The following is a 144,179-nucleotide window of genomic DNA, read 5'->3' on the forward strand; positions in this document are numbered from 1 at the left end:
TGGTATTGAAATACTAAAGTTCTAGTAATATCTACATATGTCATCTCTTCATATTTTCAGTGTTTTGAGAAATAGTCTCTTTTATCAACTATTTGTGGATTAAAGATGGAGAATTAGGTAAATAAAATACTTTAATGGTAAACAGAGTAGAATATTTTGCTGTATTCTATTGATCATGTAGAATATTTCTACTGTCTCATTTTCTGTCATACTGTTTGATATACTTTAGATGATTTATACATCTTCTTTATGAATGATAAGATTATATATTTATGGATAAATTGATTAAAAGTAATTTTTTGTAATACTGGGGATTGAGCCCAGGGAGTTTTCACTGAGGTACATACACAGGCCTTTATTATTATCTTTTTTTAAAATTTTAAGACAGGGGCCAGGGATTTAGCTCAGTGGTTCCGCTGCCTGTCTCTCAAGTGCAAGGACATGAGTTCGATCCCTGGTACCAAAAAAAAAAAAAAAATTTAAGGCAGAATTTCTCACTAAATCACTAAGTTGCCTAAGCTGGCCTGTAACTTGTGGTCCTTCTGAGTGAGCCTCCCAGGAAGGAAACAAAAATTCATCCCGTTTCAAAAATTTTACATAACTGACAGCAGACACCACTGCTGACTGTGAGTAACTTTGGCAGTTTGGAAATTCATTAATTTAAATGATCATGGGATCATTTTATTAACTAGAGGTCATCAGTACATACGTGCAAAAAGGCATCCACAAAAATTTTCAGGCTTAAGCCTTATAGACACATTCATTTGAGTATAGGACTAGTTGGAAATTTTTCTTGCAGTCTCAGCACTTGCTAGCCACTTTTTCTCAATGATATGTATGTAGTAGTTCTGTTACTATAGATAATTATAATTAATTTCATTTTACAAATGAGAAAACCAAGGAGAAGAGAGATTAGAATATTTGCTTAAAGTCTTACTAGCAAAGTTAAATTCAAATGCATCATCTTGGTTTTAGGGTCTGTCCTCTCAAGCACTCTATAATACATACCTCTTGGATTCTTCTGCTCCATCAAGGTGAAAATGAGTTTCTGTTATCACAGAATTTATTGTTTCATCATAGTAACTGCAATATTTTGGCAATTTGTAATAGAAAATAAATGTATATGTTTAATTCTGACCGGAAGTTCCAAAAACATAAATGAGAACTCATCCTTTGACATATTAATTTTATTTGCATACTTCAGGAGATAATTGGGTTCATATTATTGCAAAGGGAAGGGCAAGCATGTGAGATACACAATATACAAGTAACATAGTATATACAAAATATACTATATTTTGAGACAGCATCTCACTATGTAGCCCAGGCTGGCCTTGAACTTGCAGTGATCCTCCTGCCTCAGCCTCTCACATGCTGAGATCACAGGTATGTGCCACCATGCCCTGCTGTAGCATATATTTTAAAAATAGCAACATAATATTTTTTCAGTTATTTGTGCTTTCACAGATATATTTGTAATTTGCATTGTTTTCCTCTTTCTGTGCCTTAGTTATGCTTCTCAATTTCTGAAGGATCTAATTCAATATTAATATACATAATGGTGAGTAAACATGTTCTCCTTGACATTTATCTTGTGTCATTTTTGTGGTCGCTGCTATTCAAAATAAGTACAGAAAATATGAAGAGCTTCTATTGTTTGACCTTAAGATTATATATCTCCTAGATTGCATTTTTGAGTATTCATTCTCATAGCTAAGTCAGTGTGTAATTTACTCCTTATCACAAAAATCATAAGTATTGAAATAAAAATGCGATGCAAAAATGTCAAAGATAGGAAAATAAATGACGTGTGATCTTCATAGTTGATGGCTGGATATTGCTGTATATATTTTGACCTACACCCAAAATAAGCTTAAATATCACAGGGCACCATTGCACAATACAATGATAACATGCTACACTTTAGGCAGATTAATGAAATTTGGAAAAAGAAAACTGAACTTTCTTTGAAAGTCAGTGTGGTCCATGTTGACCTTATTTTTCTTTGACATTTTTTGTATTTTAAATTCATATTTTAAGAATCACATATATTTAATATTTAGTTTTTAAAACTCAAAGTAATGCATAAATAACCTTATTACAAAAATAATAAATGGATTCTGGATATTAATAAAAATTTTTTGAAGCCTACACATGTGACAAGCACTATTTCAGGTTTTATCTCATTGAATTTTCACAATAAATCTAAATGTTACTGACATTTGCACGGGAGATTATTTGCCCCATGGGCAGAAAAATGAGACTGATCAAAGTGTCTATACTCTCTTTTAAATAATTATAAGCAGCCATTTCTAAATAGTACATTGATTTACTTTTTTCTATTTCCTTCCACTGATCCAATTTAATAATTACATCTAACAGTCACTGAGTGACAGTCATGTACCAACCATTGGATTATCACTTTCATTTCTCTCCACAAGCGAGAGGCACTGTTATGATTCCTAGTTTACAAAGGAAGAAACTGAGTTTTAAAGAATTGAGGACAGGGGCCAGGGATTTAGCTCAGTGGTTCCGCCGACTGCCTCGCAAGTGCAAGGACCCGAGTTCGATCGCCGGTACCAAAAAAAAAAAAAAAAAAAAAGAATTGAGGATAAGAATAACTTGAAAAAGTACAAGAAATGGCAGAGCTTTTTCCAGTACAGAAAATCTGATCGTTGAGTCTATATTTAAATATTCTTTTTTCATATTTCCTAATAGTTACTTATATGTTGACATTTTACACAGATGTAATCATATGACACGCAGTACTTTTTGTTCTAATTGAATATTTTGTTTGGTTTTATAAATATATTTGTGTCATATACATATGTAGTATGCAGTCATTTTTCTCTGTAAAAGATTTTATTCATCCTATTTAATTTTCTTCAAATATTTGATAGCACTGAGCCATGTATTTAGGTACATTTACGGCTCTCTTTCTCTCTTGCATTTGCTAGTGGATTTTTTCTGTTTTATTGACTCTTATTTCTAAATGTAATGTGATTATCAAAATTTTGTGATTATCAAAATTCTTTTTCCTCAACACTAGAAGCAGAGATTTCTAAATGCTACCTTGACATCCTCACTACATTGTTTTGCAGGCACCATAGGTCAAGGTTTTCAAATTCTTACCATCTACACTCAATATTTTCTCTGGAGAGCATTCCCTGAAATACAACATGTTTTCTTCTCTCACAAAGTTAACATAATACTTTAGTCATCTCTGAGCTCTTTATTATTTTATGTTTAATTACTTAAAATAAATGGTATTTCTTGTGGGATTTCTTTCCCTGGTATATATATCTCTGTACTCTAGTCTATGTGCTCCAACATAATTTGCTTTGCTTTCATTCTTATTCTCACTCACATTTATTTTAATAGTTCCCTAACAAGTTTCTCTGTTTCTTGTCTTTCTTAACTCTGGACACTACCAATTGTAAACACATTGTGTAATATTTCATATTGTATTGTAATTTTCTCATAAAATTATATTTTAAGATACAAATAAAGATAATCCCTTAAAAAATCCTAATTTTGTCATTGGTGCCTTTGGTCAAGAAAGGCAATCCAACATAGGAGAGGATTTGACAGAAAAAAATTCTTGTAATTTTATGGTATGAATTGTTATATCTTTATAAATGTTGGAGTAGCAAGGCTTGGAGACTTTTGGATCTCAGAAGAGAAAGGAATCAAGGGAGAATAGTTCTGAGTTGGTAAATATACAGGCATGAGTAGAATTTTGAGAAAAGAAGTAAAATTTTGAGAAAGAACAGGAAGAAATATCCAATTGGGGGGGTAGTTAATGCTACTTTATCTGTGATTCTTTTTATAATTTTTATTCTATATATTGTTAGTAGAGAGTTTTATAATATTTATTGATACCAAGCATATTTCTTGATACTTGTGTCAAGGTAAGCAAGAGACTATATGGAAGAATTAGTACCTATAGAGAGTTTACATTTGAATCCTAATTTCAGGCACAAACAAAGGAAATACAGTGCAAATTCTAAGCTGTTTCTTAAGACATTTCAGTTTTGTGCACAACTAATTAAAATAAATATTTGTGATAACAAAAATTAAAAAAATTATTGGCGGTAGAATAAAGTGCATCCATTTTCTTGTTTTTTCAGAACAAGATGCAGGTAAGACAGAGTTTACATTGCCAGTTGACACTGCCTTTGTCAGCACGTATGTATGACAGCTATGAGTTCCGTGTCACATGCAGACTGTGTATACATACAGAGCACACATACACAGACAACTGAAAAAAACCACTTTGTTGACTTCTTAATATGCAGCATCTCTTCTGTTTGATGGATATATGCACCCTAAATAAGCTTAGCGATTATAGAAATGTGAGAATAGCTTGATGACATAGGAAAAACATGTACATTGAATTAACAGACGAATATGTATGTTGAATAAATTCAGTTCCTATGTGTCATGAATAAATTATTTTAGCTGTTTTAATCCAACATTTCTGAAAAGTTTTGGTCTCATATCTCTTTTTTTACTATTAAAAATTACTTAGGATCCCAATAAACTTTTGGGTAATTGGGAAAATGTATTTTGGTAGTTATGTTAAAATTAAAACAAAAGAATATTTAAATTATTTATATATCGATTTATCTTAAAATGGTAACAATCTACTACCTTTTAGCATAAGCATTTCTTTACAAAATACAATTATCTTTTCAAAACCACAGTTATCTAATGAGAAGTGTGTCACTGTTTTACATTTTGCAAATCCTTTTAATGTGTGGTTTAATACATTGTTCTAACTATGTTAGTATTTATTGGAAAATGTTGTTTTCTTTGAAGTATATGAAATAAATCCAACTTCACAAAGATAATGATGGATATTCTTCTTTGATACTTGTCTTTATTTCTTTTTGCATTGCTCAAACAAAATACCAACACCCAAGGCTAAGGAAGGAAAGGTTTATTTAGCTCACAGTTTGTAGAGGTTTCAGTCGATAATCAGTGGTCTCAAAAGCAGAGTGGCATGAGGGGCAGAGGGAAATCACAGGGGAGAAGCAGTTCATGGTGTGGCAGAGCAGGAAGAAGGCCACGAGTAGCTAGCACTGGCAGCAACAGAGGCAACAGCTGCATCAAGCCTTCTTTCTATCCCTTATCTTCCACCCAGTATACCTGTCCTTTGGATACTCAGCTCTCACATCCAGAGTGGGGCACCCTTAATTCCAGCATTGCACGCTTAATCTCAGCATCACTTCCTTAATTTCAGCATCACAAACCCTAGATCTAGCCACCTCTGAATAGCTCCACCTGTGACTGCATGGGGCTTTGGGAGGCCATCTAGACACAAGCCATAACAATACTAAATCTTAACTTGTTACTGTGGTTTGTTAGTACTTAGTTGCAATGTAGAAACTGAAACCATGTCAAGGAATAATTTTTACTCTTACTTTAAAGTTCATTTTTCTGAATTGCACTTTGAATGTATATTATGCGTGTATTATTTTGGAAAATATTGAGCCATTGAATTGTAGATGTCTTCTACATATTGCCAGAATTCATTACACAGATTTTTAAAAATCATATTAATTTTACTACTGATATCAGAAAAATCTGACGCATTGAGATGTTGAGCTTGTGATAGTAAACTGTCTTTCAAATGTGTAATTTTCTTCATCATCCCCAGACAGTGTTCTCAGTTTGGGGACATATGCACAGAGCATTCCCTGTGCTGCCATTGGAACAAGATATCAACAAATAGGAGACAAAACCCGTGATCTGACTTGAAAAGCAGGCATTTATTCCTGCTGTTTTGAGGAATTGCTGTACCTAGAGACACACAGGCTGTGCAACTCAACTGTGTTTTGAAAAAGTGAGGTGGAAGACAGACATTAAAAGGCAAAAACTACACCTATGCAGGTTATTTTACACCAGGTATTTCTCTTTGTATGAATGGGCAGTTTTTGGGTCCAGATTCCATTGGTCATTGCTGCTCTGTGGTAGCAAATGCAACAGAAGCAAGTGAGGTTCCAGGATGTTTTGTCTCCTGCAGTTTGGCATCAGTAGTGGTAACCATGGCCCTAAAGCTCCATGTGGGGGCTCTGAACCAAAGTTAAGCCATTTTGTGATCTCCAAGCACAAAGCTCTATATTTAATTATTTTTTGGTATTTGATATAATTTATGGATAAATATTAATGTAGAAAATAAACATATTTCAATCAGTTTTCAGTCCTCACAAAAGAAAAAAAAAACTACTAAAATCTCACATGGGCTATAGTCTGTACCTTTCGTGGATTTGACTGTCATATTATTCCTTCAGCCATCATTTTATTTGGCTTTGAGAGGCTAAACATGAGAGACTATTCAATCATTTTTGTTTTAAAATTAGAGATCAATAACATTATAGTTTAAAAAAGGAGAATGGGGCCAGGGATGTAGCTCAGTAGTACAGTGCCTGCCTGGCAAATGTGAGGCCCTGAGTTCTATTCCTGATACCAAAACAAATACATAAATAAATATAAAAGGGGAGAATGACACCTCCTTCACATTCTTTGTATGTCACCTTTCACTTTTATTTCCTACAGGTAGAAATAATTAGAATCTTCAAGAAATATTAAGTCTTCTTTAAGTGAGGTGTACAATGAAATTTTAGGTCTGGAAGCACACAGGTAGAACATTAAAGTGCTGACATGTGTATGATGACACAACCAAGTGATATGTGTATTTTGAAATTTCTGAAACTGGATATACCTAATGAATTATCAGGCTCTTGTGTCACATTGTCTATGAAGCATTATTCTGGTTCATTCTCAGAAAGGTGTTTAGAATAACAACTAATTTATTAAAGTTACTTAAACAAACATTTTAAACTTTGTGTTTAAAATATGATTTTTATGAGGGCTGGGGATTTAGCTCAGTGGTTCCGGCGCTGGCCTTGCAAGCTCAAGGACGCAAGTTCGAGCCCTGGTACCAAAAAAAATTATTTAAGTGGAATCACACAAAATGTAGGTACAAAGGTAGATATATGTATAATAAAAAATAATCCTCATAATACTTAATTTATCTTACATTGATGAAGTTACATATGATCCTAATAACATGTGTTAAGAACATATATTCAATCACATTTTATATAATGTCATATTTACCCTCATTAACTTGTATAATTACTAGTGATAGTAAGGAAATGCTATACTTTTCATGTTGTTTTCTCTAGGATAATGTTGAATATATACAGAGCAATTTGTGATTTCTGAAATCAGAAGTTTAAAAAATTAAGACATAGAAAAGGCTAGCAAAATTCATGTTGGGTAAAATATAATAGATGATGATTTGTGGGATTTATATGTAGACAAACTTGTTCATTGGATTTCTGTGGTTGAGAAGACCTTTAGGAATAATGGCTAACCCTGAATGCATAGGGAGTCATCTACTCACCATTCCCTTTCCAACTACAAATAGAGACAAACATGGGAAAAGCTGGTTGTAGGTTGAGAATAATGACAGTGAGGAGATGTTTGAATCTTAAGAAAGTCGTTGCTTTCAACCTTCAGTTAATTATGAGCAGAAGTCTCAGGAATTGCCTATAGATTTCCCTGAGTGTACTAAAGAAAATTTTGAACACAGATGTTCATTTTGTGAATCACCATAATATAAAATTAAGTTTAAAAATGAAATATTCTCCATGTGATTTCCATGTTTACCAGTTTGTTGATAGCTCAGGGGGACGGTTTCATTCATTTGAAGGTAGCAAGAAGAAAATCTTGGAGATTTTAGGTTTAGTGGCATCCCCATCAATGAACCTGTTCAATTTAACTGAAGAACAGTGAAAAGGAAGACAATTGGTTTTTGTCTGCATTGACTCATGAGTTCCAATCTCTTCTGAGATATGGTCCTAATTAAGAAAGGTTTTAGGGGTGGGGATTTAGCTCAGTGGTTCTGCCGCCTACCTCACAAGCGCAAGGAACCGAGTTCGATCCCCGTTACCAAAAAGTAAGGAAGGAAGGAAGGAAGGAAGGAAGGAAGGAAAGAAAGAAAGAGAAAGAAAGAAAGGTTTTAATCCATTTGGAATGCATTACCAAGTGATGTTATGGAATAAGCTTTCTTAAAAGTTTAGGAACATGGCTGAAAACTGCAATGAGCAAAATCAAAGGTTCTAAACCCTTTGAAACTAAGGAAGTTTATGAGACAGGCTTTGTGCCTTATTCTGAGGAGAAGATACATAGCTTTCATCAGATTCTTGAAGGAGTTAGGAAAGCTCATAAAAAAACCTCAGACATTTGGGGAGTACAAAGTGTCTCCAATCCTGTGATTATACAAATATATTTCTATGTTCAAGTTAACAAAAATCGGTAAACTGGTAAATAGGAAGGAATAGTTTGTCTATGGGACATAAAGAAAAGTAAATATTTGTAAATAAAGATATGTTTGGTTAGAGGATTTGATGTTGTGTCAGATTTTTACAATTTAGAAAAGAGTGTTATTTACTTCATTTATTGCAAAAGAGATATATAGAAATACATACCTTTGTTAGAAGTTTCTTTTTTTACAGTTTTCAAAACTGTTATTTTTCATTAGTGACTGATGATAGACTAACATGTAAATATTTGACAGAGAAGAACCATCAGTGAAACTAAAGATGGTTTTGTTTTTCGTTTGAGAAACTATGTGTTATTGAGTAGAAATATTTTTTTTGGTTTTACACAACAAAGACAAGCATCACATAGTCTCCTTTTATTTTATTGAGGTGATTTATTTTGCATTATTCACATTGACTCAAAGAATAAAGTTTTATGAACCTTCAGGAAATAAAATACTGCGCAGTGAAGCCCAAGCAATTGAAACCCACACTCATCCTGAAAAGAAAACACCTTTACTCTCCTGTTAAATTGTTCCACATTTATTGATTGTATTTAACCTAATCTCTCTCATATATAACTCTATTAGCTTGACTTACCTTGTAGCATAACCTTTCAAATAATAATCTAGTGTTCTTTCAAAAGTATCGTCATATTCTTACATCATTCCACCCATGGGTCTGGGACAAGAAGGCTGAAGAGTAGAAGTATCAAGGGTTGTAAAGTTTCTTTCCCACATTATTGATTTACATCACCCCTGAAGTGCAAGCAAGCCCTTGGAATTCAATAAGCTAGACTGCTTGCATTTCCTCAGATCTGATAAATTGCATCTGTGGTATTGACTATACCTGGTTTCCTTTAATTAACTTGATAGAAGTTGCAACACGCAGAAGGTTTCCATTTGGATTTACTAACTTTATTAGAATTGCTTTAATGTCAAAACTTAGTATGTTAATGAATTTTGAAGAGATAATGTTCCCTACTTCATCAAATCTAGCATATCTTTATATATTATTTTATCAGTATCTTTTATACACATTTTAATGTCAAAAATACTTCATAAAGAAAATTATTCACTGAGTAATTGCTAAAAACAATAACAATTCCAGTTGACTCAATAGAAACTCACTTCAGACTAATTTCATTTATTATATTATAAATAGCTCTGTGATGTGTAACACAGTAAAAAGTAATTATTAGTACGTGACAAACATATCAAATTATTTCAAGAATATCAAAATGAGTGATGTTGCCTTCAGCCAAAAGGAAATTATTTCCTAAATAACTTAAAATCTGGAATACTGTGATACAGAGAGGAGTAGCTAAATTTGAATTGCAAAGTAATATTAAATTACAAAATGAAGTTAAGAGATATGAGAGTCCATCAACAAAAAATTGTAAAAATTATGTTCTGTTATTATAAAATAACTCATATAGCATCTACCTCTGTTTTTCAACATATTAATCACATTTTATATGATTCTTGTCTTTCTGAATTCAATTCCTGATAATTCCCCCCATATTGTGTTCCAGTAGTATATATCTTTGTTCTGAATCTCAAATATACAAATTTCATTCCCACGTTAGGAATTTTACAAATGCTGTAATTTCTGCCTAGAGTGTACTCCACCTCTTCCTCTATCATCAATTTCAATATAGTTGGCTTTTTATTTTTATTGGTTTATTTCAAATATTTTCTCTTTCCGATTGTTGAGCCGATCAAACATCTAAATTGCACTTGATGTGTCCTATGTATGATTTATTTCTTCATCACTTCACCTTCCTGTATTATTATCTTCTTTTATTTCTCCATATCACCTTTGCCAAAATAAAATTAGAGTGCATTTTATTAGATGTTTTCATTCATTCGTTGTCATATCATTTCCAGTTAGTGTACAAGTTTATAACAATACAATCATGCTTATTTTCTTCATTGCTCTAACTTCAGTGCTTAAAACATTGTGTTTCATGCAGTAAACATTCAACAATATTGGTAAATTGTTAAGATTATAGATGGGTTGTCATTGAAGAGAAAAAAGTTTTATTTGACTAATATTACATTTTAAAGTTAAATATAGATAGAATATCAATCTTAGCTAAGTATTTTCAATAAATTTTATTACTTTTTTCAATGCAGAGTCCCAATGCTATTTTCATAAATGCTTAAGGCCCCAGGCGGTTTTAACAAACAGGATTATCAGTACATATAGGTGTTGAAGACATTGACAGGACTTCAACATTAGAGAAGCAGGGAGAGGTAGTGGAAAAGAGTCAATGTAATGGGTTTGGAAAGGCCAAGAGAGAAAGTGATGATCTGGTGGTTAATAATGAAGTAAGAGTAAACTTCAGCAAAATATAAACTCTCAGGCCATTTGATAATGTTAAGGATTGAATTACATGACCACATTAAACATTTAAATTCTTATTCATTTCTTATGAAATAGTAACATATAGATTCACACATCACACAAATTACTACTATGCCACAAACATCTGTGATAAACTAGTCAATGACTGTTACCAATTTAAGACTTCTTTGGTTTATGATCTTGAAGTTCATGACTCTCTTACCTGTTGATAGAAGTTTCCCAAATTTGACATTAATCTTAAAAGTACACATTTTACTATTAACAATTTTTGAAGATGAAACACTTTTATAAACTACGGATAGCACACCAAACGTTTTTATGTAGTCCTAGAGAAATTCTCAATACTCTTGCTTTTCTCTACAGAAGATCGTATTGCAAAGTAGTTTCCATATGAGAATATGTGCATATCTTAGAAAATATATAGCCAAATATTGAAACAAAAATGTATTGTGTAGATATGGCAACATTAACTAAAATGCTTTTTTACTCTGAGTATGTATGTTGCTATTTCTCACCTATTAAAATTTTATAATTTGAAGTTTGTTTTCTAATTCTAATATGTTCATTAATATCTAAGTCAATATTCATAATTTTGTATTGAAGAATATTCCCTCAGTAATTTGTATAAGTTCACAACCTACAAAATGTTGATCTTCCCTTACCCTTAATAACACTCGTAAAATCTACGATATGTTTTGCCTGTTCCTTACCAGCATTAAATATAAATGTTATCAGTTTGCTGAGTCCTGCTTTCTGCTCATAGAGAAAGATCCTGCTAGTTGATACTTCTTTCTCCCTTCTTACCATGAGAGATTTTCTCTCTATTTTTGGTTCAAAACCCTTGGATTGACTGGGGCAGTTTGAGATAGTCCAACCATTTGCTTCTCTGCTTATGAACCCTGAGGAACAAAACCTTTGTACTTCTCTGTTGTGTGCAGGGTTTATCTTTCAAAGCCTAATTTCATTCAAGAGAAAAGGGAAATCAGCCTCTCCTTCCCCTGTCACTGGTGAAGAAAATTATATTAGAATCTTTACTGAGAAATGCTGTAGCCCAAGGACTGAATTAACCAAAATTTGTGTTGTCTATTTCTAAGCTTAGGGAATCACCTGTCACCACTTCCCCATCTCCGTATCCCCTTCCTTATCACCGAAGTAATCTTTTATTTTAGTCTTTGAGTGCAAGAAATATTAATTTTGGTAGTAATAATAATTTGAAATTAGTAAGATTTCAAATCCCAAATTTTTGTTTTTTGCTTCTGCAAAAACAAAAACAAAAATCTACGTTTTGCCTTGACAGCAATTAAAATGAACTACAGTTCTTGGAGTTCCTCTTCTTACATTTCCCTCTGGGCTTCCACCAGCTGTTACAAGTTCTGCCTTGTGGTTCATGCTTAATATTGTCACTAGAAAGTAGCTCTCCATTCACTGTTACACAGGATTTGCTTCTGTCACTGACAGTCTCTTCAACTTCATCCTCATGTCATTACTTTGTCTTCTCTCGTAGAGGTGACTGAAGGACCGTTCCGTATCAGAAGAGTCAAATGCTCTTCTACTGTACTACATCTTCCTGTCAAGCAACTGGTCTCATCCTGGTCAGGGGATATTAATCCATGAGTTGCACTATACAACAGGTACTAGAGGGCACTTTCCTCTATATTTGCTTAATTTTATAATTCTATCTTCATCTCAGGGCAACCCCCACCCTTCATCCCCAGGCACTTTCCAGGAAGATAGTAGTGGACTTTCTCCAGTCCTAATATTTTCTTGAGATATTTAGTTGCTTCAAATCCTAACCTGGGATTCTTCTATGTGTTTTTGTTTTTGCCTTATAAGAAGATCATTTGGTATTCATATACATAGAGATCATGACTGCTCCCCTATGTATACCATTGCAAATATAGAATATTTCTTTGATCAGAACAGAAAAATAAGTATATATTTTTTGCTTTTTCAATATTTTATAACTCCACAGAATGAATCATTTTGTCTCATATAATGAACACATGTATGTATGTACCAGACATATATACATAATAATAAACCAAGTACACACCCATACATACATACACACACAACTAAGTAGAATATTTTATAAGATTATTTATATAATTTTTCTCTTTGGTCCAGAAAGAGGATTTAATTTAATGACTGCCTTAATGATATTTCTTATCACATTTGAGACTCCAACTAGTCTACAATCAAATTTTATCACCCACATCCTACATAAGAAAATATTGCCATTCTGAGACATTCCATAACTGATTCCTCTAAGTTACTGTAAGATCAATTTCCTCTAAATTACCTGACATGGACTAAAAGAAAGAAATTATTTTTATAAAATAGAAGTTTATAAATTAGTGGAAATTTATAATAAGGTCTCTTTATATTTTATAGATTAAAGGCATATTAATAGAAGAAAATTAAAGCTGAGTGAAGTACAAACAATTCATAAAAAATTTCTATTATCCCACTTCATAGAGATAATCATGGTTAATTTCCTCTTCTGTATATATCTGTACTATGTACACAGATGTACACAAACAAGGTTGGAATAGCAGTAAACATACTTACACAGTATAGCCTTCTTTCCCATTTATACATTTTATACATTTTTTCATATATTTATTATATTACAAACTTTCCCTAACTTATAAATATATTTAAAATCCATAGCTTTTATTAAATAATGCTATGGGTTGTATTTGCTTATTTATTTATAATTAAAGCAAGAAATTATGATTTGGATATAATAATAAACAGGAAAAATCCAAAGCCAGAGCTAATTAAAATGCAACTTTGATGAGATATAGTTCTCATATTTATTTTTCATTAAATAAGAAATGTTTGATTAAGAACCCTAAAGCTAGGGATTCTAGTCTTGAATCTCAAACCATAGATTATCAAGAACAAAATTCTATAAAAGAAAATTGACTGCCTTTATATGCCAAATATTTTTAGTGATTTTTAAAGTTTAAAGAATGAAAAACCTCCTAATGACTCACTGTGCATGGGTAAAAATCATGATGTGAAAATCCATAGGTATTTATTTTGCACAATTTTTTGAAAAAAAAGAATGTTATTTTAAATGAGGCATTGATATACTTGACAATAATGTTAGATCTATAAAGGATTTCATAATGCACATTTAAAAACTAAAACCACCAGGAATATTCCTACTATTCATTTTAACAATAAATATTTCAGGAATTCCTCATATTAAAAAAGCAAATCCAGGGATTTAGCTCAGTGGTGCCACCTCCTGACTCGAAAGTGCAAGGTCCTAAATTCGATCCCTGGTACCCAAAAGAAAACAAACCAAATCCCACTTAAGGAGAGACTCATTAAAAAATAGAAGGTTACTAGAAGAGAAAGAAACTATTAATGTAAGAGAGAGAATGCTTAAGCTAGAAGAGCTCCAGGTATATCAAGAGCTAGAAAGAAGGGGATTTTCTGCCCATAGATCTGCTTGGTTAATACTAGAATGAACGAGATTTCTGGAAGAGAGATGAAAGCAAGGGTGGCATGATTGGACAGATCAGAGAATACTTTGTTGTTGTTCTTTCGAGACAGGATCTTGCTACGTGGTTCATCTAGACCGGCCTTGCACTCAAGGTGATCCTCCTGCTTCCATCTCCGAGTGCTGGGATCACAGTGTGCAGCACCACTCTCAGCTCTGGATCAGGAGAATATTTTATGCCAGCAAAAGTATATACTATCTCAGGCTAAAAGTAAAGAAATGTTCAGAGGTTAAAGGAGGGAGAGAATCTTAGTCAAAATTTGGTGTCAAGAACTTTGTTGCAGTTGATTAGTAAGGGAAGGACATTAGTAAATCATTTATGATGCAAAGAAAAGGAATTTTGAGAGTCTGCCTCTGGCCTTGAAATAGGTGTGATAGTTAATGATGTATGTCAACTGAGTGTCCAGATAACTGGTTGAATATTATTTCTGAGGGTTCATGTGAAGTTGGTTCTGGATGAAATTAGCATTTAAATCGGTGTTCTGAATAAAGCAGATTGGCTTTCTCAATGTGCTTGGGCACCAGGCCATCGCTGGACTATCAGCTAGAATAAAGGAAAACTCACCCTTGACTGTTTGAGAGAGGACCTTTGTTTTCTTCTGTCTTCGGACTGGCATCAGGGCTCCAACAATGCTCTTGGTTCTCATGCCTATGCACTCAGTCAGGATCTATCCCCTGATTTTCCTGGTAATTGTCTGCCTCCATAATCATGTGAAACAATTCCTTATAGTTTATTGGCTTTGTCTTGCTGGAAAACACTGGTAAACAAGGATGGTATCCATGACTCAGAAGTCCTTAGACCTTTAGAGAAGGGTGACTCTGTTATCTAGAACATTAATGGTGGGACAATTCTTTTAAATTTCTGCTTTCCAGGAGCACAGAGTTCAGATAAAATCCAACACTGTGCTTACTTTAAAAAATAATGATGTAAAACATACAATAATCACACACATAATAAATGATATGAATATTGCTTTTTATTTTACTATCAAAACCATGATAAGGTCGCCCTTTTCCTCAGTCATAATAATTGTTGTGGTAGTTGGGTTCCATCTGATCTGGTACCTCGGCATTTCAGCCACTACTTATGTTATCTAAGTTAATGCAGAATGTCCAGTCTGCATATATATATATTTAAAGGTATATTTAAAATTTACAGTACATTTCCACTTGTGTAGTTGAGTTCTTGTACTAATTTTACATCCACAAGCTTATAACTTTGATTAGAAATGGAGGTATGGATTTTAGATGTTTCATTGATGCATCTTTTCATGCATGTGTTTCTTTCCTTTCCAGTCCCCTTGGAGTGTCTTTGCATTAATTAATAGATTACTTCAGAAGACACATTTTATTTTTCATATGTGTTTTTGCTGAGTTTACATTTTTAAATTAGGATACAATCTAGTGATATTCATTAGATATACATTTTCAAAAGTTGAAGATATAATGTTTTTATTATTTTATCTGAGTAATCTGGGCCAAATGTTCCTTTCTCTTTCCTTTATCAAAATCATTGGTTGATTTCTCCATAATTATTTATGATAATCTCTATCTAGAATAACAGAAATAAATAAGAAAGATATTTCAACTCTATAGAGAAACCTATTCCCAAGTTATAAGTAAAGCTCTTGATAAATTCAGTCATCTTTCCTATTACTAAAATATGCTGGGTAGTTTACTGAAAGATATTCAAAACTCCATTAGAGTTTTAAAAACAAAGTAATTTGCCAAGGTTTGGGGCTTCAGACTTAGCTTGTCTGAAAAACAACATAATTGAAGCTGAACTAAAATGTCTTAAATCTCCCACCTAGCCTAATAGAAGATTAAGCTGAGTTCTTCAAGGAAGTTTATGTGACACCTACCTCTGTCTTTTCTCTTTATCTGGGAGACATTCTTTGTCTTGACTTTCTTGGTCAACTGCAATTTTCTAGGAGATTTGTTGGGTAAATTTAAAATATTCTGACCTTTATCAGTACTGTGGAAAACCATTACTATTAACAGTACTCCTTAGTCTAAAACTGGATTCTAATTTAAAGAACAACAACAACAACAACAATAACAACAACAACAACAAAGAACAATGAGGAACATGAACTGGCAGAAAGAAAAGAACAAATTATCAGTGATAATGTTTCTCATTGAAGCAAAAATGACTTAGAAAATAGGATAATACTTTGAAACTAATAAGTGAAAACAATATATTCAAGAATATTCAGCACTAGGGAAGAACAATAACATCTTTAAAATTGACCCAAAATTCTTAGACATTTAAAGAGAAATATTCATTTGCAAGGGTGTATTAATTTAGATTTGATGGAATGAATTATGAAGAGGCATTTGAAACAAAATGAGAAGTGTAAAGAGCTGGAAAGAGCCCACAGAAGTGCTAATTAAAAAATACTCCACACTTAAGGAAAGCATAAGTTGAGAATAAAAAACTTGTTGATTTATTTGAAGAGCCATAAAAGTACCCAGTTTGGTCCTGAGAGTAATATGGCCAGGTGAATTGAGAGAGAGTCATGTAAGAAGGTTTGGCTCATCTTTCAATAATAATGGTCTATCACCAAAATAAATTGAACAGAAATTTTGACTTTTTCTTTAAAATCATGTAATGTGTACTATGGAAAACAGGCATGGAAGGCAAATGTGGAATGGGGGGCATTACTCAGAAAGTTATTTTATTCAGTGTCAGAGAGGAGAGTCTGTCTTTGTATTACAGTAGAGGCAGTGATGACCATGATTAATTCCAACTTTGTTTTAGAAGAAAGCCAGGTAGGTGTTTTTAATGGCATGGTAATGGAGGAGATGAGTCAATAAACAACAGAAAGTTCAGAAAGTTAAAATATTACTTAGAGAAGTTTGGTACTTTAAAGATCACAAGTCAAGTCTTCGGGGAAATATAAATTAATCTTTTATTGGCATGAAAGAACTGACCCACCATGTGGAATAATAAATTCTTTACCTGACATCACTCATAACTCTTATGTAAATTAAATATTGAGAGTTTAAAATTTAAAACTACAGAAAAATATGGAATATTTTTATATATTGGATGAGAAAAGGCCATTCTGACACAAATCCAGAAGACATAGGAAAACTTGAGAAGAATTGAATACATACAAACTAAAACCATCTGAACAACCATAAAACCCCCAATAAAAATAATAAGAAAAACTATAAATTGAGAGACTACCTCAACATTAGTGGTACAGAAATGATTTCTTTTCATAAAAATACATGATGTGCATATAATCAATTATATAAAGATAAAATTATACAATAAATGACAATTAATTATATGTCCATTATTTTAGGTGTTGTGAAAACCAAGTCATATTATTCCATCCGTATACAATATAATATGTTTAGGAACTATTTTGAAGCCTCATTCTAGAGATGAGGAAATTGAGGCTAGGAATGGTTAAACAGTATGCCCAGGATTGCACAACTATTATGATCTGGATTTTGTAAAGCAAAAATACAGACATTCTGAGATAAAATGTAATGATATTTTTGATATACTATGTTCTACCTTGCTTTATTATATTGTATTGTACATTATGAGAATACACTGTAACAACTTTTCCTAGCCTTAGATTATGAAATTTTTTTTTTTCTTTTTTTGGTACTGGGGATCGAATTCGGGACCTTGCGCTTGCAAGGCAGGTGGCAGAACCACCGAGCTAAATCCCTGGCCCTTATTTTATAAAATTTAAAACTCTACTGTGCTGGAAGAATTATAGTAAAATGTACATTCCATAAAAAATACCAGTTTCAATATGGTTGAAAGTATAGATACTTTAATTTAGAACATCAATATTGTGCTACTCCCTCTTTCAGTTGGCAAAGTATTAATTTTATATTAAACCATACCCTTTGTAGGTGACCATGTACATATACAAACATAAACTGCCTAACATCTGTAACAGCAATACACAAATTAAGCAATGAATACATTTTCATGAAATTGTACTAGGCACTGTTTATTAAGATTGTATATTTCTAATATGAATTCATAGACAGACAGGAAGATAGATAGAGTATCAAGGTCCTCTGTGTAGAACGTGGATGCTAGGGCATTGCGCTCCCTCTGAATTATACTCCAAGGCCAAGTATTGTATTTTAGAGCAAAAAGTAACGTGTACAAAAGGGCTGAAGCCAATCAGTTCAAGGAAAAAATTATTAAAAAAAATTATTCTATGAAGAGGTTTGATTGACTTGATGCACTAAAATATTAGTATTCTCCTTAATAATAAAAAATTTGTATTTTTGTGTGGGACAGGATTACTCATATAAAATTATTAGTTTACTTTTTAACAATGATTTGGAAATTGTATTCATATTCCACAATGCTACACAATCATCTAAATATTAATAATTATTTAATAATCAGCCTAAAGAACATAGAGATTTTTGTTAGATGAGTGAGTGCATTCTAGTGTTTAACATGAACTACTGATATATTTAACCTACAAACATTATAGGAACATTTTCTTACAGATAAATATTACAGAGATAAAATAGATGTAAACTAAATTATGCTTACATTTCCACAAATAGACATAAATTAACTTATACTAAATTATTCTCAATAAAAACAGAAATTAGCACGGAAGGTAATAGCTTTATTCTTACATTTTTTTTTTTGTAAAGAGAAAATCTATCTGTGTCACTTGGTTGTCAAGTGTTATGAGACTGATCACCTCACTAGATAATTTATTAGCTTCCTATAAGCCTAATCTATTACTTTTCCACTCAAAATATTTGATTTTGGCAGAGGCAATGGATTAAGACTTGACACTTATAAGTTTAATAGAGCTCTACTTTTTTAATTTTGGAGAAATATGTATTGTTGGTAAATTTAGATTGGTCTGTGAAAAGAATTGGAGGATAACTGTCCATAGTCCCTTTCTAAGCTTATATATTTGGAGTTATATAAGCATTGCTAAAGACTTTTGTTTACAACTGCCACCAAATATTTAATATTTACACTAAAAACATTAGTATTCTTTTGAAGTAGAGTCCTTCCTGTTTTATGGCATCAAATTTTGGCATTACACAAACAAATTACAGTTTGAATATAAATAAACTTTTTCCAAAAGCTAAAACCAATAGTGAAATATGGTTTCTTTGGAGGTATTCTAGCAAATGCTCTAGCACAAACCTGATCCAATAAAATTTTGTAATATTTTTATAACCTATGTATGTAATTGGATACAAGTGAAATCAGATTTTACCAAATAATATTTTATGTTCTCCCGTGTCAGAATGGATTATAATAATACAAGGAATACGACTCTTTTGGAAGAGCATCCTATTTTGTTTCTGATAAACTTTTTAGAGCCTGATATAATTCTGATGCATAGAATTTAGAAAACGCTAAGTTCTTCACAATAGATAGCTGATTAGCAGCTTGAAGGTTTCAAACACTGTGAATGTGTAAGTCATATGGTGAGACATCGAGCTGAGTGTACAGCAAACACTATCAAAGACAATAAAGGATGTCCCCTTCTCACAAATGGAATTGATTCATGTAGGTGTATGGACGCCTAAAATATTGATGTTTTACTTCATTTGGGAAATCTGTTCTTAGAAAAGACGAGGGACAATATGATTTAACATGTGCTAATATAAGCCAAACTAAGGTTTCTGGACAGCTAGTATTATTTATTGTTTTCTTTTTTAATTTACATTTTATTATTAGCAAGGGTTCTCACATTTACCTTTCTCAAGTTATCCATTAAAAAAAGGATCAAAGCTATGTAAGCTATGTACTTGAATTGCCTCCTATAATTGGCTTGTCTAGCTTACCCTTTTCCTTGAATCAATTCTGTCCTCTCCAGGGGAGAAACAGAAGGTAGCAAATACAACTGTGAGTCTATCTTTGCTTAGCTTATTAGCAGGTATAATGTTGCTCACTGAATTTAAAGTAGGTTTTAATAGTTGTGAATACTTGTATTATATGATTAGATTGTACCATAAATTAGGAAAAATTCTTTTCAATTACTGAGACAGTCCTTTGTTTCTTTTATACAGAAGTACAGAATAATAAATCTAACAAAAAATGATAGTTAAATTTTAATTTTGGTTTATGGAAGAATATATATAAATACAATATGAAGACTATGATATCTGAGGAGTAAGGAAAAAGTGATGAAATAATTTGATAAAGTATTATTTTCAGGAGAGTGTTCTCATTATATAGTTCCTTAGAGCCTGAAAAATAAAGTTCAATTCTAGATAAAATTCAAAATTAATAGCTCCTTTACTCCTAACTTACAGTAAGCATATATTTTTAAAATGTTTCCTTTTGCTAAGAAAATAAAATTAATTTTTTAACAAATTATAAAGAAATACCTTACTTGTTAAGATGTTGAGTAAAGTTATTCCAGAATAAATTTGAATTATTTTGCATACTATTAAAATCTAAGTTTGAAATACATGTATTCTCTCTTGTCTCATTTATAGAATTTGTGTAAGGCAATAAGTAAACTAACAAGGGCAGTTTATTGTATGTTTATAAAACAAACACTTCATTTAGTAAAGAATACAAACCTAAAGATAAATCCCCAGGCAAAGAATAAGGACATAATGAAATAGCAAGAATTTCATTGACAGAAGCTTTTAGAAATATTAATTATCTTAACGCTTATACAAATGGGGTCATTACCATAAATGAATCTCTGATAATATGTAGAGACCCCAAAATATACTTCAGACAAACCATGCACTTAAAATTTAAGAATTGTGCATAGTTTTCTTGTGTAGACTTTATAAGTTGATTGCAGTCAAAATTAGATTCATTGCTCTAAGGACTGAATTTTAATTTAAAACCATGCAAATTTTATGGAAGAGAGGTTGAATGTCCAAATACTTCAGCCTACAGAAAGAACTAAAAATCTGTTATTCTTTTAATTAATGAAACTTATTCCAAAAACATTTCTCTTGTCCATCCAATTCCTATTTCTAGTGCTGATAAATACATTTTGTAATGTGCACTAACCAGGTAATTTTGGACCAACAAATAACATTTTTAAGTCCATTTTGTATTTGTTTAGCAATATAGGTTACTAGATTAGAAAATTACTGTGTTTGATCTCTTATTTCCTATAATACTAGTTTGATCAATTTGATGAATAATGTTAGTAAATTAATTTGAATGATAACAGCTTTGAAATATGAAATGTAACACATATCAACAAATTCATTTTGGAAGAAATGAATCAAGGAGACTCTACTAGTGGTGATGAAAATATTTACATGTATTACATCATAAAACAAGCAATTTATCACTACACTAACATAATTTAGTAATGAATATATTTTTACATATTTTAATAAAGTCATCAATTGGTTTCACATTCAGCTAGCTGATGAAAGTGCACTTATTTCTTAGTCTTATTGTTATGAGGTCTAAAATTCTCCAAAATAAGATTCCGTACTAGTTCATAGAACGTATTTAAGTAGTGCAAAATAATTGAAATTATTCCATGCATATTATCAGACCATAGTGCAATGAAATTGGAAATCAACGGCAAAAGAAACCACAAGAACTTCATAAACACATGGAAATTAAACAATACTCTCCTGAATAACCAATGGGTCATAGAAGAAATTAAAAAAGAAATTAGGGAGTTTCTACAAGTAAGTGACAATGCCTATAAAACATACTGGAATTTGTGGGTACAATGAAAGCAGTCTTACAAGGGAAATTTATAGCAATGAATACCCATATCAGGGAAGGATATGGGCTCAAAAACAACCTAATGTTGAACCTAAAGCTTCTAGAAATAGAAGAGAAAGTCAAGCCCAAAACTCGTATGAGGGAGAAAACTGTAAACATCAGAGCAGAAGTTAATGCAATGGCTACTAAGAAAAGAATAGAAAGAATCAATGAATTGAAGAGTTGGTTCTTTGAAAGATTAAATAAAATTGACACACTCCTAGCCAACTTTATCAAAATAAGGAAAGATAACACTTAAATTTTTGCAATTGGGACTGAAAAGTGTGAAATTATTACAGATCCTGCAGAAATCCAGAAGATCATCAATACTTACTTTGAGAACCTGTATTCTAATAAGATGGAAAACACAGAATGGACAGATTAGTAGATACAAATGAATTACCAAAACTGAATCAAGAAGATATAAAAATTCTAAATAAACCAATATCAGTCTATGAAATTGAAAATGTAATTAAGGATCTATCAACAACAAAAAGTTCTCTATATTCCTGATCAAACCGAAGAACAGAAAAGATGTCATTTGAAAATCCTGGGGAAAATCTTCTATGTAGACGTAAGCATACCATCCTTAAGTGATGATGTTCTCAAAATAAATAACTAAAACAACTGAATTTTAAAAAGATGAACAAAATGTTTGTAAAGTACTTAAAGCCTTATAGTTACTACAAATCAATCCAAATGGCATTTTCCAACTCATTTGATTTTGCATGATTCTTATTATTGAAGAGAATTGTAGGCAGGTTGCATTAAAAGTAGAATGCACACATTTAAAGGCAAATAATTGGAAAGGAAAATGTGAAGAGAAGTAAGCTATCCTAATTATCTCCATCCTGAGATGGAAGATGGTTGTAAACTCATCTTTTTGTGGTGTTAATTCTGAACTCACTGCCTCCCTGACTTCGCAGGCCTGTAGTCCCTCTACCCAGGAAAATCTGCTTTTACTTCTTCTAGTACATTAAATCTGCCCAATAAATAGGTTACTGACTATTTCCATCCTAGCAAATTCAAAGTTATTTTGAAGATTTAGTTACTTGATGTTCATTTAGTCTACTCTCTCCCCTAGAAGCACTTCTTTTTCCCAAAATGTATTATTGCCGGTTTTTTCTTTTTGTGGCTGAGCACTACACTGGTCAAGGGCAGCCTGCCTTTCTTTGCTCTAGAATCTAGAAACATAGCTTTCCAGAAATAAGACAGAGACATAATAATGTAGCTCTAAAAATATGCTGCCTAACTTGTGAGAGAATATATGAGCCATAAATAAATCAAATAAATGTTCGCACTCACTGTTCAGTTACATCAGGTAGCTGGTTTGCAATGGGACTGGCTGAATTAGATTCAGAACAGACATACTGAAAGAAGGAAATTGAAGTAACTACTTTAGGAGAGAACATTAAGCCATGCATAGCTTCGAGTGAGACAAACTGAATTTCAGGTGTCTGTTAACTAGCTTAAGAGACAAATAAGAAGCAGCTTATTGTGTAAGAGTAAGGTTGTGTCACTAAGGCTCATAAAGTCTCAGCAGTTTAACCATACATAATGCAGTGATTGTGGAAACTAAACTACTGGAGAGATCTTTTAAGATTCATTCTTATTGATTTATGTAAAAGCTTTAGAATGTTCCCTGCATAATTTCTAGAAGGGATATTCATGTTCCAGTTCTCTAACATCCCAGCAAAACCAGCTGCGGAGAGAAAGCAGCCTTTTTTCTTTTTCATGATAGAGATGAGTTTTATTCCCTGGATGATAAGAAAACTTTTCTTTTTTTTTTTTCTTTTGTTTCTGAAAGAAGAAAAAGATTTTTAACATATGACTCCATCTCTGGTTCTAAGAGGTTAAAAAGCAAAATGACAATACCATCAGACTAGAGAATGGCTTAGCAGATCCGTGAGTCTACTGCATTACAGCACTGCCAAGGTGCTGTGAAATTGAGAACACTTACAGGCCAAGAAGTGTGTGAGAAATATAAAGGCCTGGTTACAGAAGCTTCGGCATAGGGCCTAGTTGAGAAGCACATGAGAACAGAGTTACACAAGGAGTCAGAATCCGATGAAAGGTCAGCAGTTGAGAGTCTTGGCTCCTACTATCAAACACATGAAAACATTTTAACTTTCAGATGAGTATACAAATTTATGGACATCATATATATTTAAAGGATGAAATAAAATTATTTTCCCAAGGTGTCACTGATGCAAGTATATGACAGCACATTCAGATTTGCTAATCCATCTCATGGTGCTATAAGTGAGTACTTGGGACTGAGTTATTTATACAGAGATTTATACTCTCACTGTTCTGGAGGCATCAACTTTTTGGCATCTGCTGTGTGTCCTCTTACAGCATTTTCACATGGAAAAAAGTAGGAAGATAAGAGAATGACAAACTGCGTGTTCTCGTTTGCAAGAAGAGCGTTAAGAGTATGAACCCAATCCTATAAACCCTTTGTATAGTCATTAATCATCAACCAGCATGGCGTGCTCATTTTCTAAACACCTCCTCAATGACACCACTCTCAATATTCTTCCATTGGGGATTAAATTTCTGACACATAAAATTTGGAAGGAGATGTATTCAAGCCATAGAAGTGTGTGAGCATTTCATGAATGATTGTTAGCTTATGAGCCAGATATTTATGTCCACTTTATCCAATGAGATGAAGATGGCTTTATTTCTACTCTCTGTTTCTATGCTACATAAAGACTTGCCATTGGCTGTTAGACAAGTACTGTACTTTGAAAAGCATCAAATTCTTACATGTAACCAGTGGAAAAACACATGACGATTCTCCACAAACTCTTTGGTATTTCTAATAATTGTTTACTATCATTAGTAGGATTATTGAATCTTTAGAAAAAAATGAATTATGAAGCTTTATGCTGTTTTCAATAATGTAAGTTGTTTTGTTTCCTGATCTTATATAAAATAAAGAATTATTGTCATATAGAAATGACCAAACAGCCCTCATACCATTTCAGGGGAAAATACATTCTACTATTTATTACTACTTAAAAATACAAATTTTTATTATACAATAGGTGTCATTTTTTACTTCAGAAATACAAATAGAATAATATGTTTTGACAGATAGGAATAAAAGAAACCTGGATGTGTTGGCCCATGCTGGTATTCTCAAAATGGGAGAATTTGCAGGATGATGCAAATTAAGGCTGGTTTTAGATACATTACGAGCTAGCTTGAACTACATACATATGAAGATGCTGTCTTGAGAAGAGATATAATGAAAGAAAAGCAAAGAAAGAAAGAGAGAGGAAAGGAAGAAAGAAAGAGGGGAGAGAGAGACAGAAGAAGGAGGGAGGGAAAGAGGTGAGAAAGGAAAGAAAGAATGAAAGAAAGAAGGAAAAAGGCAGAAAGAAATTAAAGAAATCAACATCAAATGAGAGTCATTTTCAGAGAGTGGCTGGGCAACTCTCAAAAGCATTTCTAGTATGCAAGAAGTTGTGGTATAATTAAGAAATCTCATTATTTTTCTAAGAAGAGTAATTTCATACCAAAAATATGTTTTACATAGAATAAAATATTTTAGCTTCAAATGTAAAAGGCAAGAAAACATCAAGTGAAATATATTGTTTTTCTCGATGAGCTGAGTATAGAGAAATAACCTCCCTATATACAGTTAAAACATCAAAATAAATATACAGCAAAGAAAATGGTTAACTATCAAATTTTTATTTTTCCCTCTGGGACTAATAACCATGCTAACTATTGATGGAGAAAAGTAATTAAGTTATAAATGATTTCTAAAGGTGACTAGTTTGGCTTGACTAAAAGAAGAAATAAGAGGTTAAGGAACATTTGTAAAATTTTCACTCCAGAAACTCAGGCTGACTGAAGGCTGAGCTTCAATCCTAAGATCATACAGGGCTTCCTTTGCCCATGCCCATGGGCTTCAGTATAATAACATGAATCACAGCTGCAAGAACTGCAGGACTCAGGTCCCTTAAGTTCTTAAGGAAAATGGAGGACAACAGTGGAAGGGAAAACAAGTATAAATTAAGAAATGGAAGCCTCTGGCACTTATATCTACAACTCAGCTAAACAGGGCTCTGTTCCTACTCAGATTTAATTCTTATACTAAGGGCTTATTTATCTCAGTGTCTGTTACCCCATTTAAAGAAGAAAACATAAGACATTAGGAAGCAAAAGGGAACATGGTCTGGAAAGAAAAGAAATTATAAGAATCAGACACAGATATGACATTTTACAATCATCTGATAGAGAATTTAAATTACTATAATTACTATGTTAATAGTGCTAGAAGGAAGAAATAGATAACATGTAAGGATACATGTAGTATGTAAGAGAGAGGTAGAAACTCTAAGAAATGATCAAAATGATAGAAATTTTTTCAAAAACATTACAAGAGAATTCCTGACTGACTTCTTGGTTGAAATTCCTGGTTGAATCTCTGGTTGAATTCCTGTTGACTTCTCAGTAGACTGAACAAGACTGGGGAACAAATCAATAATCTTGAAGATATGTCAATAAACAAAAAGGTACAGGCAGATGTAAAAACTGCAAAGTAAAAAATAAATTGTAATGGTAGACCAAAGGTATAAAAATTGTGTAATGGTGACAGAAGTTGTGACAGATACATAGCTGGAATATCAGGAGAGAGCAAAGGAGAAATATTTGAAATAATAATAGCTAAGAATTTTCCAAAATTAACAACAGATTTAAAATCTATAAAACACAGAACACTAAGTAGACTAAATTCCAAAATCTAAATGTTGATATGTCTTATTCAGTCTGCAGAAAACCAAAGACAAAAACATCTTGAAAGAGATAAATGCAGAAAAATATCTTACCAGTAGATAGAAAAATTACACCAGAGTTCTCTTCTGAAACCATGTAAAAAGACAGTGCCATGAAATACTGAATGTACTGAAAGAAAAAACACACATGCTTAAAGTTGTATATCCAATAATATTTTTCAAAGTTGACAGATGTGTAAAGACTTTTCAAAGAAAGTCTAAAACTCTCCAACAGAAGGAAAATTATGTAGATCACAAACTGAGCTCCGCATACATGAAAAATATTGAACAACAGTGGATTCAAATTGCTTCACTTCTTTTAACCATACTGATGTGAGCACAAATAGTAAGAAAAACTGGCTATGGGGCCCATACGCGAATCTCCGTAGTATCACTTTTTTTCCTGTAAATCTAAACTGCTCCAAAAATGAAGACTGCACCCATGTTCACAGCAGCACAGTTTGTAATAGATAAAACTTGGAAACAACCCAGTTTCCCATCAACTGGAGATCAGATAAAGAAAATGTGAGGTTTTTTTCCTAAATGGAGCACTACTCAGCCATAAAGAATGATAAGTTAGAGACATTTATAGCTGAATGGATGCACATTGAGGTGATATTCTTAAGTGAAATAAATAGGACACATGCGTAAATACCAAATAGTTTCTCTGATGTGAGAAACTGAAAGTGTAAATAAGGACTAAAAGGTATAATAGATAATGTGAAATAGGAAGAAAAGGTGCAAAGGGGAAGGGGAAGTGGGAAGGGTAGGAGAAAGGAAAGAGGGAATGGAATTAACAAGAAAAAATGAAAAAATGGAAACAGTCTGTAAATAGGGAGGCATGGAGGGGTTGAAGGGGCAGGGGAGTGGGGAAAAATAAAAATCAAGATATAGTATGTAAAGGTACAAATCTTGAATGATGAATGTCATTATATTGTATACCTAAAATGTGCCAATATAATTAATGGGAAAAAAAGAAAATTAAAAGCAGTAAAGATATTGAAATGTACTCACTTGTTGCTAAATTAATCAAGGCTAATTTACAGGTGCTTCTCATGACCAGTTATTAATAATTTTGCTAGAAAACTCAAGATTCTTTCATGAAAACTTTTGTCTAGATCTTTCAAATTAAAAGAGAACAATATATCTTGCCCTTCTGAACAGGCAGCATTTGAAGACATTTTATAGCCAAGAAGAAAGTTTAAATATTTTAATTGATGTCAAGGGAAATCGTGGAATGTTCTCTTCTGCAGGTGTCTACAAATAGGATTATTCTAGATGTAATCAAATCAGGAGATGGAGTGATGGAAGATATGTCTTCTTAGATTTGTCTCTTGTGATAAATTTAATACTACAGTAGCGAGTTGCCATCCTGAATGAAGTAATTGAACATTGGAAAATAATGAATAGTAGGAAGGGATGACATAGATGAAATAGAGGTTTCTACTGTACTTGAAACTATTATCATGATGAAAAGCCTGCAATTTGGTATAGGACAGGTATTTATGTTCATTTCACAATGTCAAAATCCCATTTATTCAATGATACATTTGTTCAATGAATATTAAGTGGATATAATTAACACACTTTGCTAGTTGATAGGTCCTGTATATTTTTAAATAAAATTCTAGTATATGAGAGAGATGATTTGAAACTGAAAAAGTAATGAGTGCTTCAGATATTTTCTGTGAAACACAATATCTCTAAGGTCATAATTGTTTAAAAGAATTTTGTCTAAATAAGTTGTAAAAACAAAGAAAAGATAAATCTGTATTGTTGAATGGTTTCTTTACAAATTTATATGCTCAAAATTTTAGCAGGTTCCTTACATTATTCAGGTTTCCCATTGCTGGTGCACAATTTGAACCCCCACAATTTAATGGAGGACATGTTTAATTGATTTCATGATTTCAGGAGATTTAATACACAGTGGCAGTCTCCAAACCAGAGACTTCATGATGCAGGGGCATGGAGAGGAAAGCTGCTTAGCTCAGGGTTGTCAGAGCTGAGCAGGGGAGTGGGAACACAGAGGAAGAGGGGAGGGCCCAGATACAGTACCCAAGGTCATGCTCCAAGAGCTGCCCAGAAGTGGAAGTGTGCTCCACTAATCCCCTGGGCAGCTAAGGAGCCCATCAAATTAATACAATCCAACTTAATTATCACGACGTCTTAAGGGGGTAAACAGCACTGTCACTATTTTTTGGATCTTAATAATTTTCTCTGTTAATCTCTTTTTCATTTTTGTAAAATGTAATCTCTTTCATTAAACCTTCTATCCAAGACATAGCTTCTCATTTTTAACAGGTGACTAACATATCTATCATGCTGGGTGCAGTGGCTTACACTTGTGATCCTAGCATTTTGGAAGGCTGAAGCAGGATTGTAACTCTGAGATGAGTTAGGGGGATTTAATTATTTAGTAATACCTTGTCTCAGAATAAAAAATAAGAAAAGGTCTGGAGATGAAGGCCCTGGGTTCAGTCCCCAATATCATAAAAAAGAGGGACTACTAAACATGAACAATCTTAACTTCCTGGTCACATCTCTTATTCTTATGTACTCACTGGAAGCTTTAGTATTTATTTCTCCACTGTTTCACAGGATAAAATGTCTTTACATTCAGTTAATAATGGATAAAAAGGTTTTGTCTTTGCCAAGCAATGCAAAGAGAAACTTTCAAAGTCACATTGGCATTATGCACTTCTAACTGATTTTTTTCCCCATAGCTTTTTTCAAAATTAATCAATCCTGTCTTTTATATCTGCCTGGAAATTAGTTTATTTTTGTCTATGATTTAAAATAATGAAAACCTGAATTTTAATCATGTGATCTCTAAACTACAAAGATACTTTCCCCTTATCATCTAATTTTCATAAACTCAAAATTTACTGCTTACTTCATTTCTAGTACCTCTAAAACTAATAGTTTCTGTTCCCCCAGACACACCCCGAAAACTACGCATGTGAGACACAACAGTAACTACTTTTTGCAAAAAGGAGCAAGCATGTCTTTAAAGATTTCTAATGGAACTACTTTCATGATAAATGTCTTGTGGCATATGTCCATACCCACAAATAAAAAGCTGTTATTCCTTCATATTTCTCTGTTGTAGCTCATCCTTTCATTCTAAGATTCCTCCTTTTTTCCCTTTGAAATATATGTGTTACTTTAATTTGTTTTTAAAATTATTGAGTCCTTTAATACCTTGGTTTCTCTGATCTGCAGTTTGTGTTGTACTCTCCCATAACAATGGATTGAGAAGACAACTGTTCAAAAGATACTAGAGTGAACTCATTATCTTTCCTTGGTAGACAGTTTCCTCTTATATTCTCAATCTCAAATATGACATCAAGACCAATTCAAGCAAGAAATTCACTTTTAATTCTATCAGCGGAAAATATTATTAGTTTTACCTGTAGAATATATTTACTCCCCTATAACAATCAATCACTATTTCCATTTTCATATTGAAGACCATTACTTTTTATATATCAAGTTATTAATAGAGTTTCATATTTGGTCAACATGTCTCCAGTTTTGTCCTTATCAAATTATTCTTTACCTAAATTCTAGATATTTCTATCAGAAAAACAATTTGTTCTGTCCTAAATCTTATTAAAACATTTTAATGATTTAATTTTGGTTTAAGAAAATCATATACATGGTCTTTATGATAGTATTCAAGGAATTTAAAAATCCATTATATCTTATTTATTTATTTATCTTCATATCCTGGGTTATATTTTTAGGATAAATTATGCCAAATTATGTTTTTGCATTTAACATTTTCAATTTTTCACTATATTGATTTTTTCTAATGTATTAGTTTGGTAAATTTTGATTATGTCTTCACATTCAGTCCAAGCATCATCTGCTGTAGTAAATAATTCCTAAACTCCCAGGTTTAGCTGAGTCATCTTCCTTTGTTATCTGGACAAATATTTCTTCACATATGTCATTTGGAAATAAATGGTCATGATTTGATTCTTCTCTAGTAGAAAATAAGTTTCTTCAGCCAGAGGCCCAGCCCAATTACATTGGTAAGTGCATGCAGATACCAGCAAGCAGTGGTGTGTACCAGAGTGGCACGGCTGCAGGTAGATCCAACCAGGGGCCCACCTTGACCCCAGCAGCTTGGGCACACAGACCCAAGCCAAAGGGCCATCCAGAAAACAGCTGCAAAGGTGCACAAGCAACAGCCAGTGGCTGACCATGATACCATCTGTAAGTATGGAGAGACCCTAGCCAGAAGCCAGCTCAGACACAAGGGACTGGGGTGCACAGCCCCCAGCCAAGGCCCTCCCAGAGAAGAGCTACATAGGTGAGCAGGTCCTAGCCATATGCATGCCTAAATACCATCCAAAGTATACACAGGCCCCAGCTAGAATCCCGCTCAGACAATAGGTCAGCTCAGGGATCCATAAGGCAACCATTCTGAACACAGGAAGTGGCGCACTGGTGAGCAGCAGAGAAAATGTGGCTCGGTGGCTTGCTGAGAATTGAAGACCACTAGGTGAACAAAAAGCTGCCTCAACAAAGGCACACAGGCTTCATCTGTTGAAACACATAAACAAGTCTCAAAACCAGAATTCCAGATCACCCAAGACAACTCCAAGGGGCAACCAGATGGAACAATCTGATATTCAACCACCTGGACTCCCTGAACTGGCAACAAGAGAGGATCTGGAAAACATGAAATCAGAAGTAATTTCTCAGATAACAACAGAGAATGAGCCCATAGTGCAAGACATGATTAATAAATCTAGAGAAGACACAGATAAAAAGAGGAGCTGAGAAACATGATGGAATCCCAACATAGGAAACAAAGGGAATTCATAAAACACATGCAAACAGATTTACAGGAGATTAAAAACTCCATTAAAAGTTTACCCAGCAGAATGAGCCAATATGAGGACAGAATGTCAGATTTAGAAGACAGGATTGCAATTAGTGACCAGGAAAATAAAAATTTTTTCAAAATAGTAAGGACCATGAGAAATCAATCCAGCAGCTGCTAGATGATGCAAAGAAGAATAACAGAAGATTGATCAGAGCCAATGAAGAAATAGGAGAGAGTGCAGATGACATAAACTGTTCACAGATGTAATGGCAGAAAACTTCCCAAGCAGGGGAAAAGAATTTGACATACAGATAAGTGAGGCATATAGGACTCCAATGAGCCATGATAAAAAAAATCTACACATAGGCATAATATAGTTAAGTTTCCAGAAACCTAACAGTATGACAAAATTCTACAAGCAGAGAAAAGAACCAAATCACATACAAAGGAAAGCCCATCAGAAGCACAGTAGACTTCTCAACACAAACGCTCAAGGCAAGAAAAGCTTGGAGTGACATATTTCAAGCCCTAAAGGAAAACAAGCTCCAACCCAGATTGATGTATTATGAAAAACTGTCTTTCAAAATTGATGGAGTAATAAGATACTCTCATGACAAAGAAAACCTGAAGAACTTCATGAATACCAAAGCAGCACTAAAAAAATTTTTGAACAATATCTTAGGAAAAGACAGTGAGGATCACAAGCTCAGGAAGCCCAGAAGAATGAATCCATCAGGTATGACAAGAAATTAAACACAAAGGGGGAGAATCCTACAAAAAGAAAAATTCATGGCAAGGATAATTCAATAATATCAGTTATAAGCATCAATGTTAATGGTCTCAATTCACCAATCAAAAGAAATAGACTGGCAGAATGGGTAAAGAATCAAGATCCAACAATATGCTGCATACAAGAAACACACTGATTTCAGAAAGAAACGAATACACTGAAAGTTAAAAAACGGAAAAAAAAAATACTCCATGTGACAGGAACCTGAAAAAAACCAGGAAAAGCTATCTTATTTGCAGATCAAATGGATTTCAAATCAATACTGATTAAGAGGGACAAAAAAGGACATCAGATCCTTGCAAAGGAAACAATCCAGAGGAAGAGAAGACAATAATAAAATTATAAACATATATGCACCAAACACTAGTGCACCCAAATATATAAAAGAAATACCACTAATGGACATGAAAAATCAAATAAGCACTAAAACAGCAATAGTGTGGAACCTCAATACCCCACTGTCACCAATAGATAGATCAATTAGACAAAAAAAAAAAAGAAATAGTAGAACTCAATCAAAACTCTTGAACAAATGAGTTTAACAGATGTTTACAGAGTGTTCCACCACAAAAGATCAGAATACACATTATTTTCTGCACATGATCATTCTCAAAAATAGACCACACACTTGCTTATAGAACATGTTTAAGTAAGTGCAAATGAATTGAAGTTATCCCCTATATATTATCAGACCATAGTGCAATGAACTTGGAGATCAATAGCAAAAGAAACTGCAAGAATTTCATAAACATGGAAATTGAACAGCACACTTCTGAATAACCAATAGGTTACAGAGCAAATTAAAGAAGAAATCAGACAGTTCCTACAATTAAATGCCAATGCCAATACAACATATCAGAATCTATGGGACATAATGAAAGCAGTTTTACCAGGGAAATTCATAGCAGTGGATACTCATATTAGGAAAACAGAGCAAGTTCAAATAAAGAATCTGATGCTGAACCTCAAGCTTCTAGAAAAAGAAGAGCAAGACAAACCCAAAGCTCATACAAGGGAGGAAATTATAAAGATCAGAGCAGAAATCAATGCAATGGAGACTAAGAGAATAATACAAAAAAATCAATGAAGCAAAGAGTTGGTTCTTCAAAAGAATAAACAAAATTGACAAACACTTAGCCAACCTTATCAAAAAAGAAAGAAAAGGCCCAAATCCATGCAATTAGGAATGAAAAGGGTGAAATTACAATGGACCCAGAAAAAATCCAGAGGATCATTAATACCTACTTTGTGAACCTATACACCTATAAGATGGAAAACACAGAAAAACTAGACAGATTCCTAGGTATGTATGAATTGAAGAAGACCTAATGATGAAGACCTAAAAATTCTAAAAAAATCACAGTATCAATCAATAAAACTGAAAATTCAATTAAAAACTTACCAAGTAAGAAAAGCCCAGGCCCTGATGCCTTCACTGCTGAATTCTACAAGACTTTTAGAGAGGATCTATTGCCACTACTGTTTAAACTCTTCAATGAAATGAAAGGGAAGCAATGCTCCCAAATTCATTCCTGGAAACAAGCATCACTTTGATCCCCAAAGCAAAGAAAGACCCATCCAAAAAAGAGAACTATAGGCCAATGTCACTAATGAACACAGATGCAAAAATCCTTAAAAAGATACCTGCAAATAGAATGCAGAAGATCATCAAGAAGATCATACACCCTGACCAAGTGGGATTCATCCCAGGGATACAGGAATGGATCAACATATGCAAATCAATAAATGTAATACAGTATATTAATAGAGCCAAGAACAAAATCCATATGATCATCTCAATAGAAGCAGAAAAAGCATTCAATAAAATCCAATAAGCATAAATAATAAAAACCCTACCAAAAATTGGAATAGATAATCTCTACCTCAAATTGATAAAAACCATCTATGAAAAACCAACAGCCAATATCATACTAAATGGTCAAAACCTGAAATCCTTCACCCTAAAATCAGGAGCAAGACAAGGATGTCTACTATCACCACTCCTGTTTAATATAGTCTTGCAAACTTTAGCCACAGCAATTAGACAAGAGAAAGAAATAAAGGAATAAAGTTAGGTAATTTAGAAGTCAAATTGTCATTATTTGCAGATGACATGATACTCTATTTAAAAGACCCCAAGAACACTACCAAAAGTCTTCTACACATACTATCCAAATTCAGTAAAGTAGCTGGCTACAAGTTAAACACACAGAAATCAATAGCTTACCTGTACATGAACAACAGATTCACTGAGAGAGAAATGGGGCAATCAATTCCTTTCACAATAGTATCCAAATAACTGAAATACCTAGGACTCAACCTAACAAAAGAAATCAAACACCTGTATTGTGAGGTCTTTGAAAACCTTTGAAAGTTTTCAAAACCTTTGAAAAGGATAGCACTCTGAAAAAAGAGATTGAAGAGGATATCAGAAAATGAAAAGACATCCCTTGCTTTTGGGTAGGAAGAACCAACATAGTGAAAATGGTCATCCTTCCAAAAATGCTATATAGATTAAATGCAATTCCAATTGAAATTCCAGCACCATACTTCATGGACCTTGAGAAAACAATCCAACAATTCATTTAGAACAAGAAGAGATCTAGAACAGCAGAATGTTAGGCAATAAAGACAAGGTAGGAAGTGTCACAATCCCCTACTTGAAACTATACTATAAAGCTACTGTGATAAGAACAGCATGGTACAGGCAAAGAAACAGACACAAGGACCAGTGGAACTGATTAGAAGATGCAGAGACAACTCCAGACACACTTAGCCACCTCATTGTTGACAAAGGAGCAAAATACCCCCAAAGGAGGAAAGATAGCCTCTTTAATAAACGGTGATGGAAAAATTGGGTTTCAACTTGCCAAAGATTAAAACTAGACCTATATCTCTCACCATCCACTAAATTAATCAAAATGGATTTAAGATCTAAACTTTAAAACAGAAACATTAAACTTACTGGAAGAGAGGTTAGGTAGATCTCTTGAAGACATTGGTGCAGGAAAAGATTTTATGAACAAAACTTCAGTTGCATGTGAACTAGCACAAACAATCAACAAGTGGGTTCTCTTCTTATTAAAAGGCTTCTGCACAGCAAGAAAATACATCTGGAGTGTGAAGAGACAACCCACAATGTGGGAAAAAATTTTCACCCACTTTTCCTCAGACAATGATCTACTATCTAGAATATATATAAAGAACATAAAAAAATCAGACCTCCCAAATTTAAAGACCCAATCCAAACATGGGCATCTGAAATGAACAGACATTTCTCAGACAAAGAAGTAGAAATAGCAAATAAACATATGAAAAAACATTCAACATCACTGGTAATTTGAGAGATGCAAATGAAAATAACACTAAGATTCCACCTCACCCCAGAAAGAATGGCTGCCATTATGAAATCAACCAATAACAAATGCTGGCATGGCTGTGGGGAAAGAGGAACCCTACTCCACTGCTGGTGGGAGCGTAGACTGTTGCAACCACTGTGGAAATCAGTATGGCGATACCTCAAAGAACTAGGACTGGAAGTCCCATTTGACTCAGCTATTCCTCTGCTGGGGATCTTCCCAAAAGAATTAAAAGAATCATACCACAGTGATATATGTGTACCCATGTTCATAGCAGGACAGTTTGTAATAGCTAAAACTGAGAAACAGCCCAATTGCCCATCAAATAGAGACTTGATAAAGAAAATGTGTTTTTTCAATAAAATGGAGTACTACTCAGACATAAAAAATGAGAAATTAGAGACATTTATAGCTAAATGTGTGCCCATTGAGGAGATACTCTTAAGTGAAATACATAGGATACACATGTATAAATACCGAATAGTTTCTCTGGTGTGAGAAACTGAAAGTGTAAATAAAGACTAAAAGGCATAATAGATAATGTGAAATAGGAAGAAAAGGGGCAAACGGGAAGAGGAATTGAGAGGGGCAGGGAAAAGGAAAGAAAGGAATGGAATTATTATGAGAAAATGAAAACAGCAACAAAGTCTTTGTAAATAAGGAGAGGTGGAGGTGTTGAAGCTAGGACAGGGGAATGGGGAAAAAATAAGAACCAAGTTAGATTATGTAAATGTATAATTTTCCAATGATGAATATCATTGTATTGTATACCTTAAATGTACCAATAAAATTAATTAAAAAAAAGAAAATAAGTTTCTTGATATCCACTCTTTGAATTGCAGCAGACACATAAAAGACATTAAATTGTAAACTGTTGTATCAATTTCCAGAGAGATGGAATAGATACAATATTCTTTATTTGTTTCACTATGGAGAATTACAATTCTGAATATAAAAGACAAGAATTCTTGGATTAAGAGAAGAAACACTGACTAGTGGTTGGAAGAATGACACAGTGTTGAGGACTTCGTTTTCTTTTTGCCTCATGTATCTCAGACTTAGAGCCACATAAGCTGACAACCCAGAAACATCAGTGAGCACAGATCAAAAATTACAAACAAGCAAACAAACAAAAAATTCACCCACTTTCTACAACATGGGGTTCTAAATCATATATTTAAGTATATAATGTGAAACTTTTAATGTTTCAGAAGAAAACATAGGAGAAATTTTGTAGGACCAAAAGTTACACAAAGAACTCTTAGACTTGACAATGGAGGCACAATATATTATTTCATTTCCATAATATACTTGAAATTATAAAATTATGGAGATAGAAAAATCAGAGATTGCCATGGGTTGGAGACAATGGGAGGCAGTGGACTATCAAATAAAGAACATATTGATGGTGATGAGCCAGTTCTTCATATTGATCGGTGATTGCACAAAGTTACACATGCATTCAATGGAATAAAAATATACATATACTGTTATGTTTTGGATATGGTTTGAGAGCATTCTTCAAAGTTTAATATGCTAAATTTGCTCTCAATTTTTGGCAGCATTGAGAGGTGACGGGATCTTTAAGAGGTGGGGCTTAGTGGAATGTGGTTAGGTCATTAAGAGTGAAGCTCTGAGAGGCATAAGTGTTATTCTTAAAAACTTATTTAGAGCTCTTAACAGTGGGATGTTACAAAGCAAGATTACCCCACATGCTTGCCCTCTCCAGCACACAGCTCTTCCCCCTTCTATGTATCTGTCATGGTGTGATGCTACCAACCAAGGGCACTCTCATCAGAAGCCAGACAGATGGAACTTCCCAGCCTTGGTCTTGATACTATATTATGAAATTAAGCAAGTGAAACTTTTTAGGAGAGAGTAGATGAAGGGTAAAAGGTACATGAGTCAACTATAAATTAGTTTTGAATTTTTTTGAGAATCTGAGTATTTCAAAATAAAAAGTAAAAACATACACATACTTACAAACTAATTTAAAAATTTAGTGAACAAAGGATAAACTGCAGGCAAATGAAGCTGTCCCATGGATGGTGTGAAGATATATCAAGATACTTCACAGCAATCATCACATACATCTTCCTTATTTGAAAAGTATGCAATCCTTAATGCAAAGTTTGTTGGGAAATGGAAATTATTTTTGCCTTTGGGGCCAAATATTAAGCAGGAATCAAAGGTAAAGATGGATCCGATGATGCCCCCAAAGACATTGAACTGTAGAAAAGGCACTTCTTAGAGGGGGTTTGTGTATATTTTTGTGTGTACGTAACTCAGAACTGTCAACTCTTCACTAGCTGCCACTCCAAGCAGTCCTTTATAAGGAATGGGCCAGCTGCTCAGATGCCTGGCATGTCTACAAGCATGATCAGTCATCTCTGCAGCACATTTATAGTATGAAACCTGTTAATCCAGTTTCTCAGAGGCGTATATTAACGTAACCAGCAGAAAGAAATTTTATTTCCACTGCAATTAAAATAATAACTTAAAACTTGGTGAGGATTGATATACCCTTAAGTGTTTTGGGCATCAGCATCTTCATGTTGAATGCTATAAGCAAAGGCCACATCACTGAATCAGAAACAAGGCTGTGGTATGATCTTGGCAATGACAGCTGAAGTTGTGAAACTAAATTTGAAATGCATGGCATATTACTGCTTATGATGAATGGGTGATTTGTTTTATAAAGTCTAAATTTTACTCAAATTAATATTCCTCTAGAAATGTTGCCAAGCTCCAAAAGCTAAAATTAAAAAGTAGACTACCCAATAATAGAAAACATTTTATCAATTGCAAAATCTTCAATATCTAAAAGATATGACTTAAACATATTTTATTTCAATATATCCCAGACCCCAATAGATGTCTTTAAATTTTTTTCTACCATTTTTTAGAAGTAAAATAAAAATCCATCTAACATTAATCAAAATATTATATTTTTACTTCTTGAAAAGGATGTAAAAAGGAACAATACAATTAATATGTAATAACACTTTGAAAATTATAAGCAGTACTCTTGTCAGTAAATATTAGAAAAATTAATGTATATGGTTCCAAACTTTCCCAAATTCTCCATGCTTATACATGTAAATATATATTTACACATTAAATATTGTAGTTTCATTTTGATATAAATATAATTAGACTACATTCAATCACATCTACAACTTACTTCGCACTATATAATCAACCATTTAAAAACACAGTGGATATGCTCACAAGTTAATTAACATATATCCTGTTCTGTAATTTCTTCACACACATATTCATATATGCATTTAAACCACGCACAAACCAGCTCCTGAAAAGTTATTAAACAATGACTGCTTTTTCTCTTCTTTCTTTCTTTTTTCCCTATAGTTATCCAAACCAATCATTTTGATAAAATTTTCTGTTAAAGAATATCATATGGAACCTTTTTTCCATGCCTATAACAAGTAATAATGATGAAAAGCTTTCTACTTAAAAAGGTTTAATTTTCTTGTATATATCAATCTCAGGCTAGTATGTTATTTATTTGAGTTACAAAGCACCTTTTTATTTGGCTTTGCTATACAGTAAATTGTGTCTCCTCTGCCCAGCTTCCTATATTGTAGCTTATACCCACAATGTGACTGTATTTGCAAATAGGCCTAATGCTTATAATCCCAGAACTGGGGAGGCTGAGGCAGGAGAATTGCTGCAAGTTCCAGGCCAGCCTTTGCTTCATAATAAGTTTAAGGTCAGCCTAAACTACATTAATGAGACACTGTCTCAAAAAAGGGAAAAAAAGGGGAAAATTAAGGCTAAATAAAGCCTGAGGTGAGCCTTACTCCCTAAAAAATTATTGTTTTCATGCAAAGAGATACCAGGGAGCTCCCCAACGCTCCGTCTTATGCAGGCCAGCAAAAAGAGAGCTAGCTATTTATAAACCAGAGACTTTGCCACAAACCATGTCTTACCAGACCCTGATATTAGACATTCTAGTCTCCAGAATTGTGAGAAAAAAAAAATGTTCCTATTGTTTAAGCTACCCAGGATATGGAATTGAATTTTGTTATACAAAGCTGAGTAGATCAATACATCCTTGATGCCAAAATATAATTTTTCTGAGCTATAACTATATTTTTGGGGACAGTTAAAGTCCAGATAACAATAGCTCAAAAGTTTCCATATTGGGACAAAATTTTCTTCATATTAATGCTTGAAAAGTATTCTTGAGACTATATACACAAAGAAAATATAGTCATATGCCAAAACAAAAACTAAACAACACTTCTTAAAACCAACAAAGATCAGGTGTAGGATTAGATTTCAGGGGAGGCCCAATGTATTGCAAATACCTTATTGGTTGGTGGTGGAAAAGAAGAGATTTAGGAAATGAAAATTCTGTTTGTTTGAATTTTAAGAGTAAGGAGGATATAGCTCAACTTGTGGGGAATGTAATTTGTAGCTTGATCTTTTAAAAATTAGAAAAATGAGTATAAACAACAATAAGGGAATAGTACCATTAATGAAGTGGAATACTGAATTGAATGCTCTGGTACTAGAGGTGTAGAGTTGGAAACATATGACACTACACCACTGCTAACCACCTGGAGTCTTAGGTCCCACAGAGGCTTCTCAGGAGAAAAATCAGGAAACAAAATGAGACTTCCAGTGGCATTATAGGAAAAAACAATGTTCAACTAAAATGGACATAATAGGAAGGTAGAGAAGGCACTGTGTATTTGTGTGTGTGTGTGTGTGTGTGTGTGTGTATTCATAGATGTATCACACTGCTTATTACTTTATGTTGATATCTATAGTGGTACCCAAATATAATTTACCAAATAAAAATGCTTAAGTTTTTACTATCCTTATTTATTACCTTTTTGAGTTTTACTCTTGTTATTCTTTCTAAGCTGAGCCTCACTGAGCCTCAGTTGATATGGTATCATCTACTTTTTGATGCTGCTGTTTAAGTATATTAAGCACTTCTTTCAGAAGCTTTTGTTTTGTTTTGGAGTGTAAAGGATGCATTTCCGAGGGTATTTTATAACTGTAACTGACCATGTAATGAAACTTTCATAAATAAATTGTGAACAAAAATATAATAGGCTATAAAATCCTTTAGGGGTTGGGATTACTGGATGTATTAGCCAACTTTCTGGAAACAGGAAAACAACACTCCACACCACCTACCATCTCAGCATTTGGTTCACGGTTTCAGGGGATTCAGGCCAAGGTTGCAGAAATGCACTCAGAGCAAAGATGCTTAGTTCATGGTGGCCAGGAAATAGAGCAGGGGAGCGGCACCAAAAAGGAAGGGGGAGCAGATATAGCATACAAGGTCACACCTACATGACTGACTTGGGCACACTCAGGATAGTGCTCGCTCCAGCAATCTGCTTAGTCACTCTCAAGCCTACCAAGTTTACATAGTTAAGTTTAACAGTCACACTGGCTCCATACCAGTGCGTTTCAAATTTCATTTATATGAATGAAACTTTGTCTTATAAGACTTTTTAAAATTAATTTTTGAGACTCTCAGCTGAATGTACTGAATCTAATTCTAAGCAATACACTGCCCCTTTTCCAGATTCTTCATCTTTGTGTATATTGAAGTTACGCAGGTATGAGAAACAGATATAATAAAGTGGAAAGGTTATTCCAAAAAAAGGATCGTGTCGTATTCACTATTGTATTAGAGCATGTCTTTTATACTCCAATTATATTCGCCATTTTTTTTTATTAAAGATACATACTTTGTTCCCATTCCTACTCAAAGTGATCAAAAGTGAAACTGTTTGATGGGTTTGTCTCATTGCATGCTTATATGTTTATCCCTTACTGACATGAGCATTCTTATTCTGCTGAGAAGGTATGCAAGAATGAATTAACATCATACTATGATTGAGAAATTGCCCTGTTCCTAGGTGAGGAGGAATGTGAAGTATCCAGAATGTGTTAATTTTGCTCATATTTATATATGTGAATATATGTGTGTATATATATTTTGTTCATATAACATATTTACAAGAACACGAAAGGGATAAAGACCCAGGACTGACTCCAAAGGACCCAATCTTCCTCCCACCCACCTACACCAAGAGAACAGAGGTGAAATCTTCTATCTTGGGGGACAGCCAGCAGTCATTACAATGGCAAAGCTTATACCATATCAGATCTGGGATGTTCATGAAAACAGATGTTTGATGTAGCTCCAAGGTAAAGTCTGTTACTGGAGTTAATTTAAGGCCTCCTTTCACTTTCTTTGTTGGTCCCAAGATGTGTTTTATATTTGATACACTGAGAATTTCAATTACTAGAGACTGAGAATTAGGGACAAGAGAAAAGAGTTGTTCATTCTAAATTTTTGCCTTATATTTAAAAAGTCCAGTCACACAACTTCTGATTATAAGAAAATCTCATATTGATATGTGACCTGAAAACTCTCCCAGATTAAAGAGATCCGGAATTTCCTAAAACTATTTTACCAAGGGATTACTGCTTTTCTTTGTAAGATAATGCCTTTTAGTTTAGGGATTACCATGCAGACTGACAGTACCCCAAATGCCTACACTTGGGAATTTAACATAAGGAGAGATGTGTTGTCTAGTAATGTAGTTCATCTGATTTAGGTAGCCACAACTAGGTATCATACAATTGCTAATATATTTTTATGTGACAAATATGGCATTCTATATTGGTAAATGTGTTAGAATAATCAAAATATGTGCTAATTGGGAATGATTTAACAATACAGTATGTAGGTTGTAGTCTCATCTACCAAAAGATCCTTATCAGAACCAAGTCCATGAGAAAACCTTGCACTTCAACCTTCAGAACTGTGAGCTGAATAAACCTGTTTCCTTGTAAGATTAGCTTATCTCAAGTATTTCATTAAAGAACAAAAAACACATTAATATGATAGCTTAAATCAATTTATTCTGAATGAAATATCAAAACAAATCACATGGAAAAATAACATCTACATATGTCATCACCTATTTATAAAATACGTCACTTTATTATTGTCCAATTATTGAAGGGTAACAAAATAAATATGTTGACTAAATATGCTGTAACATTTTCAACAGATTCTTTGCTGAGTTAGGGATGGCCATATTAGAAGTAGCTCAAGGTTCTTAAATAAAGATTAATATTGCAGTAACAAGCCAATGTTACTCTTTGTTATAGTGAAAAAATTTCCTACTTCTTTAGAGATTCTGAAAAGACTAGTTTCAGTAATATTTTCTACTGTCTCAGTTTTTAGAGTTTACGATTATATCAATTTTTATTGTCTTACTATTAGTTAATAAGCTTGGATGAAATTTCTGAAAAACAATTTGGTTCATATACATACTAGAGCCTAATTAAATATACAGGCAGTTTGGTATATATATATATATATATATATATATATATATATATATATGATATATTTTTCCCAATATGGAACCTTTTGAGAGTCCATCATCTTGACTTTAACTGTCCTAAGAAATACGGTTGTAGCTCAGATATATTATCTCTCTCTCTCTCTCTCTCTCTCTCTCTCTCTATATATATATATATATATATTCCTTATGCTCTATGCTGTTTGTGTATGTTTGTGTGTCTGTGTGCATTGTACAATGCCTGTATTTTTTTTTATAGCTCTCAATGTTCTACAACATCTAACTGATTTTAAAAATATGTGCTCTTTGGTCATCTGAGTACTTCAGAGGGAGAATAGAGTGATGAGTGTAAATATTCTGGCTACAGGAGAAACATAAAGTTGTACATTCTACTTTAGTTTTGTTTAGACCACTTTAAATCATTATTTACTTTGTAAAATTATACATTAAATGGAGAAATGGAAATTTAAAAATATGAACATACTTTTAATGTGAGATATTTAAATCTTACAAAGTACAATATACATGGTTTTCCATTTTTTATTTAAATTAGAAACTGGTACGTATCATTGGCCATGCTATGATACAATCTTTCTGGATGTGCACATCTAGCAAAACTCGCATCTTATTCTAAGCTTCCCACATTGCAATCAAAAATAAAATTCTATATGTTCTGTGGGAAGTATGAAAATTAGAGTAGTGTATGCAGTCTCCAAAAAAATGCCAAAAATTGCTTATAGGTTGAACTTTCTTGACTTGGAACACATAAATAATGCTATTCATGGTGATTTGGTTTCAAGCCAATCTTCAAATCCACTTAACCCAAAATGTAATTTAAAAATTGATTCTAATCTCCATATGTAACTACTTTTTATGGGAAAATAAATCAATATGTCTTTTTTATTGAAGCACTATGTAAAACTAGTTACTGTTTAACTTTAGACTTTTAGCTTTTTTTCATTACTATGATTATTAATACTTTAACTTTTGAGAAGAGTTACAAACATTCTACTTTCTATGGTAGATTAGATTCTTTTTCAGCAAATACCCATTACTTAAACTACCTACCCTCATCTATGAGAAGAGTATTTCTATCCCTCCCTCTGATGCCTGTATTTGGTCTCTTGTGGGGAGGAGAGTATTTCCTCTCACTTGACTTTGGGCTTGGTCACTTGACTTACTTTGTCCACTACATGCCTCCATGTTGTTGCCTTTTGGATCATTGGCATTGTAATGGGAGACCACACTTTGAGCAGTTTTTGTCTCTCTATCTGTGGCTCCAGAATGAATTACATGGAGCAATCTTCACAGGAAATCTTTAGAAGTTGTAGGAAAAACATATTATTACTATTATTTGTCAGTATTTTACGATGCTATATTATGAAGATTCATTGAAATACAACCACTCATGTGTCTCAAGGAAACTTAAAAGTTGAAAAAACACTACAATATCTGTGTGAAAGTAAAGATAAAGATATAAAATTCAGGGCTAGTGAGCATAGCTCTGTGGTAAAGCACTTTTGTAGCATGCATGAGGGCTTGAGTTCATTTTCCAGTACTGGAGGAAAGAAAGATATGTTGCTTAAATTGGCCTCAAGTTCTTTTTTTTTTTTTTTAAAGTAGCAGGTTAAAAATTGAGGCAACAATGCAATTTTGAAAAATACCTCTTTCATACCTATTCCCTTGCTATAATTCATTCTACTACAAATGACGGAGAGAAAAATGAGTACTGTTACAAAATGAATGATGCTCTTTTAAAATGTTAAATAATGATAATAAAATCTGTGAGGAAAACAAAAACACTGGAAATATAATATTGGAAAAATAAAATAACAAGATGTCTGAAAATAAAATCATAATATTGGGAAACTGAATGGTAGGCTGGGAGCAGCAAAGAGTATTCCCTACTCTTCACTCTTTTATTCTTTAAATTAAAAAATTTTAATTAAAAAAAAAATGAAAGAGAATTTCCAAAACTGTCTATTTGGAAGTCAAGGAATAAAAGAGAAGCATGATGATGCAATGTTAGAAATCAGGGTTAACAACAATACACTATGAATTATGGGGGCCAAAAAACCCCCACAAAAATCAACCAGCCAACCAATAAACAAACAAACCAGAGTGCTGGAAAGACGAGAAAGACATTACAATTGAGTGTTTTTCTAAATAACCCTGAGCAAACTACAGACACTAATGAATAAGTTTATGAATGGTTCACCATTGTGAGGGGTGAAAATCATTAATTGCCAATGAAAGTTTTGTGTTCTGAAGGTACTATTAGACAGAAAATAGATTGGAGAGTTTATGATACCATCTAAGAAATGTCAAGAAAAACAAAGGTGTTTAGCTCCTGACCTGTCTATTTCTGTCAGATTAGTTCTCTTGGAATGGTTTTACTCTAAACCATTACTCCAACTACTAAAATAGAATTAGCACTTGCTTTCATGAGCAAGTCATCCATTTCCTTGGTTGCTAGGGAGGTAGAGGCCATAAATAATAACCAACAAAACTTAGTACATTTAGTGACTTTCTCATGGACTAAACGTATTCCTTTTTAAAGCTTTATGTGGATGCTTATTTAGATGTTATACAACTGAAAGCTAAAGAAGCATAAAATACACTATCCCAAAGAGATTGGTGTGAAGAGCTGATTTTCTATAGTTTTATTAATTTTGACATGATGCATCATAAATATCCACCAGAAATTTATCTAAATCTTTGCTTTTTTCCAGAAAATCATGTGTGGATTTTTATTTATCTTACAATATTTTTGCAAGAGGAAACATACTAAGAACCAAATTTCTTTCCAGTGTTATTCTTTGGCTACAAAGATTCTTTGGCTTTAAGATTTACGGATATTTTCAAATAAAAATCAAACCTCAGTCCTATCCTAGATCACTCCAAAATTTATATTTCTAGACCAGCATTGACAAAATGAGAAAAAAACCCTCAATTTCCATAGATGAATCCACAGATGTTTCAGGATATTATAATTTGTCTTCATGAAATAAAAACTGAATGTAAATTATCATAAACTGATACTGTTATAATTTTATAAAAGTTGTTTAAGTAGTAGAAAAAATTATATTTTTTAACAAGCTAAACAGAGAACATTATTTCATTAATTATGACATAAATGATAGAAAAAATGATGAAAATTTCTGATTATGGTATTTCTTTTTTCTATATCACTCTACTTCCCCAAATAATTTTTCTATATGTCAAAAGGCCAATATCTTAGCATTTATAATTCATTGATTGAGGATTTCCTCAAAATTTAATGTTGTTCAATTTTGTCTTTTAAATGTATGACTTTGAAAAGCTTCACTCTTAGAGATATAATTAATATTATTAAGTAAGCAATATATTTAAAAATTAAAGGTTGATAAATTTTAACATATCCAACAGTGAATATCTGTGAACCCATAACTACAGTTTAGATAACAACCTATGCAAAACCTGCAATATCTATTCTTATTATTTTTTAATTCAAGTTTTCTCATATTTATCTCCTTTTTAGGGAAATATAACCTTAGCATTTGTTATTGTGCATTTAGTGTATATTTTCTAGTATTTTATAAAAATTAAATAATGAAATCTGAATTTTTTTGTCTGGCTTTCTCCTTCACCATAACAATTTTGAGAATCATTTCTTGCATGTATTGAAAAATTATTCTTTGTATTACTGAGTACTGTGCCTATCAAATCACATTTGATAATTAGACAAGTTGTTTGTAGTTTGAGGTTACTACCAATGATGTTACTATGAATGTTCAAGGAAAAACTTTGAATAAATCTATGCTTTTTTAAAACTTAAAAGTATCCAGGAGTTAAATGGGTAAATCCTATGACTGGTGCATTTAAAGTTCTAAGAAATTGTTGACCTGGCTTCCCTGGTTGTTCTATTTAACATTCTCAAAAAATGCATTTAGTAAATAATCTATGACCTTGAATTAGGTAAATATTTCTTAGATACAACATCAAAACCATGATTCATTTAAAAATTATAAATTGGATGTAATTAACATTTTAAAATTACAATGAATTACAATGTTAACAGTATAAAGATCATAGGCTGACAGAAAGCATTTGAAAATCATAGATAAAGAACTTGTATCTAGAATATATAATGAATTCTCCAAACTGAATAATTAGGAAACAAAGACAAGGCAAATTAAAATAAAATGGATAAAAGTATTAAGCAGATACTTCTTTGAAAATATATATGGGTGACAATTTGATACATAAAAAGTATTCAATGTTAATAGTTATCAGAGAATGGCAAGCCTAAGCACAATAGGATATCATTAAAACCTATTCAAATGACCATTATTAAAAGCCAACCTGAGAATATCAAGTGGTTAGCATGGCTATAGAACAATTGAAACTCTCTTACTTACGTTAATTATTTCTAGAAGTACACAGTTGTATAGTTACTGGAAACATACTTGCAGTTCCTTAATAACTATTTAGTGTATGAACTAATTGCCCATTCCTAGATACTTATACCACAGAAATGAAAGTGCATGTTTACATGAAAACCTGTATGTGAATATTTAAAGCAGTTTTATTTGTAATTGTAAAACAATTCAAATGTTCTTCCAATGGTATTCGGCTAAGGAAACTGTGCTATATTTGTTAAGCTACTGTTAAGCAACAAGAAGAAACTAATTTGATCCATTATACATCTCTGAATTTGAAATGAGTTAATCTAAGGGAAAGGGCCAGATTCAAAAGGCTACATGTTGGATGATTTGATTTATATGACCTTCTGGAGAAGACAAAATATAGAATAAAGAGATAACTGGTTGCCAAGGTTCAAAGGAGGCAGAAGGTCTAATAAGAAGGTAGCATAAGTAATTGGAGGCTGACATTGATATTCTTTCTGTATTTCAGTTATGGTGGTCTTACATGACTCTACACTTTTCCAAACTCAGAACTGCACATCAAATAGAGTGGATTTCATCAGTTAAATATAAAAATACATTAAAGTTACTTGTTTTTGATTTACAAGCTCTTAAAAACTATAATGTAGTAAAATATTTCTTTTTATGGTTTGCATTTAGTCTCTTTTTAAAAATTCATTTCTCAAGAACATATGCACATTTACATTTGTATTTTTCAAGTTTAGCTGTTTAATATTTTTAAATATAAAAACTATGATCAATTTGAAGATATGAATCATACATATATGCATCATATGTAATATGTAGTGAAGTTTTGCTTTCAGATTTTAATTACTTCATAGTTTATTTTAGTAGATTTGTTAAGTGATGTATTTTCTGTTTTATGGTTTGTATCTTTTCCCATGTTATTTTTGTTTGGCTATTGCCCTTGCACAGGAAATCAAAGCTACAAATCCACAATTAATCACATAAATGTACAGTTGTTACCCTTCATCAAGGGTCTTAATAATTATCTGGGGAGTATTGCTCTTTATTAAACCCTTGATTTGTATCATTCTTGTAACTTTCAGTGCAAACCTGCAAGATATATATTCTTTTTCTTGTCCTACAGGTTAGGAGACTGACATTTATTAAAATTGAATAAATTTCAAAAAATGTGATTTTCTAAATAATGTTTTTCTCACAAACCCAGGCATATCAACTTTCATGCCACCCCCATTAATATTAGTATTTAATTACTTTTTACCCATTCTGGGTGCTTTTTGAGCTTTTAAAACATTGCTATTATAAGCATATAAAATTAAATTTATATCTTGCATTTTAGAAAGCAAAGATCTTTTATCTTTATTTCTTATTTTACATTATAAAAATTTTTCATGCTATATCAGTCAATAATACAAGAACATTTTTACATTTAATAGACAATCATGGATTGGGATGCATCAGTGTTGCTCTCTAAAGATTTTTCCTTTTGTTGCAGTGAAATATACATGCTTTACTTTGGACTCTCAGTCTCTACACAAAGAAACTGACCTATATCAATATCATGGGGTATTACTAAGCAATAGAAAGGAAAAACTATTGATTGCTGTAATATGTCTGCCTTTCATGTGTATTGGTGTAAGTGAAATAGGACAGGTTCGGCTCCTGCATACCTTGTTTTTTCTCATTTTCTCATCCTTCCCCTTTCTCCACTACACTGAATATACACTGGCCACTTTATGGTCCTTATAGAGAGCACATTGTTTTATGCACCTGGTGTTTGCCTAGATACAGACAAAGTGATATTCACTTATTTTGCATACAGCCTGATTCTTCTCCCTTTTCCAATCTTATTTTAAATGTCTTAGAGTGGCCTTCCCTGACCAAATTAACCCAATCTATTTCACCATATTACCCTCGTTCTAATTTATGTACATCCTGCTATTTTCCTTCTATTATATTTTAGCAACGAAGATTAAAAATAAACCCATAAAGAAACTATATTGGTACCACATTTAAAATTAATGTTTTATATTAAGATAATTTTCTCTAAGATGAGTGAGAGTTTAACTTCTCTTTTTTTAAAAAAAATATAGCTTTCTATGTCAGGCTGTACAGTTAATGCAAAATGTTACCATAGGCAGTTAAGCAACACATAGATGAATTTCAGAAATAAAGAACAGTAGCTGCATTACACATTGTAACAGAATACCTTACACACACTCCTTATGTTGAAAAATATGTGTCTAAACTGCTAGCCCATGAATTAAATGGGTGTGGTAAAGAAAAATATATGAAGCAGGAATCCTAAGATTTTAGCATTTATCAGAAGCACAAACCTTGATTATTGGGCATAGCTTTTGAGAGTTTCTGATTTATAGGTCTGATGTGAAGCCTGAAGTTCATCTTTTGTCAGAGTGTCCAAGAAACACTGGTGGTATTGGTGGGTTTGTAGACCACTCACGAGAAACACTATAACGGAAAAATATGGGAGTGGGGTGTGCTGAATTCTGACTTCAGAGTAAAGAAAAGGAAGCCAGCAATTGGCAACTAAGAAGGAAGCCAGGGGAGAGAAATCCAATTTCTAATATTTATTTTTATGACTCATTGAGTTTATTTATGAATCCTTTTCTAGTCAATGAATGAATGATCTAATACTACTGCCATTCATGAAAATGAGATATAGTTGAAGAATTAGAGTATACTTGACTTAAAATATGTGGCCAAAAAATTTCTGGCCAATATTTAATTGAATCAATTTACAACACATTTTGAAATTGCAACAATCATTAATATCTGTCTTCATGTGTGAAATGCTAGAAACAACCCTCTCAAAATTTAATTTGAATCCAATATTTGTGTGATTCTGAATGAGAATTTTCTGTGGATAAAAACAACTTTCTTTCTTGTACATGTCATTTTTAAAAAATCTTGACCTCTTTCCCCAGAAAGGTAGATTGGAATGTGCATGAAATTGGAGTAGAAATACATGACCTCTACTTTTCTCAAATGGATACTTTGAAGGTTAATGAGATTTTCACTTGCTACATGTTTGATGTCTTCTTATGAGAGGAACTGCATAAATATCAAATATTATTCCAAGCAAAAGGTTCATTAATGCTTTCTTTTCCATTAATATGGGCCAAAACCAAACTGGCATGAATGCATTTCTACAGAATGTTTGGAAACCACTTGTTTTCTGTCAAAGGCATGTCAATGTACAGATGGAGTCTATTTTCACAGGAACTCAATTAAAGTGATATTCAAGATTAAAACTGGGGGTGAAATAACTATTAATGTGTGAAATAGTCTAAGGAATTTACACAGTAATGCAAAACTGGTGAAATATAATAACATCTTACTAGATTATAAAATTACTCTAAAAACAGAGTTGGATTGAATATTATGATGTTTATTGGCAATTGAATGCAATCACATCATACCAAGAGAAAAAGGAAGTAGTTCTGAATCTCAAACTGTAATTTTTAGAATTAAAGAATCTGGCCAGAAACAGCTCCTAATATTTATAAAGAAACTATATTTCTCTCAGCAAAGCAGTGTTTGTTATTTCTAAAGCATAGAGTAAAACTGTAATGATAGATTGGAAACACTGTAGTGTTTGTGTGTATGTAAAAGCATGAGTGTAGACAAGGGAGAATTAATGAGGTCAGGTAAGAGATGCTGTGAAGGTGACTGAGCTAGCAACCTGAGGCTGGGACACTTAACCTTTTACAGAAATGTGTTTGAGTTAAGCTTCTGTGCTTTAACACTGATACAAAATTAGTAGTTTTAATAGCATCTAAAAATAGAAACTTAATTGTGGACTCTATGAGTGATATCATCATCCATGCCCTCTTTCCATGACTACCCATTGAGGATGAACATTGTGAGTGATTCAGTTTGAGGCCTGGATACTATAGCAACAAGCAAAACAATATATGTGCTCCTTTAGAGCTCAACTAATAGTTTATTCAGCTAGACAGATATTTTTAAAACAAATATATTGCCTTCAAAGTACTACAGTTTTCATTATAAAAGTATTTTTCTTTCTCGGTTGGGTTGATTCCTAATTGTTCTGAAGCTAACAGGAATGGGATTTTTTTTTCTCTGATTTCTTTTTTTGGTGGGATTATTGATATATGGAAACACTACTGTTTTTGTGCATTCATGCTATATTCTGCCACTTTTGTGAATTTTTTTTATCAGTTCTGAGTCTTTTGGTGGAAATTTTTATGTCTTCTATGTAAAGTATCATATCATCTGAAAATAAAGAAGAAGCTATTAGAAAATGGAAGTGTATCTTGTTTGTATAGGTGCAGAATCATTATCATTCAAATATATTACCAAAAGTGACATATAAATTTAATGTAATTCTACCAAAATGTCAACAATATTCTTCACAAAAATAGACAAAACAATCCTAAAATTTATACATAAGCAGAAGAGATGCAGATTAGCCAAAAAAAATCCTGAGGGAAAAGGGCAAAGCTGGAGACATCACAATCCCAGATGTCAAGTTATACCGTGAAGTCCTAATAAAAAAATTTAAGCAAACAAACAAAAATCCAGCATGATAGTGGTATAAAAGTAGATATGTACACCAATGAAATAGAAGACTTGGAAAAAACTCAATGCACCTTCAGTTCTTTCGCAAAGGTGCCGAAGATATTCATTGGTGCTGGGAGGACTGGTTATCCATGTGGACAACAAACTAGAACTGTATCTCTCACCTTGTACTAAAATCAAATCAAAATGAATCAAAGACCTAGATATAGTAACAGAAATACAGAATGCTGTAAGATAACATTAGGACAACATTTGAATCCATAGGATGAGGCATGCGTTTCCTAACTAGAAATTTAATAGCACAAGAAATAATATCAATTATCAATAAATAGCATTATATTAAATTAAAAAGCTTCTGCACAATAAATGAAACAATCAGCAGCAGAGATACAACCTAGATAATGGGAAAAAATGTTACCATCTACTCTTCTGATAGAGTACTAATATCTAGAATAAAGAACACAAAAAATTAGCATCCTCAAAACAAAAGGTTCAATTAAAAAAATAGGCAAATGAAATGACTAGACACTTCTCAAAAAAAGAAGTTACAAATGGTTACTGAGTACATGAAAGAAATAATGTTCATTGTATTTAGCCATTAAAGACTTGCAAAGGGAAACAACAATGAGATTGTACCTTACTCCAATAATAATGGCTATCAAAAGAACATAAAAGACAACAAATTCTGGTGAGGAAATGAAGGACAAAATCTTATAGCATTGGTGGGAATTAAAATAGTGCATACATTATGAAAAAAAAGTACAAAATACCTTAAAAAAAGTAAAAATAGAAATTCCATTTTACCCAGCTGTACTACTCCTGGGAATATTTTGGGAAAAGCTAGAGTCATTATACTGTAGTAATACCTTTATACCCATGTTTACAGTAGCACAATTTGCAATAGTTACCCTGTGGCAAGAGACTAAATGCCCTTCAAAAATGAGTGGGTCAAGTAAATGTGGTACATATACATAATGGAATTTTAATTAATCATTAAGAAAATGAATTCAGTTCATTTGTAGGAAAATGGATGGTTCTTGAGACAATAATGTTAAGTAAAATAAGTCAAATATAAAGGTTAAATATTACATGCTATGTGGCATCTGAGAAACACAACAATCTAAAGAATAAAATAAAGAGAACATGGTAGGGAAGAGGGAGGCAGGTTTTTTTTTCTTTTAGTTCTTTTATTGGTACATTTTAGGTGTAAAATTCGTTTACATTTATCATTGGGTGTTTGTACCTGTAGATGACACATCTTGGTTCTTATTTTTTATTCCCCATTACCTGTGATCCCTTCACCCCCTCTGCCCTTCCCTATTTACATAAATTTCATTTCCATTTTTTTTCTTTTCTCATAGTTTTTCCTTTCCCTCTTTTCCTTTCCCCTTCCCCTCCCTTCACTCCTTCATCTTTGGACCTTTTTTCCTATTTCAAATTATCGATTATTCATTTTAATCATTTTAACCCTTGTTTACACTATCAGTTTCTCACACTAGAAAAGCTATTCGGTATTTACACGTGTGTCCTATTTATTTCACTTAAGAGTATGGCCTCAATATGCATCCATTTAGCTATAAATGACCAGTTTTTTGTTCTTGAAGGCTGAATAGTACTCCATTTTATAAAAAAAAACAACACATTTTCTTTATCCAATTTCCAGTTTATGGGCACTTGGGCTGCTTCCAAGCTTTACTGTTACTAACTATGCCTCTATGGACATGAGTGCACATATATCGCTGTGGTATGATTCTTTTACTTCTTTTGGGAAGATACCCAGCAGGGGAATACATGGGTCAAATGGGACCTCTAATCCTAGTTCTTTGAGGTATCTCCATACTGACTTCCACAGTGGTTGCACCAGTCTGCACTCCCACCAACAATGGAGAAGGGTTCCTTTCTCCCCACACCCCACCAGCATTTGTTATTTGTTGATTTCTTGATAGCAGCCATTCTTTCTGGGGTGAGGTGGAATCTCAGTGTTGTTTTCATTTGCATCTCTCGAATGACGAGTGATGTTGAACATTTTTTCATATATTTGTTTGCTGCTTTTACTTCCTTGTCTGAGAAATGTCTGTTCATTTCAGATGCCCATTTTTGAATTGGGTCTTTGAATTTGGGAGGTCTGATTTTTTTCAGTTCTTTATATATTCTAGCTAGTAGTCCTTTGTCTGAGGTACAGCTGCTAAAATTTTTTTCCCATATTGTAGGTTGTCTGTTAGGTCTGTTGGTGGTTTCTTTTGCAGTGCAGAAGCTTTTTAATAAGATGATATCCCAGTTGTTGATTCTTTCTTCTAGTTCCCATGCTGCTGAGGTTTTGTTCATAAGGTCTTTTCCTATGCCAGTGTCTTCAAGAGTTCTAACTAACTTATCTTCCAGCAAGTTTAGTGTTTCTGTCTTAATATTTAGATCTTTAATCCACTTTGATCTTAGTTTAGTGCATGGTGATAGGTATGGGTCTAGTTTCAATCTCTGGCGGGTTGAAATACAGTTTTTCCAACACCATTTATTAAATAGGCTATCTTGCCTCCAATGATGGTGCTTGGCTCCTTTGTCAAAGATGAGGTGGCTGAGCATGTCTGGAGTTGTTTCTGCATCTTCTAATCTGTTCCACTGATCCTCAGATCTGTTCCTTTGCCAGTACCATGCTGATTTTATCACAGTAGCTTTGTAGTATAGTTTCAAGTTGGGTATTGTGATACCCCCAGCCATGTCTCTGTTGCTCAGAATTGCTTTTGTTATTCTAGGTCTCTCCTGGTTCCAAATGAATTTTTGGATTATTTTCTCTATTTCTGTGAAGTATATTGTTGGAATTTCAATTGGCATTGCATTGAATCTATATAGTAATTTTGGAAGTATGGCCATTTTCACTATATTGGTTCTTCCTACCCAGGAGCAAGGGATGTCTTTCCATTTTCTTGTATCCTCTTTGATCTCTTTTTTCAGAGTGCTGTAGTTTTCAGTGTAGAGGTCTTTTACTTCCTTTGTTAGATTGATTCCTAGGTATTTCATTTTTTTGGATGCTATTGTAAAAGGAATTGTTCCGCTAATTTCTCTCTCAGTGAGTCTGTTATTTGTGTACAAGAAGGCTATTGTTTTTTGAGTGTTGACCTTGTATCCAGCTACTCTACTGAATCTGTCAACTAAATCTAAAAGTCTTCTGGCAGGGTTTTTTGGGTCTTCTGTGTAAAGTATCATATCGTCAGCAAATAATGACAGTTTAACTTCTTCTTTTCCTATCTTTATTCCTTTTGTTTCTTTCTCTTTTCTAATTGCTGTGGCTAATGTTTCCAGAACTATATTGAACAGGAGTGGTAATATTGGGCATCCTTGTCTTGTTCCTGATTCTAGTGTGAAAGTTTTCAGTTTTTGACCATTCAGTATGATGTTGGCTGTTGGTTTTTCACAGACAGCCTTAATCAGGTTAAGATAAAGACTTTCTATTCCAATTTTCTGTAGCATTTTTATCATGAATGGGTGCTGGATTTTGTCGAATGCTTTTTCTGCATCTATTGAGATGATCATGCAGTTTTTGTCTTTCACTCTGTTAATATGGTGTATTACACTTATTGATTTACGAATGTTGAACCATCCTTGCATCCCTGGGATAAATCCGACTTGTTCAGGGTGTATGATCTTCTTGATGACCCTCTTTATTCTGTTTGCCAGTATCTTGTTGAGGATTTTTGCATCTATGTTCATTAGGGAGATTGGCCTCTAGTTCTCTTTTTGGATTGGGTCTTTCCCTGGTTTTGGAATCAAAGTAACACTTGCTTCCAGGAATGAATTTGGAAGTATTGCTTCCCTTTCAATTTCCTTGATGAGTTTAAAGTGTAATGGCGTTAGTTCTTCTTTAAATGTCTTGTAAAATTCAACAGTGAAGCCATCTGGACTTGGGCTTTTCTTTGTTGGTAAATATTTTATTACATTTTCCATTTCACTCATTGTAATTGGGGTGTTTAGAATTTCTATGTCTTCTTCATTTAACTTTGGCAATTCATATGTATCTAGGAATCTGCCCATTTCTTCTGTGTTTTCCATTTTATTGGAGTAGAGGTTCTCGAAGTAGGTATTGATGATCCTCTGGATTTCTGTTGGATCTGTTGTGGCTTCTCCTTTTTCATTCTTAATTGCATGTATTTGTGCCTTTTCTTTCCTTTTTTTGATAAGGTTGGCTAAAAGTTTATTGATTTTATTTATTCTTTCAAAAAACCAACTCTTTGATTCATTGATTTTTTTTGTATTGTTCTCTTAGTCTCCATTGCATTGATTTCTGCTCTAATCTTTATAATTTTTTCTCTTGTACGAGCTTTGGATCCATTATGCTTTTCTTTTTCTAGGAGCTTGAGGTTCTGCATTAGGTTATTTATCTGAGTTTTCTCTGTTTTCCTAATATGGGCATTCACCGCTATGAATTTCCTGCATAGAATTGCTTTCATTGTGTCCCATAGATTCCTGTATGTTGTACTGGCATTTTCATTTACTTGTAGAAACTGTTTAATTTCTTCTTTAATTACTTCTGTGACCCATTGGTTGTTCAAGAGGGTGTTATTCAGTTTCCATGTGTTTGTTAGAGTTTTGCTGTTTCTTATGTTATTGATCTCCAATTTTATTGCACTATGGTCTGATAATATACAGGAGGTAACTTCTATTCTTTTACATTTACTTAGATATGTTCTATGAGCTAGCATGTTTTCTATTCTGGAGAATGACCCGTGTGCAGCCGAAAAGAATGTGTATTCCGATTTTGTGGGGTGGAACACTCTGTAAACATCTATTAAGTCCATTTGTTCAATAGCTTGGTTCAGTTCTAGAATTTCCTTGTTAACTTTTTGTCTAGATGATCTGTCTATTTGTGATAGTGGGGTATTGAGGTCCCCCACTACAACTGTGTTAGTCTTTATTTGGTTTTTCATGTCTACTAATATTTGTTTTTTATAGTTGGGGGCATTTGTATTTGGTGCATATATTTTTAGGATTGTCATCTCTTCCTCTTGGATTGTTCCCTTCACAAGGATGTAGTGACCATCTTTGTCTCGCTTAATTAGTTTTGGTTTGAAATCTACTTTGTCTGCAAATAAGATTGCTACCCCTGCTTTCTTCTGGGTTCCTGTGGGGTAGAGAACTTTTTTCCATCCTTTTACTTTCAGTCTATGAGTTTGTTTTTGAGTTAGATGTGTTTCTTGTATATAGCATATTGTTTCATTTTCCTTTTTAATTCATTCTGCCAGTCTATTTCTTTTGATTGGTGAATTGAGGCCATTAACATTGATGGTTATAATTGATAGATATTGAGGGAGACAGTTTTTAAAGGCAAGGAGGGTGGGAGAAAGGGAGTGAAAATGATCGAGGGTCAACGTATATGGTATATGTTCCAACTCCGTGAAATAAAGTAATTGTTACATATTGCAAACATATACCAATAAAAACAGATTGCTGATATCTTGAGTTTTGTAGTAAAAATGCAACAATTTAGATAATAAAAAATTATACTATTTTAATAGTAATCAAGTTTAGGGTCTTTGTGGTGGTGATATTTCAGCAGAGATTTGAAAGTTGGTGACAACTATTGACAGAGATTTCCAGTCTGAGAAAATAGGGGGGAGAGGAATAGAGGTTATGACTTATTTTCAATGAACAGCACTAAAATCAGAATGAGCCGAGGAATACCTGCAAAGAAATGTTGGCCTGGGCCAGATTGTGTAATTATGAAACAGATCATATTGCTGGCTGATCATTTCTAAATCAAACTTAGATTTTAATATCAGTGGAATATAAATCTACTGAAGTGTTTTGATCAGGAAAGTGACATTATCTGAGTTGTAAATAAGAAAAATCTTTTCTGAATTCAGAAATTTGCTGATTTAAGTAACTGCTGAAATACAGACACCATGTTTTGAGCCTATAAGATGCTAATGTAAGTATGAGAAAATATTAATATAGAATAATATGTAAATACATTTTACTTACAGGTAATAATAGCTTACTATATTTTATTTTAAATATAAATTTGATTTTTTGGTATGAAATATACTTGTGACATTTATGCACTGTTTTTAAGTACAGTACTGTAATGATAAATTGAACACATATGTATTCTCCCCAGTTCACACTACAGCCTTACAAGCCCACTTCTAGAGATTTCATGACTTTTGCTAAATATATTTCTAAAAGTTTTATCTGATCCTAAGTGGAATTTTAAAATATAATTTCCAATACTTTTATTCTAGTATATAATATAATATTGATTTTTATAAATTAATCCACTATTCTGCCATCTGTCTAAATACTTCTAAGTTTTGCAGTTGTTTTACAATTTTCTATTTAAGAATCCTATCATATTAAATAAAGACCTTGAGTTCATCTAATCTTGAAAAATTTTATGATTTCTCTTGCTTTCTTGCAAGGGCTACTATGTTCATAAAATATTGAGAAATTTTCTTTCTTACTTCTCTGATTTTAGGGAGAGCATGTTCATTCTGTGCCATCCAATGTATTCCCAGAGTAGTTTTGTAGTTTTATTTTACCTCATCCAAAAGTTGTCTTCCACTGTTAAACATCTAAGTATTTTCTTCTAAATAAATACCTAATTGAGACACACATCTTACCACATCAGCTCATTTAAATGTAGGTTTCTTTAATTGTCTTCTTGAATAAACCTGGATGACATTTTCCTAGTTCTTTATGTTCTAATTAATTATACATTCCATTGTATGCACTGTGAATGCTATGATATAAAGACTCTAAATTCTGTCTTTATTTTTTCTTTTGAAGTGTTGATCTGGGTTGGTTTATTTGCCTGAACTGTTGTTACTTGGGTCTACTTGAATTGGAAACTGTTAGGAGGAAGACTACTTCTTAATTCAGTTCTTTAATTTTCCTACTTTTTTCTGTTTATTTATTAGTTCATGGGTGTATGTATCTGGCACTTTTATATTTGAAAGCCCAGCCAGATACATGGAAAAATTTCTGCAAAATATGTGTTTTCCAGTAGGTTTTTCCTTCTCTTCTGAGATTTCTACTTTATTTCCCACTTAATCCAGAAAGACTGTGAATTTTCTTGGTGTTTTATCCCTAGGGATAAATATTAGAATAAATATAGATGACAATGTATCTCAGAGTGCACTTGCTTAGAGTGCACAAAGTCCTGGATTTGATCTTCTAGCAACATACATACATACATACATGAACAATGTATAACTGTGTCCATGCTACCACCTACCCCCAATTATTAATTTGCCTTCAGAATGTGTGCACCTTCAGATAGTTATACCAAGTTGCTCTGCGTGTGTGTGCCCATGTGGGTTTGTGGATATGTCTGTCTTTTAGTTTCTATTTTCTATCTGTGAATGTTTGACTATAGTAGAAATTACTTTGCAAGAAAAGAAGCACCTGTTTGTATCCATTTGTTTGTACCTCCCTCATGTGTGTGTGTGTGCATGTATGTGTGTGTGTGTGGTACCAGGGATTGAACCCTAGCTGCATTTCCAAACTTTTTTATTTTTTATTTTGGAGAGGGGTCTTACCAAGTTGCCCAGACTTGGCTTGCACTTCTCATCATCATGTGTAAGACTCCTAGAATATTGGGAACCTAATAAATAATTTATGTTACTTTGGGCAGCTTTTAATCTTAGGATGTAAGAAATTGTATGTATTGTCTTCAAACCATTTTGTGGTAATTTATCTGTGCATTGTATCTATTTAAATAGGTATCTCTCTCTCTCTCTCTGCAGTTTGAATTAAGCATTGAATTTTCAAATGTTCTATTTCTATTTAAGCATGATATGACTTTATATATATAAAATTCAAAGTAATCTAGAAAAATGATTATAAGAAATAAAGTTATCATAGTTTCAAGGCATGATATGTATATGTTATGTTTTTGTACACCAGCAATGACCAGATAAAAATGAAAATTGAGTAAACAATTCTATTAGCTGAAAATGGTGATACAAATCTGTAGTCCCAGCATCTAGGAGGCAGACGCAAGAGGACTGAGAGATGAAGCCCATCTTAGGCAACTTAATGACTTAGAGATGCCCACCTCAAAGTTAAGACAAGCATAACCGGGATGTAACTCAATGTGGGTTCCAGTTCCTCATGCTAAAAAAAATGCAACTGCATTAAAAGTAATACCTCAGAATAAATTTAAAGATGCAAAATTTTGTACATGGAAAACTATAAAACATTGTTGAAATTTAAAATAATTGAATACAATGGAAAGATATTTTGTGTTTATTGATTGGGAGATATATTGCTGTTAAGATGAATTTACACAAATTGATGTATATTTTTAATGCAATTTTTATCAAACTTCTCACCAGTTTATTTTAAGTATATGAGAAAATCAATCTCCAATTTTACATGGAATTGCAAAGGCCTCAAATGGCCAAAGTCTTATTGAAATAGATCAAAGTTGAAAGACTTACATGTCCTGTTTTCTAATTTTGCTACAAAGGTATAATGAGCAAAACAGCCTAATATAGGCATAAGCATTTACATTAAGATTACTAAAATAAAATTCAGAATCCTGAAATCAACCCATCTGTCTATGCCCCATTCATAGGCTGTTGGATAAGTATGTCAAGAACATTCAGTGGGAGAAAGAATTCTCTAAGTTTGATAAGGTGAGTAAATAATGTTGTTGAAGTACTAAACATTATTGGTTTATTTAAATGGGTGAATTGCATGGGATGTTATTTATATTTCAATAATGTTGTTATAGAAAAAGAGAATAAGGGTAGATTCATCATGTAAAGACCAAAATATGATATCAAAATTAATACTTTGGTCATTAAACTACTGTAAATTAATAGTCAAGAGGCCCAGGTTAATAGACATTTTCAGATAACTAGATATTTTCAGATAACATTGCTGTTTAGAGAAACTTTCAAAATGGAACCAGGGAGTAAAGAAAGAAGTGATTTAAGTCTAGGGAAGCTCCATTCAAAATTCAAGAAAGTGATTTTTGAGATATAAAGCAGGGCATGCTTCCTCAACTAGAAGGCCAACAATCAAACCATTACAAGTTAAGTAAAGGGATATTTTAAAGCTCTTGCCTGATTAAATATATATTGGACTGATTCAAGTAACAGAAAAGCTAATGAAAAACTAGGAGATGAAGTATTAGTAAGTTAAAGCTGATATGGTTTCTAATAAATAATGACTGCTATGGAAAAGTCTAAATGAATTCCACATGATAATACCAAAAAATAGAATTAAAAGAAGTAGTCTAGTATTGTTTTGTTGCAGAATTTTAATGGACAGAGGAGACCAAATGGGAGTCAGGAGGACTTAATTTAAGGTGTATTTGCTGGCTCAGCAGACTCTGTGTTTAAAATGGCTGAGCCTTGAACAAAGAGAACAAATAGAAGTTCCAACTTTTATACATATTCATCAAAACGGGTAGTTTTTTTTTTAATGATACAGCAAGTGAGTTTACCAGAACATGACACGGGCAGAGAGTTTTGAAACTTTGCCTCGAAAGAACACAATGTCTTACGAAACATATGAGAACAGTGTCATAAACTTTGTTTTGACAAAAAAATAGAGAAATCAGGTTGAAAGTTTTTCTAAACAGTAATGTTATATGAAAATGTCCGTTAGCCTGAGCCTCTTGACTATTGATTTACAGTAGCTCAATCACCAAAATATTCATTTTGATATCATATTTTGGTCTTTACATACCAAATCTATCCTTACTTTCTTTTTCAATAACAATGTTATTGAGCTATAAATAGCAGCCCGTACAATTCACTCATTTAAGTAAACAATTCAATAATGTTTATTATTTTCACATATTAACATAGTTGTTAATTTTATCTGTATCAGAATGTGGTTACAGTTACAGGGGAGAGAGTGTTCCTGGGGAGGGGTCTGCTGAAGGCTAGAAAGGACTTCTTTTTCTTTAAGTCTTACTTTACTTTAGCTATTATTTATTTGTTAATTCACAATGAATTCTTTATTATTCTTAGCTAGAAATCCTTTAGAATGTGTTATTTATACAGTTTTCACAGTCTTCAAGATAGAAGGGAAATGAGAAAATTGAGGTTAAAAGCAATGGCATATAAGGTAATGGTAAAAGAAAGGATCAAGTTAAATTCTTGAGGACTGCAGGTTGTCAGGTAACAATGTAAGTAGACAGAAAGCAGTTAATTACAAATTAGCCAACCGGAGTAATTTTTCTGTCATTTAAAATCAATTAAAAAGTCACATCCCCACATTCAGATCACTTTAATATTCAGCTTATCTGTTACCTGTCAAAACAACAGCTTAAAAATATCTTTTATGTAAAATCTTCTATAGTAAATTCAAGATTAAGGTTGTTGTCCTTCCTGGTGTATTTTAACTCTTAAATGTGAATTTAGGATTACATTCTGCCTCTTTGTCACTAGATGAGTTTCTTTTGGTGTGTTATCTTTCAAGAAATATTATCCTAATAGAACAAAAATGTTTTCTGACATTTCATAAAAGAAAAACTATATCTTAGTATTTTCCTCAATCTTTCAATATTTATTTTTACCACTGTATAGTAGCAACCTAAAACCTAATTTTATATTTGAGGAAATATATCCTGTATGTCAAAGATCACAATATTTCTTATTAAATTTGTTTTGAATGAAAATTATAGCCAGAATATGCTGACATGGGAATAATTTTATAAACAATATTTTCTATTATTATTACTATTGTCTTAAGCACTTTTCTCATTGCTGAGACAAATACTTGACACCCGAAGTTAAGGAGGAAAGGTTTATTTTGGCTCCCAGTTTGTAGACGTTTCAGTCCAAAATTGGCTGGCTCCAGAGCAGGGTAGAATGGCAGAGGGTCATTGGAGTCCAGAGGCAGCAGCAGACAAGCAGTAAGCAACAAGCAACAAGCCATGAGTAAGGACAGCAGCCCTTTTTCTGCCCCTTTTATTCATTCTATCCAGGCTACCTGTCCTTATGGTAGGCAGCACTCACAACCAGGGTGGGGCACACTTATTCCTACCCAGGACTATTCCCAGCCAATCAGTGGCCTAAATTAGTAATCATACATCCTTGATCCTAGCATCACACACTCTAAATTTAGCCTCCTCTGAAAAGCCCTATCTATGACTGCATGAGGCTTTGGGGGCACATCTAGACACAAGCCATAACAGCTATTATTCTGTTAGAGCATAAGAAAATTATCACATTAATTTATTGCTACAAGTAAAATATTTTCCTCTTGGTTGATATAATATTAAGCTTCTTCATGTCCCTATATAACCTCATGTTTAATCACTTTGTAAATATTCTTTTTTTGAATATTCACACAAATTAGAGTATTTCAACATTATTCATCATTATTAATATTAAATTGTATTTTCAATTTAGATTTGATTTAAATCTAAAAATGTTGCATTTATTTTGGTCACTATTATTTTATTTTTAATCTTTTCATGAGAAGTAATGTCATTTGATTAAGTAGAATTTTTAACAGATTTTCAAATTTAAATTGTCTCTGAAAACAAAATTCCCTTTTTTTAGGGCTTCAATTTGTGGCAAGTTTTCCTTTTAGAAATATTTTTGCATATCCATGTGGCTCATTGTTCTAATCATTGACAATGAAGCAGGAAGTCAAGGGATATTTTAGGAATGTGAAAAGTTCCAAGGGAAAGAAGCATGATACTGTTCGAAAATAACTGAAAGTCAGTGTTTCTCCCATCTGACCTAAGGTTTAGAGTGTAAGTATCATACGGTGTTTTAGAATTTTTTATCAATATCTTACTGTTAGCATATGAAAGAAAGTATTTTAAAATCTGATTTGTCCCATGCTAAATCTCCTGGTGGTAGGATTAAATATAAAATCTTAATTGCAATGTGGATGAATTCCAGAATGTCATCCTTGTCCTCCTTTTTAATCAAATTTACTGTTCATACCATTATATGATCTACACTCCAGCCAAATGACATAACAAGATCTTAGAGATCATACAACAAATCTCACTTATGTTTCATTCTGCTCAGCATGTGCTCAATAATTTTCTCTAATAGGAGCTCAATATTTATTGTATTTTTATTAAGATATGCACTGCAATAAAATTATAGTATCAATTATTAAAAAATGGACAGCACATTAACAGAGGGAAAACCAAAACTTTTGTTGATGTTATTTGTTTTGTGCTGTGGTTTGTGTGTTATGGCTTGGCAGAAAAGTAGTCTGCATTTTGCTCCTGTCTAGAGACTTTACCTGAGACTGAGATTAAAGGTGATGGACTAATTAATCAGGTAGAATGAATTTAAGGCAGTTTAATGTTGAGGTGGTGGCATAGCTACTGTTGGGGTCTTTTAGCCAGATTTATGTTGAGAATCAGGAACAAAGAACCCAGCAGGATGATTTAAAACATTTTGAGTTTGGCCAGAAAGGAAACTCCAATAAAACTGTGGACTACAAAGATAGAGCAGAGGAGATCTTGATTGCTGAGAAGGAACAGGAGAATAGAAAAGGTGGCCTGAAGGCATCACAAGAAGCAACAGGACTCCACCCTTTGTAGCCTCAAAATTGCAAAAGTGAAAGACTTTTGAGAAGAGTGTCCTAGACCATATGCCAGAATGGCAGTGCCTTAGGGAGGTATTTCTCAGGCTTTGGTTCCTAGGCACTCAACCCCTACATCCAAGAGGGAAGGAAGCATGGCTACTGCTCCAGCTGGTGGCAGATGTTGGCATCATCCATATGGTGCTGGTTTCAGGTGCATGCAGAATGAAAGAATTGTGGAGTTGGGAAGTCTTCCACTTAGATTTCAGAAGAAGGCCTGGAAGGCCATTCAGTGTGCTGCTGAGAGGGCAATATGTGAAGCTGTGAGTTTGAAGCTGGAGGTGCAGTGGAGATCCCAGAAGGTTGAAGACACCAGGAACATAGATCATCCAAGGAAAGCTGCAAGGAGTGATCAAAGCAGGCCAAAGAAAGAAGCCATGGGAGCTACATCCACTGGTAATGCCACAGAGACAGAGTCACCCAAGCCCTTTGGAGTTCACAACTTGCTGTAGATTACCTAGAATGCTGCACATGGAACCACAGGACTTGATGCTAAGTTTTGAATTTTCTTTGGTCCCATTCCTTTGTATCTTTCTATTTGCACCTTTTAGAATGGTAACGTTAATATTGTACCATTGTATGTTGGAAGTTTTAACTTCTTTTTCATTTGTACAAGGTCTCACAGCTAAAAGTTTGCCTTAGATCTCAGAAAAGACTTGGGGCTTAGACTTTTCAGCAATGCTGAAACAGCTTGGACTTAGACAACTCTTAGAGATGAACTAAATGCTTTTGCATAAAGGACTGTACATGGGTCTTTGGGGAGCCAGGGGTGGAATGTTACGGTTTGTGTCTAGATGTTCCCCCAAAACCTATGTGATCATAGGATTTTTCAGAGGTTGTTTGATCTAGAGTGTATGACACCGGATGATTCATGATGCAATGCAATAAGATTAAGGGTGTGAGTGCTACCCCTCCTGAGTCTGGCCAAGACAAAAGGGTCAGAAAGATGCTATTAATGTCCTTTGTTGCTTTTGCTGTCTTCCACCGCCATGAACTGTTTCCCCTCTGCCATGTGCCACCCTTCCTGCCTTGTAGCCAGCTGATTGTGGCCTAAACAAGCTGTGAGCTATATAAACCTTTCCCCCTTTAATTTGGATGTTGGGTATTTTGTCTCAGCAATGAGAGAAAAGTAACTAAGACACTTTGAGTATGAAGACAAACACCAAAATAGAATGATCAATTTTCTGAGGCAATTGTGACATAAAACAGAGAGGATCTTTTTCAGTAAAGAATTTTGTTAGAAGAAAGCATTTTCTCTGTAGCAGTCAGTTTCCCATTGCTAGATACAATAACCAACACCACAAATTAAAGGAGAAGTATAATTCAGCTCATTTCTTAAATGAGTTCAGTTCTTGTCCAGATGTCTCCAATGCAGAAACATCATTGTGGAAGTGTGTAGTGGAACAGAGTTGCTTAGTTCAAGGTGGCTGGGAAGCAGTGCAGAGGAACAGCGGCAGACAGGAAGTAGTGAGGAACAGACATAGATCCCAACACCATGCCTCCATGACCCATCCAGACACACCCAGAAGTGCATTCCAGGAATCTCTCAGATGATTATCAAAGTCAATCAAGTTGACACTCCATCCTAACCACCATAATCCCCTCCATTTTAACTTCATATACAAGCATATCTCCTTAAAACATACTCTATCTCCAAGTACAGAAAATAGTAAGTTCAAAATTCCACCTAACAAAACAAATACCTGGTATAAAACTGGAAATACAATAATCTTTTCTCCAGAGTCTCAATACTTCCAGCATTTTTCAAAGGTCCAATCCAATTATTTGCTCAAGGCAAATACTTACCTGTGAAACTCTGGAAAAATCAAAAGTAGGTCATGTAATCTCAAACTAAAATAGCATAGGGTAACTATTCCCATTCCCAAATTTAAGGATAGGTGATAGAAAATAATCAAACTGAAGTAAAACCTAAACCCAGAAGGACAAACATTAAGTTCTGTACCTCTATATCCAGCATCCAGGATACATGGTGGTAAAATATGAGTTCCAAAGATTTGAGTGGTCCCATTCCTATAGTCTCACTGTTTCTAGCCTTAAAGGTCTCTCTCTTGCCTGATTCAAATTACACCATGCAGCTTTGCTAGGCTGATATTCCACATTCTTGGCATTTCTGATATCACGCAATCTCCATTGGCCTTTTGTTTATTCTAACAGCTTCATGCAGTGCCTTCTCAGGAGCCTCTTTCTTGCCTCCCAGATCTTCCTTTGAAATCTCTATGGAAGCTTTTCCTGAACCCACAACTGCTGCATTCTGCATATCAATAGAACTGGCATTACATGGATGACACCAAGCTCTACTATCAACATGTGCAATAGCAAGAACCCCTTGCATCATTGGAGCAATAGCCTCTGAGTGCCTATATAGCTGGGAGTGGTGATATGAATCCTGAGGAGCCAGCTCATTAGGCAGCCCTTCTTGAGCAGGAAGCAGAGGGACTCTCTTCTCAATGAAATGTTTATACTTTCCCACTCTGGAGCATGCCATGGGTGGGGTCTTGCTGATTTCTGAGATGTACTCCAGGCATCTATCTTTCTTCTCTCTCTTCAAAGTGCACGAATTCTTTTTAGTGGCACTGATCTCTTCAGCAACCATGCCTCTTTTTAGTGCCAACTTATACATTGTTTTTCCTGGACCAAAATTTTAGCTCTTCAGAAATTTTTGTTCTGCTTTTTGTCCCCATTTTTTTGCTATAAAGCTGACTAAATGCAGCCAGAACTATCCATGCCTCAGCCTGAATATTGGCTGGCCTGAAATTTCCTCCAGTGGATGTTAGTCCATTGCCTTTGATCTCAATCTTCCCTCAAATTTCTGGACATGGAAAAAATATAAATAACACTTTATTTTCTTTTGTTAAAGCATAACACATGGCCTGTAGTCCAACTGCCAGTGGAATGGTTGCTACCAACTGAAACTTCCTAAGCCTGGCCTTCGCTACATGTATTCCTATAGCATTCTGACCAGAATCACTCTTAAGGCTCTGCTTACAGCATTCTAAGGCTTCACTAACCCACATCTCCAAGCCTTTCCCAACCCTCCTGCAATCCATTGTGAAATGTTTTTAAATCACATGGTGCGTGAGGTACAGTTGAACAAGAACAGCTCCCCCCCCCGCACCAATTTTCTGGGTTAGTCAGCTTTCCCATTGCTAGACACAGTATCCAATAACACTACTTAAATGAGGAGAGGTTTAATTTTGGCTTATTGCAAGGCAGAAACATCAAGGCAAAAAGGTGTGGTAGAGCAAGCTGCATAGTTCATGGTGGCTGAGTCACAGAGTACGGGAATAGTGCTGGAGAAGAAAGCATAGATCAGACATAGAACCCAAAGCCGTGCCTCTAAGATCCTCAAAGGCACACTCAGAAGTGTCTCCACTAATTGTCCAACCTCATTCCAAAGTTGTACAGGTTGACACTCCTTCCTAACCACCATATCCTCCAATATACAGTTTTGATATAGTTTTAAGATTTTGTTTCTATAAACACATAATTTATATCACATTGCTGTATTTACTTTATAAGAATGCTTAAATGCTAAGTATTTTGGTGTATTATGAATAAAGTAATATTTAATATTTATCTCAGCAATCCATTTTATTGTTGCTTGCAATTCTGTTATTTACTTTGTACAGTTGATTTATGAAGTATAATTATCATATGAATTGAATTGTCACATGAATTAACCAATTTCATATGGTAAGTTCAATTTTTAAGTATACTTAACAAAAGACATCTCTAAATAAAAGTCCATATCCTGATTATAAAATGCTATGGGTTATTATTTAAGATATGTTGTTTACTAAAGTTTTAATGAAATTCTAAAGCAGGTCGACATCATTATGAGATGATGACTATTCTTAATGAATATTTAGTAGTTTTAATAATTCCTTGTATTTTTTGCTTCTCCTTTTTTCTCATGCCTTTTAACCTTTTGCTCTAAACTTAGTCAATTTAGATAGGAATCTGCAGCAAAGCTTAAGTGAATAACTTTGACTTTATGTTACAGCACGTTGGGGTTTTATTACTCCTTTGCTGGTGGGAATTTCCCAGAGATGATGGGTTAAATTCTTTAAGAGAATACTTTATTTAAATTCCACAACAATCTTTGGGGTAATGAATTATTCTCATTTTCATTTAATATGAACAAAGTGGAATTCCTCTGGTCACACAGCAGTAGGAATTACTGGACTGTAATCTGTGTCTATATACTTGTAATTCCCTCTATAAGCCATAAGGCTATATTGTTTCCAAGGCAAGCGGACCCACTAGTTTTGTTTTTTATTTAGACAGCTGGAAGAAACACTCAATATTACATTTCTGTCTGTATGACCCTGGAATATTTATGTAACCTTACCAAATTTCAGATGATGTTTTTATAAAATGAAAATAATAATAGGAGCACTTGTCTTTTGCTAGTATTGGGATAAACTGCCTAAAGTGTGAAAAACACATAAGCTAGTGCCTAGCACTGAATCACTTTTGATACATTTATAAAATGATTAATTTATTCATACTCTTAATTGGCATACTTTCTAGTAGAAAATAAATAAATACTTTTTGAATTTTTATTTAAATTACCATTGCCAATGAAGTAGTTTCAAGTGCAAAAAAGAGAGTAGACAGTGAATGTCAAATGGAAAAACAGATTTTGTTATAATTTGTTTTGAGAATAAAATCAATATGCTCAAGATAATATAAATAATATGCATTGTCTCACACATTATTTTTATGGTGAAAACACTTAAAATACTATTCTCTTAGCAACTTTCAAGTATACACTATATTGTTATTAACTATATAGCACTCAAGTTGTAAAATGGACCTCTTGGCCTTATTCTATCTTTCTAACTGAAGTTTCATATATTTTGACCAGTTATTATTCTAAATGCCAGAAGCACTGGAAGCAGTAACCAATAAGGAATTGAGTGTCTTTCTTAGCAGCCTTGTTTGGGTGAGTTGCCTAAAATCTAGGTATGCGCATAACTGGAACAAGTTTACTCCCCTAAGGACTTTTGTAAGGATGAAATTGATAACCTATGTAACACACTAGGCACTGCGTATGCCTGACACCTTGCAATTGCAGACCAAGTACTTCTCACTCTGTTTTGTGTGTATTGCCTTTGTCCAATTTTAATATATGAGGAATGGATCCATCAGGAGATGCAACCACTGCCAACTGAGTTCTTAAGTCTTTATGAAACATTATTTGGGTACTAGTATTTGTGGGGGGAGAAATCCTTTAAGTGCCAAGTTGCAAGTGTGTAATTTATTTAGCTTGAAGGAACTTGGCTACCAACATGGCAATCTGCTTTTAAACCTTTAATAGCATTACATAATGCAATCAGAATCTTTTAAAAATGTCTAATAATGGAAATTTCACAATCTTTTGGAATATGTATAGGTTTTAAATTAATTTTAGTCAGAGCAAATACTTTAAAATATATAGACTTATTTAATTGAGTCTTCAAACATGGCAAACAGCTCCCTTACTAAACTAGTTATAATTAAACTATAAATATGACTATATCAAAATACTTTGACATCAAATATAAATTTCATTTTTGTCTTTAAGAAAAGTCTCTATTAATTAGTGAGAAATATCTGTGATGATTTATATAAACACTGAAATCTATTTGGTGGTCAAAATTGTGGACTATATAATCAAAATTTTTAAAATTATTTATATTAAAGTTAATTAATAAACTGTATCATTTTAGAATATTATTTACCATGAAAATTATAATTACTTTGACTGTGTTTTACATCATTCCATTCAATCGTATTTGGATTGGGAACCAAACTTCAGAGTAAATGAGGCACCTCTGGATTTATTTTCAATAATTATATAAAACAACATAATTTTTATCAACTTATCAGTGTTCTTCATTGCAGGAGAAAATACTAAATTTAGAATTAGTACAAGAAAAAATAAACATTATATTTATAGTTATGTGACTGATTTAAGGCATTTTATTTTTCTAACTTTATAGAGCAATGTACAAACTTTATATATTTAAAGTTATAACAGAATATTTTGATATACACATACATTGTAAAATTATCACCACTATCCAACTAATTAACATACCTATAACTTCATGCACTTACCATTTCTTACGATTGTGTATATATGGGATAAGACATTTTAGCTCAGTTCATCTTAGGAGATTTCAAATGCACAATACTATTTTTGTTAGTCCATGTGTGCAGTATGTGGTGACTACATGTACCATGTGGAGCTTGTACATGGTCATAACACCTCTTAACTCCTTTTGGATCCCTTCCTCTTCCAGCTCTCTTGGGTTCCTCCAACACTTGTTCTCTTTCCCATTTGAAAAAGCACTTTTCTCTTTGATTCTCTCTTTTTTTAAGGCCGTTTTCCCATCCTTCTCATCTTGTTCTTCCATCTCTTGTTCCGTTTCCCATCTGATAAAGATCTTCCTACTTCCAGTTAGCTATCATTTATTTTGTTCTTTATATGTATATATATTTATTTGCTTTTCTTATATATTTACAATAACAAAACAGGTAATGCAATGTCTCCAGTTTTATCTATTTTGCTTAAGATTTCTTTGGCTTTTTTGAGTATCTTCTGCTTCCATGATTCTTAGGACTGTTGCTTCTATTTTTTTGTGTGAAAAGTAACATTGAAATAATTATGGAGATTTCATTAACTATTTAGATATATCTTCAGGTAGTATGGTTATTTGAAGAGTACAAATTTTGCTTCGTGAACATCATGTTTTACAGTTTTTCATCAACGTATTATGGATTTTAGTGTATAGATCATTCTGCTCATTTGCTAAATTTATTCCTTTTTGTTTGTTGATGTCATGACAAATAAACTGTTTTCTTGTTTTTCAGATAATTTATCATTAGTTCTTACACAAGTGACTTGTCTACCTTGACTATGTACTTTGCAACTTTACTAAATTCATGTATTCTTTCTAACAGTTTTTTGGAGACAGAGATTTCTACATACAAGATCATGTTATCTGCACAATTTTGCTACTTCCTTTCAGTTTAATTCTCTCTCTCTCTCTCTCTCATTTTTCCTCATTGTTCTGGCTAAGACTTCCAGTACTACAGTGAACAGAAATAGAAGTGAAAAGGGTAACAATCCTTATCTTGTTCATGGTATTAGAGAAAAGCTACCTTTATCATTTTTTTGAGGCAGGGTCTCACTATGTAGTTCAGATGTGAGTTCTTGAACTCACTATGTTGCCTAAAGCTAACCTTGAACTCACAGCAGTCCTCCTGCCTCAGCCTCCTGAGTGCTGGGAATACAGGTGTGCACCACTACACCTGGTCTTAGAGAAAAACTTTTCCAACTCTTCAACATTTAATATAATGTTAGTTGTGGCTTTGCCAAAGATGGCTTTTATTATGTTGAAATACATTCCTACATTGAGAATTTTTATCAGGAATGATTTTTAAATTTTGTAAAATATTTTTCTGCATATATTGAAAATATGATTTTATCCTTTATTTTGTTTATGTGGTACATTTCTCTTCATTGTTTGGTTGCAAAGGTACAAGCCTAATGCTTTTGATAGTTTTTCTTATTAATTTCAAGCAATATAATATTATAAATGATTGATAGGACTAACAGATTATTTAGTCTTTACTTGCCATGGAAGAAGCTAAAATGAATATTTATAGCCACTCCAAAAGCAAATAGAAAGATATGTAAAAGACTGAAAGACATAATATTTCCAGAACAGTTAAAAATAATCACGATAAGGATAAATAATCAATTTCATCAGAAAAATAAGTATTATAAGCCAGGCAGTGTTCAAGACACAGGAGCTGTGACAATGTATAAAAAAGCTGCAATACCCTTAGGAGCTTTCAGTCAGAGGAAAACTCAAACAAAAATCAAAGCAAATAATTAAAAGAGTGGGGTGGTAAATTGTGGTATGTGTTAGAGATAAATAGGAGTTCTTATGGGGAAATATGTAGTTGGAAGTTACATAGAAGATAATATTGGGATTTGCAAAATTAAATAGAGTGGAACAATTTCTTACAGAAACTGGCAATGTTTTATATGTATAAGATGGACAGTGAATAAACTATGTAGGCATATAAGAACTAGCATTTTAAGAGGAGAAGACAGAGGTATGAATGGCCTGAGGTAGACCCATAATTACTTTGTTGACAGAAGAGCTAGGAGATGAGTGAGCAAAAGGAATAGAAGCAAGCAGAGTCAGCATGACAAAGGCACCTAAGTGTGTATGGAATTCTAGACCATCATAAGGAGTGTTATTTTTTTATTCTGCATGTAAGAGGAAGCCACTGAAGGTTCGATTAGAGGAATGTTATAATCTGACTTCCATTTTTCACTCTAGTGACTACATTGAGAAAAGGCTACCGGTGTTTAAGAATGGAAGCCAACTCACAGTTGTGATGCTAATGAAAAGAAACCATTACATTTCCCTGGTAGTAAACTGGAAAGGTGATGGTGGCTTAGATGAGGATGAAAGTAAAAGAAGTAGTAAGGCTAGGTCAGGATTGCTATATGATATAAGGTGCTGATCTAGGATATAAGATAAGTGGAGGAGAAGTATGCCTATGCTTTATGCCTGAGCAACTGGAAAATGAAATTGTATTTTTTGAGAGAGTAAAGAAACAGATCTATGGAGAGAAGGGATGACCAGGAGCCTAATTTTCAGTATGCTAATTTTACCTTTTTAGACAGCGAGTGATATTTGAGTTCAATCAGAGAAGAAAATTGGACTGAAGATGTCAGTCTAGGAACTGTCAGAATATTTCATAATATTTGACAGAAATTAAAATGTAAAATAAATCCAAAGAGATAAGCTTGGAACAACTTTCAGGGTCTGAGGAGGAGAAGGTTGAACCAAAGATGAGAAACTTTCCAAGAAATATAGAAGAAAAACAATGATATTATGGATTATCCTAAATTAGAAGAAGAGTTCCAAATGAGTGAACTCTGAAAATAGAGTCAGCACTGAGAACTGATTTTAATTTAAACTGTCAATATTGTCAAATTTAAAAGAATTTTATGTTATTTAATACAATAAAATAATTTTGCTAATTGGAAAGTGAAGATGGTTGTTTATTGTACTTTCTTATACTAGCCCAACAACTACAGAAAAAAGGAGACCTTTATGAAGAATACCAAATACTTTCCTTTGAGTTATTACCATGGAAATGCCATTTTCCGACACTAAAAATAATTTGAAGGAAAAAGACACCATTCCTGGCCATGTAAAATAGTTCTGAAACAGAAACATACACTTTTTGGTATTTTTACATTATTCTTAGTTCACAATGTACTTATGACCTCCTAACTCCTCTGTTTTTCATGGTACTGAATTTTTTTCTTTTGATATTTACCTTGTTTGACTTTTGACTTTTGCTGTCATACACTTAGGTATAGAGCTTGGTGACATACTGTAAATTTTCACTTTGCCATCTGAAGACTCTCACTTTGACAAGTATGACTGGTGCTCTTGTGATGTATTTAGAATCCTTAGCCAATTAGCATTCAACATGTGGACTACTAAGCACTTCCCTTAACTTCCTAACTTTGAACACGCTTTTGTGTAAAAGGAGAAAATCCTTTTGGCCACATGGAGGCTGCTTTATTGTTTGATATCACTGTGTGAGTAGTTATATCTAAGTTTTATAGACAGCTAAGTTAGAAATTAATATAGAGTCAGAGAGGGATTGGGCCCTCAAGGAAGTCAGCACAAAAAATAAAGACATCAGAATTATGGCTGGAGACAAGTCTGAAAAGAACCAGGTCCCAGAATGGAAAGGCAGTAGCCTGTCCTGCATGCCACTCACCGCTGAGATAAGCAACAACTTGAGATTGTACTGTTCTTCGCAATTCCTGGTCCAGTGGGGCCAGAGAGGCATCAGACACATATATGGCTGACCAAAATATCTGGACCCGTACTCCTCTTCCTTTCCAAGAATTCTTTAATCTTTCCTTACACCTTTCCCACATGACTCATTTTCCTATTGGATCAATATTTAACTAAGCAACTGTACTAGTAACCCTATAGCTTGATTATAATTTGACCCACATTGTACCCACCCTGTGATTTTGCTGTATAAATTACCAGTGACAAAGGACCTCAGTGGCCACCCACTCAGGACTCTTCTTAGAAATCCAGGAGCTCTCCTTCTTCTCCTTATTTCCAATAGAATTTTCTTAACTTTGTCCTTAGGTTTACAATTTCATTCTTCGATGTTGTAAGACCATAAACTCAGCACATTTGACATATAACAGGTGAGAAGTTACATTTTTCCTGAATCACAATGAGCTGATAGAGGATGTATGACCCTTCCCAACCAGAATATTTAATTGGCAATCCAAGGTCCTCTAAAGTTTTACCCACACTTGTACATCAGTGACAACTTTGAGATCTGTTGCTCCAATAATCTGTGTTCTTGAGAAATGATGAGCGGAGAACTCTCTCCTCACTTTGCTAACCAAGGAATGACTTGTAATGAAAAATAAAATAGACCTTTTCATTTAAACCTCTTGGTCTAATACTGGTTTTATTTTATTGTTTGTGGTTTTGTCATCCGCGCATGACCTAGCCTCCTCTGGCTGAAACAGGCTCATGGGAAGTGTGCACCAAAGTCCTTCAAAGTATAGGCAAATCGATGTTGAGTTCAATGATCATAGAGAGCTCTGTTTTTGTTTCTGTTTTTATTTAGCATGGCTGTGAAGTGTATTTTCATGTTTCTGATTTTTACTATAAAATCTTTGTTACAGTATTTCAAATATTTATACATATAAAATTAAATTTTAAAACCACCATTGCAAATATCAACATATGGTAATATAATAATCATTTTCATCTTTTTATTCTTATTTCCAAATTATTAAGATATTAATAATTAAAGTTATAATGGAATATTAATAATAGCTTACCTTCTTTAGCAATATTTACCTTCCAAATGGTATACAGAAAGCTTATTGTGTGTTTTAATTAAATATTGACAATCCTTGAGTTATCTTCATGTATGGGATGAGAAAGCAGAGGCTAAAAATGAGCAAGTAAGTTGCACAACACAACACAATTGGTAGTTTATGGGAGCTATTTTGTGGAAGTATTTGGTTGGAAAACTACAAAGCCTAATAGGATCTTCACTCTTAAACCCTAGATTCATTTTCTGTGTGATTAAATATCCCATTTACATATTGTAGTAGATGTTTCATAATGTATTTGACATTTAGTTGGTCTTGGACATTATATTATTTCAATACATTTTTTTCATATTGGAAAATGAATAATATTGGGTTACAGAATTCTTTAATTTTGCCTATATTGTGACTTTCCTAAAGTTTATTTTTTATATGCTTATCTATAAAATATTTACATTCACAATCCATTTAATTTTGATCAAGTGCAAAATAGCAAATGTCCAATATTTGAAGCAAAAGAACTGAAAAATCAAGTACAACACTGTGTCAGAGCTAAAAGGAATGTTACTCTGTTATTCTTAAATTAAGAGAAAAATTCTTAATCTGAAAGATTCATGGAAAAACATGAACAAAAGTACAGAAGACTGAAATGAGAAAGAAGATCAAATGAACGTAATCCAGGAATGAATAATAATTTCTGTGCTACTTTTGTTAAGCATTACTTTTTCATAAGCTTAGAAAGGATTTGACTTAATTCTTGTGGTTATTCAATGTATAAAATCATAATATTGTCAATGACAATATTATGCAGACTGAACTTGATGTGTTAGCAATGGAGTGAAACATGTTCAAACGTAAGGAATAATGCTGAGAGAATCCTCCAAACCCTTTCCATTTGCATTGTAAATAGATTGAGAGGAAATCTAAGGTTCAATAGAAGAAAGAATTTTCTACATTTTATGCTGTACTATTTTTTGTTGAGAATTGGCTTTGAGTTTCAATTTTTCTAGATAAGTCTTTCCCTTCAATTCACATTTCTGCTGACCTTCTTGTGACCCCGTTGATCACCCTGGTTGATTTGAAAATGCTAAACAAAGAGCAAAAAAATAACTAAAACATATTAATGCTGGTTTGTAGTGTTTATTTCTAAGAGAAGAATATGTTCCACTCAGTTTCTAAAGTAAACCTCCTCTGACCACCTAACTGTGAATAGTTACTTATGCCTTCTGTTTTTTTATTGTTATTCTTTATTTTGTTTGGCTTTTTAATCTTTGTGCTAGTGACTTCTCTCAATAAAAGGTTGTTATGAGATTGTGGCCCTGGAATAAGCAAGTATGTAGAAATGTTTAAACCATGTAAGATACAAAATTATGTAAGATACAAAAATTGTGAGGTAGCATAAGAAACCTAATATTTAATAAGTGTATATTAAACAATTTCTCCATATTATAAATGCTATATAATTAGATTTTTAACACGCTATCTATAGCATAACCTGAATGGCCTATCATAATATACTCTTTTGTTTTTGTTCATTTTGAGCTCTGTGAAGGTACCCGCTACAGTTACAGTGCTGAAGTAACATGCCTCTGGTTCAGGGCTAAAATTGGACTCTGCTGTTTGGCATTAAAGATGCCTCACAATTGAAACCCAACATCGTACTCAGACTTTCTTTATAATTCTTAAACTGAGTCATCTCATACCTCTCATCCATTTGTTTTTATGTATTTTCTAACTCATTTTTGCAACTCTCAGGAATCTGTCATTTTTTTCCTTTACCAAATCTCTAGAGTGATCCCGTCAGCAAACTCTAATGGTATTATGCCACCAAATGAAAGACATTAAACCCATTTCTAAATATCCCTAGCACAAAAGATACCTTTTGGAATTTGATATTAACTACTTTGTTTCATGTTTTATTGAGGTATATTATTTCCTCTTTAATTTGGTTGTAACTCCCTCGATGTCAGAGATTACATCTGATACATGATTTTTCTTTGGGCAACTATAAAGTGATATAAATACTATATTATACATGTTGAATAATTTATTTTGGCATATTCATCATTTAAATGCTATGATCTGAATTTCAGGATACAAAAATGCTTATCTAATTTTCATAGTACTTAAAAACCACTTCCTTTACAATTCTACATGATATTTAATGCATAGTTGCACCATTTAACATGATATTAGAAAATGCCACTTCTTCAATAGAGGAGTATATTTTCCCTTGAAATATTATTAGTCTATATAGACAATATTCTTTGGAATTTAGATTCATATGAATCTTATCCAGGCTTAACAATTTACAGATATTTAAGAATTTCTTAAAGCTAGGCATTGCCACATATGCCTGTAATCCCAATACTCTGGGATGCTAAAGCAGAAAGTTTGCAAGTTCAACCCCAGCCTGGACAATTGAATGACTTAACAAAACCCTGTCTCAATAACAAAAATTTAAAAAGAGATGGGATGTACCTCACTGTGAAGGCTCTGGGTTCCATCCTCAATACAGAAAAAAAATTAAAGAATATCTTTATGTAATTCTATCATCTTCTAATTTGAGAAATGGATCCATATAGGAATAAGAGAACTGGTGAGGTGCCAAGATGATTCATTAGAAGGTTTGTAGACAATCTCATGGATGAGTTTTAGAATTCAATAATACTTCAGTTCATGAACATTTCTGTTTGTGAACAATTCCATTCATGAACAGAAGCATTTGCTGAAATTTTGCTTCTGTTTGAGAACTTTGTATCAGGTGATAAATACTACTGGGGCCACCTTCCCCACAAGAACATGAAGGTGGTTATCTTCCTCAAATGGATGGAACGAATAAAGTATGTAAACTGAGGTACCACTGTATTTTCCGATAGAATTACCTTAATGTTACAAACTCATTAGGTTCTTGATAATCAGAGAAGATGTATATATCTGCTAGCTGGGATAGAAGAAGCCATCGTATGAATTGATTCAATAAGTCATTATTAATAGAACAAACCTCTTATTTTCTAAATGTCATTATTGTAGTATTTACACATATGTAGTACCTATCTTCTGTTATTGAATATGACATCCAACATTCATCTAAGTGATTTTATAGCATTTAGAAATTATGTGATTTGAGCCTCCATGTCTTGTTCAAATGTAATTATCTATGAATACCTTAATTGGTGATCCCAAATCCCCAAACTGACCTGGTAGTAAAGAAGGTTAGAAGCCATGTTCATAAAATGTATATTTATTGGCTTTTAGGAAACTTGCCATTAGCAATTAGTAGTTACTTCGGCCATATTTTTGAAGGCAGTGTTATTTTACATTTAAAATTTTCCTATGACATGTAGTTCAAAAATCAAACTTCTGCCTTTCAGTCCAAAAATAATATTTAATTTTTATGTCTCCTTAGCAGTCCACTCAAAAATTAGAAAAGTTATAAATCTGATATTCATTAGAATTCTGAGTTTATGCAGAATTCAAAAATAATAAGACCTTCAGGTCCCCAATTAATGTCTTCAAGAGCTTGAATTAGAAGAATGGGAAATTTTGGCCTTTAGATCAAAGTATTTGTCATTATTCTCATTGCTGGAACAAAATATCCAATGCTCTCTACCTAAAGGAGCAAAGTGTAATTTAGATCATGGTTTCAGAGATTTCAGTTCAGGATCAGCTGACTCTAAGGCAGAAAATCATGGGGAAGGGTGTAGTGGAGCAGAGCCACTCCTTTGATGGTGTTCAGGAGGCAGAGCAGGGGAACAGTAAGAGTGGAGATGGAGTTAGGGAGACAGGACCCCAGGCCACACTTCCATGTGCACAAGTGCACACCCAGAAGTGTTCTTGGATATTGGTAATATCCTGTGTGGCTCTCAAGCCGATCAAAATGACAGTCTAGGTTAATTGTCAAAGTCAACTATAATGTGTTGTGATTTTACGCTGAAATGTTGAGTGATATATTACAGTACTTGATTTGATAAAATGAGAACTGTTTTCTAGTTAGATTTCATTACCTTTATGTAGAAATAAAGTTAGAATTGAGCTCTGTTGTTTTCCAATTTCACGAATGTCCTAGATTAAAATATTAATACAATTTGTGCAATAGAAATGGACTTTATAATACACAATTTGATGATAAATGTTAAGTTAAATTTCATGTATCTGGTACATTTTATGCTATTTTGTACTAAATACTATGCTGGTCTAGATATTAGGCATACAAATCAAATTGCAGGTGTCTGTAATAAGTTGATTTTTCAGACAAGTAATGACACCTGAATTTTGCCAGAAGCTAATTTCAAAACAACAAGGCACCATTTAAAATACATACACCTGGGCTTTCAAATTTTATCTGTCTATTTCTCCAAAAGTAAAATCAAGAACTTGTTCACAGGAACCCGTAAATTGAACCACATTCTTATAAAATGTAATATAAAAAGTAGGCATCTGTGTATCTGGAACTCAAGCTGCCTTTAAACATTAAAATCAATACATAAATTGCTTCTAAAAGTGAATAGGAAATAAGTCCAGGCTGCAAGTTTTATGTGGCCAGAAACCTTTTGCAGGTGGGCTGTTGAATTATCCAGTCAGTTGGTGTGAAAATATACATGCTTAAAATAAATCTTGGATAGGTATTATTAAAATCACATGACCAGAGTCTTTGGTTAGGTGATTATTTTGATGTGTATATTTAACAAATTTGCAAAAAGGGGAAGTTAAATCGTCCTATGCATTATTCATAGGTTGGCTATCATAAATATATTCATATTTATCTTTGATTCTGTCTAAATAATAGAAAGTTTCAAACTTCTAGAAAGAACAAGTTTAACTTAAAATTGCTGAAAACATCTATTTACTTATTTATTTATAAAATACACTATGTGAAGTTTCAGTCTAGATAAAATTTTAAAGGATTATTATTCAGATCAGTGAATGATGGCCATGAGATAATTCAAAACAATATCTTTTTTTCTTCTCTGATTAGTATTATGAATGTGTTTATACAAAGAAAGATCGTGAATACCACTTTTATTGTTGTAGTTATTTTTTTATTACTATTGTAAAAGTATATTTTAAAGAAGCAGAACTTTGGTTTAATGTGAAAACATAAAAAAAGAGAAAATTGCTTTCTTGACTAATCATGATGTTTATAGTGGGTCAAATTTAAAAGTTCTTTGTTCTGGACTGAATGTTTTGTCTCTTCCAATGTCACATGCTAAGACCTTAACACACAATGTGATAGTATTAGAAAGTGGAGTCCTTGAAGGGTAATTAGGTTATAAAGGTGGGATCCTTGTGTGGGATTTGTCTCCTTCAAAACCGAGACAAGAGAGCTTTCTGGTCTTTGCCCTGTGAGGATATAGGGGAAGAACATAATCAGCAAGCCCGAAATCCATCCCTCATCTCACCCTGGATCTGCCTGCATCTTGTCATTTACGACACAAAGCCTATTTGTTGTACTGTACCTGCCTGATCTAAGACCTTCCTCCTCTTTTTTAAGACTGAAGCTCCAAGCTTGAAGCTTGTTTCATTCCCATGATTTTAAGAGTAAAAACATGGATGAAGTGAAATTTCAGGCAGCATTCAAATACCGAATACAAAATAAATAAACAGAAGACAAAATGGCACAGTTGAATGGGTTCTGGCATTAGCTATAGACATAGGAGGTCATAATTTAACTTCTTACTATTTGTAGGGAACAGGGGAAAGGGACGTTACCAGAACCTCTGCAGAGAGTCCTAGTGTCCTGGGAGCCACGGCAGCACACGGCGAATTACAGGAAAGGTAGAAAAATGAGACTGAGAAGAAGCTGAGCTTTGGGTCTGATCAGTGCTGCTCTGGGTAGCAAAGACAAGAACCCCTAGCTTGCACACCTTTTATTCACTACATTGGGAGAAACAAATGTAACAAATGAATATGTAGATTTCAGTATTTCACATTGGTATAAACAAGGTGTAACAAAAGACTGGGGTAGGGGGCAGTGGAAATCTAAGAATGATGAGGAACTATGCAGATGAAGATTTGGTTCCTCCCAGGGTGTCTCCTGCAGATGTGGTCCTGTCCTGGAGCATTACAGCACCGCGGGATCACTAAGGTCTCAGTTGTGACCCGAGGCCAAAATGGAATTGTGTCTGGAATGCCATAGCTGGCTTGTAGGCGGAAGAACTAGGCCTAATCAAATGATTTTTCCCTAGAATTATGTAGCATTGCTCCCAACAGCTATTCATAGCATTTAAACCTCAGTTTCACCATCTGCCTAATTTACTAACATGATAGAAATGTTAAATTTGATAATGTATATAGAGCATAAAGATATATTTTATTCATGAATCTATAAATATAAACAAGATCATCTTAATATTTTCTGTAGTATTTGCTAGTTTGCCTAAAATATAGTGAATGATCAGTAAATGGGTTGACTGAATAAACACATGTACAAAGCAGATAATTGGATGAAATGAAGTGGTGCACTTTAAGGTCCTCAGTTTCACTAGATCTTTCTGAAAGCTTGAGCAGGTAACTTGATCTGTAGAAGCAGAATGATCAAATGAATGAATGATGTTATCTCCATAAAGTAGTAGATTTAATTTTTTCACATCTTAAAATATTTTTAATATATATTTTTCCTTAATTCTACACATATTTCCCCAACTGGGTATTATTTGTGTTTAACAGTTAATGTTGGCAGTATATTCTCATAAGATGATCATATGTACTACTCACATACAATAAATTTACTACTAACATATGTAAAATATAATATAAATAAGAAAAGTGCATTCAAAATATATGGGATCCTAAGAGAAATATAAATGACAGCAATCTTACGTACACTGTATATTCTTCCCTTTGCAAAGAAATATTGAGAATCATGAGGCAGTCACTAGGAGAAATTATTTTTCTGTTAAAAAAAATGAACACAGTATTAATGTCATTACTGACATTAATAATATAATCAGCCACTCTAACAAATGACAGTCTGGCAATATTTTTCAATGTTGCATATTTACATCACGACCGTTGAACTTGGTTAAGAAAAACAAAACATAGTTATAAACAAATTAGATATTAGAAATTTTAAAACATTGAGCCATGTTTGTAGTGCCTTATAATCTGATTTATTTGTTATTACTTTGTTTAATAAATATTTATTGTGTACTTAGTATGATCTAGCCTCATTCTAGATGCTAGTGATATAAAGAGAATGAGAAGATATTGTCTCTCAAGCCTTCAGGTTAGTAAGCGTGGCCAGCAGACAAAGAAAACACTTGAAAAAATCCTAGGGGGTATCAAATAATAATGACTACAGCTCAGAAATTTGACTAAAAGTAATGCCATTAAGAATACCTGACTCTTTCTTAGAGTGGGTGGCTAACATGCAAAGAATGGGTGATGAATATCAGAACAAACTTAGTGGTTTCTAGTAAAAACCTGTTGTAGTGCTCAGTTGTGGAAGGGCAGCTATTTAAACTAGGTTCAAGTTAGTGAAAATGGGAAAATGGGAAAATTGGGGATGATATATTTCAAGATTATATGTGTACTCAATGGGGGAACTGAGAAAAAGGGGAAAACAGAACAATGCTTAGATATTTTGAGCTTCTGGGTCTTCAAATTTAATTACAGAAGTGAAGAAGACAGGTAGGGAACTTGTGGAGAGAAAATTGTGGATTTTTTTGGAGGAAAGTACATTAAACTTAGAAAACCCTCCTCCATATCCAATGGGAAATCCAGGAGCCCCTTGGAATTCTAAAGAGAGTTCAGGCTGAAGATGTAGATGTCAGAGCCACTGATATGTTTTAGCAACTCTGCTTATTTGGCTCCCATAGCTTTTCACTAATGATCATTTTGGATTGGTTTTTGACATCCCAAAAGTTCCTTCATATAGTATTTTTTAAAGTACGAATTCCAAAGATTTTTCCCACCACTTTTGTTGGCTCTGTGTCATGAAGCTCAGGAAATCTGCAGAACCTTTCCAAAACTTAGACTATAGTGTATCAAAAAATGGCTTCACTGGTGAGTTGAACAAAAGAACATTTGTGCCTGAGTCATGGGGCTCTCTCTGCACTTTGGAATTTTTGACTCTGTTAAAAATAAAACTTGGAAATGTTTTCAATTTTTGGAAATTTTTTAAAATTCCTGTTTAAAAAAATATGTAAAAAAAAGGTCTCCTCCATGGGAACCCTTGGAAACAGAAAAAGAAAAGCAAAGATGCTCTGTTTAAAGGAGACTGGAAAAGTTCACACTCTATGCCCCTCTTTGGTACCAAGAGCTATCCACTTGGGACTCTGCTTTTAATCCATTGGATTAGATTCTATCTACTGGTCCCTAGAAGACTGGCTTATGATTTGAAGATATTGGTGCAGGAAGGAAGTATCTCCTGTGGGCCTTGCTGAATTGAGATTAGAGTGTTGCCAGTTCCAGTATCTGCAGGTGGTCACTCACACAATCAGGAGCACCTGCCTAGACAGAGGTTAGGCCTGGAGACAGAATCTGACACTCTGAAATGTTCTGCTTAGCAAAGGGTAGTTGCTCTGTGATTGGAAACACATGGTATATACTGCACAGCCTGGAAAATGTACACACTGATCATGGAGACTTCACAGTGTGACATTTTGAATTTCTTCTTTTATTTACAATCACAGTCAAAAGAGCTAATCTACATGACTATTTTTAAGTAACAAGGAGATTAACTATTTACAATTTTTACCATTCAAACTATTTTGAATGGCAAAAGTGAATAATAATGAATGTCTGTATCATCTTCACCTCCAAACTTATAGAATACACATGAAATGTATATTAGTGGCATTTCTTTTATACATCTCAAGTCATCTCTGAGTAATAAAATTTAGATTGTGTTATAAAGAAGACACTCCATAGATTTTAATGATATTTTAGGGGACTGATTAATTGTCATTATTTTTCTAGGCTATCAATTTCTCTTTATTCACTTGTAGATAGCTTATCTCACTGCTAAAATGATGCTTAAGAAATATTCAAATATATGTAATTATTTTTCAAAACTCATTCTAAGAAAAGTAATGGTGGTTCGCTTCCAACTCATTCTAGAAATTATTGAGTATCTAATGTATGATCAGTATTGTTCTGGGCTCTATGCGTATACTGTACCACTAAACAAGCAAAAAAAAAAAAAAATCCTTGCCTAATATTCTAGCTGAGAGGCAAGAAAAAAAAGACAAAATTCTGAAAACTAGGTAAGATTGATCATATTAGCACTTGTGCTGTTTTTCAAAATGATAATTAATGGAATGTGTAAAAGAGCCTGAGAATATTTAGCATGGAAAAGGGCAGGTTGCAATTCAAGGTGGATCTCATCAAAAAGTTGACTTGGAGCAAATATTGAAAGAAAATAAGTGGCTAAGTCATGAAGACATGACGGAGAAGAGCTTTCCCAGCAGCAGGGAAATTAGTGAAGGCCCTGTCCTGGGAGCATTCCTGGAACAGCACAGAGGCCAGTCTGACTGGAATAAATATTGATGATGGAACAGCAAGCAATGAGTTCAGTGAGAGGACAGAGAATAAATCATACAAAGCATGGTGAAAGACTGTAGGAATTAACTTTTGCTGAATTTGCAATGCAAAGGTACATATCTTTTAAGTTGGAGGTGATAATCCCAGCCTCTGGAATCTCTTTGAATTTTCTAATCTTCCATAGACACAATGGCCCCCTGAACCTTAATAAAGATTATCTCCCTTCATGTAGAGTGCATATACTTTAGAATAGGTTCCCAATTTGTTTTCTGCACTTGTTTCACAATACCTGATCAATACATCATTCATAAAATGCAACTTGAATAAATGTGATAATATACAGAACATCCAGCTGTTAGACATCTGTTTGGTCTATTTTATGACAGGAAGCCTAAGTATGACAGCCTGGGGCAAGATTAAAAATGTGTATAATCTTTCTTACCCTAGGTGACTGTGAACTTCTTCTGATTCTTTTTAAGAAGTGTGAAAAAAAGCATTTTCCTGATCACTGACCTGATAACAGCTATCTGATTCTTTGTTCACTTATCCTAGCAAAGATCCCATATCTGACATAGTAGATTCAATTCAAGTTATTACGTAGTTGAACTTGTCCATAGTCCGTTGGTGTCTGCCACACTTCATTAGCTGTGCATAAGTTCAGGACTATCAAATGAAAGGAGATGTGAAGAATATATCAATCATTTGTCTCTTCAAGTATGGTACAGATTCTTACCCTTCCTCTTTAAGTGTAGTACTGTGTTTTATTTATTCTCTTGGCTGGGAGTTGATGCAGTTGTTTGAGAGGCTTGCTACTTGGCCTTGCCACTAAAATAACTTACCTAAACCAAAGCAAACAAAACAATTATATTGCCAACTTTCAGGTGTGTCTATTCCTCAGAATGTGTCTATACTCAGAATGGAGAAATAATCACAAGATTATCCATAAGTCCTCGCTAAGACTGACATGAGCCAGCCCAGCACGTGCATTTCCCCATGCTGGTGAGCTGGTAATGGTAATGCTTTTGCTCACTCTTCATCAATATTAACTTGAAGCTGAGAGCCGCTTGTTGGAATGTCTCTGTTATGCTTCCCTCATGAATTTTTACTTGAGTAATAGCTTCATGGAGAGTTTGTCTACTCTACATACTTTTACTGGTTTTGCTGGGTCCCAATTCCTGAAGACATAAACTCTTCAGACAGTAAGTTTTTCATCTGAGAATTCATTTGGGTCTGAGAACTGAGAAAGAATCCTTACTTTTTATTGTGAAAACTTTCCTCAGAATCCCACTTATGCATCCTTGATTGATATTTGTTGTATTACTTTATTGACTTACTCATTGACTGCTCATGTATCTTGCTCTGTGTTCCATTAATTACCTCAAGAGCTTACTGCAGTCAGACCCACCTATTTGCCCTATTTCTGCATCCCTTATTATCTCTGTGGCTACCTTGCTTTATTGTGAAGCATGATCATGTGTCTTGTCTCACTTTTGAATCCTGCCAAACTTACTTGTATTGATGAACACAGACCAGTAAGAGTGTGTTCTCCATGATGATATTGTCTACAAGCCTCAACCTTATTGCTCTGGGAAACAGTATATTCTGGAGCCTTTCACAAAAAAGAATTTGCCAAAATTCCTTGATTTTATATACATACTAGTATATATGCTTCTCTGAGTCTTGATCTTTTGCCATAACTCTTCTGGTATTTCTATCTTACTTTTAAGATGGGATATCATTTTCAGTACATGTTCTGCTTCCAATCTCCAACCTAGCAACAGTGAATTAGCTACATTTTTCCAGGTTCCTTTCCACTGGATTATGGAAAAATGTTAAAACATTAATAAACACTAATTTCTCCTTTGACTAATTCTTTCTTCTCAGTTGATCATTTTCTTTATTTTTTGTAAAACTGCACCATGCTTTTACTGACAATTACCCCAGTTCTCTACCCCTATACTTCTGAGTCTGAGCATTTCTTGGCACATGCTGGGGCATGACCCTAGTTATTGGTCTGTTGTTCAAGAAACAAGGGAGAAGTATATCCTTGGAGTGGGGTTTAGGGCTGTGCTGTCTTGCAAAGTAGAAACTTCTGCATCATCTTTAAACAAGGACTGGGAACTGGATCACATCTACAGATTTTTCATGTTCTTTAAGCCAGATGTACATATCCCAAGTCTCATATTCCCTTCTTCCCCAATTAAAGTTTGGATTGAAAATTAAACCTTCCCTGGAACTCTGCTACTCTTATAATTATATCCTGTGCTTGAACCTTAGTTTCATCTGTTCTTTAGCTCTAGGAGATAAAAGCTTCTTTATAAACTGCCAAAAAACTCCTCTGGTTTTCATACTTCACCTTAAATTAGTGATTAATTACCCTTAGCTTTCTATTGTTTTCCTCCAATGCCTTAATAGAACACAGCAACATCCATCCAATTTTGTTGTCCTGTGTAATTAGTACTTTTTCTAAACCACTGAATTGTCTAATATATTACACTGGCTTTTATTAAGACTCTTCTACATCTGTGAAATGTATAACAATGCCAGCTCTACAGTTGGCTAGAGACCATCACTATTCTATCCATCAGCATCAGTATATTGTTTTGCTAGCCATACAGTTGGTGATTCAGTGCCAAAATCCCATTTTACAGTCTGCTTCCTAGTGCCACGCTTAGCACAAACTCTGTTTGGTCAAAATCTCAGTACATAAACTTCAAAGTAGAGATTTTAACCGGGTGGCACACTGAAGAACTACTGTAGGGTGTAAGGCAGGCAGACTCTAGCTGGGTTTGAAGTGAATATGATTCCAGGGCAACACAGGCTTCAGATGATATTACTAGGAATTTTGAAGTTCATAAGGACCCTCAAAGTTGTCCAAAGTTTAGGCAAAAGTGTTAGATATTTGTATTTCTGACCTGAATTTTCATTGGATGCACACAACCTCTGGAGTTGGGGCATAATCTTGGTGCATCAACTCCCAATCTTGTGTAACAGAGAAATCCTTGTAGACCTCTAATGTGATCACTAACCAACCAATGGAGGGGCGGGCAGTTATTACTGATGAAGATATCTTGGCTGTAAGCATAATTTAAGTTTCATTTGACATTAAAGTGGAGGCAGTTTAAACTGAGTATGGTGTTTGGGACTCAGAGGTCTTGTACTAAGCAAGTAATACTGATTTAATGGTTATTTAAACCCTGAAGCTATGTACTATTATTTTCTGGTTTATCTGGTAGTTTAGCCTTCTCTTCCAGCCAGTCTACCCAATCCTGCAGATTGCAACATTTCTTTCTCCTTCTGTCTGCCACCACATTATTTATCTTTTTATTTTTTAATTTTCTGTTTCTGTGCCTGTCAACTGTTTCTTAGTTTCTTCTATGCTAATAGCTAGCATTTCTTGTGATTATTCTCCAATTAATGAAGACCAGTCCTAGAACTCTGAATGCCATTACTGCCAAAGTAAAAGGGTTCTGTGAGGGAGATTCAGTCTTTGGTGAAAGGAAAGGCAGAGAGCACATGCTAAGTGGACCACCTACATCAGGCATGCATCTTCTCTATGTCTGCCACCCTTCACACCACAAATAAGGTCACCAATTTAGATTCTCATCACACACATTATATTTCTATAGAATTTATGTTATATATAGATATTTTTGCTACTTTTTTTTTTCTCAGATTAGAATACAAAACTATAAGTTTTGGGTTTAATATGGTATTCCTAGTTTCTGAAACATTAAAAAACTCATCATAATGTCATTGAAAACCTCCTCAATTAGAGTACATGTTTGTTTCTAGCCAACAATTTAATTTAAATATATATTCAAATTTTTCCTACACTATACTTTGATCTAGAAAGGTTGCTTTCTAAAAACTACTTTAGAAGTCAGAGTTCTTTCAGAAACTTGAAAATTTTAGCTAACAAAAATGTTCTATAACTCTATATTTTATATACCTTTCTTAATATAATTTAGTATTTTCTACATTATATATTTTTAAATATTTTCTTACATGAAGGCATGTGTAGTAAGAATTTTGGAAGATGATATAATATGTAATCATAACTGGTAAAAGCTACTGATATTCTTCCTTGAATCTGGAAAAAAACCATGAAATATTCATTGTTTTTATAATCATTTATTAAGAAATATTATCAAGCTTTTTATCCATAACTGCTCTGTTTTTGAAGGAAAGATTCTATCAAATTCCATGACTTGATTCATTTAAGTTTATTATAAGACAAATTAGTATATTTTACTATTCTTTCTAAAACTTATGTCTTCATTTTGATTAAGTACGAAGAACAGTGATTAAATTCAAGTAAAAGCCAGTAGGGCATATTTTTCATCGAATGTTATTAACTTATGTTTAAAAGTTCCATTTGAAAATCATAGCTCAAATAATAAACACACTATTCTCTGAGATCAATGAATTAACATGGAAAGAAACTAGAAAATGAAATTCATATATATTATTTAATAGTGGTATATATTGTTTAATAGTGACGATTTTGTATAAAAATTTGGAATATTACACAACTGAGTTGTAACAGATTTCTTCTGTAGATTTATATTGTCACTAGCCACTGGCACTATCTGTGACAAATTTCTATATGCAATAATTTCTGTTCTTATAATAAGTTTTACAAAGTTTTATGCTTAAAAAAGCATCATGCAAGTAAGGGTGACAGACAAAATTTCTCCTTTCCATAAGGTAAAAACACTCCAAAACAACTACATATAAGATGAAAAGTTAATTTTTTTCCCATAAGTACCTTTTGGGTGTCTAACTTTCACTTTGAATTAGTTTCTGGATGAATAGAAGCTGTGATGTGCTTTCAGAAAACATACAAGCAAGAGGAGGAGGCAGACTTCTAACTGAACAACCATCAAACCATAAATACTTATAGGTTGTGAGACGATCTATAATGTAGATACACAATTTTCTATGTTTATATGGTGTTTGTTTTATTTGTAGCAATCATTAATGACTTCATAGAAGAGGAGTATGATTTTTGAACTAGTTTCAAAGGACAGAGAAAAAAACTTTAGCTAGACAGTAAGAGAATCCTGGGTAATAGTTTTATAAGGCAAAAAGAACTCTGAGCACGATTATGCTTGCCACTTGAATTAGTGGAGAAATCCTCTACAGAGACCAATTCTACATAGCTCTTTGCTCCAAATGAACATATTTTAAGACCATTCCATGACTTCCAAGTTTTCATTAAATCTGTCTACCTCTTATTTCTAGACTACTGTTATTAAAGAAAACAAAAAGATGGGTGACTCTGTTCCTATAACTAGCTAGCTCCAGTAAAATTCAAATTTTCACTTATACATCAGATTAATTCAACAAATATTGTTATTCTTCCATGGTTACCTACCTATCTATATTCCCATACCCAGGACCTGGGCTCTCAAGATCCAAGGACTGCTATTTGAGCTAGACCCGTCTGCAATCTCTGGACTGGTTCTATCTAAGCGTGTGTTATTTCAATTTGTGAAGTGGGTCATTTGAATCTTTCTGAAGCTTAAGGAAGAATTTTCTGGCACATCATAATATAGAAGAGAAATATCAGAATCGGTTTCATCTTTACAGAAGGCCTAGAAATTTTTGTAAAAAGGAATAAGGAGGGCCAGGGATTTAGCTCAGTGGTTTCGCCTGCTGCTGCACAAGCGCAAGCTCAAGGACCAGAGTTCGATCCTCTGTACGAAAAAAGAAAAAAAAAAAAAAAAAAAAAAAGGAATAAGGAGGCTAATCCAGCCATATTTTGATTAAATAAAGTCAGTGTCCATATCTATTCCTTTTTATTTACTGCTGCAACTTATTCAATGTCCTTTAGCAAGCAAAACCAAATATTCAAAAGAAGACAGTGAATTCAGTATTGAGTACTGTATAAATAAGGTGTTCATTTAATGTTCACTTTAATTACTACCAGTAATGTAGTCATCATGAATAAATTGTTAATTTTATACCAAGATGGAAGTATATTCTTTGCATGAATTTATTTATTATCTATATAAGGAATACCTTATGTGGATAAGGAAATTCATACTTAGGAAGAAATCAAAGGAAAAAATAAATATGCTCCATCACGCAAACAAATGACAGTTGAGTGTTTGAATGTAACTATAATTTCTAAAGTGTATATAATTGCTGAATGACAGCATGGTGAGAAAAGAGGGTTGATTATTCAACCGGACTAAGCCTTTTTTCATGAGAAGAAGGGTAGGTTTTACATTTGGCTCATTTTTACCTCTTAGTTTAAGATGCTTGGATGATTACAATCCAGTTAATTGTCCAGAAACATGGCAAAGAGAAAGCAATACTTTTGCTGAGGAAAATAACGTAAAATATTACCTGAAAATGAAAATTCATCCATAGATGAAAAATGTTGTGTATTTCACTGCCCTGAGAAGAAACAGGTGGCATAGTTGAACTGGGTGATTTGAATAGTTTATCAGAGAATTTGTGGAAACTATAAGAAATACTGGCACAGAGTTAGTAATAGGTGGACCCCACTAACTAACAGTCTCAGCTCTTAATAGAAGGAAATTGCTATCAGATTAGGAGTGATAAAACTGTTTGAAAAGAACCAATAAATCTATGATAAATCTATGGATATTCTTTCTGAGAATTTGGCTGGCCTTTGGGAACTCCACTGTAACAAAGAGTATAGAATACATAAATGTATTCACTTTTGTCTTTGCTTTGTTTTTAGTCAGTGGTCATTATTGACCAACCAATCATGTATGGAAGGATAAAAGAGTACATTAATAGAAGTCAAATATACCAGCTGGTTAAGCCACTATTGCAGGTGGAGAAGGGTGAATAATCATAAGATTATTTTAAGTTTGCACATAGAAATCTGGTCCTTAGCAACATCTTGTTTATGGTCTGTTAAAACCATTCCAGGGCTAACACAAAAGATGCATATTTACAGGGTAAGAAGAGTGAAGAGTATAATAAGTTTTAAAGAGAAAGCCACATTTTAAGAGACAAATAGCGCTTTTTTTTGTTCATATAAGGTATCATATAACCATTTCTTTTTGTCCCTTATTCTGTCCTCAGCTCTTTCATAACAGCTAGTTCAAGATATATAAATGACAAAAGGCATCATCAATTCTATCATATATATTTATGTATCATATATATTTATTTATGTACCATAAAGAAAGAAAAACACACCATTTTATTTTGTCACTTCTAGATCATTATTAACATGCAAGAGGATTGATAATAGAGAATTTTTCAGAGAAATTGAGTGGAAGTAATATAGGAATGAGGTATAAATGCTCTCAAAAGTATTACATAATATGTGTCTAAATTATTTATTCAATACATTTGATGATAAATGGATAATACCTTGAGAGGAAAAGATAAGCCATGAGAAGCTTCTCCTTTAGGATGAAGAAGAATAGAGCTCGTTTCTAAACTGAAGTCAAAGCAACAATGAAAAGCCATACTCAAGGAAGGAAGAGATTGGGAAAGAGTGGCAAAGGGTGTTTTTGAGCTGATCCCTTTAGGGATAGGTGTAGAGGAGGGAGTACAGTGGTAAATAGAGTTGACTTCTCAATAGGGTCATGGAACATTTTACTTTAAATGCCAAGATTTAATAATGACTCAAAATATTTTCAGGAAAGGGAAAGATAGTTGAGAAATATATTTTAGTTTATTCCCAAGTTGTCAGTGATGTAGGAAGTGTGGCTATCTGGATGTGTATGAGCTCCATGTAAGAGTATTTTAACTGTGTTTTATAACATGGAAGAGAAATTTGCTCACATTATGTAAAGTAATAAATGAGTTATTTTGGAACTGCACAAATTATAAAGTTATGATTCACACAAAATGTGAAAAAATGGTCAGCCCTTGGGAAGAGAAAATATGAGTAGGTTTCAAACATCTGAGGATAAAAATCAGAAGGTCACCCTGAATTCAAAACTATAGTCTATGGATATGCATTTTATGCAAGTTAGTGTTTTGTCATGAGTAGAACTCAACTACTCTCTTTGTGTTGATTTTATTTTCCCACTATACACTGGGTGTTTGAGTCTGTGTCAATCAGTTAAAACATTCTGAATGGCTTTGTTTAAAAATATTGTTCAGAAATGCCAAGTACTTTGCATTAAATGGCTAGAGAGATAAATTTTATGTCCTTGAGTCAAGTGCCCACCTGTTACTTAATTGTGTAGAAGATTTGAATTCACAGAGCATTGCTGCTTCTGTGTACTTTTCAGTGGGAAATTTGAACATAGCTAATTTGTTAACACAGAATAGGCAACTGGATTGACGCCTGTATCAAATGTAAAGAATGAGATACTGACATTACAGATGAACCAGTGCTTGTTTGCACAAACACACACACACAGTAACAGCACAATTCAGAGGCTAAACTATGGAAACAGTCTAGATTAATGGACAAATGCATAAATAAAATGTGTTATATATACACAATGGGCATTCAACCATAAAGAAAGATAAATTCAAGTGATTTGTAAGAAAATGGATTTTCTTTTTTTCTTTTTCCAGTACCGGGGATTCAATTCATGACCTTGGGCTTGTGAGGCAGGCACAGTGCCACTGAGCTAAATTCCTGGCTCTTTTTTTTTCTTTTTTTTGTGAGAAAGTGGATTTTAACATACCCTTCCAGAAGGTTAAATATTACATGGTTTATTTCATTTGAGAAACCCAATATATAGATTCCATAAAAAATAAAGTAAGGAAGAGAGGGTGGGAAATGAGGGGGTAGAATTTTGCAGATGGAGGAAGAGGGAAGGTTGTGGGGGAAAAAGAGGATTGAAAATGATCCAGATGAATATGAGAGAGATAGAGAGAGAGACAGAGAAAGAGAGAGAGAGAGAGAGAGAGAGAGACAGACAGACAGACAGACATGTATACACAGTTCAAGAAATAGTATGAGGATTTTTCCACAGGAGGTTTTAGCCTCTTATGAGGGACCCTAGATGTTGTCATATATCACAGAAAACCCACTACACTGCCAGATCTTAGAGAAGAAATTTCAGTGACTAAGGTTACCCTAGCATCAGTTCACCATACTAATAAATGCCTGAAAGCCAATAGCCACCACTTTGAGCACCTCTTATAATTGTAGAGGCCAAAAGTAACTTGTATTAATCTCACAATATCCAATTTATATTAAAATATTTATACAAATTTTTCTTTTCCTGAGGTGTGTATATATTTTTGGTCTCTCTCTCTCTCTCTGTTTCTCTCCCCTTCTCCTCCTGTCTCTTGTCTTTCTCTGTCTCTGTCTCTCTCTTTATCTCTCTCCCACAAAAATGAGTGCAGTCATTATGTATCACCAACATGCTGTAATTTTAAAAGCCCATAGAGTCAGGCTGTATCAGGTTTAATATAAGGACAACTTTTGTGAAGAATGAGTGATAAAGATTTTTCTCTAAGTTGTAGGAAAGCAAATTATCAAATTCTTTAATAGAAAGAAAGAAGATATAGGTGTATCCAATTACTTACTACTTTTAGAAATTATGTGTAGATGCCACCAAATCACATTACAATGCTTTGACTTTTTTTTCCCTCATACCTTAGCCTGTTTTCTCTTTATGCCTTTTTTCCTACTCCTTTAAATTCAATATAATCCTCTAGGAATCCTTTGAATTACAGAAAAATCTAATGATCTAATGATCCTGTACTAATGGAATCTGCCTTCCTGAAGTTTTTTTCAGGAGTCACGAATACATTGTTTTCTGTGACAAAACACACAGAGAATTGTTACCCAATGAATGGTCACATAAACTTCGGTGCCCAGATATTTTACTGAAGCTTGCCCATATTTTTCTAAGGGATTGACATTTAGTCTTTTGCCTTTTGAAAGATGGACTGATACATTTGTTCCCCGGTCACTCTGGAGGAAGAAGCCATACTGCTTGGGTCAAAGTTCCCAAATAAATCATATGGTTAGATTATCTGGCAGCCAAAGCCATCAGGCAAGCAAAGAAGCAAAGATACTCCTACCAGAATTTCACAGATATCACATCAGGTAGCAAGGGCAAAGTCCAAAGGTTAACTCTTCATTACACAAATGCAAAAGGAATAAGTCCCTGATACAGGTTACCACTTGATTATATCTTACAGCATTTTGTGGAGTGAGAATAACCAATCCCCCCCCCACCCCGCCACACACACAAAGAGGATGACAGTGTATCATTTTATTTATATGAAGTTTAAAAAGAGATAAAATTAATCTGCCATGGTAAAGTAAAGGAGAGTGGTTACTGATATGACTTGGTGTTTAGTTAAAAGGCTCAGGATTTACTTTCAGGGTAAAATATATTCTGGTAATGGCAGTTATTACACAAGTTATAGCATGTGTATTTATCAACAAATTGCATAGATAGTTCATATAAATTTTTTTCCTCAAGTTAAGGTGCATACAAGGTTAGTGCTGAATCTATGCATTATGACTATACTGAATATGGAAGAATATATTTAAATGGTCTGATTTCTCAGAAAATATCTTAAGGAATTTTATAAAATTGGTCTGCTGCTTCTGGGTCATATTAAAATGTACAACCATGAAATATTGCTGAATATTTGGTATGATTCATTTCAAACATTATAATTTACACTGGGTCCCTTTCTTCCATTAGTATTTTAGTGAGGCAAAGGTAATAGCTCCATTTTTCAACCATTCCACTCTGAAGTGTTGCTAAATTGGTTTATAAAAATGACACATGCATACTAATTTAAACACTTTACAACCAAGGAGAATTATTTCTTGTACAACCAAAATGCCAAGCCTATTATTGTTAGAAGAAGAATATTTGTAGTAATAGTAAAATAAGGGCAACAAGGATAATATTATTTTCAGAATAGCTTTGAGACAATAGAAAAATACATTGGTCTTCCATTTTATTTTGTATATTTAAATATTTGAACATTGGTAGCTTTCACATATTTTGTTTAAATCAGGGCTATCACTAGATAGTTTATTTCCTTATTAATAACCAGGACACATTTTATATGACATTTTTGTTATGTAATTTTCCTTTGAGTATATAGAAATGAACTCAAAAATCCTGAAATATATTAAATATAATAAGTATGATAAATTCTCCAGTGCTTTCCACAAAAATGACCATTGTAATAATCACCTGGTATGTACATATTTATAATAAACTAATAAAGTCTTACTTTTTAGAATTTTATTATTATAAAATAATATTTATTTGATGAATTATAAAAAGTTTTTTACATATAATGAAAATTATAAACCAGGTTAGGTGAGGGTAGAAAATTGAGGTAGAGCCAAGGATTTAGCTCCGTAGTGCTGCACCTGCCTTGCAAGCACAAGCACAAGATCCTGAGTTTGATTCCCGGTACTCCAAAAAAAAAGGATAATTAAGAAGCATCACATCAAGAAATGAGCTTGGTAAATAGGAAGGTGAAGGTACTCCTAAGAATAGGTGCACCTAAGAAAAAATACTTATTTATTATACCTACAAGCAAAAAAGACCAATGTAGTAAAGCCAAAAAAGGAATAAATCTATTATATGAAATAATTTCACAGTAATACTCTGCAACACAAAGCAAATAACAAAATCAAGGAGATGTTTCAAATAAACAAGCTCAATAGTTATTCTTGAGCTTTTGCAAAATAGTTTCTACCTCAATTTAAAAATAATCAGGTAGAACTACTCTATGAGCTTTTATTTTTATACCTCAAACATGTACCAGCTATTGGATAACTGCCAGCTCATGGATATTATAGGATAATTACTAGTTTCTCATTCAAGATAAACTCTGAGGAATTTTATGAACTGAGAGGTTCATTTTACATGAGTCCTGATTGAATACTTCTGAAAAGTGAAGAGATGTTAAATTGAAGTCACAACAACACTGCTTGAGTCGGAAAGTGAATTTAGTTTATATGCCATTCAAAGAAAGATTGATTGAGGTGTGGAAGTATAATTTTACAACACTATATTTTAAAGAAATACCTTAAAATTTTTCTCTTAGAATTAAAAAATATTCCCATCTGTTATTTTATTCATGATTTTAAAAAATTTGTGTAAATTTAGAAGATGAAAAGGAGGATCATAATCATGTAGTAGGTTTTTATTTCTGCTCCTGCCTTAGAAATATCTAGAACAAATCCCTAGTTCCAGTACATCAAGGTATTATTTCTGGTCATAGACTATTACATTTTTAATGGTCTTTCTTAGTTTTAAATTTAGGTGAATCTTTAAGGGATTATTTCAATGTCATCAAAATGAAAACAAAAACATCCTTTTCTTTTAATGTTTTGATACTTAGCAAACATTTTAGAAAGAGTAACAAATAACTGAGTTGATAATATAATAAAACATGGCAGTAATTTCTCTTCTTCATTGTTGAAAACTTATGAAGAAAAATGAGACATGAAAATTAGACAAAAACATGGATAGTTCGCCTCTGGTTGCAACATTCTTAAAAGGTAGTTGTAGCATCATTTATTATTGCAATTTATAGAATAGAAACCTAAGGTTCAGAGAGAGAATTAGCTTTAAGTACAGAACATGAGATTCACAGCAGGTTAGTCTGAGGCCACAGACAGCTTCTGAAACTAAAGAAAATGAAGAATATTTACTCACTGATCAAAAGTTTGAAGATTTTTCTTTAAATTTCATTTTCAGTATTTACCTAGTTTTTAATGTGATAGAAACACATAATATAAAATTTACTCTCAAGCATTGTTTACAGTTCAGTGATATTAACCCCTTATTGTTGTGCAACTATAAACAGGACCCATCTCCTGAGCTCTTTTCTTACTGTACATTGAAGCTGTATTCAATGAACAATCACCCTTCAGTCCTACCTTCCTCAGCTCCCAGCAGCCAACATTCTTCTTGTGGTCTCTATGAGTTTTTCTACTGTAAACCCTCATGTCAATGGGATCATACATTAAATGTCTTTTTGTGACTTGTTTATTTTACTTAGGATAATGTTCTCATGGTTCATCCATGATGTAGCATATTTAAGAAATTTTTATTTCAAAGATTGATAATCCATTGTATGTGTGTGTAGCCTTTTAGTTACTAATCCATCATTGAACATTTGAGTTTCTTCCATGTTGTAGCTGCTGTGAATAAATCTTCTATGAATTTTGATGTACAAATATGTCTTCAAGGCCCCACAATCATTTTGGGGGTTTATATCCAGAAGTTGGAATAGCTGAATCGTATGGGTTTTTGGGGGGGTTTTTTGGTACTAGAGATCGAATTCGGGACCTTGTGCTTGCGAGGCAGGCGTCGGAAACACTGAGCTAAATCCCCAGCTGCTGAATCATATGGTAAGACTATGTTTAATTTTCTAACGGAGCCACTATACTGTTTTCCACATTTCACATTTTCAACAATAGTGTACAAATTTTCCAGTTTTTTCATATTCTCATTGGTACTTATTTTCTATCTTTTTATTTTATAGTTGTCATTTCAGTAGATCAAAAATTTGTTGCCAAATTATAATTTTTATTTCTATTTACTCCATGATTAATGACATTCAGCATCTTTTTGTGTGCTTATTGGCCATTTGTATAACTTCTATGGAAAAATCTTTTTTGGTGTTGTCATTGAGATTTAGGTGTTCTCTATATATACAGTATATTAATCCACTACCACATACATGGTTTAAAAACATTTTCTCCCAATCTGTGAGGTACAGTTAACTCAGCTGATAGTGTCTTTTGAAGAACATAAAAGTTAATAATTTGCTTATTTTTTCTGTTGTTGTATGTGTGGTGTCATATCCAAGAGATCAGTGCTAAATCTATGCCATGAAACATTTCTCCATATTTTTTTCTAAAGCTTTTACATTTCTAAAACCTACATTTAAGCATGGATGCATTTTTGTACATAGTATTAGGTAAGGGTCCATCTTCATTTCCTTGCATATAAATATCCAGTTTTCAAGGCCATTCTTTTTGAAAATATTCTTTTGCAAATTGAATCATCTAAGCAGCATTATTGAAAATCTCCTGATGATGCATGTAGGGTTTAATTTCTTGACTCTCCATTCTATTCAACATCTAAAGATATGTCTCAGGTTAGTGTTATATCCTTTCATTATAGTAGCTTTGTGGTAAGTTTTGGAATCAGTAAATATGAGTTCTCTAATTTTGTTCATCTTTCTCATGATTGTTTTGGTTATTCAAGATCCTTTAAAATTTCACAAGATGAAATTTTGAGTTGGCTTTTTCTATTTCTGAAACAAATTGTCATTGAGATATATATGTAGATCTAATATAGACAAAATTAAATTAGTAGATTACTTTGGATAACAGACATTTTAACAATGTTGTGTTCAACTCCTCGACATGATATAAATTTCAGTTTATTCATGTATTCTTTAGTTTTTGTTTTTTAGAGAAAGTTGGTATTTTTATTGTTCAAATTAATTACAAATAATTTTATCGTCTTAATTCTCTTGAAAATAAAATGATTTTCTTAATTTCTGTTTCAGGTGGTTCATTGTTGGTATACAAATATGGATTGATATTTGTTGAGTTTTATATGCTGCTTCTTTGCTCAATTTGTTCACTAGTTTACCATTGATTTAAATTTTTTTTTAATTTTTTGGTCTTCTGCATATCAGATTATATCAAGTCTGAACAGAGATAATTTAAATTTTTCCTTCCAATCTGGATGCCATTTATATATTGTTTTAATCTAATTCCCTTGACTAGGATTTTTAGCAGTATGTTGAATAAAAATAGTGTAAATGGGAACCCACATCTTTTTCTTCATCTCAGAGATAAATCTTTCAAACTTTCACTATTAAGTACTATTCTAATTGTGTTTTGATATATTTCCTATTTTCTTCAGTTACTGTATGTAGAATTATTTTTTGATATATCATGTAAAGAGTATTTTTCTTAATCATGAAAGAATATTAAATTTCATCAAAAGACAAAAGACTTTTTGCATCAACTGAGTTGATCACGTGATCTTGTTTTATTAATTCTTGTTATGTAGTATATTAATCAGTTTTCAAATAGTAACCATCTTTGTATCCTAGGAATAAAACTCATTTGATAACGGTGTATAATTATGTTTAACGTGCTGCTGAATTTTGTTTGCTGTTATTGATATTGAGAGCACATGGTTGAAGATTTTTGCATTAGTGTTATAAGGGATATCAGACTTTTTTTGTTTTTGTTTTTTTTCTTGTAGCCTCATTATCTGGCATGGATATTAGGGAAATGTAAGCATTGTCTAATGAGTTAGGTAGTGTTCATTCTTTTTAATTTCAGGGGGAGCATTTGAAAAGCATTGGAGCTGCTTCTTTATGTTTAAAATAATCTGTAAAGCCATTGCATTCAGAGCATTTCTTTATCAGAATATATTGTATCATTGATTTGATATTCTTATAGATTTATCCATATTTTAATTTCTTATATTCTTCATATGTTTTGTATTTTTGGAATTTGCATATTTCATCTAAATTATTTAATTCTTTTTGAATAAAATTTCCCATAGCACTATCATCATCTTTTTGAGTCTGTAGAATTAATTGTAATGTCTATACTTTCAATTTCTGACAGTATTGAGTGTTCTCATTTTATTTGAGTACAATGTAGTCTAGGTAAAGGTTTATCAGTTATGTTTAATTTTTAAAATTATGTTTAATTATTTCCTTATTCCTATTGGGTAGAAAGTTTGTGTCTTTTAGATTTAGTTTGTTTGTTATGTTTTCCAGGGCCTATGTTTTCCAGGGCCTATGTTTTCTTGCTTCTTGACTATTTTATGCATTATTGACACTGTTATTAAAGATTGAAGACATTTTTGTAGAACTTTCTATTTCTCCAATTCCATAAAATTTGCATCATATATATTTTGATGGTCTGTTATTAGATGCATAAAAGTTTGTGGTAACTCTCCTTCCCATATTGAACATTTTATTGATATATAAAGTTATTTTTTGTCTTGTAGCTTTTTATTGAAAATCTATTTTTTCTGATATTAGTATAGCTCTCAATATTTACATGCAATATATGTTTCCACTCTTTCACTTTCAATGTATTTGTTTTAAGGAGAGTCTCATCAATCATATGTATTTGGATGCATTTTAAAAATAATCTTCATTTTTCAGGTTTCTCTGAGAGTATTTCAGTGATTTCAAGGTAATTATAGTTAGGGGAATTTTGTCATTTTTCTATTTGCTTCCTATATGCCTTATACGTCCTGCTTAATATTCTTTTCTGTACAGTTGAATTTTTATACTCCTTCCTCATTTTCTTTTGCATATATTGTTTAGTTATTTTCCTTTTTAGTACCATAAAAATTACATTTAACATATTAAAGTCATATGAATTCATACCAGTTTAAAATGTAGAATAGCTTATATTTCTTTGTTTTTGAAGGAATGAATTGCTAGATACAGGATTAATGACTGACAGATTTTATTTTTTCTTTCAGAACTTCGAATGTAACAGCACACTGCTCCTGGACTCTAAAATAGCTAATGAGAAAGCTGATAATCTTGAGGATACCTTGAACACGTCCAGATACTTCTTTCTCGTGCTTTTAGAATTTTCTCTTGTCTTTGGCTTTTGATAACTGACTATGATATGTCTCAGTGTAGGAATATTTGAGTGCAACCTAATGAAACTCTCAGATGTTTATGCCTTTCATCAAATTTGGGAAGTGTTCATTTATTCTTTCTTCAAATATTCATCTGTATCATTGTGTCACTCTTCTCCTCCTCAGACTGCCACGATGCTTATGTAGTTTCTATTTAGTGATTTCCCAGAGGTCTGATAGACTCTTTTCATGTTTCTTCACTTTTCTTTTCTCTCTGCTCTTCAACAGTATCCATTAACCTGATTTCAGTTCTACTAATAATATTTTTCTGTCTGCTCATATCTGCTTGAATTTTATAATTGAATTTTATAATTCAATTCAATTATTACACTTTCTGGCTCCAAAATTTCATTTTCCACCTCATTTTATTTTCAAATAATATATTATATCATTTCATGGTGCATGTGATTGGACATCATTAAATGACTCCTATTCTGCGGCTCTTAACCTGGAACTCAGAAACTTTCTCATATATTTGGACAGTCTGCCAATTTTGAACCTGTTTTAATCTCAAATTATTTCCTAGCTCAGTGAGTTCTTATACTGTACTGTATAAGTACTGTAATGCAACTAAACCATGGAGGCTGCATTCCCCACTTTTTGCTACATAGTGACTGCTGGCTCTTTGGACAGTAGGAGTCATCATCTGTAACTGGTGGGGGATGTCCTCTCATTCCCCTGCCTCAGCCCTAATCTCTGAGAAAGAGTATAGATTTTCAGGCTTCAGCACATGGAGACTATGCCCATCATATCCTAACTTTTGCTTATGAAATAGACTTCTTTAATATGTCTTTTTCTGTTTCTCTAGGCTAGGAATGTTAGCAGACTCTTTTCTTTGTAATCACTATTTTTCTTTACGATATTCTCTAACTTCTCATATCTTTTGTCAGCTGGATAACCAACTCACTGTAATAATACACTTCTACTTTAAATATTGTTTTATTTTTCTTGCTTGATACTGAGTGATAGAAGCATTCAATAAATGTCACTAATTGATATAAATCAGACTATCTGTGTACACTCATGTTTATATTCAGAAATATTTATTAAGTACAGTCTTGGGGCTTAGTATTATATTCTACATTGAGCAAAAGTAGACACAGTCTCTATCTTTATGCAACTCAGTCCAGCAATCCAACAGATAAATAAGAGACACAAAGGAGAGTGTTTGTCATTAGACTGAAGAATGTAAGGTGTGGGGTTGATGGTTAGATATATTTGCATAATTGGATAGATGTTTGTGCAACTTCTCAAAAGCAATGTTCCACAAGAACTGGGTTAGGTTAGGTAAGAGATTTTCCTTTTCTGGTTTTAGGGTCAAACTTAGGCTTTGTGTGTGCTGAGTATGTGTTCAGCCATTCAATTTCATCATCAGTTTCCTAATGAAAGAATATTTTAAGACTTACTTTATTTTGTCTTAAAATATTGAATTTTGGGTGCTTTTCAAATATCAAATATCCAAAGAGAAATGAAAAGCTGATAGCTGAGACAATCAAAGCTGGAGATAAAATTTTATATTCACTTGTGGATAACTGAAATCAAAAGCCTTAGGACTGAATGAGATTGCACCAGTAAAGAGTATAGACAGAAATAAAATTCTAGAGATTCATAAACCTGTGAAATTGTTTGGAATTAACAAGTAGTCCAAATGAAGAAAGAAGAAACACAGCTGCCATTCATTTATGAATTGACTCTACTTCAAAATCTAAGAATAAAATAACCTTAAAATTCCATCAAATAAAATAATTGATTTAAAAATATTTACAGCTTTCCTGTATGTGTGTTTGTTTATGAAACAGATAATAATACTCTTTCCTAGATATTGGGTCTTGAGTGATAATATAAAATTTAAAGCTAAATTTCCACACAACCTCAATTATGGATCAAAAAAATATGTAGAACTATAAGGAAAAAATGTAATAGGTATCATGTTTTGAATCTTATCTTTTTTCTTTATTTTAAAGACTATAGATTCAAGTATATAGATTAAATATGCTACCCTAACTTATTAATAAATATTAGAGTACAATATATGTTTACTTATTTAAATGCTGACAGTCTTGTTGCTTGGGTCTAGAGTAATATTTTGTGGTACATCTCTCTATACAAACCATATATCTAAACATACAGTAGTATCTCACTATGAAAAAGAAAAGCATTGCAAGAGCTAGAGAAAGCTTTCTAATTATTCACGAATTTATGAAGCTTTTAATTAAATGTAATATTTTCAATGTGTCAAAATACATAGGATGTACTTTAAATAGTATTCATTTTCTAATTTATGTATTTTTACTAACTACAAATCTGAAGGTACCATGCCTGGGTTTTAGTTGTGAATTTGTCCATTACTGTATATAAAACAAAGAAAAACCATTTAGTTTATATCATTTCAATTTCTAATTCTGTAGATTAGGATAATTACCTACAAGAGAGACTTCATATGAGGATTAAGTTAGTTAATACATGGAAAGTGCTTGGAATACTGGCATTTTAAATTCTCAGTGTTAGCTATTATAATTGTCATTGTCTTTTTTAGTGTTTTAAAATACTGAAGTTAGCATGTATCCATGATTCATTCAGGATAATACAATTCAAAAATTTAATTTAATTCAAGAAACATTAATTAAAGTTGCCATGTGTAAGGCCTACCATAATTGCTATGCATGGTAATGATCAAAATAAGAGAAATACTATGTCAAGTAGTTTATGTTTTAGCAGTATGTTTATGTAAGGAATTAATTTGAGAAAATGAAAAAAATGGAAACAAGTCTTTGTAAATAGGGAGGAATGGAGGGGTTTAAAGGAGGGCAAGGGAATGGGGAAAAAATAAGAACCTAGAGAGATTATGCAAAGGTATAACTTTCCAATTATGAATGTCATTACATTGTAAAATGTTCCAATAATGTTGATTTTAAAAAATTCAAAGATATTTTGAAGGCAGGTCAGGGAAAGTTGCTCCTCACCCTACCAGACACTGGCTTACAAAATAAGCACAAATAATCCTACTTCTTAATCCACTTGAAGTACTCTTCCTAAAAAGTTCCACTTGTGTAGAGTAGAAGTTCCAATTACTAAAATACTGCCCCTAAGCACAAACAGGGTTCCCAAAATATCTTTGGAATTGCCTCATTGACTACACTGAATGTTCTGCTAAGAAACGATAGAAAAGCTGCCAGGGAAGAGCTTGGCTGTAAAGCAAATTACATTTCAAAAAAAGTTTCAGAAATGTTTATTGAGTTCCAACTTGTTTAAAAGCTTCTTTCCTAATTGTCTTCATCTAAATATAAAGCTCAATAAAATGTGTGTGAATATTCAGCATAATTAAAGCAGTGATTCTCTTGTCTTTCTGATTGTGTCACTACAGAATTTATATTCTGAATGAATTTGGCTAGTGACAGTATAAATTGAGTTGAATTTATTAGGCTAATGTTTCTGATCAGTTTAATGTTATTCTTCTTTTGGCAAACCATGGACCTGGTAAATGTATTGGTTGATTATCAAAATGGAGAAGAAAAGAATAGAAAGGAGAAATAATAGTCTGTTGAAATGAATTGACCCAGAAATCTGTGATATGCCTTCAACACATTTTAATGTCTTTTTATTCAAAAATATTTACCAAATACTCTGTGCCAAAACTATTTTAGATGAATGATTATATCTATGTTAGTATATGATTTTTCACCACTAATCCCATTATTCTCAAAAGTACACATAAATCAAAAAGCATTAACAATTTAATGCTCAAAATAAATACAGTGTTAATATGGTTAGTATGTTCTAGAAATGTAATAAAAGGCTCATTTTTACATTAATATAAAGATACATGTTGTATCTATAAGCAGAATTACCTTCATAATGAAAAACTGAAATTGCAAAAGAGGAACTTGTCTATATTTCACCAATTAGGTTATAACTATTAAAAATCTTTTCCAAAATTTGATGAAGATTTTTCTAAATTTTATGTACTTTTAGGAAAGAAGTAGAATATTTTACAATGTAAATATACAAATGGATAAATCAGAAAACTATTGAATTTAATCCTCACAAATGTGATAAGATGTAAAAATTGGAAATTTTAAGTAGGCACAATAGCACACTAACATCCAGCTACTTTGCAAAGTGAAGATTAATAAGAAAGTAGCCAGTTACATGGCTTCAGCATCCTAGAACACATTTTTTTTCATAACCATATATTTCGAGAATATATATAAAAAAGCAAGAGATTAAATTAGGTTTGTGTGGGTAGGATACCTTTCAGGAAAGCTTCTTTTCCATTTCATTTCAGTTGCCATTGTCCCTACTCCTGGAAGACATTGAACATGGAGTTTTATAAGCTACTTGGAATTGCTTAATGGGAGAACCATGTAGACTAAAGATACATAGCAACAAAGTTCCCACTCCTGCTGAAAACTTTTGAGAAGACCAAATATAGACTAGAGAATTACTTTACTTTTGGAGCCTGAAGAGTGCTGCTTTGCTAGGAGCAACTGGGCTGAATTCCCAGATTTTGTCACAAACATATATGCATGACTATTTCTTCTGGAAGAGTTGTTAGTCCCATGTAATTCTGTGGGGTGACCCATGGATTTTTCAGTGATGCCTTGAAGCGAAAAGTCCATCCATTAGAAAATCCTCAATATAAACTTTATGAGTGTTGAGAAAAGAGCCAAAAATGAATACCACAAAAAATACATAAATAAAAGTAGGGCAAGATTAAAAGCATTTCAAGATTGAGGGGCTTGCCAAGAGCTTTCTAAAGGTCCTCTGAAAATATCTCATAAGAAAAAGCATCTCTAACATTTACTGGTTCCATAAGGTATAAACTCAGCTTATAAAGTCACCAATTTAAATAAAACCGCTTCTTCTCTAATAGAATAATTAGAAAAGAAATCAACAACATACACTCTATTTCTGTTTAGAGTTCTCAGCAAAATGGAGGTCTACAATATAGAAAGAAAGAATATTTGACTTAAAAAAACTCAGTTTGGGTTCATATTTTAGAATGAGCATTTTTGCTACTAATTTAAGAGTACAGTTTAAAAGATAAAGTTAACCCCCCCAAAAAAATAACAGAAAGAAAAATAAAATATTTACATGGATAATGGTATCTTCAAATCAGATAAATGAACAAATTTCTCAATTTTTCCTAGAAGATCGTTAAGAGTAGATAATGACTAGATTGTTGTTGTGTTAAAATCATCCATGTAATGTTTAGTCAAGTGGTCACAGTAAGAGCTCCAGGGGTAGTTCTATAAAAGTAATCTGGTAAAAGACATTTTCCCATAACCCATACCCACATCACAGCGATCTGGATGTATAATATTATCTTAATTTAGTCAGTGTGGGATAGTTTTCAAAAGAAAAAAATGATTTGCTTAGAGGTAGTCCATCTGTTTAATTCTCAGGATGTCTTTTTAGTAGGTGATGATAAGTGAGAAATGTTTTATCTCCTCCTGGATTGGAATAATAGGGAATCTACCACCAAACTTTGATAGTCACTTTAGGATGTGAGTACAGAAAAATACATGGAGAGGACTCATGACAGAATCATGTAAAGCACACATGAGGAAAACTATATATGTGGATCACTCCTGAGAGGCAATCACAGAAAACTAGAGACGAATTCAACTAAATAACTTGAAGTATGACCTTGTATGAGATTAATTCCTTGTTTGGACGTTTGAGTTGGGATTTCTCTTACTTGAATGAAAAACCACATATATGTATATATTGTATTTATGTGTTTACACATTACAAAATATTTTAAAAATTGAGACATTAAGCATTGCCATGATTTTATTCTAAATCATATTCAGACAGCTCCTACTCAGAAGGTCATATAACAGTGTGTTGGCATTCTTGACCCTGAAATCGTATTCCTGAATTTAAATATTTTTTTGTAACAACTAATATTTGTAAATTCATAGACAAGTCACTTACACTAAGCTATTGTTTCCTATTTATAAAAATCAAGTAATTCCATTTCCTCATTGTAATACCATGACCTGCACTATGGAATCATTTTCAGGATTAACTAAGACAGATATGCCAGCTATTTCTGGATAAGCACTCACAATATGTATTGATAAAAATAATTACGATAAAATATTGTTGAAGAGTTTTTATAAAAATGAAATAAATACCATTATATTAATTATTTAGACATAGTCACCATTTTAGATTCTACTATTTACACTTTTTTTTTTTTTGGTACCGGGGATCAAACTCGAGTCCTTGCACTTGCGAGGCAGCACAACTGAGCTAAATCCCAGGCCCCCTACTATTTATACTTTTTGTGCTAAATAATAAATGGGTACAGTGAAATCTAAGGTATCTCTGTCTTCCATGAATGTACAGGTCATTTGAAAATACAATTAAACACAAAGTGCACAAGTAGCAAAGAAGGACTATTACTATGTGAGGAATAAAACTTTAAAAAAGGAAACAACAATTGAAGTTATAGCATGAGTCAAATAGAGGAAATCTAAGAAATTAACCTAGACTGAGTATTGAACAATATGCAATGGAATGTCTTAAATGTTAAATAAATATTATGGTATTGAATCTCCCTCAATAGTTACAGAAAGAAACATCTAAAAAGAGTAAAGAGAATACTTTCTGTCTTGATTCCTTTCTTAGCAAGTATACTGGGAAAAATTTTTTAGGAAATATATTTATAATTAAGATGATAAAATCATAAAAATTAGATAAAATAATATGAAAGACTTTGATACACAGGGGTAGTACTTAGAGAAAGTCATACCACTTTTTCCTTAATACAAACCACCTATTCTATTGAGATCCAGACTTATACATGTAACTGCCCACTTATATGATTAAAATATAACACAAAATCTATCTTTACTTCTTACCAAAAAAGAAAAATCTGGACGTCTCATATTTCTTTTATAAAGTTTGGCACAGTTTCCATATTGCCATGTAAATTCCATCTCACAAAGTTGTTGCATATTATTCCACAAGGCTGCCATATGTAGATTATATCACACATGCTGAGATCTCTGTGCTGGCAGCATAAATGACAACTGCCAAGTCAAATAATGTACATAAGATTTAGTATGTTCCAGGTGCCATGCTAAAGTTTTACATGCCTTATGTTACATTTGTTTGTTGGTTTGTTTGTTTTTTGTACTGGAGATCGAACTCGGGTTCTTGCGCTTGCGAGGCAGGCAGCAGAACCACTGAGCTAAATCCTCGGCTATGTTACATTTCTTTATAATCAACATGAGATAAAGTTCATTAATTTTTCTTAATAGCTATATTTTTCAATTAAAATGCACTAGGCTTCTTTTTCCTCTATTCTTTTGTCTTCATTCACAAAACAAACCACTTAGAAACTCACAGTTAATTAAAATCCCATTTCATTTGAATAAAATGCAGTTTCTGGATTTTTTTCACCAAAAATTCCCAAGATTGAAAATATTACAAGTACTGTACAATTATACATATATAAATTTATATTAAATTATATATGAAAATATATATGAATGTATATTCCATATTGTGTTTGGAAATGAGGCTTATGAAACTTCTACTTTGTCCACATTTCATAGATTTCAACAATAATTAGTGATGTTATATATACACTTTATTTACAAATTATAACTTGTTTACCTAAATGATTGCACATATATTAAAAATGACCACAAGACAAAAAATTCTTATATATACTAATAATACATCTGTGTACTCTATAACTTATTTTATTTTTTAAACATTAACTTTTCACTTATATTGTAGTTTCATAGGTTAAATTTCAATAATATCTGTTATATATGTTGAGTTTTGATGAAATCTAATTACCATAATTAAAATAAATAAAACAATATCTCACATAAAATAAGTGCTAAATATATACAGACAGTAATTTGAAAGTTACACATAAGGGACACCCCAATTTAGCATATTTCCTTGCTTCAGTGATAAGATACTTTCAGCAGAGATAGTCCTTTAAAATGTGAAGAATCTTTCACCCATTTGATGTAATGTAAGGGAGTACTTTTCAAAGTTGATTGTGTATGTGATACCTGGAGATTGCATTAAAACACAAAGTTGTGATTCAGTAGTTTTGAGGTAGAGAATGGGATTCTACATTTGTAACATCATTCCAGATTCTGCTCATGTTGCTGGTTGATGAATTATATTTTGAATAATTTAAGACATATTGGGAATTACCCACCCATACCATAATATCTTGTCCATTTATAAGAATAATGGAAATTTTGCTGCTTCAGATTCATTACTTTTGCACTGTCTCTTTTTGTATCCAAGTTTGTATCCAGGTGAATCTGTGAGCAAAAATTCTGACCTAGGGAATCTCTACCATCAGCCAGACTTAATGGAAGAGGACTTTTGGTTGACATGACTTGGAATATGCATGCTTATCTTGAAAAGCTGTTTTGGGTACTTCCCTGCAATATGCTACCAAAGTCCTTTGTCCTTGATTGTCTTCAGAAAAGAAAAAGAAACAAAAAGATGATTAAATACAGAGAACAGGAAAGCAGAAATAAACTAACTCAGACTTCTCCTTCTTTCTCTTTTCTCTATGTAAGGCCAAATGACAGTTAGTTACCCTATTAGTTTTTATTGCTGCTATTATCACAATTTATAAAAACTAACTTAAAACAATACTCACGTATTATCTCACTATTGTCTCACAGTTCTGAAAGTCAGAAGTTTGAATCAAGTTAACAAAATTTGCTGCTCAGAGACTCAGCAGGCTAAAAGCAATGTGTCTTTTGCAGTTATTATCTCTGATATGGGGTTCACCTCTGAAATCATTGATTGTTGGGAGAATTCATTGCCTTCTGTTTCTTCAGAAGGTCCTGATTCACTTCATTCTAGCAGCTGCCAAAGATATCTACTTCTAGGGATGTGTGTGATTACATCAGGCCCATTGAAGACACAGCAATCTCTCTATTTTACATTCAACGCTTGTTCATGTAACATAGCAAATTCATTGGACAAACACTAGGCATCAAAGGCCATGGACACTACCACAGGTAATAAAATATTTTTAATGACATGCTAGAATGGAAAGCCCTGGTTTAGATACTAATCTGGATTTAATTACACATTAATCTACTTATATGAGACAAACACTCCAAGAATTAGTTTTCTCATTCATTTTGAAAAACATTTTTTAAAACAAAAAAACACACACACACACACAATCCATCCTGCCACTCCCGGCCCAGAGGTAGGAGCTTCTGAGCCACCATCCCACTGCTCCTGGTCCAGAGGAAAGGGCTTCTGGGCCACCATGCCAACCTCACGGCCCCTGTCCCACCTCTCCCAGTTCAGAGGAGGTCAGTCACGCGAGCGCCAACAGCACAACCCCACCCCCTCAGTCAAAATGAGAAAACACATAAATGAGTCTCAAAACCAGACTTCCAGATTACCTACAGCAACCCCAAAGGGAAATGAGATGGAACACTCTGATACTCAACCATCTGGACCCACTCAACTGGCAACAAAAGGGGATCTGGAAAAAAGGAAATCAGAAATAATTTCTCAGATAACAGGAGAAATTGTGCTCCTAGTGCAAGACATGATTAATAAATCCAGAGAGGAGCTCAGGAACATGATGGAATCCCAACAGAGGAAACAAATGGAATCCATAAAATAGATGCAAAGAGATTTCCAGGACATGAAAAACTCCATTGAAAGTCCACACAGCAGAATGAGCTAATGTGAGGACAGAATTTCAGATATAGAGATAAGATTGCAATTAATGAACAGGAAAAGAAAAAATTGCTTCAAAATTATAAGGGAACATGAGAAATCAATCCAACAGTTGCTAGATGATGCAAAGAAGAATAACATAAGACTGATTGGAGTCAATGAAGAAACAGGAGAGAGTGCAGATGACATAAAAAAACTCTTTACAGAAATAATGGCAGAAAACTTCCCAAGGAGGGGAAAAGAACTTGACATACAGATAAGTGAGGCATAAGGACTCCAAATAGCTTTGATCAAAAAAAATCTACACATAAGCATATAATTGTTAAGATTCCAGAAACTCAACAGAAGAACAAAGTTCTACAAGCAGTTAGAGAAAAGAAACAAATCACATACAAAGGAAAGCCCATCAGAATCACAGCAGACTTCTCAACACAAACCATCAAGGCAAGAAGAGCTTGGAGTAACATTCCAAGCCCTAAAAGAAAACAGCCTCCAACCCAGATTGATGTAACCTGCAAAACTATCTTTCAAAATGGATGGAGAAATAAGATACTTTCATGACAAAGAGCACCTTAGGAACTTTGTGAATACCAAACCAGCACTCCAAAGAATTTTACACAGTATCCTAGGAACAGACATTGAGGATCACAACCCCAGGAAGCAAAGCAGAATGAACCCATCTGGCATGACAAGATATTAAATGTAAAGAGGGAGAACCCCCCAAAAAGAAAAAGTCATGGCAATGATAAGTCAATACATTTCAGTCACAACCGTCAACGTTAATGGTCTCAATTCACCAATCAAAAGAAACAAACTGGCAGAATGGGTCAAGAAGCAAAATCCAACAATCTGCTGCATACAAGAAACACACTTCATTCAAAAGGAAACTCATAGACTAAAATTTAAAGGGTGGAAAACAATACTTCATGTGACAGGAACTCAAAAAAAGCAGAAGTAGCTATCCTCTTTGCAGATCAAATAGATTTCAGACCAACACTGATTAAGAGAAACAAAGAAGGACACTACATCCTTGTAAAGGGAACAATCCAAGAGGAAGAGATGACAATCATAAATATCTATGCATCAAACACTAGTGCACCCAACTATATAAAACAAATACTAATGTACATGAAAAGTCATATATGCACTAATACAATTGTAGTGGGGGACCTCAACACCCCACTGTCACAAATAGATAGATCAACTAGACAAAAAATAAGTAATGAAATACTAGAACTCAATCGAACTCTTGAACAAATGAACTTAACAGATGTTTATAGAGTCTTCAACCCCACAAAATCAGAATATACATTCTGTTCAGCTGCACATGAGTCATTCTCCAAAATAGACCACATACTCACACATAGAACATGTTTAAGTAAGTGCAAAGGAATTGAATTATCCCCTTTATATTAACAGACCATAATGCGATGAAATTGGAGATCCATAGCAAAAGAAACTGGAAAAATTTCATAAACATGTGGAAATTGAACAACACACTTCTGAATAACCAATGGGTCACAGAGGAAATTAAAGAAGAAATCAGACAGTTCCTTCAATTAAATGACAATGACAGTACAACATATCGGAACCTATGGGACACAATGAAAGCAGTCTTATGAAGGAAATTCATAGCAGGGAATACGCATATTAGGAAAACAGAACAAGCTCAATTAAACAACCTGATGCTGAACCTCAAGCTTCTAGAAAAAGAAGAGCAGGACAACCACAAAGCTCATACAAGGGAGGAAATTATAAGGATCAGAGGAGAAATCAATGCAATGGAGACTAAGAGAACAATACAAAAAAATCAATGAAGCCAAGAGTTGGTTCTTCGAAAGAATCAACAAAATTGACAAACCCTTAGCCAATCTTATCAGAAAAAGGAAAGAAAAGGCCCACATCCATGCAATTAGGAATGAAAAGGGTGAAATTACAACAGACTCAGCAGAAATCCAGAGGATCATCAATATCTACTTCCAGAATCTATATGCCAAAGAGATGGAAAACACAATGGACAGATTCCTAGATACATATGAATTACCAAAGTTGAACGAAAAAGACCTAAAAATTCTGAACAACCCAATATCAACCAATGAAATTGAAAACATAATTAAAAACTTATCAACTGGGCTGTCAATTTAGCTCAGTGGTGCAGCCACCTGCCTTGCAAGCATAAGGTCCTGAGTTTGATTGCCAGTACCACACACACATGCACAAAAATTATCAACTAAGAAAAGCCTGGCCCTGATGTCTTCACTGCTGAATTCTACAAGACATTTAGAGAGGAACTACTGCCACTACTGTTTAAACTCTTCAATGAAATTGAAAGGGAAACAATACTCCCAAATTCATTCCTGGAAGCAAGCATCACCTTGATCCCCAAAGCAGAGAAAGAGCCAACCAAAAAGGAGAACTATAGGCCCATCTCACTAATGAACATAGATGCAAAAATCCTTAATAAGATAATGGCGAATAGAATGCAGAAGATCATCAAGAAGATCATACACCCTAATCAAGTGGGATTCAGCTCAGGGATGCAGAATGGTTCAACATATGCAAATCAATCAATGTAATACACTGTATCAATAGAGCCAAGGACAAAAATCTTATGATTATCTCCATAGATGCAGAAAAAGCATTGGACAAAATCCAACATGCATTTATGATAAAAACCCTACAAAAAATTGGAATACATAGTCTCTAACTCAAACTGATAAAAGCCATCTATGAAAAACCAACAGCCAATATCATACTAAATGGTCAAAAAACTGAAATCCTTCACACTAAAATCAGGAACAAGACAAGGATGTCCACTATCACCACTCTTGTTCAATATAGTTCTGGAAACATTAGCTGTGGCAATTAGACAACAGAAAGAAATAAAAGGAATAAAGATAGGAAATGAAGAAGTCAAACTGTCATTCTTTGCAGATGACATGATACTGTATAGAGAAGACCCCAAGAACTCCACAAAAAGTCTTCTGGATTTAATAACCAAATTAAGTCAAGTAGCTGGTTACAAGGTCAACACACAAAAATCAATACCTTTCCTCTACACAAATGACAGACTCACTGAGAGAGAAATAGGGCAAATAATTTCTTTCACAATAGCATCCACAAAACTGAAATACCTAGGAATCAACCTAACAAAAGAAATCAAAGATGTCTTTTCTGAAAACTATGGAACTCTGAAAAGAGAGATTGAAGATGATATCAGAAAATGGACAGACATCCTCTACTTCTGGGTAGGAAGGATTAATATAGTCAAAATGGTCATACTTCCAAAACTTCTATATGGATTCAATGCAATTCCAATTGAGATCCCAGCAGCATACTTCATGGGCCTTGAGAAAACAATCCAAAAATTCCTCTGGAATAAGAAGAGACCAACCCAGAATAGCAAAAGCAATTCTAGGTAACAGATACATGGCAGGGGGTATCACAATCCCCAACCTGCAACTATACTACAAAGCTACTGTGATAAAAAAAGCATGGTACTGGCAAAGAAACAGACCTGAGGACCAGTGGAACAGATTAGATGCAGAAACAGTGCCAGACACACTCAGCCATCTCATCTTCGATAAAGGAGCCAATAACACTCACTGGAGGAAAAATAGCCTCTTTAATAAATGGTGCTGGAAAAGTTGGGTTTCAACTTGCCAAAGATTAAAACTAGACCTATATCTCTCACCATGCACTAAACTAAAATCAAAATGAATTAAAGATCTAAATATTCAAATAGAAACTCTGAACCAGTTGGAATAGAGGTTAGGTAGAACTCTTGAAGACATCAGTGTAGGAAAAGATTTTATGAACAAAACCTCAGTTGCCTGGGAACTAGCACAAACAATCAACAAGTGAGAGCTCTTCTTATTAAAAAGCTTCTTCACAGCAAGAGAAACCACCAGCAGTGTGAAGAGACAACCCACAATGTGGGAAAAAATCTTCACCTGCTCTTCCTCAGACAAAGGCCTACTATCTCGAATCTATAAAGAACTTCAAAAGATCAGACCTCCCAAATTTAAAGACCCAATCCAAAAATGGGCATCTAAAATGAACAGATATTTCTCAGACAAAGAAGTAGAAATAGCAAATAAATACATGAAAAAATGTTCAACCTCACTGGCCATTCGAGCGATGCAAATGAAAACAATGCTGAGATTCCACCTCACTCCAGAAAGAATGGCTGCTATCATGAAATCAACCAATAACAAATGCTGCCAGAGCTGTGGGGAAAGAGGAACCCTGCTCCACTGCTGGTGGGAGTGTAGACTGGTGCAACCACTGTGGAAATCAGTGTGGAGATACCTCAAAGAACTAGGACTGGAAGTCCCATTTGACCCCACTATTCCACTTCTCGGGATCTTCCCCAAAGAATTAAAAGAATCATACCACAGTGATATATGTGCACCCATGTTCATAGCAGCGCAGTTTGTAATAGCTAAAACTTGGAAACAGCCCAAATGCCCATCAACTGGAGACTGGATAAAGAAAATGTGGGTTTTTTTTATAAAATGGAGTACCACCCAGCCATAAAAAATTGAGAAATTAGAGACATTTATAGCTAAGTGGATGCACATTGAGTCGATACTCTTAAGTGAAATAAATAGGACACACATGTATAAATAGTTTCTCTGGTGTGAGAAACTGAAAGTGTGAAGGACTAAAATGTATAATAGGCAATGTGAAATAGGAAGAAAAGGGGCAAAGGGGAAGGAAGTGGGAGGTGTAGGGGAAAGGATAGAAGGGAATGGGATTAATATGAGAAAATGGAAAAATAGGAACAAAATCTTTGTAAATAGGGAGGAATGGAGGGGTTCAAGGGAGGGCTGGGCAAGGGTGAAAAATAAGAACCAAAGAGATTATGTAAAGATGCAAATTTCCAATGATGAATGTCATTATATTGAATACCTAAAATGTACCAATGATTAGAATGAATAATCGATAATACGTAATAGGAAGAAAAGGTCCAAAGGGATAGGGGTAGCGGGAGGGGTAGGGGAAAGGAAAGAAAGGAAAGGAAAAATGATGAGAAGTGGAAAAAATGGAAATAAAACCTTTGTAAATAGGGAAGGGTGGAGGGGGTGAAGGGAGGACTAGGAATGGGCAAAAAATAAGAACTAAGATGCATTATGTAAAGGTACAATTCCCAACGAGAAATGTAATTGTATTGTATACCTAAAATGTACCAATAAACGAATTTAACAAAAAAAATAAAAAAATAAAAAAAATAAATAAACACTGGCTTGATTTAAATTCTATACTAAATCAAATTCATAGAGAAACCTAAAATATTATTACACATTCTACCTAGTGGCTCCTACAGAATTTTGTAAACACTCCTCAATAAATAAATTATTGAACTGATGTATCTGAAGGTTAGGATTAGGGTTAAATGGTAAATGTGTATAAAGACCCAAGTTATATATCAGCATTATGCTTAAAAATATGAGATTGGTTATTTGCAATAACTTCTTTTGCAAGGTATAGTGGAATTTCTTGGGGCCTTAAATATTTGTAATTGTTTATAAAAGTCCATCTTTGTAAATCACTGATGAAATAAAGCTCTTGATGAAGAAAACTCAATAAATGAAAAAATAATTTGGTAAGTGTTAAGAGTTGTTTAATCCATTCACATGATAGTCATTTAACTTATGTTAGCTCATAATAGTACAAAAGCCATGACCAGAACAAAAATAGAAAAGTTAATACAAATGTCAACTATTTTCTAAAAGAATTAAATAAATTTTTTGCAGTTTTGATTATAATACAAAGATTCTGATTCATAAACTATATTTTAAATAAAAATTGATGCAAACCCAACAACACAAAATAATTTCTCTCATTTTTTCTTGTTTATTTCTAGCCTATACACAATTCCATGCATATATTTCAAAGTTATAATCACAAAATACATAAATCGTGTATTTGGTTTTTTCCACCAAATGTTACAGAATAAACTTTTCTTCTTTTTTTCTACATGATCCTAAAATGGTAATTCTGATATCTAGCTGAAGATGAGTCTATCAATTTGATGAGATAAATTTCTTAGCTCTTCCTCTATTCTTGGACACTTGGATGACAAGGTGTTTTTAATAATATATATATTGTTGATGTTTTTGAAACAGGTTTTTATAAGATCATCAATATGGAGAAATTAGATTATTTTGAAAAGAAATTAAACAATAGGAAAAAATTAAATATTTTGAAAAATACCCTTAATTTCATATTATTTTTACAAGGGATTTTTTCAGATGCATATTTCTTGTAGGTGTATGTGGATTATTTGGGCTGTAATGATAAGGCCACCCACGGCAGCGATTTGTTTTCACACTCCATCTGCTTGGTATGTACTGTGTAGATTCAAAAACATTTCTGCCTTCACTGAGACAGAGTGTTTGGTAATACTTTTATCATATTCTTCAATTTCTCTGTGAGTCACTCACTGAGTATGCCTAACTGGATTGTGAGCTTTGCAAAATGCTTCCAGAAATGGAATCCACTTCTCAAAAATGAAGTAGGATTAATGAATATATTGCATTCATAGCAAAAAGTGCTACTTAAATACCAAATTGTTGGTATGAAAAAGTTTGGAGAGGCAGAAGGCATATGCATTAAGTTGACTGTCTCACTGCAATAAAAAACAACATCCTTGAATGGAGCTGCATTATTTGCATACAGGAAAGACTGTTTCAAACACTCCTGTAGAATAATTTTATTCATATAAAATCTTTGTTGCTGTAGCATAAACTTTGAGTCTCAATGATATATTCTTTCCTTTCTATTACATATGAGTTGATTAATTGTCAACTAAGATTCATTAATAATCTAACAACAAACAATACCAAATTTGAAATGTAGAATGGAATATTGCATCCAAGTAAAAAATGGTCTAAATCTATGCATTCATCAAAGAGCTGATGTTAGTTTGTTTATATATTTTTTAATCATTTTCTTTCCTAAATTAATACAACTGCTTTTCTGTTTTGCCTTTAAAATTAATTATGGTTCATCTTGGTATAGATATTATAATGGTGTGTTTAATTGTATTAGTATTATTAACTTACTATTTAATTTTTGAAGCCTTTTACTGGAAATCTAGAGCACATAAAAATACAACTCTGCTATCCATTAAAGGTGTACTTCAAATTTCTGAAACTGTGGAAAAGAGCTTTTATAATATTTACTATTTACTTGCAGTTTTAAAATTCTGAAAATTATGGAGGTCTTTGCCTTAGGTTTCAACACTGTTATACATTTCTTGATAACAGAAACTGTAGATTTTTAAGCTACATAGTGCTTACGCAAGAGTCATATAAGTGCCAAATAAGTGACAATTGAATAAATCAGGAATTATTGAATCATTACAGCAGAAGTTTTATGTAGGAGTTATCAAATTTGTTGCTTTATATTCTGCTTTGGTTGAAAACCACTTTCTGTTCTTCAAGTAAAAATACTTTTGAGATCAACAAGTTCGTAGGTCTCAAATGTTTGTTAAAACTTAGGGAATAAAGTCAATGAGCTTTTTGCTCATTCTACATCATTTAAAATAGCCCATTTTATGTAACTAACTGATGAATATGAAGTCTTTAGTCAGATACTTCAGCCTAAAATTAGTTACAAGTGGTATAGAAACTAACAATGACAATTTGCTGTCACAATTAACTACCTCTATCACACAGTTGCACGTTTACTAGTCTTTAAAAATTTTCCATTTTAAAGTGCAAAGGTTGTCCAGGAAGCTCTTGACAAAGCCGGAGAAGGCTGCACCTGCATTGTGATCGTTCACCGCCTCTCCACCATCCAGAACGCAGACGTCATCGCGGTGATTCAGAACAGCAGGGTTGAGGAGCATGGCACACACCAGCAGCTGCTAACACAGAAAGGCGTCTATTTCTCAATGGTCAGTGTTCAGGCTGGAGCAAAGCGTTAGTCAACTAAGACCTTATGGGCTGTTAAATATGACATCAAATCAAACTAAAAAGAAAAGCATTTATTGGATTAGATAGATAGTTATATATTTAACATTTCTTGGCACAATTGAAGATAATATCAAGTTCAGAGTCTTCAGACGCTTCCAAATTAAAGGATCCTAAATACAATCTTCATCAAATGGGAAGGTTGGTGATGGTTTTAATTTCACTACAAAATTCACAAAAGGATTTCAAGTAGTTTTTTTGATAAAGTAATTTTTAATTTCTACTTTCTGATTTGAACAGTATCTGCCTTGCTAAATGTTCATATAAGTATCAAAAAGTAGTAAAATGCCTAAAATAAAACTAAGCTTTGATATTAAAAAACATCTTCCATTTTATTGACTTTCATTCGAGTCTCTATTTTTTGAGAAAATTAGGAAATGAATAGTTTATAAAATCTAAATACTTGATCACTGTTCTACTTGTGCTTCCTCAAACAGATCACTTTTTTAGTGTCTAATCTCATAGGAATGAGTATAAAAGTTTTAAGTGTTATTGAATATATGTACATGTTCCATAGTTGAGAAAATTTTGGACTCGATTTGTTATTTTCATATCTATATGTTAGTTTATCTTTCCTTGACAATGTTCTTGTCTGTTTCTCTTTTCACATGTCTTCATGTTTATGTCTTCACCAGCTCCTTCTTCATCCTAATCCCAATTATGAATTTGGGCAAGGCCAAATCCTTGGCTTGCTGATCTCTCATTCTCCATCCTGTGAGAAATAATGCATTCAGAGTTTTCACGTATAGAAATAATTTTTGAGTGTACCACTGCTACTAGTTAACCCTCATCCATAGTTTGATATTTAACAATAGAAAATGTCTAATTCAGGACCATTTTCACTTCAGGTTTAAAAATGGCAAATAAATATCATTTTCTTTTTCTTTCTTTTTTTTTTTTTTTGGTACTGGGGATCAAACTCTGTACCTTGTGCTTGCGAGGCAGGATCCAGAATCACTGAGCTAAATCCTCAGCCCACAAATATCATTTTCTTTCACAAATGGAATTATTCTACTTACAGAATTTTGATAAATGCTGTAGGATTTATGTCAGTATTTCAGCTCAGAAACTAAAATTACAAATTAATCTCTTATCTCTTACTCTGTAAGGACTGCTATTTATCATTTACTATATATCTCTTTTCCATTCACACTTTCATTATTTCCTTGTGAATGAAAGTAGGCCTGAATTTCTGGAAAAATCTACAGCTAATCTTAGACTCTGTGTCTTCCTTTCATTTAAATTTCTTCAGTTTATTTCTCTGATGTCTGGTAAATAACTGTGAATTGTAGTCCTTGTTAATACATGTAACATGGAAGGCAGGAAAGTTCAAGGTTATCACTGACACAAAAATGTGCTAATACTAAAAAGAAAAGATTATAATCAGGCTTAATTTCCACAGGTTCAGTGACGCCTTTTATATTGCAAGTTTCTCTTTGACAATTTTGCTACATGTAACAATACACACATATACATATGCACACAGGCATACACCACTGAGTAAATGTATACAGGGATTACTTTTTAAAAATCCTTTGAAGGTTCAGTGTACCTCAGTTTACGTTATTTATCTTAAGATTTTGGGAAAGATGGCTGAGTTTGTGTTTGTGTGGAGAAGATGTCAGTGGTCATCTTTGTCTGCTGGTGCAGAATTTGCAAACAGAAGCAAAATTTTGTGGAACACTTTCGTTTGTGAACCAAATTGTTTGCTATCGGACACATTTGTGAGCCAAGGTATCATTATATTGGATTGATATGCAAATTCTGCAAACCATGGTGACATAGTCCTGACACATTTACAGGCTCCATGATATAATTTCACTGATTATTAATTTATTAACTCTTTAGATTCCAGAGTCATGCAATTAGAAATTCAACAAAATATAGGGTACATCTGAATTTTATATCTTATTCTATTTTTATACTTTAGAATATTGATTTTACTTCTTCAAAAGACAGGCTAGACCTTACTTTCCACTTGGGCAGATTTTTATTCTTTTGAATACAAAAATGTGCTATGTAATATATTTGAACAGTTATTTTCCAGTGTAAATGAATACTGAAATATGATATCAGGGCCGTTATCAGAGCAAATATATGACTGAGGAATGAATGTAATAGAGGAATAATAGAATAATAGAATAATAGATAAATTTGATCATTTTCATCTAGAGAAGTTAGGATGTGATTACAGATCTCTAAGAGTTTCTTTAATGCCAAATACATTTCAAAGACCTCTGAGGTAGGACAGATTAATAGTTATTCAGTTGGAACTAAAGGCATTTTTTTAGGTAAGACTAACAATATCCAAAGTGCAGAACTGCCTGAGATTAATGTGGAGTTTGAACAAATTCTAAGTTTGAACAAATTCTAAGCTGGGTAACATTCTCTATACATACTTGGTTAGGAGGATGTTGAAGGAGAAAGAGTAAAAACTATTGAATGAGAACTAAATGAGAACTAAACAATGAGAACTATTGTCATGAGATTCGATTTTATCCTTCTGGTAACTTGGAAACTGGAGACCCTCGAGGATTTTACGTTAAGAACTATAGGATAAGATTAGCATTTTAGATTTTTAAGAAATGAAGTAGATGATGACTAGAGGGCAGAAAAAGAACGCTGGAAAAAAGGAAACAAATTTGAACTGAGAATTGAGACCACATGTATCAACATGACTTAAGCATTTATCACAGGAAATTTTTACAAAGAAAATAATGCACTAGCTTTTCCGCCCGCTCCCCCCTCCCACCGACCGCCACTCGGGTTGCATAGAACTCGCTCTTGAGCTCCGGGCTCCTGCTAAGCTAGCGCGGCCGAGTCTCCCTTCAGACACCATGATGATTATCTATCGGGACCTCATCACCCTTGAGGAGATGTTCTCCAACATTTACAATATCCGAGAGATCCCTGGCGGGCTGTGACTGGAGGTGGAGGGCAAGATGGTCAGTAGAACAAAGGGTAACACTGATGACTTGCTGATTGGTGGAAATGCCTCTGCTGAAGGCCAGGAGGGCGAAGGTATCGAAAGGGCAGTAGTAACTGCTGTTGATATTGTCGTGAACCATCACTTGCAGGAAACCAGCTTCACAAAAGAGGCCTACAAGAAGTACATCAAAGATTATATGAAATCAATCAAAGGCAAACTGGAAGAACAAAGACCAGAAAGAGTAAAACCTTTTATGACAGGGGCTGCATAACAAATCAAGCACATCCTTGCTAATTTCAAAAACTATCAGTTCTTTATTGGTGCAAACATGAATGCAGATGGCATGGTTGCTCTCCTGGACTCCCGTGAGGATGGTGTGACCCCATTTATGATTTTCTTTAAGGGTGGTTTAGGAATGGAAAAATGTTAATGGATTTGGCGGTTACCTTGGATCTATTACTTGTCTTAACTGGCTGCTGCTTGTCACCCACACAACACCGGGATTTTAGACAAATGAGATTGACGTCAGCTTGAATGCTTCATTTATTTTGACCATGATTTATTTGGAGTGGAGGCATTGTTTCTTTAGGGAAAAAACGAAAACATGTCATGGTTGTTGTCTAAAAATAAAGTGCATTTAAACTCACTTGAGAGAATGCCTCTTAGTTTAATACATGTATAAACTAAATCCATTGTAGTGTTTGTGGAGAAGATAGAGGCTGGTCACCGAACACTGCTAGAAAGCATAAGACTGTCTTCACATAACTTCTGCAGTGGAAACTACTGGGACTGGAAAATAAGACAAGAATCAAAGTTTCAATTCTGAGTTGCAGTGAAGGGGAAAAGACTATGCTCATAGCAGTGCCAACCTTTGAAGTGGAGCCTTATATTTTTCATCACCTACAGTGGAAGTAGTTAACCCTGGAAGAGATTACCAAAAGGATAAAAAGACTAACTCAGTTGGAAGCAAAAAAAAAAAAAAAAAAAAAAAAAGAGAAAGAAAATGCACTAAACCAATACTTTCTTTAGCTTTTTCCTCTTTTGAGTCAAGAAATTATTGAAAACAAATGTATTTGATTATTTTGCTAATCTAAGCAAATACCTGTCTTATTGAGACAAAAACTTTATCATACGGCCAACCACTTGCTTATCGCATCTCAGTCTGCTTTTGAAGACTCCTCAAAAACCTTCTCTCATTAAGTCCACCAATCTTAAAATAGTGTCATTTGGATGTTTTCCACTTCTATCCAGTTTTAATCTGAAGAATCCACCTAAATGGACACCCGAGTCCAGAGTGCAGAATCTAACAATTTTTCGGAGTCCAGACCTCAGAATTTACCTAACAATTTTTTTGAGACTAGTACATTAAGATCTTGTTCTTTGTTGCAGGAAAGTTTAATAAGCTTACCTTTGCTTGATGAGAATATTTTTCTAGTGACTGTAGGACAGATGAAAATAGTGGGGTCTTGCTGACTTCTTTGATGCAAATCCTGTGGAAAGAAGCAGGGTTTGAGGATGCATATGAGTGAATGGGAGGAAAAGTGAAGTAAAAATGATCAGCTTCTTAGCTACACAGTCAATGAGAATTGTTGCTTTTAAGTAAGATGTGGGGGTAGGGACTTCCTACAAAGCAGCTGTGGGCTGACCTGTCAATTACTTCATATTATTTATGTTAAATTGTTTTTGAAGTGTGATAAATATATTACACATATCATAATTTAAACATGATGCAAAACAATAAAATAAATAACATCATTATGCCTATTTTTCAAGTTAAAAAATAAGAAATATGGGCTGGGGTTTAGCTCAGTGGCATAGCACCTGCCTTGCAAGTGCAAGGTCCTGAGTTGGATCCCTGACACATACACAAAAAAGGAAGTATGTTAATTAACTTAAGATCACAGAATTTACATGAAACAAACAAGATTGAACTCAGGCAGTGTTGGGGTCCATGTGCTTAACGTGTGTGCCAAATTTTAAACTAGTAGTAGGAATAATCTACAAGCATATCTCTAGGAATTTCAAGGCAAATACTGGATAAACATGACAAAGGGAAAGACACTATGCTGCCTGGAAATGTGACTGGAAAGTTGAGGTTACCTGGTGGTGGGGTCTGCATTGTGTGGTGGTTTTGAGATGATTTTGAAGAGTTCTACAAAATTGAACTCAAAAGAGTCCGAAGATAATAGTTTCATCAAGCATGTTTATTGTAGGACAAACACAGTACCTTTTGAAGAATAGTACATTTGGGAGAATTCCAAGCAGGCAGAGTCACAGGTGGCAATTGTAGGGAGGTCCTAGACTGCTTTCTCTTTTCCTACCATTTGAGGAGTGGTGTGAGGTAATAGCAGGGCTTCTTTACAATCAACTGTGAATCTCCACCCTCATATAGGTGGGATGGACTTAGTCAGGACAGGCATGGTGGCTAAAACCCATTGAGGGCAAATAAAACTACAATTCAACACATGTAAATAAGCTGTAGTTGGGTCCACAGGGTCACCACAGCTTACCTTGAGCGCCAAGGTGTGACTGTATGGGATCAAAAAGTGTAAGACTGGGTAGGAAGGATAAATTTGTAGGGAAGCATCAAGATCTTCTCAGGAAGTTTGAGTTTCCAAACACAGGAAACCTAGATTACAGCCTTTCTTAGAATTTTCTGCAAGGCTCTTCTGCCAATTTGATCCAGCTCATTTCTGGTTAACTACCTACTTTATCATTAGAACAGAGTTCTCATCTTGTTTCTCTTATACATTGTAAACTTGCATTTTAAGTAACACTACTGGAATTAAAATAAATGGACATTATTTTTGAAAAACTTATAATAAATTTAAGAAAATATAGACATTTAAGATAATCTTGGTATAAAAATGGCCAAGAAAAATATTAAAAATTAGCACAACACTGCTAATCATCAAGGTAATGAAAATCAAAACTACAATGATATATCACCTTACCCCAGTTGGATGGGTATTATCAAAAGACAAAAAAACCCCCCACTAACAAATGCTGAAAAGAAAATGGAGAATGGTAGAGGGCACATAGACTTTTATGGGAATATAAATTAGTACAGGCATTATGGAAAAAGGCATCCAGTTTCCTTCAAAAACCAGAACTAAAGCTACCATATCATTCAACTCTGCCACGAGTGGGTATGTATCCAAAGGAATTGAAATCAGTATATCAAAGAGACATGTGTAGTGACCTAATGATTGCAGCATTATTCACAGTAACTAAGAAATAAAAATGATCTGGGTGTCCACCCTATGGATAAGTGAGCAAAGAATATGAATTATATAAACACAAAAAATATTATTGAGCTATGAAATGAATGAAATTCTGTCACTTTTAGCAATATGTATGGAAATGAAGAACATTATATTAGGTGAAATAAGTCAGGTACAGATAGACCAATTCCATGAGTTCTCATTTGTAAGTGAAAGCTAGAAAGCTGATCTCAAAGAAATGCTGAATAGAATAGTTATTATCAGAACCTAGAAAAAATGTGAGGAGGAATAAATGGGAGAAGGGATGAACAATGTGTACAGAAGGAGAGGAATAGCTTCTAATGATAATTGCACAGCACAATAAATATGATTAGGAATAGTTGCTTGAATATTCAGAATAGCTAGTGTAGAGGATTTGAGTATTCCTAAGACAAAATAATGATACGTACGTGAGGTGAAAGATATGTCAATCACTCTACTAATTATAATTGTATACATATATTGAAATATTACACTGTAATCCATAAATATGAGTGATTACTATGTGCAAATTAAAAATTTATTTTAAAAATAAATGATCTTGGTTTAGTGCTTCATGCATTACATTTTCTATTGTTTTATACCTGAAATTTAAGTGTTAAATTAGACAAACTGATTCAATATTATTCTGTATAATTTATAAGGCATATTTTACTTATTTAAACATAAACTGATAGATTATTCCAGTTTACAATAATTTATGTTTAGGAAGAGTTCAATTCCTGTTCCAAATTTTGACTTACCTTATTAATATTTTCCATTTTAAGAAATTATATTTCAACTGTTCTAAATTCATTAATTCTAAGGGCAGAAGTTGCAGAAATCCTTTCAAAGATCCCACATAACACAAACACAAGCTTTAATTTTAGATTAAAAACATATTTAGAATTATTTAAATATTCCATTTGAAATGCACCCAGCAACTCATATTGAATTTGTATTTTCTGTCCTATGACAACTCAGCTCCAACTGACTAGGATTTATTCATATTTCATGGTATCTCATTCACTATTATTTCACATTTACTTTGCAAAACTGTTTAAATATTAACACATGTGCTTATGTATGTTCTATTATTTTATGACCATGTATATTCTATACTTTAATATTAAATACAAGAATAAAGAAAATATGCACATGATTTAAGGACTTTGCATACATAAATAATGGTATTAAAATGTATATGCATTTTTTCTAGTTTGGTAAAAAGAGCAACTTAAAGGTAATTATAGAATGTTATAATTTCTGAAAATGAAAAATACTATCAATATGGTGATATTAGTGAATATGCTACGAGTAAAGCTGACTTAAAATGAGATCTAGTTGCTTGCTGTGAATTTAATATCTTTATACGTAAACCTATTAGAGCAATTTTCAATAGCTCTCTGGATTTTGTGAGGGAAAGAGAATATCAATACTAATATCTGATAGAGCTCTGTCTCTATATAAATTTTCTTGGTTCATTCCTTTAATCAGTTCCCACTTTCTCCCTTAGTTTTTTTTCAGTTAGCCATTTTCTTTATTTATTAGTTGCTTACTTATAAAAATGGTAGACTTGAAAATAGGCTTACTTAGCAGTGTGATGTGCAATGAAAATCTTTTGAGAGACCACATTCTCATTGTTAAAATATTTACATATACACTATTCAAGCTGAGCTTGAAGCTTCTATACCTGGTGTCATATAAAAATGCATAAGTGTATTAAAGTAATTAAGCTAATTCCAATAATAGTAATTACTTTCAATTGGTACTAGAAGTTTAGTGTTTAAAATAATTGAAGTAATTTAGTTAACTTAGATTTTTGTGGAAGTGATTATCTCCTCTTATCTCATAAGTTTGTCTAAGGCCACCCGTCACCGAATTTTATGACATGCATTTAATGTATTACACTTTCAGATATTTTGAGTTTGGAGCCTTACCTATAAAACCTGTAGTGATGATTACTTTGTTAATCAGAAGCTTCTGGAATCTCCTTGTCATTTTGAAGAGACAGCATATGCTGAGTCATCATCATCAAGGATCCAAATACTTATGATAGGGACATTTATATTACCATATATCTGAAACACCTTCGGCAAAGTCAAGGTAGTGAGCATACCTTAACCTTCAAAGTGTCCTTTAATACTTTCGTAATCTTTCCCCACAAGTAGCACCCCTTCCCATTCCAAAGAAACACTGTTTTCTGTCAGTAAACATTAGTTTGCAATAACACCAACTGGAGCACATGATTAACTTACTGAGGAGATGATAATCTGAGCACAGAATAAATTGAAGGGAGATTCTGAAGGTTTTAGTTGAAGTGCATCCAGTCTTAGTGCAAAGTAAGGCAAATGCACTAAGTTGAGAAATGGATTGTGATGTTTGAAGGAATGCGAAGTCATATCTGGGCAGTGGAGCTTTGGCAGAGTTTTGAAAAATTGGATCTGAGAGATAGGAGGGGGATGATCATATTGGTTTTCTTAAGCTTGATTCACACAGTGTGAATTAGAAAACTGCTAAAAAATGAGAGCAAATAAGGGATATAACCAATTGTTTGTTTGATCCATGGCTGGTGGTGCATGCCTGTAATCCCGGCTACTCAGTGAGCTGAGACAGGAGGACTGCAAGTTTAAGGTCCGATGGGGAACCTCAGCAACAGTCTGCATCAAAACAAACTAAAAAGATTGAGAGAGGTGCTTAGTATTATATCACTGTTTAATATGGATGAGGTTGGGGTCACCCTCCCCCCCAAATTGCATTCAAAAATGAAAATGGTGGCCTCACTATAGAGAATGCAGGCTGAGATGCAGTCATTTAGAAGACTATCACCATATTTAAAGTGCATATACACTTTAAATTGCAACTAGTTGAGGTGCTAACAGTTGTAATGTCATGAAAAAAGTTGAAGATAGAGGCAATGAGAATCTTTAGTTGAGAGGATATGTGGTATGAAAATATAGGTTGGTAATTATATCAAGATTTTTGAACTGAATAACTGAATAATTACCATTTACTGTGATACGGATCGTTGAGAAAGAAGAATGTTTGGAAGATAGGAAAAAATTAGCATTTGGTCCCATTGATCAAGGTAGAATTGTGGCATGATTAGTTGTATACATGAGTATGGAGTTCAGAGAAAAAAGGGCTAGGATTGAAAGCAAGCAATAAAGAAATTAAAAAAAAAAGGAAGATGATACATGTTAATTCTGAGCCTCAGAACACTGCATACTTCAGTTAGATCAAGCAGAAGAGTTGAACCCAGAAAAGAGCACCCAGGAAGAAAGAAAGAGTAGGAAGAAAACCAGGAGAAAGTGTGGCCTGAAAGCAAAGTCAAAGCATTCTTGAGAAGAAAAAAAAAAAAATCAGTTGAGGCAAGTGCTCATTTTCACTTTCAATTTCTCTGGAAATAGATTTTCCATTTTAAATTAATGCCATCTAAGCACATAAAAACAAACATCAAAATAATATAATAATATTTAAATGCAGAGACATACTGGCTTATTTCCATCCATTTTGGAACAAGTCTTTTATACTAGATTCCATTTTGCCTTGATCTGAACATGGTATGCCACACTCTTTATTCTCTTCTCCCCAACGATTCATTTCTTTTCTTTTCTTTTGTACCAGGATCGAACTTGGGACCTTGCACTTGCTAGGCTGGCGGCAGAACTACTGAGATAAATTCCCGGCAACAATTCATTTCTTGCCAGTCCTAAGCAACTCATTTGTCTCACTAGATGGCACAGCCCAGCCTGATACCCTACAAGTCCCAAATGCCACCATTTCTACCGTTGTTGCCAGGAAAAAAAAAGAGGGGCCACACAGAATCCTACTTAAGAAGAAGGAATTCTATGCTGGCATATTGGAATTGGAAAACAGAAGCTATGTCTTCCTCGGAATCTGGAAAGGCTACAGTCAAATTTGATGTGCTAAGAGCTGATGTCTGATAGGGAAGATTTTGGTCAAGCAAATACAGTGATGGGAAGTACTTGATTAAGTTGATTAACTTTTCTTCTTCTGGGCTGAGCGGAAGTGGTATCATTCAAGATCAATATGTTCCTTGTGATACTGTGACTAGCTCTGATACAGCCCTTTGGATTTTTTCTTCCTTCCTTTGAATCTATTTCCTGATTCTCACTCTTCCAAAGTTCAAGTATTCTAAATTACTTAAGCTAAAATGAATGAAGAAGAAATGAGGAGCACTCCTTTCTTTACTAATCCACCACCGTATGTATATTACCAAGATTCAATGTTAAAATATCCCCCTTGTGTCTATTCATATAAAAAAGTTCCAACCTTCTAGTTTCTTTTATTTTTGGTAAAGTTTCCCTTACTTTTGTTATGTGGTTGTATATCCACACTGCTTTCCTACCTCTTGTCCAGCATAGTTACTTGAAAGAAAAACCACACATCAGGAAATCTGACCTGGAAAAACTTTTTGCTCTGTTCCATGGGTTCAAAGAAATCTGGGAAGCCTCATTCATGGATAACTCTCCTTGTTCTTGTTATGTCAGAGAGAGTCATATTTTAGATTGGAGCTCTCCATATTGTACATTGCCTCTGGATATCCATAAAAAAACTAGCCTCACTTGCTTGCCACGTAAATGCAAGTCTTATTCTGGATATATGTGTATTATTTTTGATTTTCCTTTTAACTTCATCATCTCTTTGAATTATACATCCTCATATCCCTCGCTTAAAACCATGAGAAATGGAGGGAGAGAGGAGATACAAGAGGGGAAAAGGATGTTAAAAAACATGAAGATGTGTTATATACATGTACCACTCCCCGTGATGAATGTAATCATTCTGTACTGCAAACGTGTGAATAAAAATAAAAATTAAAAAATAAAATAAACCTGTGAACCTAAGTCTGAACTCTAGAAGATATCGTACACATTGAATTGAAGGTGACTAGTATTTCCTGGAGTATTTTAAAACTGACCCATGAGTAAAATAAGGATTAATCTTCAATTATCTCTCTAAGGAGAAAAGTGGCTCATATTACATTTTAAGGAATACATGTAAGTTTAACTTTATGATAACTTTTAAGACACATAGAAAAATATTAGTATAATGTATCACACAATGAGTTTTTATATTTTATCATAACAGACAATTAATAAGGGATCAAATTCTATTTTCTGATCCATAACTTAGCCTTGGTCTGCCTTAAAAGAGCCTTGTGTCTTCAGTAGCGTGACTGTATCATAGCTCTAGAAAATTTTATATTAGGATTCATGATACAGTGTAATGAGAAAAACATAAAGGCTATTTCAGGTATATTAAAATCATTCCAGCATGGATGATGACACTATTTCAATCTGTGTGATTTATTTAAAGCTTGTAATTTAACCTTTCTCAAGATAATATACCTCTGCAATGCTCATTTATAGAGTATTACCATTGGGTTGTAGTCATGAAGTAGATTTATGGCATAGAAAATATCCCTACAGATGAAAAATAATAGAAAAAGAGAATGCATATTGCTAGTTAAATTCTTTGCAGTTTTTTGAAAGCTTCCATTGGTTTTAGAAAATATTAAAATGAGAGTAATGAATCTGTAACTTTTGAGTTTTACTTTTAAAAGACAACTTTTTCATCCTTTTAATAAGCAGACAGACTTGGATATCAATTGATTAAAACTTAAGACACTAAAATTAAAATTACATATATATTTATTTGAAAAAATTATTCAATCATGGTAGCATAGTATGCAATGTAGACATTATGTTTCTGACTGCGCTTTCACTCTCTGCGGCTCTATCCTCTGGGATTGGCCTGGTGGTTGGAGTCATGTGGCTTTGTTCAGCACTGGGTTTTTCCTTGATACTGAACTTCATGCTAAGGCCTGTACTTAATTTCTTCTTCCTCCCCTAAGAAAGACACATTTCTCTCCACACTTAGCTGCTTGAAGCTGGGTGAATGAGTCAGTGAGCAATTCTTTCCTTACTGACTCCTTCAATAATCTTTTTTAAGTTGTTAAACTGAAAGCAGTTCCTATCCTCTCTCACCTGATTTCCTTAGCTGTTTTGAAGATAGTTTGGTGTTTGAACAGCAGTTGACCTTCTTGTGTCTGTGCTTAGAGACTATTGATAGAGAATCTTAATCAGTAGCCATGTTGCTGTGCCTTAAGAGGATATGAGTATAAGTAATACTTATTTAAATACTAATTTCCTCTGGAAATATAAATTTAATAAATATTGTGTATCAGATTTCCAAGTCTCATATCCCATATTGCATGAGTCATGGAATGGCTATGAAATAAATCTGAATACCATGTTAGTTTTTATTAGAATAAAGATTTGGATCATCAGTAGAATTATGTGGTAACAACTATGGTATTTTTTAACAGAAACGTTAGTTTTTTGGCATTAAATTTAAATTTTCTACATAAAATAAGTAAAACTATATGTATAAATGGTTAGAGTACTCTCATCATAATGAAACTCAAACTGGAGTGATAGCTAAAATATAAGCAGAAGCCTGGCACTTGTATTTGTTATTTAGCTAGTAGTGATTCCAAAAGATGAAGTGATTTCTTTGTTCAGGGAATCAGTTGTATCATAATAAATTAACCCAAATATGCAGTCTTTAAAATCCAATCATCTTATTATGTCTCTCAGAAATTCAGGAAGAATTCTGCTTCACATAATGTCAACTGAGGTCACATGTTGATAATTCTCTGGCAGTTTGTCTGATGTGGAGCTTTCAAGATAAGTTAAAATTTACACATGTTTTACTCAGTGGTGACTGGAAGTTTGGTTCTGCTGGGCCTCTCTCCTGTGCCATGTACTCTTGGGGCCTCCTAATTTTTCTCTGCACTGGAGAAGTTGGCGTGCCTGTACAGAAGAGTGTCTATAAACATGGCAGAGTTGTCATTATTCTGAAAAGGAAGATCTGGATCTTGCACAGCATCTTATGAACCTCATTTAATTAATCAAAGTAGCGCCATATTACTGCTTCAAAGAAGCCTCCAACAACACTTTTCTCATAGTCCTTCAAGTTTACTGTGTGGTCAAGAGTCAAGTTTTTTGTTTTTTTTTTTTTTTTGTAATGCGTCCCCTTCAAGCTCTCAAAATTTTTGTATGCCCAATGGTCCCATGAAATGCCGCTCTTCTCACATATGCACGTTCTGTGCACAGCTAAGTTTGTCAGTGATGTTTATTGTACTTCCACACACAGACACACAATAATTTCCTGTAGAAAATATTCTGAAAGAAATCTTTTCTCCTTTACTAAAATGTGTATAAATTATTTCTCCTCAACATCCAAGGAGATCTTTTGTTGTACTATAAAATAACTGAACAACTGACATTCTAAATATATTTTGACAAAATCTGTTGCAAAATTTTGAGCACATTTTGACATATGTTTTTGTTATGCTTCTTAGGTAAAGGTAAGAAATTCAAATAGTTCCAAGTCACAGCTTTGTTTGCTGTAGTGGTTTGAATATAGAAATAAAGAGACCACTATCTCATGACCTTATACAGTTTCTAATTATCATTTAAAATAACTTGTACCATTATACTTAAATGAAATTGGATTAAATCCTGAATCATGAATTATAGGAAATACTATATTCTTCCTTTTTCTTTGGTTATTCTTAGTGACTTTTATGGAGGTGGTTTTGAGATTACAGTGGTACCTCAGCTCACTAACTCAATTCTCTCCACAATTTGGTCACAAATCAAACTGGACGAGAACCAAATCAAATTTCCCCAAAAAGCCAACACTAAACCTAACCATTGAATTTGATTCACTTCTCATCCAACTCAGTTTATAACAATGATCATGGAAAGAATCAAATTCATGAACTGAGGTACCATTGTATATATATTTCGTTTTTGTTTTTTTTTTTAGTGTAACTCTGACAGTATTTTGGGTTCTTGCATCTTTTATGAAATTGATTAACATATGGAGTATGTGAACTCTTAATTTCTCCTCTAAGCCTCATAGGATTGGTAACTTTTTTGATTATTTAAATATTCTCAAGTATTTTTTGACTTTTATTAGTACATGATTGCAATACATAATGATTACATTCTCTGTAGGGAATTGATATAGTATATGTACAGGTAATGCATTTCAATTCTTTTTTTCTGCCCTTCTCTCTACCCTCTGTTTACTTTTCCAGCATTAGATTAATTTTACATCTTATTTCTACACAATAATTTTGGGTTTTAGCAAAGTAAGAGGTCCATTATAAAACAATCTTATACAAGGAAATCTTGATTTTTAAAAATTTCCTCCAGCCATTTGTACTATACAGACTTCCATCAGTTCATACACTAGTGAGGTTCCTTCTGTTTAATACTTCCAAGCAGCATGCTCATTCTTCAGACTAAAAAAGTATATTTTAATGCCAAAAGAAATCATTGTGTCATATGTAACATTTTTGCTCCTTTTCTGCAGGCTATACTTTCATCCTTGAATGGATGATTATTGTATTGATTTGTTCTGCTAAACTAAGCACTCTATAGTACTAACATGTATGTGCATCTGCATATGTGCATGTACTTGCATATATGACACTGTCTTAAGAAAAACCCATATACAATTATGGCTTTAAATTTCATTTACTTTTATTTTCAGCTACATTCATATTATAAATTATTCATTGTACTACGTTTATTTCTAGTATCAATACGGTCAGAAAAATGGTTTTACTGTATTTTATAACGCACTTGGCATACAGAGAAATTCAAAATTTTTTTTTGTTAAATTCTTTTATTGGTACAGTATAGGTATACAACACAATTACATTTCTCATTGGGAATTGTACCTTTACATGATACATCTTGGTTCTTATTTTTTCCCCATTCCTAGCCTTCCCTTCACCCCCTCCACCCGTCCCTATTTGCAAAGACTTTATTTCCATTTTTTCCATTTCTCATCGTTTTTCCTTTCCCTTCTTTCCTTTCCCCTACCCCTCCCACTACCCCTACCCCTTTGGACCTTCTCTTCCTATTTTACATTATCGATTATTCATTCTAATCATTGGTACATTTTAGGTATACAATATAATGACATTCATCATTGGAAATTTGCACCTTTACATAATCTCTTTGGTTCTTATTTTTCACCCTTGCCCAGCCCTCCCTTGAACCCCTCCATTCCTCCCTATTTACAAAGATTTTGTTCCTATTTTTCCATTTTCTCATATTAATCCCATTCCCTTCTATCCTTTCCCCTAGCCCTCCCACTTCCTTCCCCTTTGCCCCTTTTCTTCTTATTTCACATTACCTATTATACATTTTAGTCCTTATTTACACTTTCAGTTTCTCACACCAGAGAAACTATTCGGTATTTATTCATGTGTGTCCAATTTATTTCACTTAAGAGTATCGCCTCAATGTGCATCCACTTAGCTATAAATGTCTCTCATTTCTCAATTTTTATGGCTGAGTAGTACTCAATTTTATTTTTAAAAACCCACATTTTCTTTATCCAGTCTCCAGCTGATGGGCATTTGGGCTGTTTCCAAGTTTTAGCTATCACAAACTGTGCTGCTATGAACATGGGTGCACATATATCACTGTGGTATGATCCTTTTAATTCTTTGGGGAAGATCCCCAGTAGTGGAATAGCAGGGTCAAAAGGGACTTCCAGTCCGAGTTCTTTGAGGTATCTCCATACTGATTTCCACAGTGGTTGCACCAGCCTACACTCCCACTAGCAGTGGAGCAGGGTTCCTCTTTCCCCACAGCCCTGCCAGCATTTGTTATTGGTTGATTTCATGATAGCAGCCATTCTTTCTGGAGTGAAGTGGAATCTCAGCGTTGTTTTCATTTGCATTGCTCGAATGGCCAGTGATGTTGAACATTTTTTCATGTATTTATTTGCTTTTCTACTTCTTTGTCTGAGAAATGTCTGTTCATTTCAGATGCCCATTTTCGGATTGGGTCTTTAAATTTGGGAGGTCTGATCTTTTTAAGTTCTTTATAGATTCGAGGTAGTAGACCTTTGTCTGAGGAAGAGCAGGTGAAGATTTTTTCCCACATTGTGGGTTGTCTCTTCACACTGCTGGTGGTTTCTCTTGCTGTGCAGAAGCTTTTCAATAAGAAGAGATTCCACTTGTTGATTGTTTGTGCTAGTTCCCAGGCAACTGAGGTTTTGTTGATAAAATCTTTTCCTACACTGATGTCTTCAAGAGTTCTACCTAACCTCTGTTCCAACTGGTTCAGAGTTTCTATTTTAATATTTAGATCTTTAATCCATTTTGATTTTAGTTTAGTGCATGGTGAGAGATATAAGTCTAGTTTTAATCTTTGGCAAGTTGAAGCCCAATTTTTCCAGCACCATTTATTAAAGAGGCTATCTTTCCTCCAGTGAGGGTGTTTGGCTCCTTTGTCCAAGATGAGGTGGCTGAGTGTGTCTGGCATTGTTCCTGCATCTAATCTGTTCCACTGGTCCTCAGGTTTGTTTCTTTGCCAGTAGCATGCTGTTTTTATCACAGTAGCTTTCTAGTATAGTTGCAGGTTGGGGATTGTAGTACCCCTGCCATGTCTCTGTTACCTAGAATTACTTTTGCTATTCAGCATCTCTTCTTGTACCAAATGAATTTTTGGATTGTTTTCTCAAGGTCCATGAAGTATGCTGCTGGGATCTCAATTGGAATTGCATTAAATCTATATAGCACATTTGGAAGAATGGCCATTTTCACTATATTAATCCTTCTTACCCAGGAGCAGGGGATGTCTGTCCATTTTCTGATATCATCTTCAATCTCTCTTTTCAGAGTTCCATAGTTTTCAGAAAAGACATCTTTGATTTCTTTTGTTAGGTTGATTCCTAGGTATTTCAGTTTGTTGGATGCTATTGTGAAAGGAATTATTTGCCCTATTTTTCTCTCAGTGAGTCTGTCATTTGTGTAGAGGAAAGCTATTGATTTTTGTGTGTTGACCTTGTAACCAGCTACTTGACTGAATTTGGTTATTAAGTCTAGAAGACTTTTGGTGGAGTTATTGGGGTCTTCTATATAGAGGATCATGTCACCTGCAAATAATGACAATTTGACTTCTTCATTTCCTATCTTTATTCCTTTTATTTCTTTCTCTTGTCTAATTGCCATGGCTAATGTTTCCAGAGCTATATTGAACAGGATTGGTGATAGGGGATATCCTTGACTTGTTCCTGCTTTTAGTGGGAAGGATTTCAGGTTTTGACCATTTAATATGATATTGGCTGCTGGTTTTTCATAGATGGCTTCTATCAGTTTGAGGTAGACACCGTCTATTCCAATTTTTTGAAGGGTTTTTATCATAAATGCATGTAGGATTTTGTCAAATACTTTTTCTGCATCTATGGAGATAATCATATGTTTTTTCTCCTTGGCTCTATTGATACAGTGTATTACATTGACTGATTTGTGTATATTGAACCATCCCTGCATCTCAGGGATGAATCCCACTTGATGAGGGTGTATGATCTTCTTGATGATCTTCTGCATTCTGTTTGCCATCATCTTATTAAGCATTTTTTCATCTATGTTCATTAGTGATATTGGCCTATAGTTCTCCTTTTCGGTTGGGTCTTTCTCTGCTTTGAGGATCAGGGTGATGCTTGCTTCCAGGAATGAATTTGGGAGTAGTGCTTCCCTTTCAATTTCATTGAAGAGTTTAAACAGTAGTGGCAGCAGTTCCTCTCTAAATGTCTTACAGAATTCAGCAGTGAAGCCATCAGGGCCCGGGATTTTCTTAGTTGATGTTTTTAATTACATTTTCAATTTCATTGGTTGATATTGGGGTGTTCAGAATTTTTAGGTCTTCTTCATTCAACTTTGGTAATTCATATGTATCTAGGAATCTGTCCATTTCTTCTGTATTGTCCATCTTATTGGCGTATAGGTTCTGGAAGTAGGTCTTGATGATCCTCTGGATTTCTGCTGGGTCTGTTGTAATTTCTACCTTTTCATTCCTAATTGCATGGATTTGGGCCTTTTCTTTCCTTTTTCTGACAAGGTTGGCTATGGGTTTGCCAATTTTGTTGATTCTTTTGAAGAACCAACTCTTGGCTTCATTGATTTTTTTGTATTGTTCTCTTAGTCTCCATTGCATTGATTGCTCCTCTGATCCTTATAATTTCCTCCCTTGTATGAGCTCTGGGGTTGTCCTGTTCTTCTTTTTCTAGAAGTTTGAGGTTCAGCATCAGATTGTTTAATTGGGCTCATTGTTTTCCTAATATGTGTATTCATGGCTATGAATTTCCCTCTTAAGACTGCTTTCATTGTGTCCCATAGATTCTGATATGTTGTATTGTCATTGTCATTTAACTGAAGGAACCATCTGATTTCTTCTTTAATATCCTCTGTGACCCATTGGTTATTCAGAAGTGTGTTGTTCAATTTCCATGTGTTTATGAAATTTTTTGAGTTTCTTTTGCTATGGATCTCCAATTTCATCGCACTATGGTCTGATAATATACAGGGGATAACTTCAATTCCTTTGCACTTACTTAAACATGTTCTATGTGTGAGTATGTGGTCTATTTTTGAGAATGACCCATGTGCAGCTGAGAAGAATGTGTATTCTGATTTTGTGGGGTGGAAGACCATGTAAACATCTGTTAAGTTCATTTGTTCAAGAGTTCGATTGAGTTCTAGTATTTCATTACTTATTTTTTCTCTAGTTGATCTATCTATTTGTGACAGTGGGGTGTTTAGTTTTCCCACTACAATTGTATTAGTGCATATACGACTTTTCATGTCTGTTATTATTTGTTTTATATAGTTGGGTGCACTAGTGTTTGGTGCATAGATATTTATGATTGTCATCTCTTCCTCTTGGATTGTTCCCTTTACAAAGATGTAGTGTCCTTCTTTGTCTCTCTTAGTCAGTGTTGGTTTGAAATTTACTTGATCTGCAAAGAGGATAGCTACTCCTGCTTTTTCTCGGGTTCCTGTTGCATGGAGTATTGTTTGCGACTGTTTAACTTTCAGTCTATGAGTTCCCTTTTGAATGAAGTGTGTTTCTTGTATGCAGCAGATTGTTGGATTTTGCTTCTTGACCCATTCTGCCAGTTTGTTTCTTTTGATTGGTGAATTGAGACCATAAACATTGATGGTTAAAACTGAAACGTATTGACTTGTCATTGTCATGACTTTTTCTTTTTGTTGGGTTCTCCCCCTCTACATTTAATTTCTTGTCATGCCAGATGGGTTCATTCTGCTTTGCTTCCTGGGGTTGTGATCCTCAATATCTGTTCCTAGGATATTGTGCAAAATTCTTTGGAGTGCTGGTTTGGTATTCACAAAGTTCCTAAGGTGCTCTTTGTCATGAAAGTATCTTATTTCTTTATCAATTTTGAAAGATAGTTTTGCAGAGTACATCAATCTGGGTTGGAGGCTGTTTTCTTTTAGGTCTTGGCATATGTCACTCCAAGCTCTTCTTGCCTTGATGGTTTGTGTTGAGAAGTCTGCTGTGATTCTGATGGGCTTTCCTTTGTATGTGATTTGTTTCTTTTCCCTAACTGCTTGTAGAACTTTGTTCTTCTGTTGAGTTTCTGGAATCTTAACAATTATATGCTTATGTGTAGTTTTTTTTTTGATCAAGGCTATTTGTACTCCTTATGCCTCACTTATCTGTATGTCAAGCTCTTTTCCCCTGCTTGGGAAGTTTTCTGCCTTTATTTCTGTGAAGAGATTTTTTTTATGTCATCTGCACTTTCTCCTGTTTCTTCATTGACTCCAATCAGTCTTATGTTATTCTTCTTTGCATCATCTAGCAACTGTTGGATTGATTTCTCATGTTCCTTTATAATTTTGAAGTAATTTTTTCTTTTCCTGGTCTTTAATTGCAATCTTATCTTCTATATCTGAAATTCTGTCCTCACATTGACTCATTCTGCTGTGTAGACTTTCAGTGGAGTTTTTCATGTCCTGGAAATCTATTTGCACCTGTTTTATGGATTCCATTTGTTTCCTCTGTTGGGATTCCATCATGTTCCTGAGCTCCTCTCTAGATTTATTAATCATGTCTTGCACTAGGAGCACAATTTCTCCTGTTATCTGAGACATTATTTCTGATTTCCTTTTTTCCAGATCCCCTTTTGTTGCCAGTTGAGTGGGTCCAGGTGGTTGAGTATCAGAGTGTTCCATCTCATTTCCCTTTGGGGTTGCTGTAGGTGATCTGGAAGTCTGGTTTTGAGACTTACTTACGTGTTTTCTCATTTCAACTGGGGTGGGGGCTGTTGGCACCTGCACGGATTACCTCCTCTGAGCTGCAAGAGGTGGGACGGGGCCCGGGAGCAGCGGTAGGGATGGTGACCCAAAACCCCTTTCCTGTGGGTTGGGAGCAAGGGGAGTGATGGTGGCCAGGAAGCCCCTTTCTCTTTTCCAGGAGCTGTGGGATGGCAGCTCAGAAGCCCCTACCTCTGGGCCGGGAGCGGTGGGAGGGATGGTGGCCCAGAAGTCCCTTCCTCTGGGCCAGGGGTGGTGGGACAGAAGGTGGCCCAAAAGCCCTATCCTCTGGGCTGGGAGCAGCGGGAGGGATGGTGGCCTGGAAGCCCCTTCCTTTGGACCAGGAGCAGTGGGACTCACTACCATGGTCTGGTGGTCTAGTGTCCTCTGCGTCTTTGTAGTGTGGAACCAGGTGGCTGTATAGAGGAGCTTGGGTGGGGGTCCAGTGGATTGTTGCCGGGGCACGGGCTGATTCTGCGTGTTCTGCGCGACTCAGGACCTCAGTAGGGCATGCGCAGACCTGCCTGTCTGCAGCAGGCTCCAAAATTTTTAATAAAATGAGCTCTGTCACCTATTCTTTTTTTTTTTTTTTTTTTTGTCTTTTTTGGTACCAGGGATCGAATTTGGGTCCTTGTGCTTGGGAGGCAGGTGGCGGAACCACTGAGCTAAATCCCTGGCCCTGTCACCTATTCTTGATACATATTATTTCCTTATAAAACACCATATTTCTATAGTGAGAGCCTGGTAGCAATTAATTACATTTTCTAGTTCACAGTCCTCATTTTGCATATCAAATATTGGTCCAAAGTTGTTAAGGCTCTTGTCTCAGCAGTCAGGCTGTAGGTTAGCAGTATAGTAGAGATTTATTGACGTCATGTAGTCCACCTAAATGTCTCCAACTGTATCTTTAAGGACAAGGACTCAAATAAAATCAACTTTAAAACATTAAATAAAGTATGCCATATATTTTAATCTATCTTGTTACCAGCATCTAATTTCATATAAATAAGATATGCAGTTAGGAGTAGCATAACCTCTGTATTTTTAAGGTATTATTTTTATCCTAAGTGAAATTATTTGCATAGAACTGTCTTTTCTTATGATTTTATTATAAAAGCTTGATTTTACAAATCAATTTAAGTATTGCTCATTTTATTCAATGGCATAATCCAACATTTTCCAGATGAGCCATGAAAAAGATCATAAAAGTGCTAAATCTTGTCTCTTTCCTTTTTACTCTTAGTCAAATGTCCTCATATCTGTAAGAAGTCAGTATAGCATCCTGGTTGTACAAAAGAGTTGATCCTTTTTATCTCATTAGAGTTCTTATATTAATGTTAAAAAGCTGTCTTATTATTATTAAAATAAAATTCAAAATAATGCAAAAGAAAACCATCTTGGAAGTTTCCATGGAATGATTCCTAATAATTAGAATTAGGATCAATTTTTCATTGTGTATAAAAATTCTAGTAGTTGTACATAGTAAACAATATTCTGAGGTAGTCTATTTCTCTTCTATCACAAGAGGCTATAAAATATGAGAAGAGAGCTGTCAAAATCTATCCTCTTAAAGATTGGTGGAGGAATTATTTTATTCTACCTGGACATTGAAAAGTATGTGAATAAAGGAGAAAGAACTATTATATCAGATCTAGATTTGTCTATTAATGTAATCTTAACATTATTTCTGTCAGCTGGAGTCTTGTCCTTTTTTTTTTTGGTACTGGAGATTGAACTCAGAACCTTGCACTTGCAAGGCAGGCACGGTGCCACTGAGCTAAATCCCCAGCCTGCCCTCTTGTACCTTTTATCAGTCTCTCCTAAGCTGTGCACACTCAAAGTCTATGTAAGTAGAAAAAAGAGGGTTAAAGTGGGGAGAAATTTAGTGGTGCTGATACCTAAGTGATTGTGAAATCTTCGATTGCTCAACAAGTCTAATTCTGAACTAAATCATCTGACATTGAAAGACTTTCAGAAAAAAACCTTATTTATCATTATGGTTGCCTTAAGTATTTAGTTTTAATAGTAAATGAAAGGATATATTTAGTTGATTTTAAAGTCAGACAGTGTAAACCAAGTGGGAGATGAAGCAGTTTCCTAAGACCTTTCTACTTCTTATGTATGATTTTCATTTTTAATTATTTTAATTTTTTTCTTTCAGTTAGCTCAGTTAATTTTAATAACTGATTTATACTAGTATGAATTATTTATTTGACTTTCTATTACAAAGATGAAGACCTTACACTTGGATATATTTCTACTCATCTTTTTTGTTGTTCTGAAACTTTATAATCATGTACTTGGTGTGTGTGTGTGTGTATGTGTGTGTGTATTGTCATTATTTTGCAAGAATCTGTTGGCCCTCTAAGTTGGCTTCTCATTTGTCAACATTTTACTACTCATTTGTCAATATTTTAAGAAGTATTATTGTTTGATAATTTTCTCTGTCTTAAAAAATTCGCCAAATTCCAAAATTTAGATATTTAATCATCCAGCCAGATCCTGACAACTCAATATGACATTAGGATATTTTGAGCTAATTTTTAAAATTGAATTTATTAAAGTAGTATATAGTATAGTAAGTCTGAAAACCTATATTGAGAATTAAATTTTTAATTAAACCACTTCATTTTTTCCCCATATTATGCATGCAGAGACATTTCATACAAATTAAATTTAATCATTAGTCTAGGAAATTACATCACAGGGAGATTCATTTGTTTATCAAGAGAATAGAAGCTTAAAACTTCTGAAAGAGGAAATTTAAAAGTTAATCATCATTATTTTCAAATATACGTACAAGCTCCCCCATTTCACCAGGCAGGTGGAAGGCATTAGCATCAGATTAGAAAAAGAGGATTATAAAGTTAAAGCATTTTAAACTTGTTTTATGGTTTCCGATGCCTTATTTCTAGATTATATTTCAAAAAAGACTTTAATGCTTTCTGTGGTTGGAATATTTTAAAACAAATTTATTTTTAAGGCTTATAAGAATTTGTGAACATAAGATATATCAGGTACAGGTACAAATTCCCAATGATGATTGTGATCATAATGTATACCTAAAATGTACCAATAAAGTTAATTAAAAAAAGATTTATATATTATGACTGCTACTCTCCCCAGTTTTTGTTCAAAGCTCTCCAAATTCAATTATTCAAACTTAGGATCAACCATTTCAATATATAAGCCATAATTTTCCCAATGATCTCATGTAGGAAGAAGAAACAAAAATATGACATAGATTAAAAATTTCATGTTTTAGGATATTCCATGTATATTATAAATCATTTTAAAAACTAAATTTTACTCCAATGAATTGTGAATATGAAGCCATATCATTTTAAACTTTTAATATCAAAAATTTTAACAGTATTTAACACAATTTTGAATACTAGCCATTATTTTCTGAAATAATTTTATAGTGATAATATTTTTTAAAGTGATAATATTTCACTTTCTAAAGAACTAATGAATGCAAATACTATCATGTTCACTTACTGTATAAGAACAAAGGAAAATTTGTAATACTCAATATTTGAAGTTGAGGAATGGAATGAAATTCAAGTGTTGACCGTGTGCTATGATGATGAGTTGTTTATCTTCACAGCTTTCCTACGAGTCTTCTTAAAAACCGTCAAAATTATCTAATGATTTTCAGGAATAATTTTTACTGCACGTTAATAGAAATGAGTTAGAATCACTTCTTGGCCTTTTGGCTAAGATCAAGTGTAAAAATGAATTAGAAGGCAGTTTGGTTTCATGTGGTGCTTTGCCTGTGACACTACTGTGGAGTGCATCACCAGGTTACACCAAGTCACAAAGCAACATTTCACCTTAGGTCACCAGTCACCCCTACCCTTGATTTTATTCAGTCAACAAGAATTTATTAAGCATTTTCATATGTCTTGAATACTTAAATATGTTATCATAAAGCAATAGCACATTTTGGTATTAAAAATAATCATCAAGGTAGGGAGGATTTTGAAACCTCAAATTGAAATTTGATAATTTAGCCGAATACAAAACAGTTGCCTGGTTTTGTGCTTACAGAACCTTTTTTGTACATGCCAAGCCCTCTGTGTAGGACTGGGAGACTTGGTCAAATGTACATCTGCACAAGGAAGCCACTGGTAATTCTGGATGAGGATTCTTGGTTTGTGGAAACCATTTCTCAGTAAAGTTAACTAGAAGAGTTAAATGACTTATTTTAGTACTTGAAACTATCAGAGATTGTAGACAGTGTGTAATTTTCACACCAGTAAGTTCTATATAATATGAACCTTTGGAAATTGAGAACTTTGTCTCAAGTTTTTCTTGCATCCCTCTCAACTTCAAAATGATGTTTTAATTTGTTAAGAAAAAAAAAAGGAATGCCTTTGCCTCCAAAAAGAATCACTCAAAAATTTCTTTCTAACTACACTTAAGAATAAAAGTTTTCTATTTCTAAGGAAAAGAAAATCAGCTTGTGTTATATGGAAGCCAATTTATTTTTATGGTGAGATGTTGTTTTTTGAAATCATTTATTTCATT

The 144,179-nt window shown here is 33.4% G+C and overlaps 1 long non-coding RNA gene and 1 pseudogene across 1 annotated transcript; both read left to right on the forward strand.

Annotated features, from left to right (window-relative positions):
• The first annotated feature begins 1,580 nt into the window (after positions 1-1,580).
• Positions 1,581-102,619, forward strand: LOC110346230 (uncharacterized). Its single transcript, XR_002390150.2, has 3 exons — positions 1,581-12,334; positions 101,122-101,152; positions 101,448-102,619. It is a non-coding gene; the product is annotated as an uncharacterized LOC110346230 (long non-coding RNA).
• Positions 102,620-122,136: 19,517 nt separating this feature from the next.
• LOC101722530 (translationally-controlled tumor protein-like) lies at positions 122,137-122,683 on the forward strand (annotated as a pseudogene).
• The last annotated feature ends 21,496 nt before the right edge of the window (positions 122,684-144,179 follow it).

Source organism: Heterocephalus glaber, unplaced genomic scaffold, assembly GCF_053883595.1.
Source record: "Heterocephalus glaber isolate CG9 unplaced genomic scaffold, H.glaber_assembly_v1.0 deba00001572, whole genome shotgun sequence".
Taxonomy (NCBI): Eukaryota; Metazoa; Chordata; class Mammalia; order Rodentia; family Bathyergidae; genus Heterocephalus; species Heterocephalus glaber.